Source organism: Meles meles, chromosome 2 (genome assembly GCF_922984935.1).
Source record: "Meles meles chromosome 2, mMelMel3.1 paternal haplotype, whole genome shotgun sequence".
Taxonomy (NCBI): domain Eukaryota; kingdom Metazoa; phylum Chordata; class Mammalia; order Carnivora; family Mustelidae; genus Meles; species Meles meles.
In genome coordinates this window covers 32,787,231-32,915,965 of record NC_060067.1, presented here as the reverse complement: position 1 = coordinate 32,915,965, position 128,735 = coordinate 32,787,231, and the positions used below count along the sequence as shown (strand labels likewise).

The 128,735-nt window shown below is 36.9% G+C and overlaps 1 pseudogene; it reads right to left on the bottom strand.

Moving 5' to 3' along the window:
• Positions 1 to 7,367: 7,367 nt before the first annotated feature.
• Positions 7,368 to 62,268, bottom strand: LOC123936812 (annotated as a pseudogene).
• Between the last annotated feature and the right edge of the window lie 66,467 nt (positions 62,269 to 128,735).

Here is a 128,735-nt window from a genome sequence, read left to right as displayed (position 1 = left end):
AACACTTATTTATTTATTTGAGAGAGGGACAAAGAAAGAGAGAGAGTACACATGAGCAGGGGGAGGGGCAGAGGGAGAGAATCCCAAGAAAAATTCCCTGTGGAACATGGAACTTTAGTGGGGCTCAATCTTACAATCCTGAGATTATGACTTGACCCGAAACCAAGAGTCAGATGCTCAGCCGACCGAGCCACCCAGGAGCCCCTTAGTTTCTTCATTCTTGAATCAAAGTTTGTACCATCAAGGCCACTCCTTAGCAAAGCCTATGACAGCCATTTGCTGGAATCTCCCAAATCCTGTTTTTCTGTAGTCTTACTCTTGATTTCTATTTCATCTCAGTGTATCTTAGTACTTGTTTTTACTTGATTTGGTCCAAGAACCATGACTACAAATCCATTTACTTTCAATTTCTTCCAAACCTCAGACAACCATAGAATTAGTACTTCTTGAAGCAATTGTCAATAATTTAAAATTTCTTAATTATTGATGCCTTATCAATTTTTCCTGGAAATGGCATATTGGCAAGTAAACAGAGACATTCATAAATCATAGGACCATGACTCATGGAAGAAAGTCTCTGTAAATTTTTTCAAGTGAAGAGGGAAGCCATTAATAATTACATTACTCTGGTTGCATATTTTAGCATGTTTTTAGTGTTGAGTGGTTGCAAGCCAACCTTCCTTGCCAGGATGCAGAAGGCAGTTGGATGGATGCAGAAATCTGTGACTATAATGAAGTAGAGTTAGTAGTAAATCATTTTAAACAGGATTTGTGGAGCAATACCGCAACAATGAGGTGAATTAAAAAATTAATGCCAGTTGAACAGCTATAGGTAGCTGATTTTTAAATTATAGATAAACAAATGTGCTGCGTTAGAATTTTCATATAAAAAGATTACCCAATTTAATCCTGTATTTAATGAGGTAGTTCACTTATTAAAAACCTATTGTATACATTAGAAACTATTTAGTGAATTACAATAGTATTTCATGCAGTACTAAATATGCCCTGACTGAATAAGCTGACAACTTTTAATTTAGAAAAGTATGGTCTTCACAAGGTACTAGAGAAACAAGTCAAGATCACATAAAAGGTATCTATTGGTTCATGCCAAGTTAGTGCTAGAGATAATAACACTACTGGTTGAGAACTGTTAACGCATACACTGTACTTAAGATATACTAGGTGGCAAAAAGAATGAATACTGTTACGCTGAAAAAATAAATAAAATGGGAAAAAAAAAAGATATACTAGGTGGTGTTTTAGTGTTTCATGCATAGATTCTAATTTGAGTTCAAAACAAGCCCAAAACGAGTAAGGGTCTTTTTTTTTTTTTAACAAAATAGTCATAAATAGCACATATAATTTACTGTTTCAGGTAGGTGGTAGAACTAGGATCTGAACCCAGATGGTCTGGCCCCAAAGTCTGTGCTCTTAATTCTCATTCTATACCCCTAAGGCAGAAGTTCCAATCGTTGCTCCTCAAGTGCACTGGTCTTTGTGGAGCAGTTCATGCACGGATTAGACTTGGGGTTGGAGAAGATTGAAATAAGAGGGAAGAGACATATGTATTCAAAACATAATTGTTGAGGGACGCCTGGGTGGCTCAGCTGGTTAAGCCACTGCCTTCGGCTCAGGTCATGATCCTGGGGTCCTGGGATTGAGTCCCGCATCAGGCTCTTTGCTCGTCAGGGAGCCTGCTTCCCTTCCTCTCTCTCTGCCTGCCTCTCTGCCTGCTTGTGTGTACTCTCTCTCTCTCTCTGACAAATAAATAAAATCTTTAAAAAAACAAAAAAACAAACCAAAAAAACCATAATTGTTGAGCTGTATTTTTGTTCTAGTCTTTATGGTAGATGATCTAGATGTAGCCTGAATGAAATTGAGCACATGAAATTTACATTCTAACATTAAACAACTTGGGGTACAGAGATGGTGTGAGTATATTTTAATAATAGGATTTGCATCAGGGTTCCACTTTAACAGAATTGTGTATATACAAGGAAAATAAAGAAGCCCTATGTGTTTATGGCACTTTGAATAATCCTAAGAAAGGATCCTGAAAATGAATATTTTGAACTATATATTTGACATTTTACCCTGCAATGTACCTTAACAAGATTTGGTTTCAGTGAGGGTTGTTCCTTTCTAGAAAATTGAAAAATGGGTATTTTTTTTTTAATTTATTTATTTTTATTTGTTTATTTACAGCATACCAGTGTTCATTGTTTTGGCATCACACCCAGTGCTCCATGCAGTACGTGCCCTCCCCATTACCCACCACCTGGTCCCTCAACCTCCCAACCCCCCCACCCCCCGCCGCCCCTTCATAACCCTCTAGTTGTTTTTCAGAGTCCATAGTCTCTCATGGTTCATCTCCCCTTCCAGTTTCCCTCAACTCCCTCTCCTCTCCATTGCAGGCATTTTCCTAGTCAGGCCAGTTTTTTAAAACTATTGTTTTTTTTTAAAGATTGTATTTATTTACTTGAAAGAGAGAGATCACAAGTAGGCAGAGAGGCAGGCAGAGAGAGAGAGGAGGAAGCAGACTCCCTGCCAAGCCGAGACCCCGATGTGAGGCTAGATCCAAGGACCCTGGGATCATAACCTGACCCGAAGGCAGAGGCTTTAACCCACTGAGCCACCCAGGCGCCCCATCAATCCAGTTTTTATGAAAGGATATTATGAAAGTCAGGTATCTGGATACTTAAAACCATGTCTGCATAACTCCTGGAAGATTGCACATGTCTTAGTTTGAAGATGTATTAGACACACCACTGCAATATGTGGTTCTCGCATTTGGGCCCACCCACGTTTAAAGTCCTTAGTGAGGCAAACTTTGTCCTTTTTTTTTTTTTTTTCATTTTATCTTATTTCTTTTCAGTGTTTCAAAATTCATTGTTTATGCACCACACCCAGTGCTCCATGCAACACATGCCCTCCATAATACCCACCACCAGGCTCACCCAAAACCCCCACCTCCAAAACCGTCAGTTTGTTTCTGAGTTCACAGTCTATCATGGTTTGTCTCCCCCTCCGATTTTCCCCAACTCACTTCTCCTCTCCATCTCCCAATGTCTTCCATTGTATTCCTTATGCTCCACAAGTAAGTGAAACCATATGATAATTGACTATCTCTGCTTGACTTATTTTACTCAGCATAATCTCTTCCAGTCTCATCCATGTTGATACAAAAGTTGGGTATTCTTCCTTTCTGATTCTACCAATTACTTCTGCATATATATAATCATCTTTTCACTGATTTAACTAATCATTCAACAACTATGCTTTAAGAATCTCCTGTGTCCCAGGCTCTGTTTAGTTCTATAAAAACTAGCCTATGAGTCTTGCTGTCCAAAACTAGAAGGGAGAAGTTCATGCAAAGGAAGATGGAAACACTATGTCCACTTTTTCTATCCAATATATTGTGAAAGAAGGGTGATAGAATTTATCAGAACCCAGTGTCTTTTTTTCTTCCCAAACCTTTATTCCGCATTTCAGACTGTACCTTGAATGGACTCTGATAGAGGCATAATACTCCATATCTTTATCCATTCATCCTTTTTTTTTTTTTAAAGATTTTATTTATTTATTTGACAGAGAGAAATCACAAGAGAGGCAGGCAGAGAGAGAGGAAGGGAAGCAGGCTCTCCGCTGAGCAGAGAGCCCGATGTGGGACTCGATCCCAGGATCCTGAGATCATGACCTGAGCTGAAGGCAGCGGCTTAACCCACTGAGCCACCCAGGCGCCCTATCCATTCATCCTTTGAAGGGCATCTTGGTTCTTTCCACAGTTTGGTGACTGTGGGCATTGCTGCTGTGAACATTAGAGTACAGATGGCCCTTCTTTTCACTACTTCTTCTCAGTATCTTTGGGTTAAATACCCAGTAGTGCAATTGCAGAGTCAAAGGGAAGCTCTATTTTTTAATTTCTTACGGAATATCCACACTGTTTTTCAAAGTGGCTGTAACCAACTTGCATTCCCGCCAACAGTATAAGAGGGTTCCCCTTTCTCCACACCCTTTCCCACACTTGTTGTTTACTGTCTTGTTAATTTTGGCCATTTTAACTGGTGTAAGGTGGTGTCTCAATGTGGTTTTTATTTGAATCTCCCTGATGGCTAATGATGATGAACATTTTTTCATGTGTCTATTGGCCATTTGTATATCTTCTTTGGAGAAGTGTCTGTTCAAGTCTTCTGCCCATTTTTTGACATGATTATCTGTTTTGTGTGTTGAGTTTGAAGAGTTCTGTATAGATCTTGGCTATTAGCCCTTTGTCTTTACTGTCATTTGTGAATATCTTCTTCCATTCCGTGGGTTGCCTCTTTGTTTTGTTGACTGTTTCCTTTGCTGAGCAGAAGCTTTTGATCTTGATGAAGTCCTAAAAGTTCATTTTTGCTTTTGTTTCCTTTGTCTTTGGAGACATTCTCGAGTGTTCCAAATAAGGATACTCCCGGTCCATGAGCCATCTTAACTCTCAGATATTTCCCATCAAGCACTAAAGGCTAGGTTAGCCATTGGACTGGACTCACTTATCTACTTACCTCTTGTTGTTACCTCCATAAATCACTGTTATGCTGTATTGTAATGTGATGCTGAATCCTGGTTAAGGTTTTTCTAATGGCCTGTACATTTCTCCTGTTACTGTGCCTAGGAAAACAGGGCTTTAGCTCCGACTTTCTTGGTATCCCCATACATATTTGGACATTTAATACAGAGTCCATTCAAGGTAGAGTCTGAAATGTGGAATAAAGGTTTGGGAAGAAAAAAAGACACTGGGTTCTGATAAATTCTATCACCCTTCTTTCACAATATATTGGATAGAAAAAGTGGACATAGTGTTTCCGTCTTCCTTTGCATGAACTTCTCCCTTCTAGTTTTGGACAGCAAGACTCATAGGCTAGTTTTTATAGAACTAAACAGAGCCTGGGACACAGGAGATTCTTAAAGCATAGTTGTTGAATGATTAGTTAAATCAGTGAAAAGATGATTATATATATGCAGAAGTAATTGGTAGAATCTGATTCTTCATGCTTGGTTATAGGTAGCTCTTATTGTTCTCAAGACTATTTCTTCAATTCCCAAACCCTACACTCCTAGTAACAATGTGAAGAGCATTTTATTAATAACAGGCCAAACCAGGGATGCCTGGGTGGCTCAGTGGGTTAAAGCCTCTGCCTTCGGCTCAGGTCATGCTCCTAGGGTCCTGGGATCGAGCCTCGCATCGGGCTCTCTGCTCTGCGGGGAGCCTGCTTCCTCCTCTCTCTCTCTGCCTGTCTCTCTGCCTATTTGTGATATCTGTCAAATAAATAAATAAAATCTTAAAAAAACAAAACAAAACAGGCCATGCTTCTTATCCATTCCACCATCCTATCTCATTATCCAGAAGGAAAGCCTTTTTTAAAAAAATTATTTTTATTAACATATAATGTATTATTTGCTCCAGGTGTACAGGTCTGTGAATCATCAGGCTTACACATTTCACAGCACTCACCATAGCACATATCCTCCCTAATGTCCATAACCCAACCACCCTCTACATATCCTCCCTCCCCCCAGCAACCCTCAGTTTGTTTTGTGAGGTTAAGAGTCTCTTATGGTTTGTCTCCCTCCCAATCTCATCTTGTTTCATTTTAGAAGGAAAGCTTTTGATGACCAGCCAGAAGGTTATCCTCATGGAAATTCAAAAGAGGCAAGCACTTTCATATATTTTTAAAGCAAGGTCCCATTAAAATTTATCTACCATTTAATTTATTTAAACTATATTGAATTTTCATAGTTAATTTATCAATTAATTTAATTTCTGTACTATGGAGCAGTTATTTTTGGCATCTTGAACTAAAATGGCAGAACAAGAAATTTTGCTCTTCCATTCTCAACCGCTCTTTCCTTGGCTTTCCCAGTTGTGGTCAATGGCACCACCAATTTACCCAGTTGTTCTGTCCAAACACACAGAACCATTCTCAATTCTTTTTTTCTTCCTCTCTCACACCCAACCCCTAATTCAGACTTGTCAGTTTCCCCTCAACACTTCAAAATGTACCTTGGATCTCAATCTATCTTGTTTTTTTTTTTTAAAGATTTTATTTATTTATTTGACAGACAGAGATCACAAGCAGGCAGAGAGGCAGGCAGAGAGAGAGAGGAGGAAGCAGGCTCCCTGCTGAACAGAGAGCCTGATGCGGGGCTTGATCCCAGGACCCTGGGATCATGACCTGAGCCGAAGGCAGAGGCTTTAACCCACTGAGCCATGCAGGTGCCCCTCTCAATCTATCTTTAATCACATCTTGACTGCTTCCAGGCTAGATCTCAGTCACCATCTTTCTTCACAGTATTGTTTTCCTAATTTGACCCTAATATAGGCACTTAACACCTGATTACTCTTTGTCCATTATCCACTACCCTTCATTGCAGTCTTTATGGTGATTGTCATTCTCTCCAAATATGTCATGCTATGTATTTTTTTCTCTGTGTCTTATTATATTTGTCCTACTGTTGTGTCAGCTTCATGAGAGCAGGGACTTTTGTCTATAGTATTCGCTGCTGTGTCTCTATTGCCTGGAACAGATACTCATGCCAGAGACTGGGGGTAGAGTTGCAGAATGAATAAATGACCAAATAAGAGAATCCTGACAATACGAGAATATCTTCATTTTTTATTTTTGAACAGAGGAATCATATAATCAATCCAATTTCAATAGGTCATGCTAGCATTGGGAAGATTCAGAGATGGGAGGTAAGTATGGAGAACATTGTAATATCACAGGTAAGACATGCTGGTTGTCTTAGTTAAGGTAGTGATGTAGAAATAGAAAGAAGGAGGTTCTAAGCAGTTCCTGGATGCCTGAGAGGACACACATACTAGACCACCATCTTCAGGAAAACCCCCAGATCCCTAACAAAGACAAGACTCATGCTCTTTTCCTTTCTGAGTCTCCCAGATGCTCTGTCTATATCTCTCTCTAAATTGCCATAAACACTGCTCTCATTTCCTGCTGGCTTGTGCTTGATTTCCTTCCTTCAGGAAGCTGAGGACCCTCTTGGCTGGTCCTATAGGACCCCTTCGGGTCCCTGGAACTGGACTGCTAGCCTCAGTGGTGATTACTGAGATAAGGAATACAAAAGACAAGACATGTGGGAGTGGGGAAGATTCCATTATAAACGTCATCTTTTAATTATTTCTAGAACATTCAGTTAAAGATATTTAGAAACCAGTTGAAAATAGAGGCTCTGGATATAAGGAGAATGGCTATAACTGGAGGTTCAACTTCGTGAGTCATTTGCTTAAATTTGGATGCTGATGCTGACATTAGGCCAACCAAGAGGAGTAGAGAGGAGGGAGGAAGATAGCATGGTAAGTCCTGGGACTGTTAATATTTGAGGGGTGGGAGGAGGGTGATGATGTAGTAAAGGACACTGAGTCGTTTTCTCTCAACAACATTTCTAATTACTCCTTTTTGTGTACTCATTATTTCATTCAACTCGAACGTTTCTGAATACGCTCTGTATTTGCTCAAACAGGCATTCTCCTGTTTATCAGTTTCTTTTTCCAGGGTTGCTTTTCCTCCGTTTCCACTCAATTCAATGGAATCTGTTCCTTAAGGCCCATCGTAAATATTTGCTTTAGCTTTTGGACTTGCTCAGACTTCTCTTAGACCGTGCACTCTTTGAGAGAAAAGGCAAGTCTTCTGACACATGTTCCTATTCTAGGAACATGGCAAGTTTTCAATGAATATTTAATGAATAAGTCTGTGGTAGATTGTGTTCATTTCCCTAGTTCTTCCCTCCTCCCTGTATCAGTGCCCTTCGCTATGTAATTCCGCAGTCCTTTTCCACGTAGACACTGGTTCATTGATGTGACTTTCTTTGGCCAACGTTAGGCAGAAGTAATGGTGTGACTAGTCCTCAAGGGACTGTGAATGTTTCTGCCTGCTCTGGTGTTTTTTCCATCCTCCTGAGAAGGATAAGCCTGGGCTTGTTTGCTAATCCCAGAAAAAGGCTGTGGAAAAATTTTGTGCCACTTTAGCCAAGACCAGCATAGATCATTGGAACCTGCAAAAGCATGAGAAATAAACAATTATTGTTGTATGACATTGAAGTGTCATGACTATTTGCAATGATTTTATGGCAGTGGTTTTAGAGCAATGAATTTATGGTAATAGCTAACGTAATTTCAGAGTGGATTTTTTTAATAGAGAAAGAAAATGGATTTTCTGTAATTTTAGGGGAAAAAAAAAGAAGAGAGAATCACCCAATGACAAAGGATAGAGTCACCTATAACACTATGTGAAGGGACTTTTTAAACCAGCTTGCGATAACTAACATATTCAAATAAGTATTGTCCTTCAGAGCCCTCCTCTGTGACACTCTTCCCTTATTTTAATCATGTTGCTATAGGTTAAGAATTTCTCTATGTAAATTACTTGCATAGTCAGTGTTTGAATCAGTAAGGAAAATCAGGGTTATTTACTTCATACTCACATCTTGTGAATACAGAAAACAGTGCTACATTTTAAAGCTCATTAACACACGTGTGACAACAATAATTAGATGCGGACCCAGACAGCTTGTAACCCCCTTAGGTTGATTAAACCACTGACAAATCTCTTCCTCATGCTATGCCTTGACCTCCGTTTTCCTAGAGCATTTACTTCAGAAAACTTGTAATTTCTTTCTTCGGCCCTTTGAGAATAAATTCTCAGCCTCTCGCCATGTTTACAGCCCACGGATGTCTTTGTCACAGTGCCTGGGTGGCTCAGTAAAGAGTGCCACTCTTGATCTCAGCTCAGGTCTTGATCTCAGCATCTCAGGGTCATGAGTTCCCACCCAGCATTAAGCTCTATACTGGGCATGGAGCTTACTAAAAAATCAAATCAAAACAAAACAAAACAAAAAAACCAAAAGGACCTGAGAGCCATCCCTTTGAAATGGAATCAGCAAGAGAGATAGCACCCCTATCTTTCAGTTTCTGTGGGAGGAAAGGAGCCTAATTTAGATAAGCACCAATTAGCAAGCACAGATGTCTAAATCTCATCGACCAACCTCCCTTTTCAGTTTCAAGTACATTTTCACTAGCTCACCTCAACACTTCAAAACCCTCCTATCTTTTGCTCCCCGTCTCTCTCCTACTGTGGTAGTCTTGAGAAAAGTATTCCTTGCTTGTTTAATTCTAACTGGTGTGATTTTTTTCCTTCCTTCCTTCCTCCCTTCCTTCCTTCCTCCTTCTCTCCCTCCCTCCCTCTTACTTTCTTTTCCTTCCTTCCTCCCTCTCTCTTACTTTCTTTTCCTTCCTTCCTCCCTCTCTCTTACTTTCTTTCCCTTCCTTCCTTCCTTCCTTCCTCCTGACCCCCCTTTCTTTCTTCCTTCCTTTCCTTCTCCCTCCCTCCTCTTTTCTTTCTCTTTCTTTCTTTCTTTTCTTCTCCTCCTCCTTTTTCTTCATTGCATACAATCTAAAATAGTTTTCTCAAAACAAATAAACCCAGCATGCAAATCTTTTAAAAATTGTTATTATTGTAATCACACCCAATAGGAAGAGTAAAGTTGACATGATTTCATGCAAATTCTTATCTGAGCTGCTCTTAAAATTCAACTTCCCTTTGCTCTCATTTCTTTTGAGTATTTTATGTCTCATCATTTCTTAACACATTGAATTGGTACTTTAAGATTTGAAGACATGTACTTCTTCAGGGAATTAACTTTCTTCTCCTTTTAATTTGTCCCCTAAAATTTTACTAATGTTGAAGTAACATTCTCTCTCCATAGAGGCTTAAGATGTTTAAAAATGAAATTCAGGGATTTTTTTTTTCAATGTAGCTCTGACATAAAGGATATTCTGTGTTTCTTTTAAGGAGGATATCACATAACACTCAGTAATGCAATATTTGGGGTAAGCAATTATTTCCCCCTAGAGGGATCTCTCTTAAAGATGCCACAATCAATCATCATTAATAATAACATCAAAAACAAGAGTGGTCAAAATTACATTTGCTAACTACTGGAACTTCTGAGGGTTTTTGGAGGAAAATTTGAGATTCTCAAGGTTTGTTTCTATTGTTTCTATTAATTTTAATTAACCCTATGGAGCCAGCTTTAAAATGCTTCTAGAACTCTCTGAACAGTTGTCTTTTTTGAGGCCAGTTTTTTTTTAGTAATATGAGGGAGAGAGGAGAGATTTTTCTGGGTCAAAATTAATCAGAGCTGGGGAGAGAAATAAAAATAAGGGTTAAAGAAAATTTGCCTTTACGAGATAGAAAGATATTCGTGTATGGCAATATTTTAACTTTTTTAGATTAAGAATAAAGGAAAGACAGCATTCTTTTCATGGAAACATACAAGGAGAAGGAATAATGAAGAGAAGTTTGTTTGTTTGTTTGTTTGTTTTACAAATCTTCCTCTCAAATACCCATTCATTGAGCACAGGTCTGAGGCCTTCTGCATTGGTCACTAGGTTGTACCTGGTAAATTGATTTTACTTTTTGAATCATAAATTGGGACACTTTTCCTGGTAATTATACATCTATGCAAGGAGGATAGTAAGGTAAATTGCTTTTCATATACTGAAGCTGGTTTTAAAAACATTTTTTGTTGGCTTGTAGTGGCCTAAAGTTTAGCTACTCTCTAAAAGCATCATAGATAAAAGTGTCACGTAGAGTGGTGATAAAGATGGAGAGAAATCAGAGGGGAAAATGTGAATGCCAAACAGTAAAATTCTGTATAATGAAACGATCTTGGTAGAAGGAACCACCACCTTGCTAGCTTTTCTATGGAGGTGCCAGCAGGTGGCGATAGTGTGCTTCCGATGGGTGACAGGCCGTAAAAGTTGAGGTTTGATGGGTAATGCAGATATTTTGCCCTCTGTAGGATTTCTACAGATGAAAAAAAATGCAGTCTAGTAAAAAGCTGAGATATATACTCCTTTTAGTATATATGTATTAAATACATGCGCATACAGAAAAGAAGTCACATTTTTAGTTACAAATGTAGTCATGAGTTATTTCTAAAGAAAAATGCCTAATAGTAAAAAGATGTATTTAAAATTACTCAGTATAAGTTTAAAAGAATTTCCAGACCTCAGTTTTCTTTTAAGTTGTAGACTAATCCATCTGTTAAGGGCCACAATATTTTGTAGGTAGATAACGAAGAAAATTAGCAGCGTTCTCTAGAGCAGTGCTGCTCAAATTTGAACGTGGAGCCCATCACCGGAGGATCTTGTAAAATGTAGATTTTGATTCAGTGCATCTGGGTGGGACCTGAGAGTCTGCATTCCTAACAAGGTCTCTGGTGATCCTGTTGCTGTCAGTCCTTATGTAGACTGTCATTACCTCGGTTGTTGAGAAATTCATATCAGACCTATGTCCTGCCCTGGTAATCTTTAATTAGCTCTGTGACCTTGGTGAGGTCATTTTATCACTTTGGTTCTCTAATAATGAAACAGAAAAATAAAAATAAATAAAAAATAATATCTCTTCTTTTTTTTCTTTTTTAATAGCAACTTAGAATCTGTAAGATCCTGAATCATCTACCAAGGAAAACATTCAGTTACATTTTACTTGTCTTCAGGCAGTAAATTGAATATACTGACTTGAAAACTTTAGACAATGCTTGTTGTGTGAAAATAAAATTATTGGCTAAATGTGTAAGGCTTGTTTAATTCAGACTGTGGTTTTCTGGATTGACTTTTAACCCAAAGATATCATTAAAATATGAAGTATGTGCAATGAAAGCTATCTAAAATGAAATCATTGACAGCAAATCTGGAAACTGGGTAAAATATTTCACTAGGAGAAAGAATGAAAAAAAAAACAGTAGTTCTAAATGATGTAATTATGATTTTATTTATTTATTTATTTATTTTTATTATGTTATGTTAGTCACCAGACAATACATTATTAGTTTTTTTTTTGATGTAGTGTTCCAATAGCTCAAGATGGAATGAAAAAACAATCATTAGTCATTTAATTATGTGATTATAATAATAAATTAAGATCTCAGTGGGCGTATAGAGAGCAGGAAAGACAGCTTTCTTGGTGTCCATGATGTCAGGTAGGTGGAGCTGACCAAGTTCTGCTCCTTAAGTCAAGTCTCGCTGTGAGAGTTTGATGCCTGATCTCTTGTTTGACTGGAGTAAGAATTTCCTGATACATACTGCCTGTCCATATGTGTCTCAGCAGCAGGGCACCAGCAGTTTTATTTGACTGGGCATTTGTTACTTTTGTAATTAAAGTTTGAATGTTGAGTGACTGAATAGCTTCGGTAAATGGCTTCTCGGACCGGTAGGAAAAATGAAGCAGGATCTGTTCACAGGCTTAATCCAGAAGCTATATCCAGTCAATCTGTCATTCAGGTATCATTTGCTCTTTTCTTTTCTTTTTTCTTTTCTTTTTATTATTAGTTTTAATTTTTAAAAAATTTTATTTTTTTATTAACATATAATATATTATTAGCCCCAGGGGTACAGGTCTGTGAATCACCAGGTTTACACACTTCACAGCACTCACCATAGCACATACCCTCCCCAATGTCCATGACCCAACTACCGTCTCCATACCCCCCTTCCCCCAGCAACCGTCAATTTGTTTTGTGAGATTAAGAGTCTCTTATGGTTTGTCTCCCTCCTGATCCAATCTTGTTTCATTTTTTCCTTCCCTACCCCCCAAACCCCCACTTTGCCTCTCAAATTCCTCATATCAGGGAGATCATATGATAATTGTCTTTCTCTGATTGACTTATTTTGCTCAGCATAATACCCTCCAGTTTCATCCACATCATTGCAAATGCAAGATTTCATTTCTTTTGATGGCTGCATAGTATACCATTGTATATATGCACCACATCTTCTTTATCCATTCATCTGTTGATGGACATCTAGGTTCTTTCCATAGTTTGGCTATTGTGGACATTCCTGATATAAGCATCCGGGTGCACAAGCCCCTTTGGATTACTAAATTTGTATCTTTAAAGTAAATACCCAGTAGTTTGCCCTTTTCTTAGTGGTAACTTCTGAAACTATTCTAACTCCAAAGTTTAGTAACTGCGGTTTGGACAAGTTATTCCACGTCTCCAAACCATGTCTCCAAACCTCCAAACCTCAGTTTCCCTTCTTCCTCCCTTCTTGCCTTCCATTGCTTAGCCTTGCATTCCCTCTCCTCCCCTCACCTCCCCACTTTCCCCTCCCCTTTCCTCCTTTTCATTCCCTTCCCTTCTCTCTCTTTCTTTACCTTCTCCCTCTCTTTCTTCCTTTCTTTCTATTTATTTTTATCTTCTTTTAAAGCTTTTATTTACTTATTTGAGAGAGAGAGCAAGAGAGCACCAGCAGAGGGAGCAGCAGAGGGAGATGGAGAAGCAGGGAGCCCAAATCAGGGCTGGATCCCAGGACCCAGGGATAATGACTTGAGCAGAAGGCAGAAGCTTAACCGCTTGAGCCACCAAGGTGCTCCTCAGTTACCTTATCTTTAAAATGCAAATATTAGCAGAGTCCAAATTTTTAGGGTTGCTGAAGAAATCAAATGAGACAATTCATGGAAACACAGTTCTGTGTCCTGAGCCATCAGTGTGTGTTGGCTGCTATTACTTATCTGCCACGATTATTACCAGTGGCTATTATTGCTAGGTTGGAGGAACGGATGCTAGCTCATCTCTGAAATCTCAGGTTGTGGTTACCTTAGGGCCACACTGATAGCCAGAATTCGACTGTCAACTATGGACTATTAACTCAGTTTCATGGTTTCAGCCCAGGTTTAAAGTCATGTTTTTCCTGTAGTTATTATTTTAATATCTGGCATTGGTTTCATCTGCTCTTTTTTTTTTTTAAGATTTTATTTATTTATTTGACAGAGAGAGAGATCACAAGTAGGCAGAGAGGCAGGCAGGGAGAGAGGAGGAAGCAGGCTCCTTGTTGAGCAGAGATCCTGATGCGGGGCTTGATCCCAGGACCCTGAGATCATGACCTGAGCTGAAGGCAGAGGCTTAACCCACTGAGCCACCCAGGTGCCCCGTTTTATCCTCTAACATGGAGTCATGTTAACTGGTTAATTACTCTAGATAATTCTGTAAATATTTTTGTAAATTTTGTAAATATTTTTAATATTTTGGATCATTGTCGTGATTAATAACTTTTGTAGTTTTCTTGAGAAAGCAGTAAATAACTACTCTTGCACTTTTCACGTTGACCTTTAAACAATATAAAAGCCAAAATTTGTCTGTAGATGAATTCTCCCAAAGGTCAATCTAAATATTCAAGTTCAGGTGCATTCAGTGAGGTTCACACACTCTGGTCACTTCTCTGGAGCCACTTTTAAAATACATACAGCAATTCCATCTGGTAGGTTGGCAGATGTTGTCATCTGGATTCCATGAATGAGGATTTAGGTTTAAAATGCTGTGTCAGAACCTTGAGAGACTCTTAATCTCAGGAAACAAACTGAGGGTTGCTAGGGCCTGGGAGGGATGGGGTGGCTGGGTTATGGACATTGGGGAGGGTATGTGCTATGGTGATTGCTCTGAAGTGTGTAAGACTAATGATTCATAGACCTGTACCCCTGAAACAAATAATACATTATATGTTAATAATTTAAAACAATGCTGTCAGTTGTTTGTCCACAGTCATGCAATTTATAAGGAGCAGAGAGGAATTCCAAGCCCAGCCCTCATTACTCCGCAACAAGTACTCTTTTCAAAACAGAGAATCTTTGATCTCAAATGTAAGGTTTGTATGTATACTGCAAGGAGGTGTGACATTTGACTCTGTGAGCAGGTCTGTTAATCTCCTCTACAAAGTAACTGTAAGTTGTGAAAATGATAAATATGAGAAGTGCTCTCAATGGGAGGAACAAATTCTTGGTGCAGATGGGGAACTGGAAGTGGGGTGAGTGGTCAAAGAAGAATTTTTAGTCTCCATGCTTTGCATATTAGAAACATCGTAAGGCACCTGGGTGGCTCAGTTGGTTAAACGTCTGCCTTTGGCTTAGGTGATGAACCCAGGGTCCCTAGATAGAGCCCCATAGCGGGCTCCTTGCTCAGTGGGGAGCCTGCTTCTCCCTCTCTCTCTGCCTGCCCCTCTACCTACTTGTGATCTCTCTTTCTCTGTGTGTCAAGTAAATAAATAAAATCTTTAAAAAAAAAAAGAAAGAAAGAAACTGAGGTCCTGACAGATAAAGTCACTGGCTAAGACCACTGAGGGAGATGGCAGATAAGCCTGCTCTGGAATTTACAACTCCCCACTCCAAGATCCAGCCTCTTTCACTTGATGTCTTCCTGTAAATTAGTATTTTCAGAAAGCCTGGTAGGTTTTAAAATCTGATAACTGTTCTTCTCAGTCACATAACACTACAAACATGTGTGTTTTTAAAAACAGAAAAGGAAGTTTTTTTCCCCAAGGAAAAGGCATTAGGAACAAGTAAAATATTTAAGAATGCTATCTTAACGTGAATTTTTGTTGTGTGTTAGCGTATGTATTTATACCGCTATATATATACATACACATATACAGATAGAAAAAGAAATAGATGTCCACCATATAAAATTGAAGCCTCTTTCCCTAAGTCTATTGGTAAAGTTCTGCCTGGCACCAGGCATGATCTCAAGGTAAAAATCACTAGCCCATGTCTAAGCCACCTAAGATATGACCTTGAGGAGAAATGACCTTGGAAAAAGATGATTAAAACATTATGGGATTTTTCAGAGACTATGTATTTTATTGACACAAGCAACTGCATTTATTAGCTCTCATGTGGGACAGTGAGTCAAATCTCTCTCTAACACTCTGGGAACTACTCACTCAAGCCCAGGACTCCTCTGTTAAAGGCTAGTTCCATAAAAGGAGACTTATTAAGGGGATGAGCTCAGTTCTTCAACTATAGTGTAAAATGGAGCACCTACCCAGAAGATTCGGTCATCTTCATTTCTAGGAGGCGAAATGGGGGAAACAGAACAGGGAATTAGATGCATCAGGTCACCCAGCAGTCAGGCTTAGGGTTGGTCTATGAGCTTCATTCTCAAATTTAGGGTTGCTGAACGTGAACTTCTGGTCCAACTCTGCCATCCCATGGACATCTCTAATTCATGAAACTGAAGCAAACAAGGGGCACATTCAAAATGAAAGGCTATTTCCTAGGGCTTCTCAGCACCGAATGTCTGTGGGTATGTGGCTCTCTGCATTGCAACATGTCCTTGAGGCTGTGACAGTCTTCAGGGAGAGGTTCTAGACTTAGGAGAGCTTCCTATACTGATATTATAGTATTAAGCCAGTTACTGTCAAACTTTCAACCCCAAGAGCTCCTTTTTATTGATTTTCCTCTAATGGGTTGCAAATTTTGATTTTTTCCTTCATTGTACTTATTAAGGGTAAATAATCAGCTGTCAGGTGATTATTATTCAGATGTATAGAATCATTAATTAGAATTTCTAATTATCATATGATAACTAGTTGTACCATACTGAGTTATGATCATGTTAACCAAATAATAAGACTAAAACAAAATTTGCTGTTTTCATTAACCTGTGGAGTTCAATCTAAGACTAACTTCAGTATTTTTTTGAATGTTGAATTGAGCATCTCATTGTTAATTGGGACACATTTTGCAAGAAATAACTAAGCTAAGTTTTATGAGTTTGTATCCTTTATTCCCTCCTTCATTCCCTCTCTCCTTTCCTTCCTTCTTCCCCTTCCTTCCTTCCTTCCGTCCGTCCGTCCTTCCTTCCTTCCTTTGTCTTTAAAAGTAAAAAAAAAAGGTAAAAAAAAAAGTAAGGATGGAAACATTTAATGAATATATATTTGCCTAACATATATTATATATGACTTCACTGTGGTAGTCAGAGTTCTAGCAGAAAACAGAATTTCACTCAGATTCATCAGGCAAGGAAATTTTCACAAAGAGACACCTTCTAGAGCTATGGGAATGGTTAATGGAATCAGCAAGGGATATTGAGGCACCTAGAGACAATAAGAGACACTTATTACTCCTAAGCATGAAGATATAAGAGGAATAAATAATGACATGGAGCTCTATAAAATTCAGAACTATAAAAGAGGGCCTCTTGTCAAGAGGTTTAATTCTGAAGGGATCCTGAGACATCAAGAAATGTTGGGCCAAAGCAGGGAAGGCGTAAAGAAAAGGTCCTGGACTCTGTACTCCAACCCTCCAATCCTACTCACTTTGATGGGCTTTACAAACTACCTTAAGAAAGGTTGTGGTGTTCTGCGAAAGTCTTGTTTGGTGTTTGCACAATTTGATTTAATGTATAGGGATGGCATGGTCAAATATTACTAAACACATACAAAAATTTAGGCCCTGACTTGGTCATGGGAAATCAAATCAGTTCAGTTCTGAGGACTGCACAATGGTGAGTGCATTTTGGTGCTGTGATTAAAATGAGTGGAGAAACATTTTCCTGCATTAGCAATTTCACTGGAGTCATATCAAGTATTCTGTTTCCTAGAATAGCAAGTTTTACTTATACTCCTTTGGTTCTTAGAGGAAAGCAGCAGAATGTTCCCAAAATATATCCACAAAGGATACTAACTTCAGACTTGTATTCTTCTTCCCTGGAAATATGAAAGATGAAATGATATATGTAAGCAATCATAGGTCATTACATTCTAAACTCTACCCAGTGTGCTCTGTAAGAAATGAGAGACAATTTTCATAATCCCCAGCTCAATGACCAGCTTCATTTCTGTCTAATCAATGGTTTTTAATGTCTGATGCATGTCTCACATACTAGGTAATAATCCAGAGTTAGAGGGATCTTTCATCATTACTGTAGAGTATATATAATATTATTCTGATCAACTCTTGTCATTCCACATAAAATATATGTATTATTTGCATCTTTTATTAAATTACTTTGACTCCATTCCACTTTAGAAGCACTCAGACAATGTAAAATAACATAGCTCTCTATTCTGCTAAGGAGTCAACTCCGAACTTTACAATCATTGGACTAATAAGCAAAGATTTCTTCTTTACATTTAGTATAGAATGAATCAATTCTTTTAGTGTTCACTGTCAAAATTAGGCTGGGTAGAGCAGGGGCCATTGAAGGGTTGGTGAGGAGAAGGATTTAGCAAGACAAACAAACTCCAAGATGCAAATGATTTTTTGGTCAAATAATACATTTTTTCCCATTTTCATGTGTTTTCCAAGTGTTTTCACACACACACACACACACACACACACATATAACAGCACTGAGCATAGCTCTGTTGGATTCTCTACTGGGCTCTCCACTGAAATAGGGAAATATTTTTACTCTGTGTTTAGTGATTAGATCAACTTCACCAATCACCTAGCTTCTTATCTGGCTCCACTCAAAAGCAAAGACTATATATTGTAATCATGCTTAATTCCTTAACACTTTCTTGGACACATGGTTAGTTGTTAAGGTTAAAAACAGCAAAATTACTTCATTTTTAGAGACAAAATGATCAGCTTTACTAGTTAATTAATTTACCTTGTTAATTACAACTTCTGTGACAAGCTACTTAATCTCTATAGGTCTCAGTGTCCTCATATGTAAATGAGGAATAAAATAATTATCTGTGTTGTAAAAAGCAAACAAGACAGCATGTGTAAATTGCCCAGCACAGTGCTGGGCACATAATGGGCACATAATTATTGGTAGTTCCTATTTTTTTTTGTTCACATAATATAGTAACCAATAGCTCATAGCCTAAAAAATAGTTCTTTAATGCAAGTGTATATACAAAGCCACCAAGAATTATAAACTGTAAGAGTTTGAAACTAGAATATATTCAGCAGTAGCTCATTTAGACTGGCAGACCAGATCATTGTACCCAGATCACCACAAAAGAGAAAAGTCCTGGTTAATGTGTCTATTATTATAAATGCTATAATTAGAAATGGAAGATAGTATAATTTGTCTTAGAGACATCCTGCTACACGTACATGGAGAGAGGTGATCCAAAGAGAGAAGATACAGGAGGTACAAAAATGGAAACTTCCTTACCTTTGTGTATTTGATCACAGACTTATAAATATTCTGTCTACATCAATCCCCACTCTCTGACCTTCACAAAGTTATTTTGTGGTATCCAAGAATATTGACTTACAAATGTGCTGTTATTGCAACTGGAGATCAGCCAAAGGCCTATCATAAAGGATTCTCTTGTCATGAGCGAGTAGCTGTTCTTTTTAGTTCCCACACACTAATATCTCTATTACAGTAGTGAATATTCATCATTTTATACATTTATTCAACATAGAGTTATTGAAAAACTACTAAATGAAGGCACAGTATTAGAGTTTGGAGATCAAGAAATTTAGAATAGCATGAAGTCTCTTTCCTCAAAGAGCTCATATTCCAGCTGTGAAACAGAGTAGTGCAACAAGCAACAAGCTCACTGCCTACTAACACCTACATCATTCTGCACATGTACTTCATGACTCAAGTTTTTTGAGCATTTACTCTTTGTCATGTATTCATAATTGCTGAGCCTTGCAACAATTGTCCCCATTTTGCAGGGGGGGAAATGAGGTAAGGAGATGCCAAGTGATTTACGCAAGACAGTATAGTTACAGAAAGGCACAACCCAGGTTTTACCCTTTCATGTTGTTTGACTCTAACAGTGATGATTACTTCTGGGACAATGGAAATTAGACACTGTAGAAGGGAGAACTAATGATCTGGGATTTAAAAGATAGGTGGACACTTTGCAGTTGGATGAGTATAAGCACAATCCAGTAGAAGGGTGTTCATAGGAACTTGAAATGACATAGCATGTTTCTGAAATGTTAGGAGATTAGAGTTGCTGGGTTTAAGTTTGAAGGGAGGCTGGTGAGAGAGGAGTCTGTAGAGGTAGTCAGGGGATAAGAAATTAAAAAGCCCTATATGTTATCCTAATAATCTTACTCTGAGGTCATTCAGATGCTGATAAAGGGTTTACTTCCTGTAGTGACAGATATTCTGTATTTTGCCTAAATATTGCTTAAAAAATTTTTTTTATTGACACTATAGACTCTGGACTAGAGAGGTAAGATCTAAAAGGCTGTCCTGGATTCTCCTTTCTTCCTTCGTAAAAGATAGAAGGCTGTCATTGCAGTTCTGGAAGGAGGGGACAGGGATTTGAACTTGATAGGGTCCCTTGGAGAGGAGAAGGTGGATTCTGGATGCTTAGTAGGTAGAACTCACTACATGTGGTGAGTGGTTGGGTGTGGGGAAAGAAGGGTCAATGCAGAGTGGGTGAGACCCAGAAGATGAAGAAATTTTGAATGACTCATGTTTCAGATTTGGGAGAGAAGTTGCCTTCATTAGGAATGTACAAGGAAGAACAGCAGACCTATTTTGGGGGGAGAGGAGGAGGAGGTAAGGATGTGAAAAAAGGAAAAAGACTTTCTTTTCTCTCCTTCCTTCCCTCCTTCACTCCTACCTTCCATTCCTTCTCCTTCCTTCCTTCCTTCCTCCTTTCCTTCTCTCCTTCCTTCCTTCCTTCCACGTTATAACTTATTTACTTTATTTCTTTCCAACTTAGTATATTAATGAACATTTTTGAAGTGCTTGATATCATTAAAAACCTCCTTCTCTTGATCTGTTTGAACTATATATTGAACCATATGTTTTCTACTGAAAAATATGTTGAATATATTTTCTCTGAGGTAGAGGAAAACATGCCCTCAAATCCTATGTTGCTTTGATTTTTTTTTCTTTGATTCTTTTTTAACAGGGAACTTGACTCAGGCCTCTTCTTTGAGTGAAGCCTGGAAAAAAAAAAAAGAGATTACACAAAACTGAGTTTGGACTGACAACATCTCACAGCTACCTTTTTATTGAGTGTTGGAAAAAACCTACTTTAACTGAAAGAATACTAAAAGGAATACATGACAGTCACGTCCAAGACATCTTGGTAAGTTGGTCTCAGCTATAAAGCATGTACCACGATTTCATATATCATTCCTTCCATCATAAAGACTTTCTGATCAATGTATAATCAATTTATTATGTTTTCATTTTTATTCCTCCTCTTTACCCCACCCTCACCCTATCTCCACTCCACAAAGAGCTTTGTGGTCTTCGAGTGACTACACTAGTCACCATATATTTCATAAAATGTATGAAATCAAGTTATCCTATTTTTTGTTTGTAAAATCGGTGTTACCTTGGTTGATAAAATCCAGCTATCTTATTCTCCATGAACTTTTCAAGAAAAAACACCAATTTGTTTTCTGACTGAACTGACTGACAATTTCTTCCTTTATTTTGTTCCTTGAATTGATTAGTTTTATCAAATTGACTGGCTTACCCATCAGCCAAGATTCTTTTCATAAAGCAAGAATTGGCAATACACATATTAAACTAATTTATTTAGGGTACAAAGTAACTTCTTTTAGAGAAGAGATATTCTTGTTAAATAGCAGTTTCCAAAACCTCTTCCAAAACAGAGAGACCCCCTTAGGGATAAAATAGCTAGAATAGAATTTTCATCTCTCTGTGTTGGGTTATAAAAATGAAAAAAAAGTTCATATAGCCTGTGTTGCATAACAAATGAGGTTTATGTAACCCAAATGTTCTCTGGCCTGACCAGCTTATGACTACCACACATCATAATAAATAACTCTAAATATCCCAATTTCTAAGGCATCATCGTTATGTGCTTGAATGACAGAAATTAGCATCTCTCAACATTTCCTCTAGCTATTTCTAAGAGCTCCACAGATAGCTGTCACATGAGTGCTCAGAAATAAGTCTCCCACATTATTCTGCCTCAGCCCCCAGACATGCTGCCACAATGCTGGCTCTCCTGATGATGGCTGTGGTGGTATCACCACTCTTCAGGCACAGCTGTCCTTTACTGATGACTGCTCTTGTCATTACCACTCCAACCTCATGAAAGGGATCCATCCAGCTCTCCATTCTTTGCTTCTAATTGGAAGCCTAGGTGAGATGGGTTTGTAATTCTACGTGCAAATAGAAAGTCCAAGCTCTAACTTTCAACTTGACTTCACTGAATGTTCAGAGTAATAGAAATGATGTATATAGTTTACAATGTGTGTTACTGTAGGTTGATAGGCTGGGATATGCTATCAACATATTCCTTTTTCTAGGCAAACCTTACTCAATCTGCTGATACCTGGTTTTTGTTCTTTGGCACTCTTACAAACTTTAGATTAAACATATTATATTCTTAAAGTCTAGTTTATGCTTTCTCTCTCAATACAGCATGTGAGGGCCGTGGGAAGTACATATTAAATCATGCTGTGCATGCTCCAGCCCTTTGGTTGGCACCATTTCCCTTACAGGCCAAAGTGAAGGCAAGACCTGTTACTTCCCTATGGCACTTTCCCCATCTCTACGTTCCATCTACCCTAGACAACTCTTCAAACACACTAGGTCTAATTCTGCAAGAACTAATGCACTAATAGACAGGGATGGAGACTTCAAACCACTGGCAATAAAGAAGCACTTATTATGTAAGGGAAATGATGAACAGATGATCAGACCTGGCTACCCATTACAAAGCATTACAGGACGTCAAAATGAAATTGTCTCAAGTATTTTCATTTCTGAAAAGAGCCTTTAATAAGTGTTTAGCTAAAATGACCAATCAAAAGATTTTTTTTTCTAGGAAAAATAATCTGAGGATAAGGTAAACAACTCACAGTTTTGAAATTTCAGGCCCATTCCCAGGCAACTCTACCTATTTTTGAAATTCTATAAAATTTTACCAATGTTTTTGTGTTATTCTATAAAGTCTGACAGTATAAAGGATAAACCATAATTTCTCTCTGAGGTGCCATTACAATGAGAATAATGGGATTTTCTTAAAATAAAAAATTGCACACTGTGTTATTATGATTTATAGCCCCTAGGCATGTTGCCATAACATTAGCTTTGCTGATAACACTTTCAAGAAATATGTGTTTGGTCTTTATCCACAGTTTCTGGCTCACATCTCCCCAAACACTTGAAATTTCCTGAGCAATAAGAGCAATCTATGTAGTCTCTTGTTTTCTGTTGGGGGGGTGGAGGGTGGAAACTTCAGAACCATAAAAGTGAAATGTGTGCCTTGTTATTCATAACAAGCCTTTCACCACAATTGGGTTTGTGTTAATGAGGTGATGTTTGGAAAGAAGCTAATGATGGGGGTTTGCCACCAGGGGAACCAACCTTGAATAGAGGGTTGGAAATTTCAGCCTCACCCCCAACCTCTGGGGAGAGGAGAGGGACTAGAGGTTGAATCAATTGCCCAAAGCCAGTGGTTTAAGTAATCATTCTAACATAATGAAGCCTCCGTTAAAAACCCAAAGAAGAAAGTTCAGAGAGCTTCTGGACTGGTGAGTATATGGAGATTTGGGGAGCATGGCTAGCTCAGAGAGGACAACTCTGCACCTCTTGCCATATACTTTGCTCTACATATCTCCTCCATCTGGATGTTCCTCCATATTCTTTTTCATACTCTTTTCTAACAAACTGTTAATCCAGTAAGTAAGATGTTTCTCTGAGTTCTGTGAGGCAAGCACTGAAATCTCCTATCTATAGATCATCAGTCGAAATCATAGGTGATAACCTGGGTTTGCAACTGGCTTCTGCAGTGCGAGCAGGATAGTCTTGTAGGGTGACTCTGTGGAATCTGATGCTGTCTTCAGGTAGATAGTATCGGAATTGAGTTGAATGTAGGAAACCCTGCTGGTGGGTCTGGAACATTGCTTAGGTGGTAGCATAGAAGGCAAATTCCCCCTACATACGTTGGAATTGGGTCCAGGACCCCAAAATACACACATAATACATTTTCAATATAAATAAAATAAAAAAGGCAGATAGGCAAATAATAATTAAAAATATAATGTCAGTATTATAACGATTCAGTGTTAAAAAAATTAGACTATGTCCTTCCAAATATCTTTAAAATTTTATTTTGTTTTTTCCCAGTTTTTCAAAATTCATTGTTTATGCACTACACCCAGTGCTCCATGCAATATAAGCCCTCCATAATACTCACCACCAGACTCACCCAACCCCCCATCCCCCTCACCTCCCAGACCCTAAATTTGGTTCTCAGAGTCCACAGTCTTTCATGGTTTGTCTCCCCCTTCGATTTCCCTCAGCTCACTTCTGTCCAACTCCCAGTGACTTCCGTGTTATTCCTTATGCTGCACAAGTAAGTGAAGCCATATGATAATTGACTCTCTCTGTTTGACTTATTTCACTCAGCATACTCTCTTCCAGATACATTACTCTAGTATTATATAGATAAGTATATCATTAAAAGTCAATATATGTTTTTTCTGCTCTTGATTCAATGAGGAGGGATTCTTTCTATGTGTCTGTCCTCCTTTACTTAAAACATCACCATGATACTGTATACAGGGTCTAAAATTTCTCGGTAACATTAAATGTAAGTTGTGTTGTTGACAAGACTGAGTAATCAGGGTGGGCTAGCTGGAGTTCTGAAGATGTGACTTTGAAGGAAGACTACCTCCTCCATTTTGACCTCAGTCTGTACTTTCTAATTAAGTTCTTTTCTGCTTATCTTTTAAGTCAGGTCAGGCAAAAGACCCAGTGGGCAAAGCATTCCATGATGGGAACTGAAACTATCCACTCAATTGACAGGGACTGCCCTAGCCAGCCAGACTCAGTGTAACTGACCCCATGGCAATGATCCACAGCTATGACAGATCTGACCTTCACTGCTCAGCTACACTCATCCACTGACCTCTGTCCCACATTTTCCTTATATAAACCCAGAAGTATTTTCAGCACTTTGGAGACTGTCTTTGGTATATTAGTCTGCTTGCTATCTTCCCTTTGCTAGTCTCATAGAAATAAATTTCTTTCTGGTATCACAACCACTTGCTTCTCTGCCTTTGGATTTTGTCAGCAGGGAGTGGCTAAAGCTCTTCTGCTTGGGACCCCCAGAACCAAGCCCTTTTACAATACTGTGTCCCAGTTACAACTTCACATTTCAGATCCATCCAAATGCTGGTTATGTTTGACATCATCTGTTGATTTTTATCAAACCAAGTTAAATATTGATAGGGATCATTCTGGATCCTAAGGTTGACAAGGATTGTAGAATAGAGGCAGCAATTCCAAAACTCTTTGGTTTGTTGATGCCCATTTCAGCAATCTGAAAGAAGCAGGTTTGGTAAGAAGAATGACTACTGATGGCAGAGGACACACATTCCACCTCCCAGCTTCCTGAGGTGGGATTTGCTACCATTTTGGTGCCATGCCTCATTTTTTCCTTTACAACTTCCTTTGTTCTTCTGAAATTTAGGAGTTTTTTCTCTTCCCATTTGATGGCAGGGAGTCTGGGATGAGGAGAGAAAACAATCATGATACATATTACACATGAATTTGCATAATTATAGGGTATGCATCTCAGCATTTACTACATCTGATTTATAAATTTGAGAAGAATAACTAGATATTCTTGCTTAATGCTGTCCTTCTTTCTTTTGGAATCAATTTGCCTGAAAAGAGCATAGAATATGCTGTACCACATATGTACCACATAGGACCACCCCAGTTTAGATCATTATGAGTAAATGAGTAAGTCTTTCATATTTAAGACTTAGTATTTGCAAACTTATTTGGAAAATAAACTTAAAGTCACATCCTCAATCTAGCCTCTTCTAACAAGAAAAATGGTAGTTTGATTTCCTGATTTCCTCACTAAAAGGTAAGTTTTAAATCCCAATTTATTCAGAACCTTGGCAGGGTGGAAAGATAACATTCATTGGATTATCCCTCAAGATGACATTATGTATAATATGTTATACATAATGTCACCTTGAAACATATATGTCACACATGAATGTCTCCATTTGGCCCTCTAGAACTACTCCCCATCCTTCTCCATGTTGATCATCATTGGAGCACAAATGAAGATGGGTTGCATTAAAAGTCTCTAAGAGGCTTCTAGTTCAGGTCTGCCATTAAGGACCACCAAGAGACTAAAGAGAATCAATAGAATAGAGTCAGGGTACTTATTCCATAGTTAACTTCTTTGGTGTGGTCTCCAGCACTCTGTCCCTTGATTGAGAATCATTACTCCTCTTAAGACATTTAACTCCACATGAATATCTTCTTCTTATTATTTCCAGGCACTATTCTCTCTCTTTGTCCTGTTGAGCTTAGGGTTGTGAAAGCTTGATTGGTATCTAGATTATTTCATTATGCCTTATGACAAGCCTTGGTAAATGTTCACTTTGTTAATAAATCGCTCTTGGAACCTTGTGTTCTGCATGAGCCATATTTCTGTATTTCCTCCTGGAACACACACACAGAGTATAAATCATCCATTCATTCATTTATTTATCCATGTATGTATTCAAGAAACACTTTCTGAGTATTTTTTACATGTTTGGCACAAAAGGTACAAGAAGAAGTATGAGAAACTCATAGCCCAAGGATAAAAGAGAACAAAAAAGCCATTATGATCATTCTTAATGGAGAAAAACTGAGAGCTTTTCCACTAAGGTCAGGAACATGGCAGGGATGTACATTACCACCACTGCTATTCAACATAGTACTAGAAGTTCTAGCCTCAGCAATCAGACAACAAAAGGAAATTAAAGGCATCCAAATCAGCAAAGAAGAAGTCAAACTATCACTCTTTGCAGATGATATGATACTATATGTGGAAACCCCAAAAGACTCCACTCCAAATCTGCCAGAACTTGTACAGGAATTCAGTAATGTGTCAGGATATAATATCAATGCACAGAAATCAGTTGCATTTCTTTACACCAGCAATAAGACAGAAGAAAGAGAAATTAAGGTGTCAATCCCATTTACAGTTGCACCCAAAACCATAAGATACCTAGGAATAAACCTAACCGAAGTGGCTAAGAATCTATACACAGAAAACTATAAAGTACTCATGAAAGAAATTGAGGAAGACACAAAGAAATGGAAAAATGTTCCATGCTCCTGGATTGGAAGAATAAATATTGTGAAAATGTCTATGCTACCTAAAGCAATCTACACATTTAATGCAATCCCTATCAAAGTCCCATCCATTTTTTTCAAAGAAATGGAACAAATAATCCTAAAATTTATATGGAACCAGAAAAGACCTCAAATAGCCAGAGGACTATTGAAAAAGAAAGCCAAAGTTGGTGGCATCACAATTCCAGACCTCAAGCTCTATTACAAATTTGTCATCATCAAGACAGTATGGTACTGGCACAAAAACAGACACATAGATCAATGGAACAGAATAGAGAGCCCACAAATAGACCCTCAACTCTATAGTCAACTAATCTTCGACAAAGCAGGAAAGAATGTCCAATGGAAAAGACAGCCTCTTCAACAAATGGTATTGAGAAAATTGGACAGCCACATGCATAAAAAAGGAAACTGGACCATTTCCTTATACTACACATGAAAATAGACTCAAAATGGATGAAAGACCTCAATGTGAGAAAGGAATCCATCAAAATCCTTGAGGAGAACACAGGAAGCAACCTCTTTGACCTCAGCCGCAGCAGCTTCTTCCTAGGAACATCACCAAAGGCAACGGAAGCAAGGGCAAAAATGAACTATTGGGACTTCATCAAGATAAAAAGCTTTAGCACAGCAAAGGAAACAGTTAACAAAACCAAAAGACAACTGACAGAATGGGAGAAGATATTTGCAAATGACATATCAGATAAAGGGCTAATATCCAAAATCTATACAGAGCTTATCAAACTCAACACCTCCCCCCAAAAAATAATCCAATCAAGAAATGGGCAGAGGACATGAACAGATATTTCTGCACAGAAGACATTTAGATTGTCAACAGACACATGAAAAAGTGCTCCACATCACTCAGCATCAGGGAAATACAAAATCAAAACCACAATGAGATACCACCTCACACCAGTCAGAATGGCTAAAATTATCAAGTCAGGAAATGACAGATGCTGGCGAGGATGCAGAGAAAGGGGAACCTTCCTACACTGTTGGTGGGAATGCAAGCTGGTGCAACCAGTCTGGAAAACAGCATGGAGGTTCCTCAAAAAGTTGAAAATAGAGCTACCCTATGACCCAGCAATTGCACTACTGGGTATTTGCCCTAAAGATACAAACGTAGTGATCCAAAGGGGCACGTGCACCCAAATGTTTATAGCAGCAATGTCCCCAATAGCCAAACTATGGAAAGAGCCTAGATGTCCATTAACAGATGAACTGATAAATAAGAAGTGGTATATATATATATATATACACAACAGAATACTGTGCAGCTATCAAAAGAAATGAAATCTTGCCATTTGCGATAATGTGGATGGAACTAGAGGGTATTATGCTTAGCAAAGTAAAGTCAATTGGAGAAAGACAACTATCATATGATCTCCCTTATATGAAGAAGGGGAGATACAATGTGAGGTTTTGGGGGGTAGGAAAAGAATAAATGAAACAAGATGGGATTGGGAGGGAGACAAACCATAAGAGACTCTTAATCTCACAAAACAAACTGAGGGTTGCTGGGTCAGTGGGGGTTAGGAGAGGGGAAGTGGGGTTATAGACATTGGAGAGCGTATGTGCTATGGTGAGTGCTGTGAAGTGTGTAAACCTGGTGATTCACAGACCTGTACCCCTGGGGATAATCATACATTATATGTTAATAAAAATTTTTAAAAAATTAAATAAAAATAAAAAAATAAAAATAAAGCCATTGTAATATAAGAAGATAATCTGATAGTTGACAAAAGTGGTGTGGGCAGATCAGAAAGTGGTACTGATCCGCCTGGATATGTTGCCAAATGCTTTACAAAGGAGCTACCATTTGGGAAAGGTGATTGAGAAAGATGAATACTTTTCTTTTTGGAGAAAAAAATAAAGGTGAATAAATAAGAATAGACTATGATTAGCAGCCATCAGTTTGTTTTCTATATTTGTAGATGTGGTTCTGATTTTTTGTTTGTTTATTCATTTGTTTTTTAGATTATACATATGACTGATATCTCAGTTTGACTTATTTCACTTAGCATAGTATCTTCCAGGTCCATCCATGCTGTTGCAAATGACACAACCTCCTCTTTTTTAATAGCAGCATAATATTCCGTTATACCTCTATACATCTTCTTTATCCATTCATTTATCAGTGGGAACTCCTATTGTTTCCATATCTTGCCTACTGCAAATAATTCTGCAATAAGCATAGATTTGCATATATCTTTTCGAATTACTGTTCTCATTTTCTTTGGGTGAATATCCACTAGTGGAATTACTGAATCATATGGTATTTAAATTTTTTTGAGGAACCTTCATATTTGTTATACACCTGAAATTAATGTAACATTGTATGTCAGTTGTACTAGGAAAAAGAGGAAGAAAAATATATTATGGTTGAAAATGGCCAAGAAAATTCAATATTTGGGAGTCTTATCATTCTTATTAGGGAGGAACAAAGAATAAGGATTAGTTTGGAAAGGTGAACTGTAGAAGTACTTGAAGATCCTTACGTCTATGATAAGGGATTTAAGTTTTGTTCTATAAGCAATAGAGAGCCATCAAAGATTTTTAAACAGAAAGATTACTAAGGTTTGCTTATTAAATCTCTATTATAGCAATATCCAGTTCTGAGCTGACTTTGGGAGTCTAGTATTAGGAAATTAGAGAAGCCTATTATATTGCTCATGGTGAGATGAGTGAAGTCTTAACAAAAGCAAAATGAACTGTTGTATGTAGTTTAAAATTGCACTTAATCCACTCTTAGGTAATAGTCTATATAATCTCTTCGTATATTGTTTTCTTTAGGATCAGCCTCGTTAATTTTATTTAAATTTTTAAAAATGTGAGTATAGTGGACATAAATTCTTGAGTAGTTTCAAGATGTACAACATAGAGACTGGATATTTCTGTACATTATGCTGTGCTCACCACAATATAAATGCCATCTGTCACCATACAATGCTATTGCAATACCATTGGCTATATTCTCTTACTGAACTTTTTTATTGCTATGCCTTATTCATTCCATAACTGGAAGCCTTTATCTCCCACTCTCCTTCTCCCATCCCCCCACCTCCAATTCCCTCTGGCAACCATCAGTTTGTTGTTCTTCAGCTGCATTTCTGTCTCATTTTTTTTTAAGATTTTATTTATTTATTTGACAGACAGATCACAATTAGGCAGAGAGGCAGGCAGAGAGAAGGGGGAAGCAGGTTCCCTGCTGAGCAGAGAGCCCGATGCAGGGCTTGATCCCAGGACCCTGAGATCATGACCTTAGCCAAAGGCAGAGGCTTAACCCACTAAGCCACCCTGGCACCCTTCCGTCTCATTTTTTATACTGGTCAAAAATCTGTGTAGAGAGTTGTAACTGTACTTCAAAAAAAAAAAAATTGTTGTAGGGGCGCCTGGGTGGCTCAGTGGGTTAAGCCTCTGCCTTTGGCTAAGGTCATGATCTCAGGGTCCTGGGATCAAGCCCTGCATCGGGCTCTCTGCTCAGCAGGGTGCCTGTTTCCCCCTCTCTCTCTGCTCTGCCTCTCTGCCTACTTGTGATCTATCTCTCTGTCAAATATATAAATAAAATCTTAAAAAAAATAAATGTTTTAAGTATAGTATTAGTTTATCAAGAAGCAAAATAATAAAAAAATAGGTAACTATTAATAAACAAGACTGGTTCATTTTGATCATTCAAGTAAACGTAGGCATCATTTTATTTATGTGTGAAATATTTATTCCATGTAAAGACATATTTTCCATGTAAAGACATTTATTCCATCTAAGTATATGTGATATACTTAGATACATCATTTTCTTATTTTTATCCAAATAAAAGTCTCCATTTTTGTACTTTTAATCTAGTTTATTATACAGCTCAACTTCAATACCTAATTTGAGCATCACCAAAGACAACTGTTACTGAGAGTATTATGTCTTGGAAATTTTTAATGTAGAGCTGGGTATCATTGATAAATGAGAGTTACATATCAGCATTTACCATACAGTGAAATATGAAATTGACTAGTGTAATTTTTCAAAAGCAATTAGTTATCTAAGTTGAAGATAAGGGGTTAAGTATAAAATATTTCTAAAGCAAACTAAGGTAAATTAAACATTACACATTTAAAAGTTTGAACATGACACTTGCAAGCTGACATCACCTTGCAGCATGGTGATGAATGTCAGTGTGCTTCTCCTGGGTAAACAGAGCAAGGAAGTTCAGTATTACAATGACAGCTACAGGCCTTAAATAATTACCTTGAAACATTAGATGATAGGGTATTCCAGTCGTTCCGTGTTTCTTTGCTGCAAAATAGGAAAGTAGGATAAGCCATGCCATTCAAGGTCTATTTAAATGGCATCAGAGTTACCAGAAAATGTCAAACAATCAAGACAATATGAGTTTTCTCCTCTGAAATCATAGATTTTTTTTTCAACTAAAATGAAGTTATGTTTTTATCATGACAAACCAATTGAATAGTTAAACATACTTGGTAGGAACTGGTTGCTTTGATTCATCATGGCCTTTAATTAGCTTGAATTATAACTGTCATTGATTTGAGTGACAATCAGTTATTATAGCACCATGAAGAAGCATCTTATTCCCTTCATATTTGCAGAAATTGATGAAATTTCAGTATGGTTCAAAAAATATTTGTTGAACATCACTATGTGCTATACATCGCACTATGTACTGCTGCTTTATGAAGTACGTGAAAGGAACAGAAATGTAAACTAATAACCATAGTTGCTGGACCAGATAATGTGCTAATATCATAATGTCAAACACAGAAGTACTAGAGTGAAGTGGAAACTCTCAGAGAAAGGGGTAATACCTATTTTTGTATTAGGTAACATTTTACATACAGATGCATCCTGAGCAGAATGGGCAGTAAAGTCACATGTAGTCACACAAATTGGTATCTAGAGCTCACAAATCTAGTTTAGGTTCTAGTTAAAGGTTCTAGTTTATTAAGTTTATTCTAACAAACTTGCAGATAACAGGAAGCCAATGATTATTTTTAATGAAGGAGCAGTTTGACCTGTTTTGTTTTAGGAATACTTGTTTTGAAGGCAGTTTAGAGAATGGATTTTAATGGTGACAAATATTCCATGAGACCAGGTAGGAGATTACGGTAACATTCTATCATATAGACTTTTGGTTCATTGGCTGTGGACATGAGAATAAAGGATCTGGAAAATAAATTCCAACCTTGAATCATTGAGTATGGTCATGTTAGACTCTGGGATAAAGAATACAGGAGGTTTTCTTGAGATCAAATAATGAGTTCTTTTTTTTTTTTTTTTTTTTTTTTTTTCCTTTTTTTTTTTAAATTTATTTTTTCAGCGTAACAGTATTCATTCTTTTTGCACAACACTCAGTGCTCCATGCAAAACGTGCCCTCCCCATCACCCACCACCTGTTCCCCCAACCTCCCACCCCTGACCCTTCAAAACCCTCAGGTTGTTTTTCAGAGTCCATAGTCTCTTATGGTTCGCCTCCCCTCCCCAATGTCCATAGCCCGCTCCCCCTCTCCCAATCCCACCTCCCCCCAGCAACCCCCAGTTTGTTTTGTGAAATAATGAGTTCTTTTGAGACATAGTTGAATATAAAATTCCTTTGGGTTGTCCGATAGGTAGTAGGTAGTAAGTAGTTTACTAAATGAACTGAAGGGAGAGGTAGAGCTTTCTATGCATATTTGCCAGACATTAGTATACAGATTAATGCTGCAACCTTTTGTTAGGTCAGATTTATTTGGAGATAATATCTGGAGTGTAAAGAAGATTGCAATTACTGAATTCTTATATTGAAGGAGTGGGAAGAGAAAGAGCACACCATCAAGGAAATTAAGGAAAAATAATCAGAAAGCAGGAATGCAAACCAAGAAAAGGAGGGCATCATGAAAAGAGAGGTGATTTTTTTTTAATGGAGTGGGAATAATCAAAATGCCATAAAGTGTTCAGTATTGATGAGAACTAAAAAGTATGGAAGGATTTAGTGACTAGCGATTCATGCCCATGATGAGAGTAACTTCAACAAAGATGTAGAAACAAAGAACACATTCCAACATTCTGATCATGGAAAAAAAAAAATACACACACACACACACACACACACACGCACACACATACACACAAACTACATTTATAAAGGATCTGGACACATAAGTGCTTAATAAAGGTTACCTTTATTATCTCTCTAATAAAGAGAGATTCTTTATTCTTTATTCTCAATATTCCTCATTCTGTATTCTGGTAAAATATATGCCAAAATACATATAGGCCAGTGAAGATTTTAAGTAGCTCCATAGTGATCCTTAAACTTTGGTGCATGATAGGCAGACCATAAATTCTGGCTTTCTTTTCCCTTTTTAAAATCTTCCCTTCATCACAGATGGTATTAGACAGTGGCCATGGATTGTTAGAAGATGGTAAACAGTACTCTTATGTTATGCTTAACATAGTAAAAATGTTCTATGTTTCAATCAAATCTTATAATTTTTATTGTACAAATCTTTAATTTCCTTGGTTAAATTTACTCTTAAGTATTTTATTGTTTTTAATACTTTTGAAAGAAAAGTTAGATTTTCTAGTTTCAATGTGGTACCTGAATTGGCTTCTATTAAGTGTAATTTCACATAGGTCTGAGACAATTGTGGTTTCTGACTTTACGATACACAACTATATATATATATATTTAAAGATTTTATTTATTTGTTCGACAGACAGAGATCACAAGCAGGCAGAGAGGCAGACAGAGAGAGGGGAAGCAGGCTCCCCGTGGAGCAGGGAGCCAATGCAGGGCTCGATCCCAGGACCCTGAGATCATGACCTGAGCCTAAGACAGAGGCTTAACCCACTGAGCCACCCCCCCAGGCGCCCCCACAACAATATTTTTAATTGACAAAATTCTCAATTATCAATGAAAGAAGAAGAAACTGGAAGAGGGACAAAGAAGTGAAGAAAGAGAAGAGAAAGAAGAAAAGAAGAAAAAAGAGAAAGAAGAAAGGAAGGAAAACACCTACCTAGAGAATAAGTATATTTTAATAATTATATAAAGAAAGACTGGTTAGAAAAATCTACAAATTCATAAAAACTGCAGTCTTAATAGTGATTGTGTTTGCCTCATGGGACATTTTTTTTCCTTCTTAAAATTTTTAGTACCTTTTTTTTGTATTTTCCATAATTAGAGTATGTCTATTTTTCAAATGGAAAAACCTTAATTAAAAATATCACATGATGTATTTTCTCTGCTTCCTATGTTGAATGCATGTTCTGAACAGAATTAACTGTTGTAGTGGTTTTGAACAAAGTAATTTATGGCTGTGCAAAAAGTCACCTTACTGAAGTCGATTTCATGGTTACTTTTGTAAGAAACATATTGGCTTTATGCAGGGGGTATAATTTTTCCAAAACCTTTACTTTCTTTATATGACACAGCAGAAGCAGACTAAGTGTTTTGCCTACTCTGACTTAAAATGATTTCATGCTATTGATGGTCTTCCAGCGTCTCACTACATAAGATCTTATATTTTTGTGCTCAATTTTATCATGAATCACTTCCTATTTTACCAACCTCCCATAAAATTCATTGATATCAGTGGCTAAATGTTCAGAAAATCAAATTCCATACCAAATTTTGGAAGCCAAGATTTGAGTAATTTCTTATATTAAAAACGGTAATGCAGAAGAAACTTGTCTCTCAAAAAATATGGCAAAACAATCAATATTTATTTAACAATTGTCTGAGATAATTGATGTATATTACATGTAATCCACAACAAAGTAGGTTATGGATAAGGAGACAGAGCTTCAAGGAGGCTAATGAACCATCAGTGATGGGACTGGCATAGCTCAGTAAGAATTCCTGCTTTTTAATTTCTATCACATGGCAGTTGTTTCTGCATTAATTAAATCATACAAATGAAAAGAGACTTTATTTGTAAAACCTGACAGAGAAGATTAAAAAAGAAAACAATTTTTTAAGTCAAATGAGCAAGTCCTAGCTTAATCTGTGATCCACAGGCATGTGTGTATACACACACACACACACACACACACACACACACACACACACAATTTCCCCCATGGGAGTTGAACTCAAATCCATGATTCAATCCATCCTACTACTCCCACTTCACCCTGTCATATTATTTTTCCCCAAAGATTCACAAAATGGAATTGTGCTAGACCCTGTTTATACTTTTTCCAGACATGTCCAGTTCTGTCTGAACCACATGTAGAACACAGTGTCAACTCTCATGCCCAAAACTCTGATGTATTTCATATGTCTTTGAAACTAGAAACTAATTATTATGTTCTATGGGACTCTTCTGAAATAAGTTATAAAAAAGACCATTATTGTCATTCATTCTAGTTCATCCAGGTTAAAATAATTGCTTTATATTCAACATTTGGGTATATTTCAAATTTGGGTAAAATTTCAGTGGAAATCACCCAAGTTTTTAGTAAATTAAATTATTCTTCCTTTACTTTTAGAGAATGATGAAGAAGACAAAAATTTTTTTTCAATAATTTATTTCATTTTTTTTAAAGATTTATTTATTTTGAGAGGGAGAGAGAGAGTTGGGGGGTGGGGATTGTGGGGCAGAGGGAGAGAGAGTCTTAAGCAGAGTCTGTGCTGATTGTGGAACCTGACCCTGAGATTAAGACCTGAGTTGAAACCAAGAGTTGGATGCTTACGTATTGTGCTACCGCACCCCTCAATAATTTATTTTAAAAGTAAGCATTTCCAAAGATGTCTTGATATCAATATTCTTTCAGCATAATTTGATTTACTATACATTCTACTCTGCAACAATAAAAATGTACAAACGAGGACCCTAATAACTAAACCAAAGAATAATTACTTTGCACTTATTTTATAGAACTCAAACAAATATAATTTTCCACCATTTCAACAAGAATTAAACAAGTTTTCTTCTAAAACACAATTAACAAGAAAATAGTCTTCATGAAACACCCCATTTCCAAGCCCTCCTATTAGATAACTCTGTGCTAGAATTTTCTCACCTATCCTTTCCCCTGTTTCTGTATGGTGACAGCTCTTTAGCAATCAACTCTTTAAGTTTTCCCTAAACTGTCATAAAGACACAACTTAAGATTCTTTTTAAGGATGTTAATTATTTTTAACATACACAAACATGTTTCATTTATGGTTAAGTAGGCAACTAATTTTAAAATATGCCTCAGATTTATGCTAAAAGCTGCTTGTTGATAGATCTGTCATAAAGTTTTCCTTCACACTCAAGTAGATGTGACAAAATGTGATGGAAAATACATAAACACGTGGTTCAATAAGACTCCTATGAGCCCTAGTTAAAAGAGAAAATATTTAAGGAAGAATTTAAGCTTGAAAATTCTAGCTTGAATGATATATAATCCCAAGAGAAAAAGGAACAGAAAGAGATTTTAACTTTATTATTGGGGTAAATATAGATCTGTTCATATATTTTATTATTCTAATTTAAGTTTGTAAGAGTTTAAAAAGATCCTCCAAAGAAATTGACCTGTACATGATATATAATGTTGTTGTTTAATAATATTTTAGAGGAGGAGGAAAAAAATATCTCTAAGGGGATGAGATTAATTTGAGTATTCTGCATTCAAAGAATATGTGATATCAAATTCCTAAGAAATACATTTATTTTTTATTAGAAATAGGTTTTTAAAAGAGACTCGCTGTTTGGGTGGCAGAATGACAGAGATGCTATTGCAGTGTGTGAGTGTATGGATTAATGAATTCTGAACTCTTCATGTCTGTTTCATAACCCCTTACTGTACTATAATCATGAAACAAGTAAGCATACACAATACCACTATGACTTGGTGAATACTGAACTGATATCTTCAAGTGATGCTATTTTCATTTTGAAAGGTTTTCGTCCTGATATTGTTTTTCTACAATGAGGAATAGGAAGTGCAAGGAATACACAGACATAAATAAGTGTTGTGGCCATGACATTTTCACCCCTCCTTGAATATGTCCCCTTTATTAGGGACTATTGCACTGGCTTCACAGCCTGGGCAGTGTTTATTTCTCTGCTTCCTGATTGTGTGTTTGGATAGATGATTTCTTCTGGCCAGTAGAATGGCATGGAAATGATTGTGGCGGAGTTCTAAGCCTAGGCATCAGGGGATCTCTTGTGCTTCTATCTGCTCTAGTTCACCCTTGTTACTACCCCTGGAAACTATTGCATCTCCCTCATCGGTTGCAAGAGGGAGATGAAATATGAGTGGAACAGAGCCAAGCCAAGATCAGCATCTCCCAGCTGGCTATAAACCCATGAATGAAGCCATCTGAGACTTGTAAAACCACTCATCTCAATCCAGTTTAAGGCAGCCAAATCCTTAGGTGATCTGCAGACTCGTGAGCTAAACACATGCTTACATTTTAAATTTGTTGATGTATTATTTGTTATGCAGCATTATGGTAGCCGAAGACAGCTGTTAGAAGTGGGCTTCTTTCTTTTTTAAAAATTTAATTCCAGTATAATTAACATGCTGTGTTAGACCAGTTTTGGTATATAATATAGTGATCCAACAATTCTGTATGTTACTCAGTGCTCATTACGATAAGTGTGCTCTTAGTCCCTTGTACCTATTTCATCCATTCCCTGCCTACCTTCCCTCTGGTAACTACCAGTTTGTCCCCTATGTTTAAGAGTCTGTTTTTTTTTTTTTTTTGTATATTTTTTCTTGTTTATTTGTTTTGTTTCCTATATCCCATATGTGAGTGAAATCATATGGTATACATCTTTCTCTGACTTATTTCACTTTATGTAATACCTTCTAGATCTATCTATATTTTTGCAAATGGAAAGATTTCATTCTTTTTTATGGCTGAATAATATTCCTCTCTTTCTCTCTCTCTCTCTCTCTCTCTCCACACACACACACACACACATACACACACACACACACGCATCTTCTTTATCCATGTATTTATTGATGGATACTTAGATTATTTCCATAATTTGGCTATTGTAAATAATACTGCTATAAACACAGGGGTGCAACTATCTTTTCAAATTAGTGTTTCTGTATTGTTTGGATAAATACCTAGTAGGGGAATTACTTGATCATACAGCAAATCTACCTTTAATTTTTTCAAGAACCTCCACAATGTTTCCCACAGTGGCTGTACCAACGTGCATTCCCATGAACAGTGCACAAGTGTTCCTTTCTCTCCACATCTTTGCCAACACTTGCTATTTCTTGTCTTTTTGATTCTAGCCATTCTGACCAGTGTGAGATAATATCTCATCGTGGTTTTGCTTTGCATTTCCTTGATGATGAGTGATGTTGAGCATCTTTTCATGTGTCTGCTGGCCATCTGTATGCCTTCTCTGGAGAAATATCTGTTAATGTCTTCTGAGTATGACTTCTTTTTTTGAAGATGTTTGCACAAATGGAGATCACCTTGCAGGCTGTTCCAGTGTTTGCGTGTCCAGTGATCTGAATCAGTTATTAGAAATTAAAATGGTAAGTAAAGGAGGGATATGAAAGACATTTCAAGCAGAGTATGGGTCAAATTAGAAGACTTAATGCAAAGTGAAAAGAAAAAAGATGGATTAATAAGAAAATGAATATGTAATTTCTAGATCTTCACTGTCTAATAGAGAAGCCATTAGCCACATATGATAATTTAAATGTAAGTTAATTAAAATTAAGTAAAATAAAAAAATAGTTTCTCATTCTCACTAGCCACATTTCAAGACCCCAATAGTTAGTTGCTACCATAAGGAAAATTCATAAAACATTTTGATTATTGCACAAAGTTTCATTAGACAGTGCTAAGACAGCACTATCTAGATGACCAAAGGCTCTCCGAGCCTAAGTTTCTTTATCTTCCTTATGAATATAATAATTATTGCCATAAATATCCACTGATATAGTAGTGAGGATTCAACTTAATGCATGAAAGCACTTTGCAAACCAAAAAAATGCTTTGTAAGTATAAGGCACTACTGTTGTTGTTTAGTGGAATGATCATTATGCCTTTGACTATAAAAAGAAATCCTTATATCACAAAGTCTGTAGGGGTTGGATTCACTGAGATAGCCAGTGACCTTGGTAATTGCTCTTACTCTTAGGAAGCAAGCTTAAAAATATTAAAAAGTAAATTTCTTATGAATGAGAATTAAAATTATTGCTGTTTCAGTGCCTTCTAGTGTATCTGAGGGATGAGAAATTTTATATATTAATGTTTGGAACTCAGCAATATTTATTGAAGTTATACATGATTTAAAAATAATTTTCCAGGGCAAAAATTAATTCTAACAAGATGACAAGTTGTGGTTTATGCAATCTCCATATTTTTATGAAGTTAATTTATTATTTTATTTATTTTAAGTGGATATAGACAAGTAAACTCCTTAGTTCAAATTATTAGATACCTTATTCCTTGATATTTTCATAAATTCAGATACTTTACACCATGTTGACAAATACAGCCAAAACTAGGAGTGACATTCCTTCAAATTTCAAATATGTGACCATAAGTAGGCCCTGTAAACATACTTTAGTCATTGGATCAGGAGCTAGATGATGCAATCTTTAACTTCTTTTTCTCATACTGCTGAAATGCTAGAAATGTTGAAGTTGAAAGGAAACTGAGACACAAATTGTCCAGTCTACCAAGTACTTAGATGGAGGCCCTAAGGTTCATGGCCATACCTCTAGGACCTAACAGATAATTCACTAATCAGGGGCAATTCTACAGTTCCAAGATGAGTATTCTTTCTAGTATATCAGGCAGCCTTTATGAAGGAAGATTTAAGAAAAAGTGCTCAATTTTAGTCCTTTAAGCACAGATCACCAAGTGGGGGGAGATGGCGACACACTAGCTGAATAACGTGGGTAGAAGTCCTTTTTACACCTAAACGTAATTTTACAGTAATTATAATAAACATGTAAAGTTAGAATATCTTATATTAAAATGTGGTTTTCCATTCTCTTTTGAAAAACCAGGTTACATCGTACATATATTCCCACACGCATGGTGTCCACATCCTGACCCTGGAGAGTTCTCCAGGTCCCCACCCACCACCAACCAGAAGATCTATGCTCTCCAGTGTCTCACAGTCTCTGTCCTCTCCGGTTTTTTGTATCAAACCTGTTTTCTCCCTGCTCCCTGTATCAGTTATATCTTTTGATCTCTGCCTTAAGGCATGTTACATCTTCAGTGGTCCCTTACCTGAGATTATATCTTCTCTTCAGAAATGGGAAGTGAAAGGTTAACACAAGGACACAGGACAGGAGAGTAAAGGGCTGCTCCTGATGGAACAGCTAGAAGCAGTTAGACTCAGGCATGTCAAGGTAATTTTGCAATGTTTTGATTCTTATACTTTTATAATATTGGGATGCTATCTCTCCATACCATTTAAATTGGACTTTGCATGGTGGCCATGCCATTTCTGGGTATAAAATAACTCACCTGGTTTTTCTTTTCCTGGAAATTGCCTGAATAGCTATTTTCTGAATAATGACTCTGACTGGAAACTCAGGACTCAATAATTTAAAAATTCTTGACGGTCCCCCTGGCTTCTCTCTTTACACCCATTCCCTGTTGAGAATAAAAATGTGGATGCACCTAACTGAATGTTTGAGCATATTCTTGTTTATACTGATGCACAAGTCCCCAAGGTCTGCCTCTAGCATTGTCCTGCAAGCAACACACATTTATCAGCATCATATTCTAACTCCCTGGTGTAATCAACCCTACAGAGAAATCTGATTTTTAATTAAGTGTAGCAGAAGGTTTACTTTTGTTCTAGAGCTGATAAATCAGAACTTTCTTATTTGTGTTGCAAAAGGGAATAAATTAGCTATACCTTTAATTAGACAAAGAGAAATTTACTTTCACATCTAGCCAAAACAAGAGCACATGCTCCAAGACCGAGATATAGGATGGTTGAAATATTCCATATAGCAAGTGATGCCTGCATCACTTTTGGTAATAAGACATATGCCTTTTGATAATAAACAAACTAACTGGAGACTTCTGCACAGTGTATTCACTGAATTCCTTATCTTATCAGGGTAAATTATTTTATTTTTTATTTTAACTCTCATAATTTTTTTTTCTCAGGTATCTCCCACTGAACTTCAAATTGCTCTCATGGAATTTTTGGGATGAAAATAAAGTCAAATACTTTCCTCACTGTATTGTCAGAAAGGACTGGAATAATAAAATATCTTCGACTGGTGGCTTCAATAACAAAAATTTATTTTCTCACAGTTCTGGAGGCTAGAACCCAAGACCAAGGTCTGGTAGGACTGGTTTCTGGTGGGAGTTCTCCCTGGCTTACAGATGGCCACCTCCTGGCTGTGTCCCCACATAGTAGGGGAGGAGAAAGTGCGAGCTCTCTGGTTCTCTACTTCTTCTTCTTCTTTTTTTTAAGATTTTATTTATTTATATGACAGACAGACATCACAGGTAGGCAGAGAGGCAGCCAGAGAGAGAAGAAGGGAAGCAGGCTCCCTGCTGAGCAGAGAGCCTGATGGGGGGCTTGATCCCAGGATCCTGGGATCATGACTTGGGCAGAAGGCAGAGGCTTTAACACACCGAGCCACCCAGGTGCCCCTCTCTACTTCTTTTAAAATCCATTTACCTATTCTCCTACCCACCTTTCCCCTGGAAGCTACCAGTTTGTTCTTTGTATTTGAATCTCTTTGTTTCTTGGTTGGTCTCTTTTCTTAGAAGGACACTAATCCCATGGGATCAGGGACCCATTCTACTGACCTCATTGAAACTTAATTACCTTCTAAAGGTCCTATCTCTAAATACATTTATGCTGAGGGTTAGAATTTCAACAAATGAATTTTAGGGGGACACAATTCAGTCCATAGCCTTCACATAAGTCCTCTTATTCCCTCTTGCACATTACCTTTATCGTTTTTTTGAGTAGACTTTGAAGCCATTGTGGTACTTATGTTGAATATCTTGGCTTTTGTCAACACAAAAGGTTAAATTATAAGCACGGAGACCCAGGGCTTCTTCTGCCCTGGTCCAGATATCTCAGCTTTCTGTCATCTACTCCTCCTTACATATGTCTTCCTTCAGTTTTTCTATCCAGGAAACAGAACTCTCAGAATCCCAATAAATGTCTTATCTGATAATAGAGGGGAGTCCTGACTGCTGGGTAATGAACTGAACGTGAGGCCACTTGGACATTCTGAATTTGAATCCTGCATGTGAAGCTTGAAACAAACAAACAAACAAAAAATTAAATATAAAGGCCATTTTTTCACAATAACTTTCAAAAACTTTTATTCACCATAATGTGTATTTTTTCAAGCAGAATTTTTAGAATTGGAAAGCTTTTAAAGGAAAGAAACAGACACAGAGATGAGTATGCTTAGATACACATAGACTACATGTACTAAGGGTACGTGCATAATCTCTTTGATCCTTACAAAACCCTCTATAGTAAGTTCTTTCCAAACATTCTATTTTAACTGAGAAAACTGAGGTTCACACAGAAGTGATTTTCTCAAGTTTACAAACTTTATAAGTTTGTAAAATAGGATTCTAATCCAGCTTTGCTGGACACCAGACTGGAGGAAGACTCCCAAGTGGACCCAGAGTTATTACTTTACTTTTCATATAAAAGCTAACTCTATAGTGCCAAGAATAAGTAAATATAGATCTGTCTAAATAAGTAATATGAGTCTGCCTTGTGTGAATGGATTTTTTCCCTTTGCCTTTGTGGCCTTGAAGCTCTAAACCAAATGGGAATCCTAGTACACCAAGCTGATCATTCTACTGAAACACTTATATATTCACTTCTGACATTCTGCTTCTACTTTTATTTTCTATGTAAGACCATCTATTTTGAAGTAATCCACTGAAATTTTCTTGGAAGGGAGTGAGGATATTAAGTTCAAACTGCCAATATTCTGTCTTACCTATTTCAGGAAAAATCTTGTGTTATGCATCTCCAAAAGTCTATGTTAGACACAGAAAATGGGTTTATAGAAAGAAGAGTCAAAAAAGTTAATATCTTTAAATTATACTCTTATTTGGTGAAGTTAAAAATTAATAAAAAAGTTACACTTTTTTAAAGTATCAGTTTAAAAAAAGCATATTTCAAAATTTTGGAAGAGTCATGTAGAAATACTTTCATATACAGCTTATTTATTTCTCTTACCCAACAAATATTTATTGAATGCTATATTTTGGGCTACATGCTGGAGATAAACACTGATTAAGTTCTCATAAAGTTTACAGTGCAGTGAGAATGGCAAACATTAATCAAATAACCACACAAACAAGTAAAATTAATCCTGACATATGTTAAAAAGCACAGATTTTATGTTATTGTGTTTATGGTAGAGGTATTAGACAAAGTCAGGAAGGTCAGGCAAGGCTTTAGCTGGTGTCTAAAAAATTAGGATTAATAAGCAAAGAAGAGAAAGAGGCACAGCATGAGAAGGGGAAATATCATTGTAAAGACTCTTACTGAAGGGCAGATGGCATCTTGACCCTTAGGGAAACTCAAGGTCATGGATGGGAAGCAGGTGACATAATCATATTTAGGTTTTGAAAATCTCATTCTGGCTATAGTATAGAGAATGAACCAGCCATTTCTAGGAGCCCATTGTAATAGTCTAGGTGAGAGTTAAAATTAGGTAATGGTAGCTAGGTAATGCATATACCACAGTTACCTAAACCCTGGTTTTCATGAATTGGCTCCTGAAAAAAAGTCAGAAAATTGCAAACGTGTTGGAGTTCAGAAATTTGTTTTGTGATTTTTAAAATATTTTTCCCATTTTTTTATTTTTGAAATAGTTTTAGATTTGTAAAAACCAGAGAATTTTAATATATTCTTCTATAATCTTCACATAGATTTTTCACATGCTCTCATCTTACATAACCACAATGTAATTCTCAAACCCAGGAAATTAATATTGATGTAATGTTATTAGCTAATTTGTCTATCATATTCAAACCTAGCTGATTGTCTTACTTATGTCTTATATCTGATTTTCAGACATTGATCTATAGTCATATATTGCATTTCGTTGTCATGTCACCTTAGTTTCCTTTAATCTGGAACAGTTTCTCAACTTTGCCTTTCATAATCTTGACACTTGCTAAGAGTACTGGATAGTTATACTGTAGAATGACCTTCAATTTGAGATTGCCTGATGTTTCTTCCTGATTAAGTTTAGGTTTGGCAAAAATATACAGAAGGGCTTTTGTGCCCTCTGTGCAGCATCATTTCAGGAGGCACATAGTGTTAATGTTCTCACTGGTGGTGATATTAATTTTGATCACTTAGATAAGATGGTGACTGCCATTCTTCTCCACTGGAGAATTACTGTCACTCTTTCTCTCCTTGTAATTAATAATTATCTTGAGGGGATATAACTGGAGACTACGTAAATACTGTGTCTCATCATTTTTGCCCACTAATTTTATCATCTATTGATGAGTCTTGCCTAAAACAATTATTAATATGGTGCTTGCTAAATAATGAATTTTCTCTTTTCATCATTTCTTCTAAGTATATTGTTTGGAATTTTATGGTAAGGAAGAGTTTTCCCTTTTTCCTCATTTACTTTTATTCAGTCATTTATTTATGTCATTATTTATTTATTTGTATTTATATTATTTATACAATTTACTTTTAAATATATACCAAATGTATTTGTTTGTTATTTTATAATTCAATTATTTATATAATCTATTTTTCTTTAGTAAATTATTAAATAAATATGTTTATTTTTATTAAATATTTTATATCTTTCAATTATTTATTTATATAATTTTAATTTATTTCTAACTCTATATTCTATTTTATATTTATTTATAAACTCATGGATACTTGGTTTATTCTATAGCTTGTAATCTATTGCTATCATTATTTTATTTTGTTCCTTAAATTGTCCTAGATTTGGCATTTGGAAGTCCCTTTGAGTTGACTCTTATGTCCTTTGGACATGTCCTTATCATTAAAAATGAGAAATGTATTTACTTCCTGGCACCACAAGTTTGTCCAAGATTACCTTGTACTTTCCCTGTCTTACTCATATGCTATAATGCCATTTATTCAAGAAGGAGAGCCAAAGAATCTCTAATATGTTGATCCTCAAAAAGTGCTCTCAATATAGGATAAAATTAAACTTCAACACTAGTCATATACTGATCTAAATGTGGAAGTCACTCTTAATGGAGCAGAGTATTCCAAATTAGTTACAGAAGAGCTAAACTCTTAAGAAAGCCAAACACATTTTATAACCGATATAGGAAATAAATTTCTATGATAGGAACTAGTTAAAATTTAATTCATTTTAGCTCAGGCAGTAGGAGTGAGATGGGAAGCGAGACAGAACACATGTGAGGATAACTCATTTCTAAACCCGATGTCCAAACAAATATCTATGTTCTAGATATTTGATATTCTAGATATTCTTAACACTATTTCTTGTAGAGTAACCCCAGCCAAGAAAACTGCCCAGACTGCAGGGTTTGTCTTCTCCTGGGAATGTCAGGTCTAAGAATTATTTACAAAGCATTACACAGTAGGAGAACTAAAGGAGTCAGTCCATAAAGACCCAACTCTTTAAGCCTAAATTCGAGGGTGTGGAGTTCAGGAAGTGATTGTCGGCCGTACCATTTCATCAGCCTTTGCAGCATTTAGACAAATTAAATATTTCATTTAACACATATTAGAAGACAACTGTGATAATATAACTCCCCTATGGGACTTGGAATGCAGCTAAATACTTAGGCAAGCATGGTCTAGGAGAAAGTCACTGACATGTGCAGCAGCAAGAGCAAGCAGAAAACAGGGCCACGGAGCTTCAGAATATAACACATATAGATATAGACACATGTTAACATATATATTAATATCAATAATTTTTCTTTTAAGATTTTATTTATTTATTTGAGACAGACAGAGAGAGAGCACCGGCATAGGAGGATCAGAGAGAGAGGGAGAGGCTGACTTCTTGCTGAGCAGAAAGTGCTACATGGGGCTTGATCCCAGAGCCCTGGGATCAAGACCCAAGCTGAAGGCAAATGCTTAATGCCCCACATTAATAGCAATTATTTTTTAATAAACACAAGTTAGGAGAAAGCTAAAAAGGAAAGCAATATATATCTGAACTATCTATCTTCTTTTAAAAAAGATAGCACTAATCATTATTATTATTTTTTTAAATTTTTTTATTTCTTATGTTTTTATAAACATATAATGTATTTTTATCCCCAGGGGTACAAGTCTGTGAATCGCCAGCTTTACACACTTCACAGCACTCACCATAGCACATACCCTCCCCAATGTCCATAACCCCCCTCCCCCATCTCCCAACCCCCCCTCCCCCCAGCAACCCTCAGATTGTTTTGTGAGATTGAGTCACTTATGGTTTGTCTCCCTCCCAATCCCATCTTGTTTCATTTATTCTTCTCCTATCCCCCTAACCTCCCATGTTGCATCTCCACATCCTCATATCAGGGAGATCATATGGTAGTTGTCTTTCTCTGATTGACTTATTTCACTTAGCATGATACCCTCTAGTTCCATCCATGTCGTCGCAAATGGCAAGATTTCATTTCTTTTGATGGCTGCATAGTATTCCATTGTATATATATATATACCACACCTTCTTTATCCATTCATCTGTTGATGGACATCTAGGTTCTTTCCATAGTTTGGCTATTGTGGACATTGCTGCTATAAACATTCGGGTGCATGTGCCCCTTCTGATCACTACGTTTGTATTTTTTTTTTAATTTGTTTATTTGTTTATTTACAGCATAACAGTGTTCATTGTTTTGGCATCACACCCAGTGATAGCACTAATCATTATTTTGGTGATTTTTTTTTTTTATAGAAAGTGGCTTTCTTCATATTTTTTTTAAAAATCATTTATTCTCAGCAAAATCAAACATATCATTGAGTTTACATAGAAAAACAATTTTCAACTGTATCTTCATAAAAATGCACTGGTGAAACAAATGTTCATAATTAATGACAAATTATGTACTACTTAGTCATGCCAGTAGCAGAATTGATTACCATTAAAAATTGGTAAAGTGACATATTGTAAGTGTACAAATACCATATTAGTACTCTATTTTGTTACCATTGGTAATAAATGGCCACTAAATATATACCTATTACATAAAGCTTTTAAAATACAATAAAAACACAAATTCTATCTGTTAAAAAAAAATCATTGATACAACTTCTAAGCATCCTCATTATACAAATTCTAAAATACTATATGACAACAAAATTATAAAGATTCTTCTTTATGAAACATATACTAACCTTTAATTAAGGTACAACTTAACAGATAACAGAAAACAAATAAGGCTTAATATATATCATAGAACATTATGAAGATTATTACAAATATAGATTTGTAGATTACAAATACAGATTTGAAGATTATACAAATATAATATTGCATAAGTGTATTTAATTTCTTTTCCTAGTGAATATGTACCTTTAGCACTTGACAAAAATTCCCATGAATAAAAGAAAACTCGAGGGGCTCCTGGGTGGCTCATGGTTGGCATAGGTTAAGCCTCTGCCTTTGGCTCAGGTCATGATCCCTGGGTTCTGGGATCGAGCCCCGCATCGTGCTCTCTACTCAGCGGGGAGCCTGCTCCCCTTCCTCTCTCTCTGCCTGTCTCTCTGCCTACTTGTGATCTCTGTCTATCAAACAAATAAATAAAATCTTAAAAAAAAAGAAAACTCGGTATGGTGCATAAAAAATGAATTTTGGAACACTGAAAAAAATAAAATAAAATAAAATTTAAAAAATTAAATTAAAAAAAGAAAGAAAACTCTATTTTTGAGAACTACCCCAATCTAAACTCACATTTTCATTAATTTAATTTATTTTATGATGTAATGAACCAAATTATAAATTTTAATCATAGATTCTTCTTGCACTGAGTACCAGTTAAAGTCTGTTACATAATGGGCAAAGGTATAGAAAACATTTTTAAAGGTCAGAGTTCATCAACACATTATGAATTAGGTACAAGAAAATTTTATTGCTCATATTAACCCAAATTGAGAAGCCACTTGATTTTTGTAAAAAATGGAATTCTGACTTCAACAAAAATAAATACAAATTAATATTGCTAAATAACACTGATGATTCATAAAAAATAACTACTACAGATTTTAAAATATCAAAATTAGTGGGTCATCACAAAATAAAATTTGGTGAGAAAATATTTATCAAAGGAGAAAATACGAGAATAATGTTATTCAGTGAGAAAAAAATGTATTTGGTAAAGTAAATGTGGGTAATAGATATAACAACTATAGATAACATATATTCCAAATGATTTTTTTAAAGACTAGATCAGATGATGTTTAGATGCTTAGCAATATAACTTATCTCATAAGAAATTAAATTTTAAGTGTTTTGTAATGAGTGAATTTTTGTTTTTTCCATTATCCTTATTTATGAAATAAAAGATTTAGAGTAAACCAATAATAATAGCTAACATTATTACTTTGCTTTTACTAATAAATAATTATTTGGTTTAATTATTTTGAAAATTATATTTTTGCTATTTTACCCGCTAAAAATGACCTTGTGGCATTGTATTTGAAGTGTACATTTTGTCAATAATATGAACAACATTTAATACATAAAATAACATCTATCTATACATGGTAACATACTTATTGGTTTGAATATAGAACATATTTAGTTTGGCATTGGTATATCTCTTCAAGACTTTGAAAGCAGAGAAAGTCCATTATCATATGGTTTCAATTACTTGTGGAACACAAGGAATAACATGGAGGACATTAGGAGAAGGAAAGAAAAAGTGAATTGAGGCAAATTGAAGGGGAGATGAATTATGAGAGACTGTGGACTCTGAGAAACAAACTGAAGATTTTAGAGGGGAGGGGGTGGGGAGATGGGGGAGCCTGGTGGTGAGTATTAAGGAGGGCACATATTGCATGGAGCACTGGGTATTATACATAAACAATGAATCTTGGAACACTGCAGCAAAAACTAATGATGTATTTTATGGTGACTAACATAACACAATAAAAAAACAAGACTTTGGAAGGTATCATAAAAGTATGGCTTTTGGGAATCAACAATAACCTAGCAGCCTGGAAAATGAACACAAATTTCAAGATGCTAATTATTCAGAACTCAGACAACAACAGATATTTGGATAATTTGTTTTTAGATTATAAATTCATCTACAAGAGAAACAAAAAGGAACATAAAAGTATGACTTACTTTTCAGTGAGTTATTTTTGAAATAAACATTATAGATCATAGTGGAAGACATTTTGCTAAAATAATTTTCAAAAAGTAAAGATCTTCAAAAATATATTGGCACACATATACTACCTGTCATAAACTAATAAGGAATGTTTTATCATAAAAAACAAATTTAACACAAATCTGGATCTCTTGTTCTTGACATCAGCACCTGCTATCTCATGTTTCAAGATAAAATACTGTGCCTTCCAGGAGTTAGTCCAATTTTGAATCACTCCTGCATCTCATCTAATTTTGATTGATGGAAATTGAGAGGGAAATCCCCTGCTCCACAGTTAAATGGGTCAAAATCTTCTGCTCTAAACAGGTCCCATTGATCTCAGTAGATCTACTAGGTATCGGAGATGACTATGTTCCATTGCGAGTAGATGTCAAAGATGTGTGTGATATTGGAGAAAATGGTATCGTATCGAAAATATCAGTGGAGAGGACTCAAGATGGCGGAGAAATAGCAGGCTGAGACTATGTCAGGTAGCAGGAGATCAGCTAGATAGCTTATCTAAACATTGCAAACACCTACAAATCCAACGGGAGATCGAAGAGAAGAAGAATAGCAATTCTAGGAACAGAAAATCAACCACTTTCTGAAAGGTAGGACGGCAGAGAAGTGAATCCAAAGTGACGTGAAGATAGGGGAGGGGCCGGCTCCTGGCAAGTGGCAGAGCAACAGAGCACAAAATCAGGACTTTTAAAAGTCTGTTCCACTGAGGCACATTGCTCCAGAAGCTAAACCGGGGTGAAGTCCACGTGAGGTCAGCGTGGTGCCAGGTCCCGCGGGGTCACAGAAGGATCGGGGGTGTCTGAGTGTCACAGAGCTTGCAGGTATTAGAGCAGGGAAGCTAGCTACAGAGACAGAGCCAAGGACTGAGCTCTCAGCTCGGGGTTACCTTGAACTGGTCGCAGGCTGGGTGAGCTTGGAGTGCGGCCAGAGACCGGGGATATGGGAGTGATTGGGCACTGTTCTCTGGGAGCGCACTGAGGAGTGGGGCCCCGGGCTCTTGGCTCCTCTAGGCCGGAGATGGGAGGCCGCCATTTTCATTCCCATCCTCCGGAACTCTAGGGAAAGTGTTCAGGGAACAAAAGCTCCCAAAAGTGAATCTGAGCGGATTACTTAGTCTGGCCCCTGGTAAGGGCGGTGCAATTCCAACTTGGGCAAAGACACTTGAAAGTCACTACAAAAGGCCCCTCCCCCAGAAGATCAATAAGAAATCCAGCCAGGACCAAGTTCACCTACCAAGGAGAGCAGGTTCAATACCAAGGACAGCAGTGGAATTCCAGAGGAAGAGAAAGCAAAGTCAGGAACTCATGGCTTTTTCCCCATGATTCTTCAGTCTTGCAGTTAATTTAATTTTTTTTCTTATTCTGCTAAGTTTTTTTTAACTTTTATCCCTTTCTTTTTTAACGTTTGTAACTAGTTTATATAATATACTTATATTTTCTTTATTTGATTTCTTTTTTTAATTTTTTTCTGAACCTCTTTTTATCCCATTTCTTCCCCCACTCCCACCCCCATGATTTGGGGTCTCTTCTGATTTGGTTAAAGCGCATTTTCCCGGGGTCTTTGCCACCCTTTTAGTATTTTACTTGCTCCTTCATATACTCTTATCTGGACAAAATGACAAGGTGGAAAAATTCACCACAAAAAAAGAACAAGAGGCAGTACCAAAGGCTAGGGACTTAATCAATACAGACATTAGTAATTAGTAATATGTCAGATCTAGAGTTCAGAATGACGATTCTGAACATTCTAGCCGGGCTTGAAAAAGTCATGGTAGATATTAGAGAAACCCTCTCTGGAGATATAAAAGCCCTTTCTGGAGAAATTAAAGAGCTAAAATCCAACCAAGTTGAAATAAAAAATGCTATTAATGAGGTGCAATCAAAAATGGAAGCTCTCACTGCTAGGATAAATGAGGCAGAAGAAAGAATTAATGATATAGAAGACCAAATGACAGAGAATAAAGAAGCTGAGCAAAAGAGGGACAAACAGCTACTGGACCATGAGGGGAGAATTCGAGAGATAAGTGACACCATAAGACGAAACAACATTACATAATTGGGATTCCAGAAGAAGAAGAAAGAGAGAGGGGAGCAGAAGGTCTATTGGAGAGAATTATTGGAGAAAATTTCCCTAATATGGCAAAGGGAACAAGCATCAAAATCTAGGAGATGCAGAGAACCCCCCTCAAAGTCAACAAGAATAGGTCCTTACCCTGTCACCTAATAGTAAAATTTAAAAGTCTAAGTGACAAAGAGAAAATCCTGAAAGCAGCCCCGGAAAAGAAATCTGTAACATACAATGGTAAAAATATTAGATTGGCAGCAGACTTATCCACAGAGACTTGGGAGGCCAGAAAGAGCTGGCAGATATATTCAGAGCACTAAATGAGAAAAGCATGCAGTCCAGAATACTCTATCCAGCTAGGCTATCATTGAAAATAGAAGGAGAGATAAAAAGCTTTCAGGACAAACAAAAACTGAAAGAATTTGAAAACACCAAACCAGCTCTATAGGAAATATTGAGAGGGGTCCTCTAAGCAAAGAGAGACCCTAAAAGTAGTAGATCAGAAAGGAACAGAGAACAGATACAGTAAGAGTCACCTTACAGGCTAATAATGTCACTAAATTCATATCTCTCAATAGTTACCCTGAATGGTAATGGACTAAATGCCCCAATCAAAACACAGGGTATCAGAATGGACAAAAAAACAAAACCCATCTATATGTTTCCTACAAGAAACTCATTTTAGAAGCGAAGACACCTCCAGATTTAAAGTGAGGGGATGGAAAACAATTTACCATCCTAATGAGCATCAGAAGAATGCTGTGGTGGCAATCCTTAGATCAGATCAATTAGACTTCAAGCCAAAGACTATAATAAAAGATGAGGAAGGACACTATATCATACTCAAAGAAGATCTAACAATTTTAAATATCTATGCCCCTAATGTGGGAGCAGCCAACTATATAAACTAATTAATAACAAAATCAAAGAAACACATCAATAATAATACAATAATAGTAGGGGACTTTAACACTCCCCTCACTGAAATGGACACATCATCCAAGCAAAAGATCAACAAGAAATAAAGGCCTTAAATGACATACTGGTCCAGATGGACATCACAGATATATTCAGAATATTTCATCCCAAAGCAACAGAATACACATTCTTCTCCAGTGCACATGGAACATTCTCCAGAATAGATAACATCCTGGGTCCTAAATCAGTTCTCAACCAGTATCAAAAGATTAAGATCATTCCCTGCATATTTTCAGACCACAATGCTCTGAAGCTAGAATTCAATCACAAAAGGAAATTTGGAAAGAATCCAAATACATGGAGACTAAACAGCATCCTTCTAAAGAATGAATGGGTCAACCAGGAAATTAAAGAAGTATTAAAAAAATTCAGGGAAACAAATGATAATGAAAACAGAACGGTTCAAAATCTGTGGGATGGGGCGCCTGGGTGGCTCTGTGGTTAAATCCTCTGCCTTTGGCTCAGGTCATGATTCCTGGGTCCTGGGATTAATACCCGCATCAGGCTTTCTGCTCAGCAGGGAGCCTGCTTCCTACTATCTCTCTCTCTGACTGGCTCTCTACCTACTTGTGATCTCTGTCTGTCAAATCAATGAATAAAATGTTAAAAAACAAAACAAAAAAAAAATTTGTGGGACACAGGAAAGTCAGTCCTGAGAGGAAAATATATAGCAGTACAAGCTTTTCTCAAGAAACAAGAAAGGTCTCAAGTACACAACCTAACCCTACACCTAAAGAGCTGGAGAAAGAACAAGAAAGAAACCCTAAACCCAGCAGGAGAAGAGAAGAGAAGAGAAATCATAAAGATCAGAGCAGAAATCAATGAAATAGAAACCAAAAAAACAATAGAAAAAATCAATGAAACTAGGAGCTGGTTCTTTGAAAGAATCAATAAGATTGATAAACCCCTGGCCAGACTTTTCAAAAAGAAAAGAGAAAGGACCCAAATCAATAAAATCATGAATGAAAGAGGAGAGATCACAACTAACACCAAAGAAATACAGACAATTATAAGAACATACTATGAGCAACTCTAGGCCAACAAATTTGACAATCTGGAAGAAATGGATGCATTCCTAGAGACATATAAACTACCACAACTGAACCAGGAAGAAATAGAAAGCCTGAACAGGCCCATAACCAGTAAGGAGATTGAAACAGTCATCAAAAATCTCCAAACAAACAAAAGCCCAGGGCCAGACAGCTTCCCAGGAGAATTCTACCAAACATTTAAAGAAGCACTAATTCCTATTCTCCTGAAACTGTTCCAAAAAATAGAAATGGAAGGAAAACTTCCAAACTCATTTTATGAGGCCAGCATCACCTTGATCCCAAAACCAGACAAGGATCCCATCAAAAACGCGAACTACAGACCAATATCCTTGATGAACACAGATGCAAAAATTCTCACCAAATACTAGCCAATAGGATTCAACAGTACATTAAAAGGATTATTCACCACGACCAAGTGGGATTTATTTCAGGGCTGCAAGGTTGGTTCAACATCCACAAATCAATCAATGTGATACAACACATTAATGAAAGAAAGAACAAGAACCATATGATACTCTCAATAGATACCAAAAAAGCATTTGACAAAGTACAGCATCTCTTCCTGATCAAAACTCTTCAAAGTGTAGGGATAGAGAGCACATACCTCAATATTATCAAAGCCATCTATGAAAAACCCACTGCAAAAATCATTCTCAATGGAGAAAAACTGAAAGCTTTTCCACTAAGGTCAGGAACATGGCAGGGATGTCCATTATCACCACTGCTATTCAACATAGTACTAGAAGTCCTAGCCTCAGCAATCAGACAACAAACGGACATTAAAGGCATCCAAATCGGCAAAGAAGAAGTCAAACTATTACTCTTCGCAGATAATATGATACTATATTGGAAAACCCAAAAGACTCCACTCCAAAACTGCTAGAACTTGTACAGGAATTCAGTAAAGTGTCAAGATATAAAATCAATGCACAGAAATCAGTTGCATTTCTCTACACCAACAACAAGACAGGAGAGAGAGAAATTAAGGAGTCAATCCCATTTACAATTGCATCCAAAACTATAAGATACCTAGGAATAAACCTATCCAAAGAGGCTAAGATTCTATACACAGAAAACTATAAAGTACTCATGAAAGAAATTGAGGAAGACACAAAGAAATGGAAAAATGTTCCATGCTCCGGGATTGGAAGAATAAATATTGTGAAAATGTCTATGGTACCTAAAGCAATCTACACATTTAATGCAATCCCTATCAAAATACCATCCATTTTTTTTTCAAAGAAATGGAACAAATAATCCTAAAATTTATATGGAACCAGAAAAGACCTTGAATAGCCAGAGGAATATTGAAAAAGAAAGCCAAAGTTGGTGGCATCACAATTCCAGACTTCAAGCTCTATTACAAAGCTGTCATCATCAAGAGAGCATGGTACTGGCACAAAAACAGACACATAGATCAATGGAGTAGAATAGAGATCTCAGAAATAGACCCTCAACTCTATGGTCAACTAATCTTTGACAAAGCAGGAAAGAATGTCCAATGGAAAAAAGACAGCCTCTTCAATAAATGGTGCTGGGAAAATTGGACAGTCACATGCAGAAAAATGAAGTTGGACCATTTCCTTACACCACACACAAAAATAGACTCAAAATGGATGAAGGACCTCAATGTGAGAAAGGAATCCATCAAAATCCTTGAGGAGAACACAGGCAGCAACCTCTTCGACCTCAGCTGCAGCAAATCTTCTTAGGCACATTGCTAAAGGCAAGAGAAGCAAGGGCAAAAATGAACTATTGGGATTTCATCAAGATCGAAAGCTTTTGCACAGCAAAGGAAACAGTTAACAAGACCAAAAGACAACTGACAGAATGGGAGAAGATATTTGCAAATGGCATATCAGATAAAGGGCTAGTGTCCAAAATCTATAAGGAACTTAGCAAACTCAACACCCAAAGAACAAATAATCCAATCAAGAAATGGGCAGAGGACATGAACAGACATTTCTGCAAAGAAGACATCCAGATGGCCAACAGACACATGAAAAAGTGTTCCACATCACTCAGCATCAGGGAAATACAAATCAAAACCACAGTGAGATATCACCTCTCACCAGTCAGAATGGCTAAAATGACAGGAAATGACAGATGCTGGCGAGGATGCAGAGAAAGGGGAACCCTCCTACACTGTTGGTGGGAATGCAAGCTGGTGCAACCACTCTGGAAAACAGCATGGAGGTTCCTCAAAATGTTGAAAATAGAACTACCCTATGACCCAGCAATTGCACTATGGGTATTTACCCTAAAGATACAAATGTAGTGATCTGAAGGAGCACGTGCACCCGAATGTTTATAGAAGCAATGTCTACAATAGCCAAACTATGGAAAGAACCTAGATGTCCATCCACAGATGAATGGATAAAGAAGAGTGGTATATATACACAATGGAATACTATGCAGCCATCAAAAGAAATGAAATCTTGCCATTTGTGATGACGTGGATGGAACTAGAGGGTATCATGCTAAGTGAAATTAGTCAGTCAGAGAAAGACAATTATCATATGATCTCCCTGATATGAGGATGTGGAGATGCAACATGGGGGGTTAGGAGGGTAGGAGAAGAATAAATGAACAAGATGGGATTGGGAGGGAGACAAACCAAAAGTGACTCTTAATCTCACAAAACAAACTGAGGGTTGTTGGGGGGAGGTGGGCCTGGGAGAGGGGGAGTGGGGTTATGGACATTGGGGAGGGTACGTGCTATTGTGAAGTGCTGTGAAGTGTGTAAACCTGGCGATTCACAGGCCTGTACCCCTGGGGATAAAATTACATTATATGTTTATAAAAAATAAATAAAAAATTTAAAAAAGTATCAGTGGAGGGTGACTTATGTGTCACACTGATGCTGGAGATATTGATACTTAGGTTATTTAACTGGCTTTCCAAATCTTGTACTTTGTTTTTATGTTCCATATTTTCAATTTTTAAGTCTTGAATTCTTTTCTGTAATCTTGCAATCTGTTTTCTTGTTTCAACATCTTTTCCTCCAGATTATGGAAATTTCCTGTATGCCAGGTCAATTGCTTGGCCAATTCCTAAAGTTATTTCTTGAGCACAATTTTCACTGTCAAATACATAGCAAAATATTTATTTGAGTCAGAATCTTTGCATACGAAAGTGAATATCCTCTTGTCAGTTTTGTCATCTGCACAAAACAGTATTCTATGAAGCTGGCAATTGTGTTGCCCTTCCTTTGTTTTCGGTTCTGGAACTTTGACTCCATGTACTGGTATTTGCAGGTCAACTTTAGGAATTTTCTGGCCTTCAGATTTCTTGATATTTCTTGTAAATGTGAGTTTCCTGACAGCACCTCCCACAAATTCTGTTCCTTTAGGCTGCTCCACTTCTGTACTGCCAAGAAACTTTGCATTATAGGGAATATAACGTTTTGATAAACTTCAGGCATATGCATCCATGTTTTGTCTTTCTCCCTGCTACAAGCATGGTTCCTGATGATCAGTCAAATAGATGTTCAGTTCAATCACACTTTAGATCCTGGGAGTGCTGGAATATGGTTGAAAGAATAGGCAGACTCTTGACTTTGAATAGTTTCAATCATACAGCTGCCCTCTGAGTTCTTCAATCACTTTCTCTCCTTAGGGACCCATGCAGTAGGGTCAGGCTTTGGACAGGTGTATGGAGAGCTGCCCTATCCTTCGAGCCCAGTGATCTCTGCTCTTACTCAGCCCGGACACTCTTTCCACTGCTGTGAGGGAACATTTTTTTTTTTTTTTTTTTTTATTTGACAGAGAGAGAGAGATCACGAGGAGGCAGAGAGGCCGGCAAGAGAGAGAGGAGGAAGCAGGCTCCCTGCGGAGCAGAGAGCCCGATGCGGGGCTCGATCCCAGGACCCGAGATCATGACCTGAGCCGAAAGCAGCGGCCCAATCCACTGAGCCACCCAGGCGCCCCTGTGAGGGAACATTTTTTGACATCAGCAATGGTGCTGGATGGGGGACCATTCAGCTGGGGGCCTTTCTTCATCTGTTTTAAGACATGATTCATTTATAGAGAATATATTTAAAAAATCAGGAACAAGGGCACCTGGGTGGCTTAGTCAGTTGAGCACCTGCCTTCAGCTCAGATCATGATCCGGAGGTCCTGGGATCCAGCCCAATATTGGGCTCCCTGCTCAGCAGGGAGCCTGCTTCTCCCTCTCCCACTCTCCCTGCTTGTGTTTCCTCTCTCGTGTCTCTCTCTCTGTCAAGTAAATGAATAAAATCTTAAAAAAAAAATCAGGAACTGTTGTGATAGAGCAGATAGCTAGTTACAGCTTTTTTCACATGCCTTCTTTTCTTGAACACGAGTGTGTAGACTTAAGAACACCAAACACCAAAAACCAAACAAGATTGCTAGTGTGATGTCTCCAATCTCCTACATAAAAGAGCTGATCCTGTGGTTTCCAGGGGCAATTTATGAAAGAGTTTGTTCACTTAATGACATATCCATCTTACTTTAGGATATAGCTATAAATCTCTGTGTGCTCGATATGCTGCTTCAGAGCTTATATATTCAATGAAATAAAAAATAGCAGGTATATTTCTTAAACTAGAAAGATAAATAATTATGACTATGTTTGAAACCATTGTTAGCACAGTACTGGTAGGGCAAAAGAACCCATGATTTGTCATTAATAGCAATACTAAATGGTAAGAGAATTATTTATATATATAGTTATGAGATAATGGTACAAGTTATTCAATTTTATCTTAGAAAATATTTATTTGAATATTTAGTTTGTTTTTACATTTGTTATATCCAAGTCTCTCATATTCAAGTCTTGATATCCACGTGCTAGTAAGAAAGCCTGGTCTGTCTTATATCTGTCACTTTCTTTCAATGTCTATCTTAGTTTTCAGCTACTGAATGACTGCAGAATAAAAAGTGCCTTAAAAAAAATCCCAAGTAGGGGCACTTGGATGGCTCAGTGGGTTAAAGCCTCTGCCTTCTGCTCAAGTCATGATCCTGGGGTCCTGGGATCGAGCCCTGCATCGGGCTCTCTGCTCAGAGGGGAGTCAGCTTCCTCCTCTCTCTCTTTCTCTGCCTGCCTCTCTGCCTACTAGTGATCTGTCTGTCTGTCAAACAAATAAATAAAATCTTTTAAAAAATCCCAAGTAAAAGATACTAAGGAAAAAACTGTAGAAATTATAAATAAAACTGATTTTAAAAGATTATGGTAGAGCTCTTCTGTTTTGAATTATTCTCATCTTTGATTATTAATCCTTTGGTGGAGACCATAAGCCAAAATATTATGAGGCGAGTATAAGACATGATATGTTGTACTTTCATAATATTTCCCCTTTCAAAGACGTTAATATTGGCATCAAATCTGTGAGGAGACAACAGTAATAATTGGATGATGGAATGAATGATGAAACACCTTATTTATTGGAAGTAGAGAATGTGTAGGGATACAAAAGTAGGTTGAAACTTAAAAATCACAAAAAGCCCACACTGTTTCCTTTTTTTTGTCTTCCACTTCCGCCCTTTATTCAAAGTGTGACCTGAGTGTAGTAAAAATAATATTAAAATAATATTAATAATTCATTTTGAATGCTAGTCAAGAAGTTACATCAGCTTCTCATTTGAAGACGTTTGAATGACAGATGTAGTTCAATTGCCTGAGCATCTAAATCGATTCTGTAATATAATTGCTGGAAGACTGCAGATGAGGAAATGATTTATGTCTCTCTCTGCAATTTTTTCTAGTCCATGTCTATCATTTTGTTGAGATAGAAACATCTGAAAAGTTGTTATCTGTAGACTAAGCATCAAATAGAGTTTGGCACTTTTATACTGCATGTGACTTAAACGCCTTTGGTTGGCATATTTTGTATCCTACCTCCTCTTAATAATGCAGGGAGAGCCAACTTTTCTGAACACTCATATTACGAAGAAAATAGAGATATTGATAAATGCATAATCATAAATCAAAATGACTGAAAATTTCTAGTCATGGTACAGTATAAACATGAATATTTATGTCCCTAAGTAATAAATATTCTCCCTATAAATTAATTGGTTGGCATATGATTTAGAAATCGGTATTTGTTAATTTTGTTGGCCTACGTCTGTCCTCTGGGCAAACTAAATAAGATTTGGAGATCTGCAAAATTAAGAATCAGCTTAGAATAGCTTCTCCTGGTGACATCTGAAAGTAATATGTGGGTAATACATTTACACATCACTCAAGAAAAGCTAATACAAATATAAAGTACTAGGAAGCCAGGAGTAGAAGACAAGAAATTATGTAGATCTTCCTAGTTCAGAAATGAACCCACCTGCTTACTTCTCAATTGTTACAGTGTCTCCTCAAGAATTTCTTAAGTGGTTGCTGCCTAATGATAAACAGGTCGTCTCCAGTATTGTTCATTGACATAGAACAGCTTTGTGGTTTCTGCACATTAAAAGCAACAAAAATTTCATTGCCATTTTACAACTGCAGAAAAATGTTTTTGTGAATGCACATGGCATACCTTCCTAGCCTTCCAGAATTAAGTCATGACATAGTTGAGGGTTAGTTTCCAGAGAAATGTAGAGACCTATGGGACCAGGGCTGTTGTTAGCTAATAATTTTCAGCTGGATGGACTACATCCATTCAACATGCATCTAGATATGCCCTCTGTAGCTATTCCTCCCCCTGTCCCTTCCAGTGCATAAGGGCCTTTGCTACATAATTCAACGTGAGGAATAAACATGATGTCCCACGTGACCTTGCTGGTATATGCTATTGCTCAGTAAATACTAGGCTTTCCTCTTAATATTGTCCTTGCTTCTATTTGGAGAATCAGTACCTAGTGAGGATTATGCTTTTGGGGGTTGTGCCTTTCTCATCGCTTTGGAATGGGAACACCATAAAATATATTAGAACCAAAGAAACAGTGAAACATATCAAGTGACGGTGTGTGATGTGTGACAGTGTGTGGTATCTCTGCATCTGGGATTTGGATGCACACTCTACCTTCTGGCAATTCCCCAAGGAGACTTAGGAAATAACTCTGCTTTAGAGATGTCTTTACATCTTGACCGCTCTTTCCATCCAGGACAGTAGCTGAGTAAGAATCAGCTTTATCCTCTGTGTAGCTCCCTTCCCATCAGGCGTGAAGAAAAATGGGAAAAAATGCTTCTATTTAGATTTGATGAAAATATGAATCAGAGCTGCCTTGTTGCTCTGACTAGTTATAATATAAAGTGGCCACTTGAAGAGTTATTTTTATACCTATTTCTAAACTAGTAGAGATGTTTATGGAAGAGTGTTCTTACCGTGATGATAGTGTGGAAAAGTAAAAGGAACACCGGACTTACTGATCAAGGACCCTCGTGGAATCCCTGATCTCATGTATTTCATGTAGCTGTGTGACACTGCTTTGAGATTTTTAGCTTGATAATATTTGGAAAGTCCATAAATCACAGTGAACCATCATTCTTTTATGTGGAATATGGGAATAAGAACCGCATTACTGATGTGAGAAGTAAATGTGATATCTCATGTGATCATGATGGTGTATGACGCTGTTCAGTAAATAGTAGCCATTAGTTATTACAGTAAGTAATCTCTGGCTACGGGCTCAGGAAATGGATAGCAGTAGTAAGCTATCTCAAACTGAGTTTATTCTTTGTTATGAAAAAAGAACCCACAGATTTCTTCTCAGCGTAAAAGATTTGCATGCTTCTATACCATGTGTTATTTTGGAAAGAATAAATGATTGGAGATATTGATACTTATTGTGTGATATACCTTTATGATTTTACATTTTTCACATAATATATATTAATAACTTCAAAGCTTTAAGAGGACACACTATTTGTCCTTAAATATCACTCAAGTTTGGGTTTCTGAAAGGAGTGTTTAAAATCTAATTCTTGGTGATAGAAAAATGAACGCATGCCAAAATTCTGTAACAAATTTATCACGTCCATAAATAATTAGTTGTGGATTTATACTGTGATTTAGGAAAATATGCATATGGTTATGATTTACCTAGAAGGAGAATGCAGCAAAATATTTTGTAGTTCTATTTTTCAAAATATCATAAATAGTTGGCAAACATGATTATTAGTCATATACTAACAATTTTCAGAATATTAGCATCCAAATGAAAATGTTCAAGTCTTATTAAAATATTCCAACTTTAAGACCAAATCCTTTATATGAAAATTCATCTTTTGTGCCATCCATTCATTCCACATGAATATTTATTGAGTCCCTGAATTTATAATGCTGAGAAAATGAGTTTCCAAGTTCATAGTTGTGGTTTATGTGGACTCCAAATTATTTCACCACTGGAAACAGTCAGAATAGAGGGTAGCTGGACAGGGATGGTATTTAAAGGGCAACATGTGTTGACGTCCATGGTGTGGCCCTGTCCAGCTTTCTAACCCCAGCCTGTGCTACTCTTGTCCTATATGATCCAGATATAGCTCTCTTTAATGTAGCCCTATTATATCTTGGTCTAGTTCTGAATATAAACCATCTCTTAGTTCTTTATATAGCAAGTTGGGGCAGTAACTTCCCCAAGGCCTTTGAATACTCTGCTAATGCATCTTTCCTATTATGTCTGCCTTTCTGCATTTATGGAAATCCCCACATTATGAATTAAATTTCACCTGCCCAGCATAAACATCGTAACTCCAAATCCCTGGCTTCCTTGTATGAGGAAGCAGATTCATGTCGAGGACGACTAATCAGACCTACTCTCAGTAAACCATCAGAAGTTCTGGACGGTGCTTCACTTTTTGCTGTTGTGACAGGAATAGAGATGTCTGGGCTTTGGTGCTACAGTAGCTGTTTTCCAGTGGTTAGGAAGTCAAGTTCTTCACACCAAAGTGACATCAGTGGACAGGAGATATGGTGCACCCTGGTCCTGGTGGGTCAGCAGAAACATCATCAGCTGCTACTTTCTTGTTTGGGTTTGGGTTTTGTCCAGGAATGCTTTGTCTCAGAGCCTGGCTCTCCATTCCTCCCGACAACGTTGTAAGCTATCTGATAGAATTTCAGCATCTTCCGGTTCAGCGGGACTTAGGTTCTGTTTCTTGGAACTGTGAATTCTGTCTGTTGAATATCCCCAAAGCAGCCCTATTTAAGAGAGCCTCCTTCAGCTGTTTTTTTTTTTTCTTAGAGTGTTGTTTTGTTTCCTTCTTAGCATATAACGAAAGTTCTAGCTATTTATTGACTTGATTTTTATGTCTCCCCAGAGACTGTGACTCCAGTGCTGAGGTAGCTTCTTTCTTTCTTTTTTTTTTAAGATTTTATTTATTTATTTGACAGAGAGATCACAAGTAGGCAGAGAGGCAGGCGGGGGCGGGGGAAGCAGGCTCCCCACTGAGCAGAGAGCCCCATATGGGGCTCGATCCCAGGACCCTAAGATCATGTCCTGAGCTGAAGACAGAGGCTTAACCCACTGAGCCACCCAGGTGTCCCCTGAGGTAGCCTTCTTATGCACCATTGTGTCCACTGCATCAAGTAGGGTTCTTGACATTTAATGGTCATTCGATAAGTGTTTTTAAAGCAATATGTGGAGGATTTGAAAGTTTTCATTTTTCTCAACTGGTATTGTTTGTCGGGTGAAGGAATCAGTGAACTAAGAGCCATATCCTTTTCTGACTTAGTCTGATTTCTCCAGATTAAACAGAGCCTGCAGCAAATGTGTGTGGTTTCTATTGATCAGGCAGTGCAGTCCCAGAGAGCAGAAGTAAGGGACAAGGAGAGCTAAGTAGGTCTCATGAAAGAGTCAATGGAACGATGTGCTACTGAGCTGACTGCCAGTAGGTGGGTCTGACTATTTGATATTATTTGATCATTTAATGATAAGTTCTATCCTCGTGTCTCAGGACAGTCTAATGGGAAGGTGCAAGGGGCAGGGATTGATCACCAAAGGTATACTTCATGGAGTGTTGAATTTCTCTCCCTTTGAGGTTCACATATAGGTATTCAGAAGCATCCTAAGCCCTCAACAGGGGAGCACCGGGGCAGCACACAAGAGCACACAGCACTGGCAAGAGGAAAGGTACATGGTAAGGTCATGCCTGAAGGAAGAGTATTGTAGCTCTCACAGAGCTTCTGGCTGTACTGACAGCTCAAATGAAAGAAAGGTAAAATCTAAGATCTCCGTAAGAGATGACTAATACACTCTTTACTTCTCAGACAGTACTTTGGGGAAATAGTCGGATTGAAATCTTGCTCTGAGCGTAAGTGAAGGACATTCATGATGTTTTTTGGTGAGAGTTGAGTATCCAGTCAAATGGCCATGGAAATGGCTCCTCATAATTTTTACAACAGATCTAGACCTCTGACCCCTTTCGATTAGTTCAAAAGTAAGCAACTTGAGCTTGCAATCTGTGGCAACTAAAGTCTCATTTTGGCGATGTGAAATTGGGAGTAGTGGAGAGAGGATTCTTCTATCACTCTGTAACATTTAAAGGCAAAAGCTCTCAAATAAAGTATTCTTATTAAATAAAATTTGAGGCCTTCTTTCTGCAAAGTTAAAATAACAGCTTAGTGGGAGCACCTGTAACTATGAAAATGGAAAGCAAAGACAGTGAGAGCAATGCTAAACATATTAGCATTCCGTTAAGTTAATATCCTTGCACCTTTCTTCCCTGGAGACTTAAGCCTTCAGAACTTAAATGGTTTTCATATCCTCTTCCGATACCTCCCAGTAATTAGGTCTTCAGAGTTGCTCTCCTAAATGTTCCTACTTTTCAGCATCCCTCATATGCTCTTTGGCACATTTTTGTTGACCCAGGTTCAGGCTGACCCAACCAATATGTGACCCAACCACATATCACTTTTGGTATTTGCCTTCATTTATTTATTTTATTTATTTTATTTTTTGGACAAGAAAGCCATACCCATGAAAAAGGTATGCATATGTGTGACATTTCTCCTAATCCAGGAGTTTTCATACAGTCACAAAATTTATCTTAAACTCTGCTTGTGAAATACAATTTGTGGATAGAGATATTGTTGTCTTACAAGTCTAAAATAACAGGCAGCTTAGTGGCAGTACTTGTGATTCTATAAATTGAGAAATAAAGTGTAAGCAGCAATCAACATATGAGGATTCTGTCAAGTTAATTATTTTTCCAGTTTCCAGTTTCTCTTTTAAATAATTTTGATTGCATTCCTACTATTAACAGCTAAACACATAAAAAATGCAGGCTGTTCAAGATGATAGTATTTTCCTGCATTACTTTCTTACTTGGCCTAGCAGTGTGATGAAGTATCCACACTTGTGTCATAAATATGTAATCTTATTTCCTCCACTTTAAATTTTCCTATTACATTTTCAAATTGCATTTATTAAGCTTACGTTCAAATATTCAAATCTGTCTCAGAAAATATAGCTCAACACCCTTGACATAAAAAAAAAAAACACACACACACACAACTCTCTAAGTGCTTGCAAGATTCCTTCTGAGGTGAGATGGGAAAATACGTAATAATGATAGTAATTAATTACTTACTGCTTCAAAAATATTTACCAGTTATTAGGGCAATGCTGGTCTGAATGAAAATACACATAGAATAAAACAATGCTTTTCTTCCATACAGGTTTAACAATTAGATGGTAATCTGATTACAGATAACAGATTACAAGAATGGCTTTGGATTTAGACAAACCTGCATTTAGATTCTGGTTTTGCAAATAACATGCTTAGCTGACTAACATGTGACCTTGAACTCTGTTTTCTCATCTTTGGTTGATTCCTACCCTTGAATAGTAGTTGTATAGAGTAAGTGAGATAATGGAGGGTTTAGGATATACTGAGCATTCAACACACGACTGCCTAGGAGAGGTGTTATGGCTTAGTTATTAAGAAAAGAAGTTTTAGATTTTAAAAGACCTGCCACCTCCTACTGTTCCTGTGATCTTGGGAACGTCTATTGATTCACTGAGATTTAGGACCTCGATTGTGGAAAGGCGGCTATGATACATACTTCACAGGGTTTTTTCTTGGGTAAAATTTATATATGATATATGTAAAGTACTTAGCACAGTACCTGAAACGTGGTAAGTACTTAATAAACACTAGCTATAAGAGATTCAACTTCATCAGAAAGGATACCACTACTTATATTGTCATTTCTTGAAAATTTTATTAGGGTACAATTTAGATTGTACAATTCCAGTTGTTTACTTAATGTAAGTAAGGAGAATTTTCAATGTATATCACCAGATATAATTGATAAAAATGTACTTTTTATTTTAATAACTGGTATATTAATAAGGGAATAGTATCTATAAGACTTGCATTTTTTCCACTGGACAGTTGGTATATGTATTTATACCATACCTTCCTTTTTGAGAAGTACTTAAAGAAAAAGCCAAAAAAATTCACAGCATTCCATTTTATTAACTTTATTTTAAACTATGTCATACTCATAATTAGGAGTATTCTTCCTTTTTGAGTCTTTATCTCATTTTTCATATATCTGCCTCATGTTTGTTATTTCTGCTAAGCTAATACTCATTGTTCTTTAAAAAACAAAAGAGAAATCTTAAAAACGTCAATATAAATATAAAACCAGTAATATATTTTGGAAAGTACAATATCTGATATTGGTCTTTTTTAAGATTTAATGTATTTCAATAATTTATCTGGATGATTTATTTTGGTAACTTTCCCCCTGATGCTGTGGAAGCAACTTTCTGGAACAAAAAGCACTGATTGAGTGATTATAACCTCTATTTGTAGACAAGTCTACTTTTTCACTGTTCCTAGGACCCAGAGAAGCCTATACGCATTCTTAGTCACAAAGACCTGTTCTCACAGTACAGCAGAAAATGTAGAATTTGTCAAAAATATGTCTACTTTGGGAATGACCCCAGGCAAGCCATGATATTACTTTTCTTTAGAATCTGCAATTTCAAATGTTTAAGCAGCAGTTGAAACCTATGCAGAAATACCAAACTTACAAATGCCTATTCTTGTGTAAAATGACTGCTTAATATCAAATATATGTGTTTTTATGTTTGTATTCTAATACAATCTAGCAGAGATTAGGAATTTGGGAAAGGAATAGATGAGAAAATATCTGTGTTTGTAACAAAATTTGTGGCTATTAATGGATATTTATCCTATAGGATGAGCTATTTTTATTGTTTTTTTATAAATATTTTCATTAAAAGTTAAGAAATTCTCTCTATTAAACAGCTTATTTATGTGAGAAAAGTGTGTGTGTGTGTGTGTGTGTGTGTGTGTGTGTGTGATTGTGTGAGAGAGAGAGAAAGAGTGAGAGATCTTTATGTGTGTGTATTTCTCTTGTGTGCATATTACTGAGGACTCATGGTGCTCCAGGAGCTCTGGCAAATTCCTTATGTACATTTTGTCTTTGGACCTTCATGGTACCCTATGAGATAAATGCTCTTCTTTGCTCCATTTTATAGATAAAGCAACTATAGCACAGAGAGGTTAAGTAACTCAATCTGTCATACAACCTGTAAGTGGAAGGCAATATTTTACTTTAATTAGCCCAACTTCAGAACTCCTGTCCATAGCAACAACGCTACAATCTTCAGAAATACGTGTTTGGGAGAGGGGGAGCGGGCTATGGACATTGGGGAGGGGAGGCGAACCATAAGAGACTATGGACTCTGAAAAACAACCTGAGGGTTTTGAAGGGTCAGGGGTGGGAGGTTGGGGGAACAGGTGGTGGGTAATGGGGAGGGCACGTTTTGCATGGAGCACTGGGTGTTGTGCAAAAAGAATGAATACTGTTATGCTGAAAAAATAAATAAAATGGAAAAAAAAAAAAAAGAAATACGTGTTCTGTAATAGTGCTAGTTCAGGTCTGTGCATAGTATGCCTACTTCAGTGTCAGGTAAGTTATTCCTGTTCTTTAGTTTTTCCCTTAGACATTCAAACTGTGCATAAATCTTCATAAAAGTAAAGTAAAATAAAATAATAGAATAAAAATGTATTAAGCAATTAAATTAAATTAAATTAAAAGCCTTAACCTCTTATAGTGAAGGCAGTATTTGGTAGAGCTGTACAGAGAACATCATACAATCATTCTTTTGGCCATTCTGTCAGAGAAACTTTCATTGGTAATTTCTGAATCCAGGAAACTTTCAAATTGGAAAGTACATTTTTCCTAACAAAAACTGGGGGATACAAAGCCCCTCCCCCCCTTTCCCACCATGAAGTTCTGCTAGATGTTGCACTGAACAGAGAGAGAAAGAGAGGGAAATGAGTGGGTAGGTAGGGTTGAGCTAGCAAGTAGGAGCAGCTTGCCTTAGAGAAAATGTTGGATATTTATGCATTGCAAAAAGCTGTGCAAAGAAGGAAGAAGCTTTATAGATTAAGAAATATAGTAGATAAAGATACTTCATATGATGCTTGAACTTTAGCACAATTTAGAGACTAACAAATTTTGTTACTAGAGTTATATTCCTTGACAGAAAAATGCCACCTTCTGTTCTGATGAGAACAAAACAAGGTAAGCATCAGCTGTAGAGAAAATCAGCTTCAAAAACAGAGTCTGGAGGACAACACAAGATGAACCACCATGACGTGGGGCAGATACAGTCCTTAATGAGGAAGGACTGATGATTAAGTCAGATCACGTTTTTCTTATAATGAGATGGAGAAAAGCAGCTCCTGACATCATCAGTTAGGTCTTGGTGTTCTTCAGTTGAACATAAAACAATTCATAGACTATCTGTATCAGACTAGGCTACTCTACGATCATGATGGATCAAAATGAAAACAAGATCATTCAGTAATCGTGTCTAAACATGTAAAACACACGCACCTTGTCTATATCACAAGAATGACCAGAACAAGCTAAGATGAGTGACTGCTACTTCTCTACTAGTTATATCTTTTGCTTCAATCTAGTCTTCTCTTCTTCTCGATAAGATGTATTAAGATACCCAATCACAGAATTACTCACACTTCCTGACAGCAGTCAATCCAGAGTGACATCAAACTTCCTTAAAGCTGCTTTCCAATTCATAAGTCCGAATTCAATGAAGTGTCTCTAACACACTCTACTGGTCCATAGCTCCCTGATGAGTGTTCTCCCTGGCTGCAATATGCAATCAAATCCAACTAGTCCAACCATGGGTGTATTCTTGGTGGTCATTGACTGGACTGCACTGGCAATAACTTGCTATAATGACATTTATGCTGAAATTAATTCTGTGAATGCATTATTTAAAATTGTGCCATGGCAAATAACCTAAACTCATTTGAACTAGCTTGAGCAAAATGGAGATTTTTAAATAATGGAATACATGAGTGGCTCAAAACACACAAAAACTGAAAGTGGGCCTAAAGAAACAACATCTTTTGGATGTTGGATGGAACAACATCCAAGGAGAAATTTGACGTCATCAGAATCGTAGGAAGTATTCTCTCTCTCTCTATCTTTTTTCTTCTTTCTCATATTACTCATTGAAAATCACTTTGCCTCAACTTTCTCTTCCATTTTTACTGCAGAATAGCTTTTCCTAGAATAATATGGCTTCCCTCCGTTGTTAAAATAGATGTTATGCTTCAGGCACACACAGAGGCTAAAACCAAGACTTAATGATACTTAGTCACAGGTGGATACTTAATGGCTATCTTTCAGTTTCTTGTCCTTGTACCAAGTGAAAAAAAGCAGGCCTGGCTCTCAGCTTGGATCACATATATTATGGTTGAATCAGCCTAAAAACCTAATTCATTTCTGAATCCTACTAATGATGGATCATGGGCTAGGAAGATCGACCAAGAACTGTGAAGTGTTGATTACATATCATTTTCATTCCATAAACTGGTTTTAATTTCAATTAATTATTTTGCTATCTTTATGATCCCTAAGCACAAACCAAATAAATGCATAATTTTACAGATTAATTTGAGAACTGAGATGATAGTAAATAATAACCATGGCTAATGTTCTAGTGCCTCCAATGAGAAGAATTTTGGGGGGTGTTCTAGACTACTGTAAATTTCTCTCAGGGTGCACAATGTATTACTTATTCATGACAGTACCTATAAGTTTATATCAAAACAATAATAAGACAGCTTTTAATGTTTAAATCATTGCTATGACCAAGTCAAAAAATTTTAGTCTTTTTGTCATTAAGTATTTAGATAATGATGATTAGCTGTCTCTTTAAACTCTGATCTTTGCCCAAGAATCTCCTGCTTACCATGTGACTGACTTTAGGATATAGCTGATTCATGATAATGAAAACATTATGAAAATCTCATCCACACAGATATTTATAAATAAAGTTGATGTCTGTGTAAAGCAAGGGATTTTTATTGGGTAAAAATTAAATAATTAAAAATTAAATGATTTCAGTTTGTTTATCATCGTTTTCAGCCCCTAAATGCTAGGTTCCATGAACTCAAAAGTCATGTACAAAACCCATACATTTATGGAAAATTGTTTAGTTGATGTTATGTACTGAAAAAGTGTAGCATGGTATTTTATTTGAGCATGTAATGAATTTGGCCCATATAAATATAGCCTTGTTGATAGTATAAGGAATTTTTAGTATGACTTACAGTGGAAAATACTGTTTTGATTGGATTCTTAAGTTTTCAGAGAGCTATTTTGATATGCTTATACATTTAAGTATGTTAGTAATTAAGTGTTCTATCTCTTACAAAAATGATGTAGTCTATACAATAGATTGAAAGTCATGCTGAAATAGATTAACACTAATGAAGACTGGTTTCCCAAATAGTCTATTGATATGCAATATGTTCTGGGAGAAAAGGTATCTGTGTAACAATATGCTTAGGGAATTCTATACACTGTTTCTCTCTGATATTCACAATTCATTAAAAATATATTGAAATTCTGTGGCAAAAGATTGGTCCAACTTTAGCTTGGTATTGTAAAAACTCCTATATCCATGGAACTCTTTATTTGTGAAATATCTTGTCTTAGAAAATATTTGAAAATGGTTTTACAAGAAAAGTCAGTTTATTCTTTATTGCTTTTTCTTCTACTAACCACAAAATTTCTTATATGAGGGTAGATAATGTCTACATTCAAATTTGAAGGAGGATATTAAGATAATTAATGGAATAATGCATAGAATATGTATTGACTTTCTGTTCCATTTTAGATCAACACATCTAATTGAATATTTTATTTGATACTAAGACCCTAGAGGCTTTCCTTTCTCAGTTCAGGAAAAATTGAATTCAATAGCGGTCAATGTCTTCCCACTTTGGGCAAGGAATTGTTCTGAGCACTATTAAAGATGGAGGGATAATAAGACATTGATTTTTGTCAAATGGAATTTTACCACCCAGCAGAAAATCACACACGTATGCATGTGTGTGCATGCACGTACACCCATACAAACACACAGATGCTTATTATTTTATGATAAATTATGAAATATGGTGGAACAAAGAGTGGACAACATGTATAGAAGTCATAAAACATGGAGAATAGGAGATACAGACTTCTTAGAAGGTGATACAAGAAAGCTTAACAGATTTGAGATTTGAAATGGATTTAGGATGATGAGGATATAATTTATGAGGCCTGTTTACAGGCAGACAGTTTGAATAGAAAGAAAGAGCTTGAATGAGGTCAGAGAAACAGGAAATACTGGTTGATTTTCAAAAAGTTGTGAATCTAGTTTGCACAAGTTCAAAGAATGTGATATGATGCATGATAAAACTGGAAAAATAGTTACTGAAATATTGCAGGAGATCTACAATTCTAAGCAAAAGGATTTAGACATGGATTTTTATACTGTAGATAATCAGATATTGAATAACCAATTGAAAATTTAGATCCAGAGGTTATCTTTTTGAATAAAAAATTAACTGCCTTATGAAGATAATTCAGTGCATAAGAGATAGGATACATTGAGGGAGATGTAAGCTGGAGACAGAGAAACCCACCTTGAAGTTGTATCAATAGCTCAGATGGGAATTGATGGAAGCCTGACTTTCGGTAGTGAGAACATGGACCTGGAACATGTATGGGAAACATTTCAAAGACGGAGCAGGGTCAGTGATGAAGGAACAATGCAGGAGAATGAGAGGGTCTGAAGAAACACTGAGATGGGTATGAAAGCCTGGATCATCAGGAAGGATGTCGTGGACCTAGTGGTCTAGGCCAGTGAACCTTGTTCCTCCACTTCTAAGTCTTGCTCTCTGACAGCAACAGAGCTCTCAGACAGATAGGGATCATACTCATTCCAGAATACCTGGGACTCTGTATTTATCTGTGGAAACTCTGAGATTTTGTCTAAATGACTGGAGGAATGAGAATGCTATCAATAAAAACAAGCAGGAAAAGCAAGAATGAAGAGGAAAAGACTGGTGTTTATCTTTGACTAAGTTCCTACTGTGAGCAGGAAATGATCCTAGGCCTAAGAAAACAAAAAGGTATAGTCTTATACCTTAACATTTACAATTCTACAATTTTCCTAGATAGGAAATAATCTAAAGAATTAATAACTAAGATGTTGTAGTTTCAGTTAAAATGAGTGCCTTAGAGAATAAAACCTCCAGAAGTTCAGAGAAGGTATCAAAGGGAACTGGTTACTAAAAAATCATTTGCTGAGACGAAAGTCAGTCTTCTATAGAAGGGCAGAACTTAGCTAAGCACAAAAGAGTGGAGAGAACATTCTAGGTAAGGAAACTGTGAGTGAAGACAAGGACTCCTTGTGAGTATGTGAATTCATGGATTTATCTATGCATCCATTCATTTAATAAAATTTCAGTGCCTACTCATGCCAGGTAAAATCTGTAAAGAATATTTGGAAACAGTAAAGTTAGACAACTTGATTGCAATTATGATTTAAATCCAATTATGCAATTATGATTTAACATATGCTGGGCACTGTGGGAGAGTGTTCCCTACTCTACTCATCTAATCTTCATAATATTTCTTTAAATATAAGGCACTTGTAGTGATGCCTGAGTGGCTTGGTCCATTGAACGTCTGACTCTTGATCTAAGCTCAAGTCATGATCACAGGGTTATAGGATCGAGTCCTACATCAGGCTCCAGCTGAGTGCAGACTTTTCTTCCCTCTCTCTCTGCTCTTCTCCTCACTCACTCACTCACTCTCTGTCTTTCAAATAAATAAATAAATAAATAAAAACTTTAAATATAAGGAACTTGCAATTCAGAGCAATTCAGGAACATGCTCAAGATTACATATAATACCTTCTCAGGAAAGAAAATCACTTCTATCACATAACCTGACTCTCCACGGTTCACCTGCAGATCTTTCATGCACTAACTTTGGATGTTCGGACTCCATCGTATTTAAATTTGGACATTTAGAACAGAGCCAGGTCATTACAGATATGGAAGTTAATTAAGGGACTTGTTTGGTTCTGAGACAGCCAGGGGGCATGCTAGTTCTATATTTATCTCTCTTAGGCACTTGAACTTTTGTGTCTCCTCCATTTAAAAATAAACCCCTTAAATATAATATTTTATGACTGTATTGGTATAAAGACATGTATGGTCTAAGACTCCCCAAAGTTTGATATCATGTGCTGCCTTGACAGTTTGTGAAATACAGAAGGCGGTGAAGGGCTTAACTGTAAGTTCTGCTCCCTACTCTGCTCCCATGGACAAAGTCGGCCCCCTCCAAAATCCTCCATCAAAGAGCCCAAGCATCATTCTCCTTTATCCCTGAGTAGTGGATTTCAGTTCCTGGTCAGCCTGCGGACTTGTTCAAACTAGCCAATCACATTCTCCTGTGGGGACTTGTTCAAACTAGCCAATCACATTCTCCTGTGGGAACCAGAGGACACCTGACCTCTTAGTATTATAAAACCTCCACCCAGAGCCCCCGGTTGTTCACTGGGCTCTGAGTGCACCCCTATGGGGGTCTGAATGGCGCAGTGCACTCCTCTCCTAGGCTGGGGGTCTATGTGACCAGTGAACTCTGCCTCATCTGTCCAGGGTCAAGTGTCTCATTTTTGGCCATTCCCAAAATTGTAGGTCAGGAATCATTCCCTAAGCAATGGGATAAATAGGAGGTGATCAAAATAACATGTTAATGTTATATATTAAATCATTTTCTTTGACTGAATTCATTTTCTAAATTCTGGTTTTAAAAAGTATAAAACATTTTCATGCACCCTGAAAAGCCTTGTGGGCCTACTGTGTACCTAATTTGGCCCTGGTCCAATATCAAAGTTTTTTATATTAGAATTTGCTCTTGTACTTTTAACCAATATAAATTCTTTTCATCTCAAGTGTTTTCTAAAATAATGGAAATAAGAATGTCCCCCCATAATTTTTGTCAGGAAAGAAAGCCATTCTACATGAAACTATTTTTTTCTTTCCTCATTATAACTAATATAACTAGACTTATGATCATCTTTAAAAAGTTATTACCAGATGCTTTTAAATGATTTGCTGAAATAGAACCTGAATGCTGAGGCAGGAAGGACACAGATAATATACTTTAAATCATTTTATGAGCTATAAAACACCACGAGAGTGTTAATATGTCATTCTTATCTGGGTCAGTGATTTTTAAACTATGCTCAAAAAGCCATATGGGTTCCTCCAGGGTGTGTTGGGGGTTGTTGGAAGGGCAGGGAGTGGGGGCAAGTATGGAGGATGAAATCAATAGGATTCTGCCCCATCCTCTGCCCCTTTTTCTTGTCTCACTCCCAGGTAACCAGAGCAGCTCTGCTCTCCTGTGTGACTGATCACAAAGATTTTATTGCCAGCAAGGATCCTGCTGTTTTAAAATTGCTAACCTCATTTGTCCCCTACTTCCTGTATCTACCAGGGAATACCAGGGAATAGTGAAGTCAAAGTTAAATTCAATGAAACAAATTAATGTGAAAAAGACAAGCTAATTTATTTATTTTTATTTTATTTATTATTTATTTTTTTAAGATAAAAAAATAAAACACATTGAAATCTCAAAAAAAAAAAAAAAAAGAACCAGTTACTAGCAACTTTGGTAATAATGACATATGATTAAGACAGAGGAATGATGTGGTAGAAATACTGATTTTTGTTTTCCCTCTTTAAAGATGAACATAAGGATCTTGAGGAACCTCTGGACAACTTTTTGAATTTAAAATTTTGCAGCCTATTATTTGCATCAAATACACACAGGAACGTGTTTGACAATGTCTGCAACTTTGCAGGGTTACTATCCTTTATTAAGATGGAATCCTTTCTAACAGTTAGCCTAACTCCCCTTAGTTCTCCCTCCAACCCTTTTCTCTTATCTTGCTCTAAATGCAGATGAAAAAACACCGGTTATCATCCTGTCCATAATAGCCCTCCTTATTTTAAAAGAATAATTCCCTTAGAGTTGCTTTTTTCCCAAAATGAAATCACAGTTTTCTCAGCCTTTCTACATAGCTATTATTTTCCAGTTCTTTAAACATCCCTTTGATTCTTCTGAACCCTCTACATGATCTTTGTATGCTTGTTAAGAAGTAGATTGATAGGGGTGTCTGGGTGGCCTGATCAATCAGGACTGACTCCTGATTGAAGTTCAGGTTATAACCTCAGAGTCCTGGGATCAATCTTTGCATTGGGCTCCCTGGGTCAGCCGGGAATCTGCTCTAGAGTCTCTGCCTTTCCCTCCCACCCCTCACAGCTTGCTCACTCTCTCTTAAATAAATAAATAAATCTTTAAGAAAAAAAAAAAAGAAGTAGATTGATAAGTCTTTATTGAAGACGCTGGTAATTTTTAAGGACAACTTCCCCTATACAAAACAATGGTTTCCTTGTAAGAGTCATCAGTATCAGTAAAAAAATCAAATTTTTTTTTGATTTGAAATCAAATTTCAAATTCAAATTCAAAATATTTTTTGATTTGAAAAAATCAGTAATTTTTTCATTTTCTAAAGACTAATATTTTAAATGTTCTGCTTAAAAAAAACCTCTTTTGAATGTTGGAATGATATCCTAAATAAAGGTAGTCATCAAAACTCCTTCCACAATTAGATTTTGTAATCAAAATTTTATTAAGTTAATAAAAGGCTCAATGACAAGATGCTCGAGTCAATGTGGAACAAAAGAACAGAACACAGCCAGTAAAAGGAAGCTCACCTGTTTCTAGATGTATTGTTCACAGTGTAATTAATATTCCCAAGATTGCAAAGATTCTGGTATGTTTTTGGCTTAACGTGGCCCGTGGGAGTATGTATAGCTCCTATCACCTGATAAAGGTGCTTTTAAAAGGTTATGGGATGATTGGATGTTTTTAAAAAATTCAAATTCAGTTGCCAATGCATCGTGGGAATGTGGTTTGTAAGTGATTCCTGACTCCGATCTTGCTGTACTTTAAAATGTCTGCAAATCATATGGTCTCACTTATTTGTGGAGCATAACAAATAACATGGAGAACATGGGGAGATGGAGAGGAGAGGGACTTGAGGGAAACTGGAAGGGGAGATGAACCATGAGAGACTATGGACTCTGAAAAACAACCAGAGGGTTATGAAGGGGCGGCAGGGGGGTGGGGGGGGTGGGAGGTTGAGGAACCAGGTGGTGGGTAATAGGGAGGGCACGTACTGCATGGAGCACTGGGTGTGATGCCAAAACAATGAACACTGTTATGCTGTAAATAAACAAATAAAAATAAATATTAAAAAAAAAATTTTAAACCAGAAAAAAAAAAAAAAATGTCTGCAAATACCAGAACGGCTCTTGTAAATTCTAAATGAAAAGGGTTTCTTTTCCAGGCCACATCAACTGAAAGTCACAGTCCAGGTACAGAAAAAATTCTTTGGTTTTCCTTCTCCTCAAATTGCATGACGTGCCCCATATCCTTGTTAAATATACCTCTAAATCGTTTTATGATTTCATAAGGGTTGCCTTGAGTATGACCCATAGTAAGACTCTATTCTATCTAGTGACATCTAATATTTTCTTCCTCTGCTCTTTTCATTTCTGGAGGCAATTTTGTGTGAGGCAGCTTGTGCTTCCAGTGATGCAGCAAAGCAGCTCTGAACATGCAAGGTCACGAGTGTTCAACCAGCTATGAACACACTGCAAACTCCCCCATGTGGGCTCCTGCCATTGCCAAAGCTGCCATTATCCAGCCACTTGCACTAATGGAACCAAACTAGACATTTCCATTCTTTTCTGTCCATACGCAGTCAATGTTCCTTTGGGAGCTTAGAGGATTAGTTCTGTTCTGTTTTACTCTCTCCTTTATTGTAGACTCCTTGTACTAGTGCTCCGCAGAGCACCTGCAAATGCTGGGCCCACAGATAATCTGGTGGCCAGATATTTGACTGTATTAAAGGCCAAACCTTATTAAACATCTTGACATCTGTCTCCTGGGTGAGTTCCACCCCAGAAGAGTAGTGAGTTATTTACACAAATAGAGCCTTGGTAGCCCAATTTCTCCAGTCTTTTCCTAGACATTTCTCAGTCTTAGCATGAATACAGCTTAAGTTCACTTGGAATACCTGGTCAATTACATAACCATCGATGCTATTAAGCCACTGAAAATGTCTATTTTAATTTCTTTCTTTTTTTTTAAAAAAGATTTTATTTATTTATTTGACAGACAGAGATCACAAGTAGACAGAGAGGCAGGCAGAGAGATAGGAAGGGAAGCAGGCTCCCAGCCAAGCAGAGAGTCCGATGCGGGGCTCGATCCCAGGACCCCGGGATTATGACCTGAGCCGAAGGCCAAGGCTTTAACCACCGAGTCACAGGCGCCCCTCTACTTTAATTTCAAAGAACACTTTCTTAAGTGACGTCCCAATACTTTTAAGCTTGGCTTCCAGGGGAAATAGTTGCCCAAAATTCCTGGCATCAGTGAGCCAGGCTTGATGTTCAGTTACATTATTCTCCCTTTTCTATGGGAACTGATAGTACTAACCTGCCGTTTCCTAGAAACACAGGGCTCTTCCAGCACTGTGTCTGTTTCCACTAGCACTCTGCAGCAGGTGCTGCTAACGTTACGTCTTATTCCTCAGATCACCTGAGTTCACCTGCATCCGTAGTTCACAATTCCAGTCCTCTGTTTGGCTTAAAAATAATTTTAGAATTTTCTGGTGCAACATTTAAATGACCTAGTTGAACCACGGTGCAGAAACAGTTTCAATGACATTCATTTTAATTACTTTCAGTACATTTAAATTGCACAGTATGAAATTGAGTTGCTCCTCAGCCTAATATTTTTTTATGCATCAGTTCCAGGATGGGTTTCTATTTCTTTGGGCAAATGTTACAGTTTTTGTTTGTTTCAGCTGTAATTCCATTTTTACTTGTTTTTAAGGAAAGGAAATTGAGTTAAAATTATTTTCCCTTTCTTGAAGTTTCATTTTCTCATTAAAGTGAAACCATCACATAAAATTTTCAAAGTGATACTATGCCATGTCTGAATTAGATGGGTCCAAAGAGGCCGGATTTCCAAGGAGAAACAAAAAAATTTTTAAAAAGAGCTGAAACATTTGTGATGAGCATAGTATAATGCATAAAGAAGTTGAATCACTATTTCATACACCTGAAACTAATGTCAACCACACTCAGATAAAATTAAAAATGTCAAACAGGAGCTAAACAGCTGTTATAAGCTACCAATGTATGTTATAGATTTAAAGAACATTTTTCTCTAGAAAGATATATTAGTAGTGCCAGTTTGCTAGTGAAAGAATTTAAATACAGATTATTTTGAGTCCTAAATACCCCCCATTTACCTTAAAGAAATTTATAAATTTAGTAGAAAACAACAACTAAAATCCAAATAATATCTTTTCAGTGAGGATATGGCATGTATTTGGTGGAATAAATTTTGATTGTTGGATATACTTTCAGGTGTTTCACTGAACTTTCATTAATAACTTTTTCTCTGACCAAAGGCCAGGCCATAAATCCCCCATAATATTAGTTTTCTCTATCAATCCTGAAGGAGTTTCTTCTGGTTTATTCCAAGCTGCTTACTTTTACTATTTCATACCTGGCTCCTTTTGCTTACCTTCTTTGGACCTGATAATCCATACTCTGCCTTTGCTTTCCTTTATTATTATTTTATTTCTGAAAGATTTTATTTCTTTGAGAAAGAGGTATAGAAAGAGAGAGCGAGCGCGGGAGAGCGCGCGCGCACGCGCCTGTCCTTCGCGGGCTTACACTCAATCTGGTGGGGGAGGGGCAAAAGGAGAGGGAGAAGTAGACTCCCTACTGAGCAGGGAGCCTGACATGGCTGGATCCCAGGACCCCGAGATTATGACCTGAGCCAAAGACACACGCTTAACCAACTGAGCCACCCAGGTACCCCTGCTTTCCTTTCTTTCTTTGGGCTTTTCAATTGGTATCCTTTTCCTCATCCCCCCACTGGGCCACCTTCTCTGTTTCCAAAAATCTACCTCAGGTCGGAGCTCCAGTTACCTGCTTACTTAAATGAAATTTTAGATGGTTATTACCTTAGAATAAAAATCTACCCAGAATATACATCTTTATCCATTTATCTATTGATGGACACTTGGGTTGCTTCCATATTTTGGTTATTGTAAATAATGCTGCAAAAAGATGTGGGAGTGCAGATATCTATTTAAAAGTGTAATTTTTTTTTTTGATAAATATCCAGAAGTGGGATTGCTAGATCATATGGTAGTTCTATTTTTAATTTTTTGAGGAAACTTCATACTATTTTCTATACTGGCTACACCAATTTATATTCCCATCAACAATGCACTGTTTAACAATGTGGAAATCAATTCTAATTCTTTTAAGAGAGTCTTTAAGTGTTAATACACACAGTTTTGTTTTTGAGTCAAGTGGAAAAAAAATGGCTGTGGAACCACCCTACTTTCCTCTTTTTACCTTTTGATTTTATTGGATTTTGAATATTTTTTCTCAGGTAGCTATTGACTTTGCAGGCATTAAAAATTATAAGTTAAAATTCAGTCCAGAAATAACAGCCCATTTTATAGCTTGGAGACTTTTAAGAACAATTTTAATTGCTTAAAACATATCTGATTACCCAGATAACTATCATTTTTTTTTAATATGATAGGCCCTGTAATCAAATAATAAGAACTATAGTCAATACTTTGACAATGTAAGGAAATACCACAGTCTTTATTTAATATCTGATAATAGAAAACAATTTTGAATTTCAAAATGACTACATAGCTGAACATATTGACCAGCAGTTAGAAACATAGATCTCCTGAAAGAGTGAAGATCAAGAAAATGAGGCATGTATTGCATGGAGCACTTGGTGTTGTACATAAGCAATGAATCTTGGAACACTGCATCTAAAACTAATGACGTGTTTTATGGTTACCAACATAATACAATAAAAATTTAAAAAAGAAGAGAGAATGAGAAGATAAGCCATAGACTAGGAGAAAATATTTGCAAAAGATATATCTAATAAAGAACTCTTAATCAAAATAAACAACAAAACTCAACAATAAGAAAACAAAACCCAATTAAAAAGTGGGCAAAAAAATGGGCAGAAATGTGGTTGACAAATAGCAGAAGAAAAGAAGCTCAATGTCATCTGTCATTAAGGACATACAATTAAAACAAAGAAGTAACACAAAGGTCCTATTTGAATGGCCAAGATCCCAAAATCACACAATATCAAATTCAACATGTGCAGCAATAGGAACTCTCATTCAATGCTGGGAGAATGCAAAATAGTAAGCCACTTTGGAAGAGCATTTGCCAGTTTGAAACAAAACTACATATACTCTTTCATGTTATCCAGCAATTCTGCTCCTTGGTATTTATCCTAAGGAGTTGAAAATTTATGTTTACCCTTAATTTTTTGTTTTTTAATTTATTTTTATTTTTTTATAAACATATAATGTATTATTGGCCCCAGGGGTACAGGTCTGTAAATCGGCGGGTTTATACATTTCACAGCACTCACCATAGCACACACTCTCCCCTTACACATGGGAGTTCATAGCTGTTTGATTTGCAATTGTCAAAACTTGAATGCAACCAAGGTGTTCTTAGTGGGTGAATGGAAAAATTGTGGTACATGTGGATAATGGAATACTATTCAATACTAAAAAGAAAAAGGCTACAAGACAGGGAGGAAAATTAAATGCCATTACTAAGTGAAAGAAACCAATCTGAAAGGACTACATCCTATAGGATTCCAACCATACATATGACATTCTGGGAAAGACAAACCTATGGAGACAGTAAAAAGATCAGTGGACTGCCAGGGGCTGGGGGGAAAGGGGAGGTTAGTACAAGGAACACAGAGAGTTTTTAGGAGAGTGAAACTATTCCTTATGAAACTATAATGGTAGATATTTGTGTTTAGGCATTTGTCCAAATCCGTAGAATGTATACCACCAAGAGTGAGCTCTGATGTGAACTATGGACTTTGAGTGAAAACCATGTGTCATCACTTGTAAGGAATGTACCACTCTCCTAGGGGATGGGGGACATTAATTGGAAGGAAGGCTGTGTGTGTGTTGGATGGGGGAGCAGTGGGGGCAGGGTATAGGAACTCTGTATTTTCTGCTTAATTTTGCTGTGAACCTAAATATGTTTAAAAAAAAGTCTATCAAGAAAAAAAGAGAAATTATGTAAAAATAAAGGTACAAATAATAGATTACTTTCTATATTTAAGTTCTCCAGAAGGTAATTAACTGTCTAAAGCAAATGTAGTGATGTTACCTTTTAATGTTTATTTTATATATATATATATATATATATGTATAAAATATATAATATATGTGTGTGTATATACACAGAAAAATGTATAGCTGATAATAGCCCAAAAGATGGGACAAGGGAATCAGAAGTGCAGAGTTTTCTAGTTTTCTCCCATTAATATGCACAAAGCAATTCACAAGTCACTGAGCCACAAGCCACAATCCACCGATGACCAATAACAGAATTGTTCCTGCAATTGTATCTAATTGATCTATCTGTTACTGCTACACACAGTATTTTAAAAATTATATCAGTTGTCAATAACAATTAAAATTTGATATGAAGAGAAGTATTGGGCTATTTTGCATACATTCCTGACTCTTGATTTTTCTTGAAAAAGATCTGGCTCCAACAATCAGCTCGAGCTAAGTAACCACTTCTTTCTTGGGCTGGGTCTGGGCATTTGCAGTTTTTCTTCGCCTTCACCTTTTTATATTTTATTCCTGAGATGGAGAGTCAGTTCTTGTTTATCATCATATTCTGATAGTGCTTTACTTGTTTCCTTGACTTGTCTGATGCTAGCAGTCATTTGATTTTTTATCACTGGTCTAAATGCTTAAGGAGAAGGAGAAAAAATTTAGTAACAATTCTAGAAATGCATATTCCTCTTGAGTCAAATATCCTATAAAAGTTGCTGCTATAGCTGGACAAAGATCCAGCAGAGAGTCAAATTACCTTTGATATTTTTGTTTGTTTGTTTGTTTTTGTTTTTTCCAGTTTAGGATTTCTTTGTTCTTCCTTTATCATGGCACCATGATTTTCCTTTGGGAAGCCTTGCCCATTCCTCCTGATTTGCCTCGTTGCTTGTTTTCTTAGTGCACCCATTCATCAAATTATCCACCCCCTGGGCCAATCAGGCTAGTAATTTAAAGCCTGAGAGAACAAGGATGGAGAATTTTCCTTCTGGCTGTTTGGCTCTAAAGGAAATGGCCATTTGTTCTCGCCCTGGTTTCCGTTTTTCCTGATAGCAGAGATTTTAACTCTCACATTTTTATCTGTAAGCCATCCCATGTTATTCTAATAAAATGTGACTTTTTAAAAATTATTGGGAGTCAGCAAATATTGCTGCCATCAAGCAGCTCTAAGGCAAGACTCTGTTAAATGTTAGGTGAAGTTCTACCTTATACCCCAAACTCTTGCCTGGGGAACGTGTATGGGTTAGGGCTGGGTTCTCTGTTTCAATTTATATCTCCGAATACTTTCTGTCTCCAGAATTAAGGATTATTTTTCCTATCACACTTGAGTATTTTCTATTTTTCTTTTTTGTTTGCATCTTTTTTCCCCTCTTTTCCCTTATGCTTTTTGGATGCTTCAAGTTTTCTTTATTCTGATTTTCCACATCTACTAATTTGACTATTATACATTCTTCTTCTATTGTTTAACTGATTTATCTTAAGATTTTAATAGGACATATTTGAAACAGTTCAAAGTTTAAGCAGTTTCAAGATCAGTATCTTTACTCTTCTGTAGAATAATACAAACATCTTAGAATGCTTAGTGCTCATTATGAGCTTCCATTCTCTGTGCTATACCTGTTCAGTAATTTGGTTAAATCTGGTATTGATTGTCCCCTAATTAAACATTATTATTATTTTAGATAATCATTATTGTTACATATTGTCTTCTTTACTATGCTTCCAAAAATTTGCACCTTTATTACTTTGTGAACAGGAAGTAAAATGGGAAACTGCTAGTGGGAACTCCAGAGTTTGATTATCCGAATTTATTTTGTCCTCAATCCTGAATGACATTTTAGTTGAGTAGGCTGTGACTCTATTAACTCTTTACAGATACTGTTCCATTGGAAAAAACCCAATGTTTGAGGTTTTTTTTTTTAATAATTGTAAGGACCTATTTTATATTTTTATTTTAGCCAGAGGCTTCCATTGAGGTTAAACAATAACTTTGTTGTTCAACCCTTAAACAGTCCCTGCTCCCCTTCCCCCAGGGGACTTAAAAACAAGTCCAGGAAACCAGCTCCAGGAAACCAGCACCAGGTAAGCTCAAATACAAGGGTGGGTCAGACCAGGTGGAGACATCCAATCAGTGGGGGCACATACTGTCTCCTAGCTACCAAGGTGATGGGCTAGTTTCCATGGCTACTGTGGGGTGAATTGTAATTCAATTAGCCACCTGTGTTGGCCAGGCCCAACCACATGGCCTTTGCTCTATAAAAGTTAGTCTGGAAAGCAGGGAGGGGTCATCCTCTGTAAGGGGTGTCCCTGACTGGTCTGTTTGACGGTCGGTCTGATTCTTGATGCTTGGCACGAAATAGAGCTTTTCTTGACCTTTGCTTTTATCAGTCTTGCTCCTTTAATCTCGGACCCATTATTGGGGTACCTATTTTTTGGGGGACCTAACAATAATAAGATTTCTTCCTTTTAAAATCTGTTCTGTAATTTTAAATCCTATGGTTACGCTACAGTATGGGTGAGTGTGGTTTATTTTTATTCACATCCTCTTTGAGAATCTAGAGTAAGGAAAATATGTCTTTCATCAATTCTAGAAATTTCTCAGACATTATTTCTAAGAATATTGTCTTTTACCCACTATCTCTAGTCTCATCCTCTGTAATACTTACTAGATTTGTGACTTCTAACCCCTCTTTCATTCTTTCTCTTATTTTATTTTTTGGGTCTACATTCTGAATAATCTCTTATAGGCCACTAATTCTCTCCTTGTCTGTGACTAATCTATTATTAAATTCATCCAGTGAAATTTTTATATTTCAATAATTACATTTTTCATTTCTAGATATTTTTTCTTACTTTTTTGTTATAACTTATTTTCCTTGTTTTTTAAAATTTATGTCTCTCCTCATTTTAAACATGCTTATTTTATCATCTATATATAATGATGGTATATCTGATGCTTCTGCTTCTTTGCTTGACCCTTATGTGCCATCTGAGGGCTTTATTCATGGGACCCTTGTGTAGTCTGTACTGAGAAATAGTTTATGAACAGAGGATTTCAGTTTGCTCTGGCCACAAACTTTAGGGGTATCATTAGCCCCTAAACTCTTTATTCTAATTTCTAGTCTCTCAGAAAACATAGGTGATTGAAATTAAACTCCAATAACATGTGACTCTGGGCCCGTGATTATAAATTCTTAGGGGAGACTAATTTTCCCATGCATTGCCCGGGTGTCCAGCTATGAACTTCGTAACTTCCTCCTTGTTCTGGTGTGTGCCATTTTTTTTTTTTTTTTAAGATTTATTTATTTGACAGATAGAGATTACAAGTAGGCAGAGAGGCAGGCAGAGAGAGAGAGAGAGAGAGGAGGAAGCAGGCTCCCCGCTAAGCAGAGAGCCCGATGCGGGGCTTGATCCCAGGACCCTGGGATCATGACCTGAGCTGAAGGCAGAGGCTTTAACCCGCTGAGCCACCCAGGCGCCCCGTGTGTGCCATTTTTTAAGTTGATTCTTTCACTGAGGATGTTGTCTTTAGAATGTCCTGACTTTGTGTGAGATATCTGTTCCAACCATTCACTTTGCACAGATTGCCACTTCTCCCCTGAACATCAAACCCCATAACGACTTTAAGTGATTGATAGCAATAATTTGCTCAAGGCTACTTGGTGTCCATTCTTGTGCTGACCGCTCTGGTTTTTAATGACCTCTTTGCCTTAGCATCCTGGGGATTTCACTGATATTTTGCTAGTACAGCTTGGAATTTAAAAGTACATACATTATAGTTCGCCCAACATTTCTCTTGGCTTTGTGGAAAAGGGTTTTGAAGTTATCTAATCTGCAGTATTACAGGAAGTGGAAGTTTCCATACTCAGAAGAGGCTTGCATTTATTCATTCACTTATTCCAAAAGCTTTTGCTGGTTACAGTTTGACAGGCAATGTTATCGTACATTTTTTAACTATAGTGAGACATAAATTATTAGAAAAGAGTAAGTGAATGAGGTGACAGTGCCAATCCCTATTGCTAGAAGTCCTTGTTTTTCTTTATTTTCTTCCAAATATTTCATACACTCAAAAGACAGCCCTTCTGGTAGGTGCCTTCTTCCCATTGCCTAGCCCCATATTACTTCTTTCACTCTGACCACATTTCATTTCATCTTGACTTTTACTTTCTGACCTTTCATTTAAATAGGAACAAATAAATGTCTATACAAACAACATTTTTTTTGTGTGTGTGGTATGTGTTTCATAGCCAGTTTCAATTCAAAAGTCAAAAACCATTGATGATCATGCCATTTCCTTTTTCTTTGTTTTTTTTTTTAAAGATTTTATTTTTTTATTTGACAGAGACATAGCGAAAGCAGTAACACAAACAGGGGGAGTGGGAGAAGGAAAGTAGGCTTTCCGTCCTGCAGGGAGCCTGATGTGGGGCTGATCCCAGGACCCTGAGATCATGACATGAGCCAGAGGCAGATGCTTAATGATTGAGCCACCCAGGGACCCCAATCATGCCATTTTCTATCAGACTAGCAATTGAGTTATATACTCAGATTTGTGATCTTCTGTGTTCTTATCTGTTCTGAAGTGATTTCAAATAAAGGAAAATACTGGAGCCATGAACCCTAGAAAGGCAATGTGGAGACAAATCAAAGGCTTTAGCTCTTTTCTCTATCGATCTTCTCTGCTCTCATAATTTCAGGATCCCCATAAACATACAATTTGAATAAAAATAAGGTACTTGTTATAAAATCATAGACTTAAGATTAGTCCTCTGGAGCATTGCTTCTTAATCTTCAATGAGAAAGTATGCGAATGGAAATCATGTTAAAGTGAAGGTTCTGATTCCACAGACCTGAAGTGAAGCATGTTTTGCATTTCTAAGAAACTGTCACATGTTGTCTTTGCTTCTCATCAGCAAGACTTTTATGTTAGAAGACCTAGGTATTTTCAAATGAGATTATTTACTATTAAGTCCTTCTAAGTGGCAAGTTTGATGTTGTGACAAAAACAAAAGCAAAAGTGGAAGGAATTACACATTGTATATCTGATCGCTTCTGAATGACAATAACAGAGAGGAGAATTATACTTTAGTCGGTAATTATAACATTAAATATTTACTATTTGAACCATAAGAGACTATGGACTCTGAAAAACAACCTGAGGGTTTTGAAGGGTCAGGGGTGGGAGGTTGGGGGAACAGGTGGTGGGTGATGGGGAGGGCACGTTTTGCATGGAGCACTGGGTGTTGTGCAAAAAGAATGAATACTGTTACGCTGAAAAAATTAATAAAAAGGGAAAAAAAAAAGTGAAAGCATCAGTATATAAGGATATATTCACAAATGTGTTTATTTCAGTATTGTTTGTAGTGGGGTCAAAGCCCTTGAACGTCTATTAGTAGAGACATAGTTGAATAAATTCTGGCACATTCTTCCTGTTAAAAAAAAAAACAAAAAACAAAAAACAATAAATATTTACTATTTGTAGATGAAAATCACCAATGTATACAAATAGAAGATTTTTCTTGTTTCCATAAATTCTCTATTACAAATCTAATAACTCTAATTACAAATCTAATGAATTACCTAGGCAAACATTCAAACGATGTAGATACCTACATAATAAATACATAAATCTACATAATAAATATATCTATATGATAAGTGAGTTTTCAACTCCCTTTAATTATATTCCCCAAAGTAACTAGTGTTAAGTTTGTTTGTTATGTACTTTCCAAAATATTTTTGCATTTTGTTCCTTGTTTAAGCACATACACATACACTTAACTTCTGTTGGTTTAAAAAATAAGATTTTACTCTGTGTCCTGTTCTGCAATTTATTTTTTTTGTTGTTGTTTGTTTGTTTGTTTGTTTTTAGTTAATACTTTGTGATCATTTCCATTGAAGTACATATACATTTTCCACACTTTCAGTAGTTGCATGGATATGTTGTTTTATAACATTTAATCATTTTTAAATTAAATGAAATTTAATATAATTTTTAAAGATTTATTTATTTGAGAGAGATAAAGAACGAGTGGGGGAGGGGTAGAGTTTGTGAGAGTGAGAGCGAGAGCGAGAGCGAGAGCGAGAGAGAGAGAGAGAAGTAGACTGCTTTGAGTTCAAAGCCTGAAGTGGGGCTTGATTCCATGACCTTGAGATCATGACCTGAGCCAAAATCAAGAGTCTGAGCCTTAACAAACTGAGCCACCAGGTATACCAATTAACCATTTTTTTAAAAATTGACTGACATTTAGGTTAATTCTAATTTTTGCCCTTAATTGAATATTCTATAAACTTAAGAAATTATCTACTCAAGCAATGCTAATTCAATTAAAGTGGTCTAACTAGAGCACACATACTTCTCCCATTCATTACAACTTCACCTTGTGCTCAATGGATCAAATCCTAGATAAAATCCAATATCAATCTTAGTGCCGGTGGTCTCTCACTTACAGCAACACTTTCTTTCAGGCCACAGATAACCACCAGATTCTCCACTTTTATTCGTAGTAGGAAATGGTATTTCTATAAAATTTGAATCTGATTGCTAATAAGAATACTCCTCAAAAGCAGGTATGAAAAAAATCAAGTGAACTAGAAGGGTTAAAATGGAGTATGATAGCAAAAGCATGCCCCATGAGCACAGCCCAGCCACGAATTTTTAAACCACACTCAAATTAATGTGTTCAAATATCTTTGTTTGGTTTGGATAAATAGCCTATGGTTTTCAGGAAAGAGATTATATGTTTATTCTGGCTTGTAAAAAACATTTTAGAGATACAAATTGGATATGGGCCTTGAGAGTTATGAGACTTTCTAACTCATAAAATAAACATAGCTAGTTTCCATATATTTAAAGGAATCAGTCTACAGTGCCTTAAGTCTAGACTCTAAGGGAGAAAAATCATTTCCTCTAATGTATATTTAATAAACAAAACTGTCTACACAGAATTAGTAATAGAAATTGCTTGGCCTACCAAATATTCTCTGACCTAAAAGAAGATCATTAGAGAATGTTCTTGCAATATTTTGAAAGAAAAGTCAGCTGTCTTTGTTTTTTATTTATTGATAAACTACTGCTGATGATAGGGATAATAAAAAAAATCTATTTTTTTATTATGCTTTCCCCAGTGGGTATTGAAAACTTTTTCTACTGACCCTGAAACAATAAACCCACTTCCAAAGCAGCAGATAAAATCATTTACTATGTTAGCCAGAAGATAAAAGTCTTCTGAAAAGCATTATCTTCAGTCTCTTCTCTCACCCTTAAAATCTGTCTGTAGCTTTACCAATCATTTCCCTCGAGTTTACCTGAAGATGTATCTTTGCCCCTTCCCAGAAACAAGCCCTTACCTCTGCCCTCAATTTTTTGGTGTAATTTTGCTGTTTCTTTACATGTTTTTTTCCTTATTGGTTTAAGCTCTTGGAAGACCAGAACAGTATTTTTTTTTATGTGTATATTTCCTCAGTATCTGTCTCTTTATCTCACAAGGTAGAGTCAAATATGAAGCACAGCAATGATGGTCTCAGAGGATTCTCGCACGTCTCTCCTAAATATTTTTGGTTTCATAATGGCTTTAAAATTTTATTGAATAGTTCTTTGAATCTTTTTGATATAGGTTTGATATAAACACTAATAAAATGAGTGATTAATAAATACTGAAGACATTAAAAATCTTATTGGTTTACATTTTGTGAAGTAAAAATCTATCTTTAGACTCATTGCTACTGTTTAAGCACTGTTTAGGTACTGTTTAAGTTTAGATGCAAATTCAATTCTACTTTCCTTTTTTATTACCTTTTATTATCTTTAAAGTTTAAAATTTACAAAATATGTTTATTTACATCATATTTGGTCCTTACCACAATTGTGCTGCCTTCCAGGCTTCAGATGTGCTACTTAAAAAAAAAAATCACTTTTACTGTATTGTCCTGGATAATTCCTAAGAAACTGAAAAATAAATCTTCTAAAATGTCAAGAAGCACTTTCTCCCCAGCTCCTGCAATACAAAACCACCACACAAAGATTTGTAGCTATAATTGATATAATGATCTCACCTATAAAATTATCGTTGGGAAAGAAATCTGCACCAATGGCAGGGTCAGAGCATTCTTTGGAATTACTTTTTCAAAACCTCTAACACCTGTAGATCGCCTCTGGTGCCCAAGCATCTGGTGGCTGAAAGCTCTGAAAAGAGTGAAGTTTCCTGACATAGGTGGGGTTGGGTGAGAATCGAGATCATTGGTCTTTTTTGATGTTGTCCCAATAAAGAGAAAATATAGTAATTAATTAGATCATAGGTAAATAGACTACCATAATTACTTAGGAATCCCGTTTAAATAAATGCAAAATTTTGTTTTGCTTGGTATCTGCTTTAGATGAAGAAATTTGCCAGAGAGAGTCTTTATGGAGAAAGGAAAACCTCCAGGAGCATTCAGCAGGCTGAAGCTCCAAATCTTTATGTTCTCAAGGAAACACACAGCCAATACCCCTTAACCATACACAAACACACCCCAACAGCAACAAGACAAGCTACCATCATTTCAGTGAAATCTAGTGGAAGTTGGTGCCAACTGTCTGCAGCAGTTGGAATGTAGCACCTGAAACAGGATTCAATCCTCAGTGGCCTATTAGTGAAAGCCCTGAGCTAAGCTTTTTCAAAGAGTGAAGACACAGCAGGAAAAGGAGAGTAAAGGTACATTTAGTAACACACTGAATAGACTCATAGATACAGGGAAACAAACTGTTGGTTACCAGAGGGAGGAAGATAGGGGATGAATGAAATGGGTAAAGGGGATTAAGAGGTACAAATTTCCAGTTATAAAATAAACAAGTCTTGGGGACGTAACATACAGCATAGGGAACATAGTCAATAATATTGTCATAACTGTCTGGTGACAGATGGTAACTAGGCTTCATGGGAGTAATTTCATAATGTATAAAAATACCAAATCACTGTGATCTACCCCTGAAACTAATAAGATATTGTATGTCAATTATACTTCAGTCAATAAAAACCAAAAAGGATTGTGGGATGTGAATGCAGGGAAAATGGCAGCTGGGGACATGAAGTGGAAAGGCAGGGGGATGGTGGAGAACAGCAGCATAGCACATTGCTCAGGGATGCTAAGAGCCAAATGCTAGCAACTGAATCCAGGAAAGAAGAGAGCCATGAAATGGAGACAGAGAAGGTGCACTTGGGGAAACTGCAGAAAGTGAAGAGAAGGGTAGAAAAGAAAGACTTGCTTTAGAGGATAAGAAAGAGAGTGAGCAAAAGGAGGTCATCATGTGGCAGAGAAAGAAAATAAGTGATAGTACTGGCCACCGAGACAGAATACCTCTCACCTGAGGAGTGATTTACACTATAAAATGTGCTTGCTTATTAAAAACTTATCTCAATATTATTCACAATATCACTTGACACATTCATAAATCTTGACTCCCAGTCCACTGATCTTTTCGTTTTACTATATTAAACTGCTTATTAAGGAGGAGGAGGGTAGATGTGAATAGATGATTTGTTGCTGCTAACCAGGCATTTTTTGAGATAAATGAAGGAAGACTGGGAAAAGCACCCTTTCTCTAAGCTCTCGGTAATTTTGGAGAGGTCAGCTCAAAGAGTGGAGAAATGGACATCTTTGAGACCACTCATCTTAAGATCTTTTTCCTCTTTTTTCTTAAAGTGGATAATTCTAGACTTTGTGGAAGAAAGTTGAGAATTTTGGAGAGGTTCAGTAATGAGAATATATGTTGAAGCGCTACCTTCTCTAAAATTCAAAAGCCTACCAGAACTGGATGCAAACTTATCTAAAACATAAGTCATAGTGCGTGAATCTGAGGCTTTTCTGCCTCATTCTTCTGCCTCATTCCTTTTGATGTGTCTGTACCGATTGAATCAATCAGTGACAATAAGTACCAGCATAAATTAAATGCATATTATAGTTGTGGAAGTTTGAGATTTATAGTTCACAGTAAGTTTTGCTGTTCCATAGAATTTTGAAATAACAGTGCAGGAGTAGACTGGGTGACTTATATGAAGTTTGATATTGCCTGTAAAACATTAAAAAAAAAGGAAACAAGAATCGAAGACCTATTGGACACACCATTTCTGAAAGAAAGGATATTTTAACCAAGCCAAAAAACTTTTAAAAAGAGAAAGGAATTCTCTTAAAAAAAAAAAAAAAAAAGACAAATTAACTCTGAAAAACTTGCTACTTTCTCTGTTTCTCATTTTTCCACAGATTGGTGAAAATGTTTATACTAGACTGGCCTGGGCCCATAGAAGGCATTGGGAACCGCTGGTTCAGCTTGCAGTGTGACAGATCTGGAAAGTACGGTGAGATCAGCAGCCAGTCTCCCGACTTCACAATTGAAGCAGCCAGTCCTCCAGGTACTCAGTGATTTGTGAGATACCACAAACTAAGGCAGCAATAAAGACCCATCTTAATTTCCATTTCCAATCCAGTGCAGCATTGCCACATTTTTACAGTATCATCGCTGATATACTAGATTTGACTATTCTTGCTTTTTTCTCTTATGCGTTAAAGGAGGTGTCACAACTTAGGTTTCCTGGAAGCAGATGCTGAGAGAGTGTTTGGGATATGAGAGATTTTGTAGGGATCAATGTCTGTGAAAACAGGGCGAGAAGCAGGATTGGACAAAGGAAGAAGTTGAACCATGACACAGGTCTGAAGCCTCCGCTCATTCTTAGGGGGCATCTGGAGCATACAATATCCACTGGAGTTGTCCTTTACTCTTTCCAAATGGTTCAAACTTTGGACTCTTTTTTGTGAAGTTCCTGGATGTGGGCAACCCCGAGAGGACATGGTTTGGAGCCAGGTGGGTCTCTGCAGCTGAGGTAGACCCTGTAGGAACCGAGAGCTAGAGGGTCTCAACTGACCACATCCCCCAAAGCTGAAAACCGAGTCCTTCACTGAAGAGGAATCTGGGCAGAGTTTCTGTGTCTACTACGGGTGACTAGTGATCAGTGTTTAAATGGTTGGAATAAAAAAAATTCAGATTAGTTATTGGATTTTTAAAATCATTTTTTCTAGCTTACTTACATAATTCATGTTTAATTTTTCACTCCAAGATTTTTTATTTTGTAATTGTTTCACCTCTTTTTAAAAATTTCTAGATAATGATTTCAATTCCATTTTTTGCCTTTAGAGACACAAACATAAAGGACACATATAAATCTAATAGTTAATTGAACATATAGAAATTCATCAATAAACACATAAATGAGTAACTTAATGAAAGATTTGCTGCATGCATATTTCTTTACATAGAAACTGAAAGACGGAGTATTATTGCAAACTTACCTGAATTGCATCACTGCAGTGATGTAGGGATCACTATATTTGTTAGGATTTTTGAGGAATTATCTTGTGGTTACCTTTAAAAAAAAATGGAGTTATTTTGTCAGAAAGTATATGTCTTCAAACACTGCAAACACTGCATTGGAAATGAATTATTGCAAGTAATTCTTTCTTCTATTTAAGCTAATTAGTATACAAACTTAAAAAAGCATATTTGGAATATAAACCTACATGTCTACTTAGTTTATTGGATAATGATCATTTTTAGAATGACTTGATGAAGTAAATCAAGGAGACAGATAAGATCATTCTATAAAGAAGAGAAAATATCAATAGATCATTACAAGTCTATGAGAATGCCATGATAATAAACTCTCTACTCAGTAGCTCTTTGATGCCAAATATAATAGAAAGTGAGTTTAGATTTAATCAATTATTTTTGATTTGTTGCCATTTTGTATGGTAAATTTACATGATAAATTTTAGTATGCAAAAAGATATGACCCATTAAATATTTGACAACTTTGTAAAAGGAAGTTTAGAGTAAATTTATGTTATTATGATTCAAGTCACTCCCATTTTATCATTTCTAAAGTCAAGACTGAAAATTTGAAGTATCTCTCAAAATATTACAAAGTTATAGATTAGGGTCTGCCAGTCTCCTAAAATTTATCATAAATAATTACACTTTTAATTTTATCTAAATAAGATGGAGTTAGGTCTACCTTATATCAGAGCACAGTATTATTGCAGTATTAATGTTGCTAAACAATAATCAGCAGTAGGATGGTTTTTAGGATACTTTTTAGTCTTTTAGTCAAACAAGTGGAAAAACAAAAACGAACACTAACTGCAAAGGGTCACTGTAGTAGAAGAGCTGACTACACCTAAAAAGTATTTCAGGTTGAAATATTCACAAAGTATATTCCAAACAACAAAAGAAAACCTTATGTCAATAATGCCATTCCTTTTGGATGACTTTGCTGATTCAACTACCGTGGCTGAGGCAGAATTGATTCCTCTCTTTCTAGATGACAAAGTGCACATTGTGTAATGGAAGGTTGTTGAAAATTGCTGACATTAGGATCTATTGTGTTGTTTTATGATGGAGTTCTAGGCTTTGAAACCAAAATCAAAGAATAGACAAGATTAACAGTACGCTATAACTGCAGATTCTATCTATCTATCTATCTATCTATCTATCTATCTATCTATCTATATTTTTTAATAAGATACTGTTCCTCAAGAATGGGATAGTCTAGGAAAATGTAAGGAACTGCTAATAGTTGTTTAAGAGATATTCATTTAAAATATTTAAGCATTCTTGTGTTAAGGTGTCTAGAACTACTTCTAATCACATACCTCTTTTGCAAGATTGGATTACTTGGTAAAACTCAAACTTTTATTGCCTAATTTGATCTTGAATGTTTAGGAGAAGGTGAAATTTTAAAAACTGGTAATCCGGGATATGACAGACTTAAATTTTTAGAACATTCATTCAGACAGTGGTCAGGAGGATTGGCAAAGTGAGATAAGATTAGAGAAACCAGTTAGAAACTTCTGCAGTATTCTGATAAGAGAGCTGGAAAAACAAGCCATTGGTTCACACGTATGCTTTTTTAAAAAGGCTGTGATGTTTGACCAATTAAAATTTACCTAGGAGTATTGAAATTTACATATATTTTTAAATATATACAGGCTTAATATCCCTAAACGACCTTCTGGTATCAGGCTGTCTTGGACTCCATCTGAAGTTGTACCATTCTTTAATTTTTTCCCCTTGTCTTTCCCGCCTCCCCTATTCCATGACTGTTTATTTTTAAATTTTATTTTGGAGTGAACTTCCTGATAAAGCACTTCCGTCAAAATCCTGAGCACAGATATGACTCTGAGAGAAGAAAGCCTTAAGACAGAAGAAGGTAATTAGATTTGGGAGTGAACTTGGACCTTGAGCACAGCAGGGCGTTGGGATTGAATTGTCAGTGTTCTCAGTTTTCAGCCTTTGAGGCTTTCTCCCTTTTGTTTTTCAAGACTACTCTAAGGACCAGAGGTTGGTGCTAGGGGAGCTGCCTTATAGAGTTAGAGAGAGGACTGCTGTTTAAATAGAGGACAACTTTTTTTTTTCCTTTCTTGCTTTAAAGTGTAACTACTCTTCTGTTAGATGGAAGACCCAATAGCATTACAGGAAAAAACAAACGAAAAACTAGGGAATGTTAGTGGGAAAGCAATTATTCCCACACCTAGTGTTTCCTTCCATGTGGGAAAGGTCTCCATTAGGATAACTTTGGGTTATGTGGAGACCATCATTCAATCCTCCCTAGGAAAGAAGGAAACTCTTAACACCAATAGTGAGTTTTTGAAGGAGATATTAGGGATATCTTCCTCTTTCATTCTTGGGAATGAGCTATTTGCAGAGCACATGAGTTCTTCTGTGAACCTCTCATCAATAAATTTTAAAGGGGTTCTTGCAAAAACTGCAGTCACCTTCTTCTTATGCCCTCATTTTCTTTTTGGTTCACTGCTGTTAAGACCAAACTCACTCAGCTGTTCATTTCGAAGATCATATTGATCTTCCTTGTTTTAATCATCTCCCCATCTGCTTTGTCTGACCTCAGTATCGCTAACACATCACTCTCATCTCTAAGTCCCATTCTATCCTCCCATGTGAACGGATGCCTTCTCTGTCCTGGTTTTCCAGTCCAATAACTGCTCTTGTTTTTTATTTATTCACTTAACAAACATTGAGTATGGTCTCAATGGGCCCTCTTCTAACAGTATGTCACAGAAGCTACGTATTCTGTCCCATAACTTTAGCAAGGGATAGAATGATTATTAGAGAATAACTCATTTCTTTATTTTATCTCACCCTTGATTATATCCCTTTTTAAAAAGTCTCAAACTTCTAGCTATTGAACAAATGATAAAACTAAAAAATAACAGATAAAATTCAAATTTCCATAGTCCCAGCAACAAATGCTTTTTTTCTAGTAGTTTGAAATCAATTAACTCTTTTACTTTCACTTTGTAAGTATGTTTGTACATTTATATTAACAGTGATTAGGGGAAAATAAAAAAGTAAAAATATATCCATGACAAATGAGAGCAGATGCTGCTCTTATAGGGGTACCATGTTATCTAATGATCTAGTAATAACATGAAATACAAAGGTCTAGACTCATGATTTTGATTCTGATTTTAACATCTTTTTGGATAATAAGCTCTTGAAGGTCAACTGTGATATCTCCACAAATTCTTCTAGAAAGAATCTAACAAGTATATTCAGTAGTGTAGCATATAGAGAATTACTATAATATATATTCTGTTAGCATATACTTCTTTTAATGGAGAGAACTCTTCTCTGCTTAAGGAAAAGACAACACTGATTTGGTAAAAGAGATAACACAGCTCAGGGCTTGAGCTTCACAGGTTCAAGAGGAGGCATTCTTAGCTTATTTCCTGTTCATGGTCTTAATTACTTTAAATTTTATGTTTATGTTGAAGACTTTCAAATTCATTCATTCATTCATTCATTTATTCATTCATTCTTAATTTATGAGCAAGGGACTGACCTAAATGTGCTGAAGATGTAGAGGAACGTTCTTAATTTTTTTTTTTTTGACCGGTGAACTCCTACTTTCCTCTCAGAATTTTGTTCAGTTATTATATTTTTAAAGATTTTATTTATTCAAAAGAGAGAGAGAGGCAGAGGGAGAGGGAGAAGTACACTCCCTGCTCAACAGGGAGCCCAATATGGGGCTGGATCCCAGGGTCCTGGGATTATGACCTGAGTTAAAGGCAGAGGCTTAACTGACTGAGCCACCCAGGCAACTCCAGTTACTATTTCTTTTGGAAGTCTTCCTGATCTCACTCATCTGGGCTAGGATGTCCACTAGTACTTTATTTGTGTCATGCTAACAACTCTATCATGGTACTTACCTTACTGTGGTTTAATTGTCACTTCATCCATCTCTTAACCTGAACTTAAGTGCACTGAGGATCAGTATCCTGGCACTGTCAGTTGTCCCCACAAACATTTACTAAACACTTTCCATTTACTAGGTATCTGGGTTATCTGTTTGCTTTGTAAAAACTACTCAAAAGATACTGGCTTGAAACAATAATCATTCCAACTGCTTAGTAGTCTGTAACCTGGGCTGGGGGCGACTGTTCCTCTTGCCTGTGTTGAATTTGGTCAGGGTAAATTGAAGACTGGAGCCCCAGATGAAGTGCTGAGTGGACTGGATGCTACCTGCCCCCTACACCCTCCCTCCATAATCTCAAGGCCTCTACCTCTCCACTTATCTTTCCTTTAAGCCAGTTGGACTTCCTACATGATAACTCAGGGATCCTATGGGTACAGAACTGAATCTGCCAAACCTTAAAACCAAGGGATAAAACTGACATCGTGTGGCTTCCAACATATGTGAATGAATAAGAGAGGGCCTGCCAGGATTCAGAGAGAATGAAGAAAGAGCATGAATATTGGAGCCACTAACATACTAGACCAACACAAGCTATTTCTTTCAAGATGCAGTCAGTCTTTCTGCAGACCGCCCACGGGTCTCAGCCCGTTACGGCATCTGCTCCAGGCTCACGTCCTATACTTGGGTGTTTAAGCCAGGAGGTAGCTTGTAAGAGACTCATGAAATATGTCTGTTGGGTCTCAGCTCCCCAAGCCCAGGTCTTCTGGATTCGATGACAAGGGAATCCATGGGAAACGATCTATCTCACACTCTTCTGACCTACAGTTTGATGTCTTGTTTGTAGAGAGGGCAAGATAAGCACAGTCAACACTTCCTTTCAGAAGGAGGAGGGAGAGGAGCAAGAGGGGCAAAGCAGCAGCACTGTAGCAAGGGCAGGTGGGATGATGAAATCTTATGCATAAAAATGAAATATGTAGATGTATGATATATTAAAAATCTTACACAGTGCCCAGTGTGTAAGTCCTCCACGGAAGTGTCTTGTCATCATCATTTCACAGATATCTCTGCTTCATAAAATGTAGTATGAAGCCTAGAAAGATGCTGGACTCCAGAAAAGCACCGCATGCTGCTCGAATAACATATGATATATATGCGTATATGTATGTATGTCTATATGTATGTGCAAATCTGTATATGTATGTGTGTATGTGTGTACATATAAATAAATATATATGTATTATTAGTTTTCTATGTACTCATTGATACAAGATAACATTTGGAAACTATCATCACTTCTCTGTATTTGAGAAGGAATGCTTAGAGAGAAAGGGATAAAATGATATTCAAGATCAGAGCTAAGTGTTAATCTTAAAAGTGAAACGTGAATTGATTTGGATTTTGTAAGACAAAATCCGTGTAAAAAGCTATAATTACGTTTTCCAGGAGATTTAAATCATGCTCAGGGCAGCATGAGGGACTTTGTAATGGTCTCCTTTGTTATTAAAAGGGCACAAAATGTAAAATCAGATGTCCGGGTGCTCTCATTGCTGGGAGGATAGTATCCAATTATCCTCACCCATTACTAGGAGGATGTTGTAACACATTATGTGGCGGTTCTTTGTCAAGTCCAAAGTGACAGTCCTGTCACAGAGTTGCATCCTACTTACCCTTCCAATAAGCATGGAAATGTTGAAAAAGTCAAGAAGCATCGAATCTTTTCAGAAGGCTTGATGAAAATGATAATATATTAGAAGGCAAACTACATCCGCATCAGATGTCAGGACTCTTCTTAGTGTTAAAATGTCTTCTAAAATATATAGTCTGCCCTTGTGTCATTTTCTTGGGTTCTGTCTTTTCTTGGCTTCTCTTGAATCCTGTATTCCACTTAGATTTGGATCTTTCTACATTCTTTTTTTTTTCTTTCTTTCTACTTTCTACAGCCAATCTGCAAAGAAACAAAGTAAAATTGTAAAAATAACCTTTTCTAAATAATGGAGGAGAACATGAAGTTAAATCATATGCATGTCTGGAAGCCTGCAGACCAATGTTTGCTTTTGGGTTACTGGGTTTTTGCCTAAATCTCCTCTTCTGTGTGTCCAAAACAGGATTTCATAAATTCACTGTCTGATCTCAACAACCTACATCCACAATTAGCAGAATCTGAGTTTTTCCTAGGTGCTTGCTATTTTGGGCTAGCTACTTCTACTAATACAAACCTATCACCTCTACTAAGTCATAGAATACAGCCATTATTATTATTATTATTACATATTTTTTTACTGAGATCTCTGTTTACTTGGGAAACAATTGCTGGTTACCCTTTGGGACATGAGGTCTTGCATTTCTGATTCTACCTTTTGCTGCCTGCTGCATTATAGATATTGTCTAAAATGACCATCACAATTCTCTGTTTTGAAATCCTTGCTACCTTATCCCATCAGCTGACTATCTCTGTCAGTTTCTGAAACAGCTCCATATATTGGTATCTCTTGGGTGCTGCTTTTGTACCATCTAGATGCCCTTTTATGGAATCAAGACAATTGCTCTTGGTAGTTCTTTGTCCCACCTTGAATAATTGTCTTCACTTCCTATCATGATCTGGTACAAAGATCAGATAGGCCTTATACCTTAACTACTCAATTTGTGACATGTGTGATTTCTGTTTTTTTGTATTTAATGTGCTAGCTAGCTAGCCCTGTTGAGTGAAAAACTACAGTGACAATCAATGGTTTTATTTTGTTTTGTTTTTCTATTAAAATATCTCTGTAGATGTTAGTCAAAGGAAATGCTGCATTGACTAGTTTAACTGAGCAAGATATGCTCCAAATGAAATGACTGAGATTTCATAGGAAATTCTTTTAAAAAATAGAATTAATTGATGATGCTAATCAGAGCAAAAGAAAACAAATATAGCTAATCGAAACCCAGAGATAATCTGCATACTCTGCCTTTAGTAAATAGCATGTTTTTCTTCCTTCCTTCTTTTCTTTCTTTTCTCTTAACACTGACTATACCAGAGTGACTAATGCATCCTCAAACGGACTGATAGGAATTTTTCATCTTGTCTTTCTCATTATTTGATAAAAAGAATAGTGAACAAAAATCACCGGCAGAAGGTGGGAATGGGGTAGGTTGGGTGGGTAGCAATATTCCCAGATAAGCAAGAACTGACTCTCTTTAGTTTCTGCCGGCATTACCCTGAGATGGTCGACAGAGGAGACAGCAACCCAGTAACCAGACTTGAACACTAGAAAGGGAGCAGGAACCTGCCCTACAGCAGGATTAATTCTTTGCCTGTTGCAACAGGAAAGTCAGACCTAATCCTATAATCCAATGAATCCCACAGGTGAGTCCTGCCTCTTAGACTAAGACTGATGTCTTCTTTGGACAGAAGATGTACAGGACATATCCTTGACCAGGGATGACAGACTGTGTTTTTCAAAAAGCTCAAAGCATTATCATCAGTGAGCCTTGCCATTGGAAGAGTAATGGTAAGAGGCAAAGTCCATTTTCTCTCCATTTGAACCTGAGCAGGTTGAATGCTCTGACAATGGAGTGCAGCAGGAGTGACGCTGTGTTGTCTTAGGATATAGTTTCAACCTGGCTCTCTCTTTCATGAGGTGTCCTTGGCACCCAAACCTCATTATTTTGAGGAAGCCCAGGCAACACGAAGGTGCCATAGAAAGGTGTTCAGGATGACAGTTCCAGCTAATCTCTGCCTCCCACCAGCACCTTGTGTTAAACTGAGCCTTTGTACTATGTTTCCAGCCCCCAGCTTTGAGACTGCAGCAGGTCTGAGACATCCTGGACATCCTATGGCAGAGATAATTCATTCCTAGTGTGTCCTGTCTGAACTCTTGATTCAAAGAATTCATGAGCATAACAAATGGTGGTTTCATGCATTGAGTTTTGGCATATTCTGCTTTGCAATGGTTAATAACTGAAACAACATATATTAGATGGCTGTTTTTTAAAAGATTTTATTTATTTATTTGACAGACAGAGATCACAAGTAGGCAGAGAGGCAGGCAGAGACAGAGAGGAGGAAGCAGGCTCCCCGCTGAGCAGAGAGCCTTATCCCAGAACCCTGAGATCATGACCTGAGCCAAAGGCAGAGGCTTAACCCATTGAGCCACCCAGGCACCCTAGATGGCTGCTTCTTAAAGTAGCATAATTAGTCTCAGCATATGCCCCCATAATATATGTAATTGGAATATAGGAATGAAACAAAAAGAAACAAACCATATATTCTCTTCTTTCCTCTAACTAGAAAGCCAAATAGACTTTCAAAAGTTCAGTTAAGGCTTTTGTGTTTTATATTACAAGTTGAAAGTTCTTAGCTATTCTGAAATTGATAAATTTAGCTTTATAAATTTCTGCAAGGCAAATTCAAAAGACAAATTATTAACTGAGGGTAAAACATATGCAGCTGACTTCACATAAGGTTAATTTCTTTGATTTATAGTGCTCCTACAAATCAATAAGAAACAAAAACTTGACAGGAAACCTGGGAACAAATATGTCTATAAAACTCACAGAAGAGGAACTTGAACTTGTAAAGAGATTAAATCTCACTTATAATAAAAGAAATGCAAACTAAAAGGAGATACTGGGATTTTTCCCCCGTATCAGATTGGCAGAGATCAAATCTTGGTAAATGTTGTAAAAGTGCAGAGAAATAAGCATTCTTACACTGTGAGGGCTGTTCCCATTAAAATAGTTTCACAAACACTCACGTGCATACATACACGCACAATACATGAATTAGGCTATTCACTATAACACTGGTTGTAATGGCAAAAGATTGAGAACAACCAAAATATTCCTCAGTTAGGATTTGGTTTTATAAATTATGGTCTGTCCCTATGATGGAACAGTATGTATTCAAATTTAAAATAATGAGAACGTTCTTTATTTACTGGTCAAGTGATATACAAAATATCAGAATTAAGTAAAAAAGACAGGCTGTGAAAACTTGTTTTGGCTTTTATAGTGCCTGTATAAAATAAAAGTTTTTTGAAAACATGTTATATATATCTTATATATATATATACACACACACACATATATATATACTTTACATATATATATTTGCCTATACTACATATATGCGTGTGTGTGTGTGCATAAGTATTTGTTTATATACTCATGAAATATCCATGGAAGGATATATAGGATCTGTTAATATTGGTTGCTTTTTTAAAACATATTTTATTTATTTATTTATTTATTTATTTATTTATTTATTTGTCAGAGAGAGAGAGAGCACAAGCAGGCAGAATGGCAGGCAGAGGCAGAGAGAGAAACAGACTCCCCACTGAGCAAGGAGCCCGATGCGGGACTGGATCCCATGACCCTGGGATCATGACCTGAGTGGAAAGTAGCGGCTTAACAGACTGAATCACCCAGCCGTCCCAATATTGGTTGCTTTTGAAGAGGGGAGCCGAATAACTGGAAGAAAATGTAAAAGGGAGAATTTTCATCATTTTATCTTTGTGTAGCTCTTGTAACATATGAATATATTATTTATTTTTTATTTATTTATTTTTTTAAAAGATTTTATTTATTTATTTGACAGAGAGAGAGGTATCACAAGTAGGCAGAGAGGCAGGCAGAGAGAAAGAGGAGGAAGCAGGCTCCCTGCTGAGCAGAGAGCGGGACGCGGGGCTCGATCCAGGACCCTGAGATCATGACCTGAGCCGAAGGCAGAGGCTTTAACCCACTGAGCCAACCAGGTGCCCCATATTTATTTTAAAATAAATAAAATAAAATATTAAAACACAATTCTGGTCCTCCTATGTTCTAATAATTTTCCTCATGTATTTGTTATCCCCTCCCTGACCAGAAGCATCTAGAAGTTATTCCTTTTATTTCCCTAGTGCTGACTGACCTCAGTGCTTAACACAGAGGAGGCAATCATGTATTTATGGAAGGAAGGCAAAGAGACCTCCAGTAAGAAGGATGGCATAGCCCAATCTGCTGTGCCAAAGGGATGTTGAGGACTTGGTGGTGAAATTCCACATGGCAGGCTTTGGGAAGACCTGCCGTTTAAGCTGGTCCTCCAAGCAAGGAAGGGAGCAATGCACGTTGGCCTTGGGATGAGGCAGGAAGGTGATGGGGACATAAGAGCAAAGAATGTCTTTTGGAAAATTTGAGTAGACTGGAGTAACTGAAGCCAGCTTGCTAGAAGGGGAGAGAGTATGTAGTTAAGAGGAAAGATCGAGGATGAGCTTCGTTTTGTGAGTATTTATCAAGGAACATCAGTTGTTTATCTGGTTAGTGCAAAGGCCCTGGCCGTCAAAACAAAGCTGGATGTGTTTTAAATGATTGATGACTAATTGAATCAGGCGGTTGCTGCCTACTATAATTCGTTATCACTTCACTAACCAAGCTACCATATGTGGCCGCATGACAGATGCTAGCTGCTTAGAATAGGGAAATGTAATTCAAGGAAACAATTTTTAATGCTATAGTGCAGATTTAAAAGCCACTCTGTCAGCCTCTAAAGATAAAAAATGGATATATTCATCTGAGATTTCTAAGTAGATGAATTCAGTTTATATTTACATTTTGAAAACACATCTCTTTCTATACACACAAATTAGCATTTATAATATTAACATCTGGTGTTTATACAGAGTAGACAATCCCCCACCTTGCAGTTGTCACCCAAAAGTTCATTTATGAGTTTGTTATTTTCCTGTAGAAATAATGTAAATGGTACTCCAGATTATCAGGCCAATTTGCAAAAAATTAATTTAAGCATCGTATACCTGAAGTTTTATTTGGGAGATTTTAAAAAATTTTTTAAAAATATTTTATTTATTTATTTTACAGACAGAGATCACAAGTAGGCAGAGAGGCAGGCAGAGAGGCAGGCAGAGAGAGAGGAGGAAGCAGGCTCCCTGCTGGCAGAGAGCCTGATGTGGGGCTGGATCCCAGGACCCTGAGATCATGACCTGAGTGAAGGCAGAGGCTTTAACCCCCTGAGCCACCCAAGCGCCCCAGAAGATATTCTTTTAACTCTGTATCACTATTATTTACCACTTTGTGTGTCTGAGAAAATACATTGCAAAAGGAACTTATTATTGTATCACAATAGCAAGAGAGAAAAGTATTGGCCTCTGGGCATGAGTTCATCTTTAATCCTCTGTGGTTTCTACCTCTCTACTGTGCACAGTGAAGATTCTAATCCAGGAACATTGCTCCAAGAGTTCACATAAAAATAACAAAGGGCAACTGCTTATGAGCTTTGACATCAGAAAGTCTGTTATGTGAACCCAACCTCTGCAACTGATTTGCCATGTCTCTTGAGAAGTTAGTCCATTTCTCTCTACCTAGGTGTTCATCTGTAAAATGGAGTTCAACCTATTGACTTCACTGGTCTTCGTGAGTATGAGATGTGGTAAGATACACCTTAAGCAGAGGCAAAATAATATTGTGTTAGGATGTGGGTGCTTTTAGTCAGGATACCTAGGTTCAGATATTTGATTAGTACGGGTCGGGTCTTCATGATTGCCCTTAGACTAGGAATTCAACCTAGTGGCTCTAAAGAGTCACTAATTTAAAATTATTATTAAATCATTTAAAAATTTAAAATGATATGCTTTTATGAGAATCACACCCTGGACACCTTAAAAACTCCTACTGCACGGCTCCACCTCACAGCAGTTAAATAAGAAATTCTGGGGTTAAGACTATTTTTGCCCCCTCTTTCCCAGACGATTTCAATATGCAGTCAAGTTTTGCTGTCTGTTCATCATTTGTAAAATGAGGAAATTTAAAATTCCTGTCTCTCAGGGGAGTTACAGAGAACTAAAAAAGTTAATTCTGGTAAGACAATTAACACAGTGCCTGGCACATATGTAGTACCTGATATGGTTTTACTTTCCTTCTGTAAAATGACTATGACCTTGAATTTTTCAACATATCCATGCTTTTTAGAAAATGGAGTGCTGGTGTGCTGTTTCTGTTCCCTCCCGCGCTTTGTTTGTGTTCCCTGTGCCCTAGATCGTCTGTCACAGCTTGCCTGTGTAAATAGAACTGTGGTGTGTGGGAAAACGAACACTTGGATTCCCAAACTCGATCTCCCCGTAAATGGCCCTGTGATATTGGGAAGGGTTTTGTTTATTTATTTAAAAGATTTTATTTATTTATTTGGCAGACAGAGATCACAAGTAGGTAGAGAGGCAGGCAGAGAGAGGGGGGGGAAGAGGACTTCCTGCTGAACAGAGAGTCCAATGCAGGGTTCCATCCCAGGATCCTGGGATCATGACCTGAACCAAAGCAGAGGCTTTAACCCACTGAGCTACCCAGTTGCCCGGGGCAGGATTTTAAATCTGTCTGTGCCGGCTTACTCTACATTTTCCATAGATAGACCCTAGCTCACTAAACACTTGCACTACTAGCTGCAGGGAGCCAGGGCAAATAAATTCTCCTGGGGCCTTCCTGGACTTTCCTGACAATGACTGCTGTTCTCTGGAAGGTGAATGAGAAGACAGGAACATGTATTTTTGTGACAGCAGCCCAAACTGACTAAGACAGAAATTGGTACTGAAAGATGGGGTCCTGCTATTGCAAATACCTCAGAACTGGGATGCAGCTTTGGAGCTGGGAAACAAGTAGTGGCCAAAAGAGTTGGGAGGTGCCTGCTAGAAGCCAAGATCACTGTGAAGGGACTTTTAAAGGCCATTCTGGTGAGAGCTCAGAAAGGAGAAAGGAGAGCTGCTGAGAAAATTCCTGTCTTCTTAGAGAATGCCTTAGCAATCAAGAACAGAATGCTGATAGAAATATGGATAGTAAAGGTCATTCTGATGAGGCTTCAGCCAGAATAAAGAACAAGCTACTTGAAATTTGGAGGCAAGATCTTCATTATAAAACAGCAAAGATCTTGGCTGAATTGTGTTCATGTCCTAGTGCTCTGTGGAAAGTAGAAACTTGTAAGTGATACAATTAAATCTTTAGCTGAGGAGATTTATAAGCAAAGTCTTGAAAGAGTGGCTTGGTTCTTCCTGATTGCTGATAGTAAATGTGAGAAGAGAGAAACAAAATGTAGAAAGGATGGTTAAATCAAAAGAAACCAGAATTTATATATTTAGAAAATTCTCAGCCCATCATATTGCAAACACTGAGATACTGTGTTTGGAAGGTGTGGCCAAGCAACCATTTGGTAAAGAGATTAGTATGGATATGAGCCATGGACCTAATCAAACATATCAGCAGAAGTCAAGAGCTAGTCTTCAAGACAAATCAAGAATGAACCTAAAGGTGATTCAGAAATCAATGTTGCTGTCTTTTCTGTTTCAAAAGGCAGGGAGTTGCGGAGGAGATACCATGGCCTTGCTTTCAAGTTTGGGTGATTTCTGCCCGAAGATATGGGAATGAGGCTACCCAGAGCCCTGGGACTTGTGATCCCTACCTAGCAGAGCTCTGGGGACTGGATGACTGCTCTAGTGGGACCACTGACCAATGAAGAGAAGATTAGAGAGTAGAGCATGGAGCCAGAAAGAAGTATCATTGAGCCTTAAGATCACTTGAAGTTTACTTTACTAGGTTTTGGACTCGCTTGGGACCCACCACTCCTTCTTCATTATTTCTACCTTTTGGAATGGGAATGTTTATTCTATGCTTGCTCACTACTGTATTTTAGAGAAATACAATTGTCTAGTTTTACAGATTCTCAGCTGGAAAGAAATTTTGCCTCAGGATGAATTGTCCCTTTAGTCTTACCCACATCTGATTTAGATAATATTTTGATGAGATTTCAGGCTTTAGACTTTAGAGTTAATATTGGAATGGATTAAGTCTTTTGGGGCTGTTGGATGAAATGAATGTATTTTGCATATGAGAAGGGCATGTATTTGGGGAGGAATGTTATGGGCTGAATGTTTGTGTCCCCCCAAAATTTATTTGTTGAAATCCTAACTCCCAATGTGATGGTATTAGGATGTGGGATCTTTGGGAGGTAATTAGGTCATAAGAATGCAGTTCTCATGAATGGTGTTACTGTCCTTATAAGAAGAAACACAGAAACTTTCTCTCTCCCCCTCCTACTTGAATACATGGGGGAGAAAAGGGCCATTTATGAAGAAAGAAGATTTTCACCAAACAGTGAATCTGTTTGGGACTTGATCTTTGATTTCTCTACCTCCAGAACAATGAGAAATAGATTTCTATTGTTTATAAGCCCTCCCAGTCTTACAGTATTTTGTAATAGCAACCCAAGGTGACTAAGACAATCTTTAACCTTTTTCTTAATTGTCTTATTCAGATACTCCCCTTTTAAAAAAATATTTACTCTACTATGAAATATCTCTAGTAAAGATAAATCCCTGAGATGGACTTCCTAAGAACCTATGCCTTAGGGCAAGCTTGATAATAAAACTTTGACATATGTTCATAACCCATTTGTTTGAGGATTTGCTTTTAACATATTCCTTATCACTGTGTAACCAGGTGGTTCCACTAGCAGTCAACTTTTTCCATTCTACAAGACTGACAGCAAAGTCAGAGATTTGGCATGGGTATTGGTCCAGCCTCTCATCAGCATTTAATCTAGGAGACATTTAATGGGGTTTTCCAAGTCATGTGCTTTCCAGTTAATTAACTTTGTTGAAGCCTGATTTATTAGACAGACATTCTTGAGAATTACGTGTTTTCTTCTCAGGCTTCAGCAGTGAGAAAGACACTGATACTTCTTTCATAAAAGCCCTCAGTTATTAATAATTATAAAAATCACAATCATCCCTTTGTGAATATTTCCCCTGACATTGTCATTTAGAATCTCAGTACAGGCAAAAGGTGAAGAAATTAAATGTGCGGACTGGTTGGGAACAGAATGCTAAAATTCAGGGATGTTGGCTAGTTCATAGCCACTGTGAAAAACAGTAATTGTTTTGACTCTCCACCCCATTATTGCTTTAGTTTCTCCTTCATTCACAATCATTTGTTTAATACTCACCATATGCTTGACAATGACCTAGGTACTGAAATGTACCAAGGATTAAGGTGGATCTGGTCTCTGTCTCAACATAGCATGCTGTCTGGTGGGAAGACAGGCATTTAGTAAGCAATTAAAATTACAAAAGGGGCAAATAATAGAAGCATCCCAAAAAAGACTGAGGATTCAGGTCAAGTCTGCCCGAGAAAGTGATTTTTAAGTGGAGACATAACAACTGATCAAGAGGTAAGTGGGAAGTGTGTAAAGAAGTGAAGCTTTCTGGCCAGACAATAAAATGGCAGCTCTTAAATGTTACAGTCCAGAGACAGGAGACCAGATTATAGAGCCATAGAACAGTGAAGAAGCACGTGTACTTATTCCTGATCTCATAAAGATGTGCTCCCCCAGACATGGATTCTCTTCACATGACCCACTTTGGAACTCTGAGCTAGAAGGCATGTGTAATATTCCACCCTTAAAATAATACTTTGGATCAAGGCATTGTTCCATGAAACAATATTAAGATACATTAGCTTCAGAAAAAAATATCCCAGGCTATAATTCATTACTCTGAAGAGAAAATTATACATAACATTGGATATGCATGGGCTGAAGAAGAAGGGATAGCTCAGGATACACCCAATTAATGACTGCGTTCAAGGAGTAAGCTCAGAGATTTGGGGAAGTAAGAATTAGTAAAATTTTTGTTTTTTGGGAAATTTTTTAAGGTACAGAAAATACATAGAATATTGATATAAATCTCACCTACCACTATCCAGAATTGAAAACCATAAATATGTTTTCATATTTCATTTTTTTAAAATTAAAGAAATCCCATATCACAAAGTTGAAGTTGAATATGAACTTATCTAAGGAAGTAAAGCAAGCTAAGGATCAAAGATTTAAGGTTGAGCATATTAAATCGGAACACAAGGAGATCAATTGTCAATTTGAGGTAAAGAAGGGAAGGAGAATGATAACAGAGGGTAAAGTGGGTACATGGGAGCTAGATTGGGAGTTACAAACTCTTTCAGAATCCAGAAATATCATATAGATAAGTAAAGCTGGCTTAATGTAAATTGATATGGAGGGTGAGGGTGTTGGCAAACTTCAGATTACATGGCTCTGTTAGAGGGGTGGAGAAGAAGAAGAGGAAGAGGAAGAGGAAGAAGAAGAAGAAGGAGGAGGAGGAGGAGAAGGAGAAGGAGAAGAAGAAGAAGAAGAAGAAGAAGAAGAAGAAGAAGAAGAAGAAGAAGAAGAAGAAAGAAGAAGAAAGAAGAAGAAGAAGGAGAAGAAGAAGAAGGCAGAGGCAGAGGAGGAGGAGGAGGAGGAGGAGGAGGAAGGAAGGAAGTAAGAAAGAAGGGGGAGGTAGGGGATAAGGAGGAACAAGGAGAAAACAAAATAAACTAAGTCAATGCAGAGCTTACTCTTTGATGTCCTGTTTAGAATCTCTGGTCAAGACAGAGAATAGAGTGAAGAGGGAAAAGGAAGCAAGAGGAGACACCAAGCAGGGCATTACTGACATTTATGTCATTACTGACATTATGGCCAAAGTTGAGACTCTCTGTAGCCTCATCTAAACTTAAAATGTAGAAATCATGAGAAAAATCTGGTGGATATGAATCTTTCTCACTGACCAATGAATGCTACTTCAGTTGGCTGGGAACTGGGCCTTTCAGGAATGGGTCGACAGCACCATTACACTTTGAAAGTCAAGAAGGAGTTTCAGGGCCAGAGTGTTACTAAAGAAAGGGAGACTTGAACAGTTTCTCGCTGATAGGATCAACATATCCTGCAACGTTGGCCTACTAGGTACATTGGAAGGTGTGCAAGGAAGAAACAAGAGGAGAAAGGGAAAGAATGAGAGCAAGAGAGAGCTAGTTGACAAAGGCAAAAAGAACCCCACGGCAAAGTTCTTGTCTTTAATATAACCCAAAATATGGGGCTTCATGAAAAAAGATCATTGAATATTTTGTCAAAATGCATCGGTTAGTATTCAGGGCCCTGTAACTCTCTAGATGTGTGTTTTGGGGCTAGCTATTTAAACTCCCTGAGTCTCATTTTGTTTATGCCTACAACAACATCATAAACATCTCATGAACTTACTGTGAAAATTCATTAAGATCATATGTATGAAACAGCTCTATAAACTCTAAAGTGCTATAAACGAATGTAGTAGCATTATACTCTACTCTGTGTAAACATCATCTCAGCATATGTACTCTTGGGGACTGGACAAATCAGCTGCCCAGACAGAAAAAAATGGATTTTTGTTACCATCTCCTGATGTACCACTTTCTGGGTACACAAACAGCAAATACTTTCAGTGTTAGCAAAAAATATGTACATGAGCAGCAGAAGACCATATATATAGACCCTCTGTGGTTTACAATTTGAAAACTGAATATTGGGATTAATGAGGACTCTGCTAGGGGCCTGTGTTGATCATAAATTTTCCTTCAACATTTGCAATTATATTAATTCCCAGAAGAATTCAAATATTTAGTATAAAAAATTATCCATGCTGTTAGAGTTGCATTCAAACTGAAGTATGGCAGTTGCAATTTTTCCCCCTAGAATTAAATTGTCTGCAAGCTCTGTCATCTGGGAGCTTCTGCATTATGCTTCACTTTCATCATAATCATTTGTGCCAGCCTAAAATATCTTTTTCTCCACCTGTCAGGAAGCTTAAAGTTTTACATTTACAGATTTATTCTTCAAGAATCTTCAGTTAGAATATATATATATTAGATGAAGGAGAGTAACATATCAAGTCATTATAAATTGTTAAAACTTGGATGTGAATTCATTCATCATAAGCATTAGATTATTTGACAATGGATTATGTATAGTAGGGTCAGTAGCTGGATCATATTGCCCTATCCTTGATCCTAACTCCCTAAGTATCTTTCAAGTCTCTCTGAATCTTTCCATCTTCAGTGCTCCCATGTTCTTTTTCTTGCACAATATCCTTCTAACCAGGCTCTCAGGAATGAGGTCTAGTGTTTTCAAACATCAGCAGGGTTAAGAATTACCTTGGGGTGCCTGCTAAAATGCAGAGTCTCAACAAACCTCTCAACAGATGCAGAAAAGCATTTGACAAAGTACAGTATCTTTTCTTGATAATAACCCTCAAGGGGCGCCTGGATGGCTCAGTGGGTTGGGCCTCTGCCTTCGACTTGGGTCATGACTTCAGAGTCCTGCAATTGAGCCCCGCATCGGGCTCTCTGCTCTGGTGGGGAGCCTGCTTCCGCCTCTCTCTCTGCCTGCCTCTCTGCCTACTTGTGATCTCTCTCTCTCTTTGTCAAATAAATGAATAAAATGTTTAAAAAAAACTCAAAAAAGTAGGGATAAGGGAACATATCTCAACACCATAAAGGCCATATAAGAGAGACCCACACCTAATATCATCCTCAGTGGGGAAAAATGGAGAGCTTTTTCTCTACGGTCAAGAACAAGACAAGGATGTTGATTCTCACCATTGTTATTTAATAGTGTTGGAAGTCTTAGCCTCAGCAATCATATAATGAAAGAAATAAAAAGCATCCAAATCAGCAAGAAGGAAGTCTAACTTTCACTATTTGCAGATGATGTGATACTCTATATAGAAAACCTGAAAGACCACCAAAAAATTTCTGGAACTGATAGATGAATTCAGAAAAGTCACAGGATAAAAAATCAACGTACAGAATCAGTGGCATTTCTATACACCAATAATGAAGCAGCAGGAAGAGAAATCAAGGAATCCCATTTACAATTGCTCCAAAGACCATAAGACACCTAGGAATAAATGTAACCAAAGGGGTAAAAGATCTGCACTCTTAAAACTATAGAATAGTTATGAAAGCAATTGAAGAAGACACAAAGAAATAGAAAAACATCCCATACTCATGAATTGGAAGAACAAATATTGTTAAAATATCTATACTACTCAATGCAATCTATACATTTAATACAGTCTCTATCAAAATACCACAGCATTTTTCAGAGCTAGAATAAACAATCCCAAAATTTGTGGGCAACCACAAAAGACTCCAACTAGCCAAAGCGCCCATGGAAAAGGAAAGCAAAGTTGGAGGTATCACAATCTCACAGTTCAAACTATATTACAAAGCTGCAGTTATCAAGATGGTATAGTATTGGAACAAAAACAAACACATAGATCAATGGAGTAGGATAGAAAATCCAGAAAGGGACCCACAACTATATGGTCAACTAGTTTTCAACAAAGCAGAAAAGAATATCCAATGGAAAAAAGACAGTCCCTTCTACAAATGGTATTGGGAAAACTGGACAGCAACATGCAGAAGAATGAAACTGGCCCACTTTCTCATACCATACATAAAAGTAAATTCAAAATGGATGGAAGAACTAAATGTAAGACAGGAAAACTTCAAAGTCCTAGAGAAGAACACAGGCAGTAACTGTTTTGACATTGGCCATAGCAACTTCTTATTAGACACATCCCTGAGGCAAGAGAAAGAAAAGCCAAAAAGAGGGACTTCATCAAGACTAAAAGCTTCTGGGGGCGCCTGGGTGGCTCAGTGGGGTAAGCTTCTGCCTTCGGCTCGGGTCGTGATCTCAGGGTCCTGGGATCGAGCCCCACATCGGGCTCTCTGCTCAGCATTTAAGAAACAAAATGGATGAACATGGGAAAAAGAAAAAAAAGAGAAGAGCAAACCATAAAAGATATTCTTAACTGTAGATAACAAAGTAATGATTGTTAGAGGGGAGGTGGGTGGGGAATGGGCTGAATGGGTGATGGGGATTAGGGAGGGCACTTGTGATGAGCACTGGGTATTGCATGTAAGTGATGAATCACTAAGTTCTATTCCTGAAACCAGTATTACACTGTAAGTTAACTAATTTTTGGAATTTAAATAAAAACTTGAAATATTAAAAAAAATAAAGCTCATTTGAAGACATTTGTTGGGGAAAAAATAAAGTCAGTCAATTAATATACAAAAAAAATGCAGAATCTCTTATTCCACCTCCCAAAATTCTGAATTATTGAGTATGGGTCTGGGATCTGGGAATTACTTCATAACAAGATTTCCAAGTAATTTAGATGCAAGGGGTCATGGATCATATTTTGAAAATCACTTTCCTTAATTACCTAATCAAAAGTACCTGTTCCTCTTATCAACCTTTTCTTTGTTAGAGAAGTTCATCAAGAAGACATGACTGTCAATTTACCCTCAAGTGGGGTACAGGCAACTGGAGAGGCTCCCCACTCTCTCACTTGTTCTTGGGTATGTATTCTGCTTGTCTTCCCTGCTCCCAGAAGCTGCTCCAAAGACACATCCCTGAGATAGAAATCTGGTGTTAAGGCTATCTGGATTACAGGCATGCCTACACTCAGTTACAACCTTTATACAGATGTTTAAGATTCTGGTGAGTGGATGGGGAGATTTACTCCTCTGTGGCCCCCAAGCCTAGCCTTGTATGTTAAGTTCCTTTGCTGATTAACTGCCGTGCACCCATCTGGAGTAGCCCACCTCTTTCTTCTGCTTCTCCTTGTCCTGCCTGTAGAGGGGATATTTTATGAGCCAACACCCTTGCTAAAGTTATTTTTATTACAACATCCAGTTTATCTTTCAGGAAGCACTGAACAGGTGGACTTTCTCCCTTTAGAATTTAATTTCCCGGGGCGCCTGGGTGACTCAGTGGGTCAAGCCTCTGCCTTCGGCTCAGGTCATGATCCCAGAGTCCTGGGATGAGCTCTGCATTGGGCTCTCTGCTCAGCAGGGAGCGTGCTTCCCACTCTCTCTCTGCCTGCCTCTCTGCCTACTTGTGATCTGTCTCTGTTAAATAAATAAATAAAAATCTTAAAAAAAAAAAAAAAAGAATTTAAGTTCCCTGAGAGCAGGGCCTTGTCTTTATTTATCCCCTGTATCTCTGACTTTTAGTCTAGGGCCTGCCTCATACAGATAATACAATAAATATTTTTTTTTTTAAAGATTTTATTTATTTATTTGACAGATAGAGATCACAAGTAGGGAGAGAGGTAGGGAGAGAGAGAGAGGAGGAAGCAGGCTCCCTGCCAAGCAGAGAGCCCGATGCGGGGCTCGATCCCAGGACCCTGGGATCATGACCTGAGCGAAAGGCAGAGGCTTTAACCCACTGAGCCACCCAGGCGCCCCTACAATAAATATTTTATGAATGAATATTATGAATGAATTTTCGAATAAGCAAGACTTTGATTATACCTGTTCTTTGGTACGACTTTCCCACTGTTTTCAGAGTTAATTTTCAGAGTTAATTTTCTGATCTTATTGTTCTCTCCCTTAAAGGTTCTATTGTCTCTGAAGCATTTACAGAAAAAAATGCAAATTCTTTAACCCAAAAGGACTTTCCCAATCTCACCCCAAACTGCCCTATATCTTCATTTAGCATGACTGTCCTCAATATAGTCTCTTCTTTAATTCTATTCTTCAAAAATTCCCAGCTTTTTTTTTTAATTTTTAATTTTTTTTATAAACATATAATGTATTATTACCCCCAGGGGTACAGGTCTGTGAATCGCCAGGTTTGCACACTTCACAGCACTCACCATAGCAATACCCTCCCCAATGTCCATAACCCCCCTCCCCCTCTCCCAATCCCACCTCCCCCCAGCAGCCCCCAGTTTGTTTTGTGAGATTAAGAGTCCCTTATGGTTTGTCTCCCTGCTGATCCCATCTTGTTTCATTTATTCTTTTCCTACCCCCCAAATCTTCCACGTTGCATCTTCATTTCCTCAAATCAGGGAGATCATATGATAGTTGTCTTTCTCGGATTGACTTATTTCACTAAGCATAATAACCCTCTAGTTCTATCCACGTGGTCGCAAATGGCAGGATTTCATTTCTTTTGATGGCTGCATAGTATTCCATAGTATATATATACCACTTCTTTATCAATTCATCTGTTGATGGACATCTAGGTTCTTTCCATAGTTTGGCTATTGTGGACTTTGCTGCTATAGACATTTGGGTGCACGTGCCCCTTCGGATCACAATGTTTGTATCTTTAGGGTAAATACCCAGTAGTGCAATTGCTGGGTCATAGGGTAGCTCTATTTTCAACTTTCTGAGGAACCCCCATGCTGTTTTCCAGAGTGGTTGCACCAGCTTGCATTCCCACCAACAAAAGTTCCCAGCTTTTATTTCACAAGTCTATGCTTTGTCCCCTGTTATTTTCTTGCCTGAATGCCCTTCGTCTGCTTTCCCTTTCCCAAAACCCTTGATTGAATTCCTATTTTATGTTTCACCTCCTCTGTGAAGTCTGTTCTATTTCTTTGAGAGAGAGGAAGTTATTTATCTATTTATTTTTGGTGCTCCCCCTTTATGTTTCCCTGACATTATTAAGGTCTTTCTTACATTATTTTGTGTCTCTCATCTTTGTATCCCAAGGGTTTAGGACAGTATCTCTCACATGAAAATAATAAATTATCCTTTACAGATGAATTTATAAATTAGACTTTTTTTCCCCCCCAAATTGGGAATGATGTTAAGGAAAGTCAGATAGCTTGATCAAACCTTATTACTAGTCTGGAATATCGGAATATCATGGGATCACAGAGAAACAGGAAGGGGAAGGGTCAGGAATACCCCAAAATGTGAGTTATTTTTGCTATTTGGTTAGTTGAAGGCTGAAAAGGTAAACTTTGAGCAGGAAGGGAAGGTTCGATTTATTAGGACACTGAAATGGCTCAATCCATACATTATGGTGAGGGAAACTTTAAAGAATATGAGTAAATTTTTAGGAGTGACTTTAATCACATAATATCCATTATAATTTGTTCAATTATCCATTCATCAAACCACTTATGAAAATTTTCCATTCCTTGTCTAATTGTCTACCAGGCTAGGAAAGCAACAGCAAAAGAAGGTGATAAACATATCAAAACACAGATATATGCTCAAGAAATGGAGAAATCAAGTATTTCTGATGGTGGGGTAAAAAAAGTTTATGTAACAGTTTTACAGCTAAGTTTCAACTAAGACATAATGATATGGGAAATGTGACACTTCACAATGAGGCCCCAGATCACCAAGGGAATTATTTACAAAAGAGATGGGGAAGAACTTGCACTATGTCTTTTGATTTCATCACTTGTTTGTGGAATACAAAATTGTTCAGAGAGTGAGGAATAAAGGTTTTATCAACAGGTTTCTTTGGAGAAAGTTTTTGCCTGATGTGTTTCTTCTTTCCTTCAAGCTTACTGAAGAGGGCTTTCCTGGACCATACAGAGATAGTGAAGAATGTTGCATATATTGGGTGAAAAAATGGCTCATGCTTAGTTCATGTTAGAAGAAGATAAAATGACCCAAGAGGGCAGAATAGACATTAATGTGCACTTCAGGAATTTGCTGGGGCAAAGTGAGAGAGCTCTCTTAGGACTGTTTAACTCTAACCCAAGGGATCTTCTGCTATGGGTTAGTGGATTTCAAGGGTAATGTCTGTGTGGGATAGAACCTCTGGAAAACTAGAGTTTGAGAGCAGATGTCTGTGCATCTAAAGAAAAAGATGCATTTCCAATGTCAAGAAGCTATGAAGGAAGTTCTCCAAGCATGGGAATTTCCCAGGATCACACAAAGGTGCCCAGGAGAAGGTAAGTCACAAACATCCATTATCTGGAGCACCCCAACTCAAAACATAGTGGTATCCTTTATGAAAATGTGCCTTTCCCTCAATCATTAAGAAGAGAGAAGAAAAATTTACATAAGCAAGCTGCAGAGAGAATGAACGGGTAAGGACAGAAAAAGGAAAAACTGATTACATACTCCTTGCTGGACTAGAAGTTTTATTTGCTAAAGATCCCAAGTCAGGGGAGGGGGAGAAGATTTACTGCTAAATGAAGTGTAGTGCTAAATTAAATGTAAGGACCTGTTTAGGACTGAGCTACTAATTACAAATTGAGTTATCTGTGTTTGTGAGGGAAAAGCGATTGTGAGCCTCAATGTAGTCTCATTGTATAGGTCAACGGGGAGCTTTTATCTCAGGGCAGGGAAGTATCAACGAATAACATTTAAAGTGGCAGTAAGAGATAAAACAAGGAAATAGATAAGTAAATAGGTAAATAAATAAAGAAATTAATCAATACATTGTGCTTCGGATTCTTATGTAACATCGATTGTATAAGAGCAGTTAGAGCCCAGATGTCTGTCCACAGGGAGTCTTCTTCTTCACCCGGATGGAGATGGGAGTTTTGCTTTCTGAGAAGTAAAACCTGATCATCTCTGGGATCCAGATCCCAAGCAAAGTTGCTAACACATTGTCTTCACTTTGAGTTGCCATAGAGAAGACAGCAGGATTACAGGGAAGTCTGAATACTGAATGATGAGGACCTATCCCCTTTCCCTCTTGGTTTAGAGAATTCTGGCATCAGTGAGGATGAGACTATATTTCACTCTAGAGAAAACAGGCAGGCCAAGGGAAAGACCAACATACAGATAATAGAGCCATAGTATGGCTTTTAATGAAACCCAACACTTAGCTCTATGATTTCTTTCTCCATGCACACAAAATTTCTGGTGAGCTGCTTTCTGCTTTGCTTCTAAACAGGAAGAAAAATCCAGTGATGATCCAAGAAAGTCTGTATTGTGAAAGATAGAGAGTAAAGTGAAGGAGGAGGAAACAGACTGTGCAGGGTGAAAGTACTGTAAAACTGAAAAGAAAAATCACTAACACCCTTAGAAAAATGAAAAGATATTATGAAAAAATGAAACCGGAAAGGAGATTAAAATTTAAAAATGAGGAACAGAAAAAGATCTTGGGAGTTTAACAGCCATAATGATTCCAGAAGTGAGAATTTAATAGATGGCTTAGAAAATAAAGTTGAGGAAAATCACCCAGCAAGAGAAACAGAAAAGACGAGAAAAAGAAAAGAGAGAAAGGAGTTCTAAGAACTAAGAGAAGTTCCAGAAAGAAGGAAGAGATCAAAAGAAAGAAAACTATCAAATAAAGAGTGCATAAAAATTTCTTTGGATCAAAGGTTGAGAATTCAAACTGAAAAGGCCGGCTGACTGCTGACCATGATAGGAAACCATACACACAAAGTCATCTTCCTGTGAAATTTCAAAGCATATGGGATAAAGAGAAAATATTAAAACATCTCCAAAACAAAAATAATATACATAAACATGTTTTCTTTTCTCGGGAAGCAGTGGGGATGTATCCTACCATGAAATAGAGGAGAAAATGAAGAAAGGGCAAAAATAGGTGAGGTGAGAGGAATTTCCACGATGGTGAGCAGCATCACCAGCAATCGCCCTTAACACACGGCCCACCTTTTTCCTACTCTGACAACAGAATCTTGACAACAAGAGTCAAAAGTGTCTCCTCAGTCTTGTGATATATTTAAAAATATCTAAAGCATAAGTTTTTGTTGGAATTTTATGAAGATTCTCATGAAACCACCAATTTTATTCTATTAAATGAGAACTCTACAGTTTACTATATAGTTTAATATAATTGTATGCAACCATGAACACGTAACTTTTCCTTACTCAAGAAAAGCTTTTCTCTCTTTTGCTACTTTTAAAAATTTTCTTTCTGTTCTGAGAACTGTATGGACTACATCTTGGGTAATCAGTTCTGCCATGCTATTCTCTGCTTCACTGGGGCAGTGAGTTATTTCATTTTGCTCTCTTTGATGTCAAGTTCAATTTCTTTATATGGGACCTCAGCTTACAATGAATCTCCTATTAGATTAAAAAAAAATGAGATGGCTGGAAGCTTTCTATATTTATTGCCCCCCGCCCCATCCTATGGGAGCATTGACAACATTTTGTACCACCTTTCCTGGGACATTGAACTTTAGCATAACAGTATCATGACTAGGCTATTACTACCTTCTCCTTAGGCTTCCCCCCCGACCCCCCAAAAAAAACACCTGAGGAAGGTATGGTTGTCTAACCTCTAAATAGTCATATTCTAGAACGGGTCTTCCTGTTAAATTGTAGAAACAGAATATAAAATATAAAACAAATTTAGAATACAAAACAAAATATAAAACAGACTTAGTGGTTAGTATCTACATAAAGTTTTCAATTCAGGAGTTAATAGCACCTACTAATGTATCTGGCACTGTTGTAAAACTGTAACAGATGCAAAATTGTATAAAGCATAGTTCCTGACCTCAGTGAATTCCTTGGGGAGACCAAATATATAATCTCAAAATGGGATATAAGATATTGTTTGATTAAGTATCTAAATGTGTGGTACAGACCACGGGTGACTTCGGAAGCAAGAGACAAATGTCTGTTTCTACAAAAGAATAATGGCTATACCCCTCTTACAAAATGATATTGATTCCAGCTGGCAGTAAAGCTCACAGAATGGGAGTCAGCCAGCAGCTGAACTCATGCAGGGAACCATATGTCAAAACTAGACCTTTTGTGAATAATGCAGAGTCTGTCCTCAGGAAAGCCTTTGTCACAGACAAATATTTTAAAGATAATCCTAGGGTCCAAAGTCATTTAAACTCTTAGTGGAGATGAACAAAAAGTTAAAACAAACATGAATTTCAAGCATCTGACAATATTGCCTTACCAATCTGCAATATGAAATATGATTGGAAACTCCAAGTTTCCCCAAAATAAACTAAGATAACAAATCTTCCTACATATGGGGAGTCCTTCACTCCCCCCCTCCACCCTTAGGAGCTTGTATTCTGACGTGAAGACTGTCCTTAGGATAATTAGGAGATCTTGATTTTCTTCAGGGGCCTTTGCTAAGTGCAGCTTATGTCTAAGGTTATAAAAATTAGAAGGGGAGGAAGAATTTTTTTTCCATGTGACGGAAAAATTCATTGTAAGAGACTTGCGCTTTTAAAAATGTACCCAAAAGGTGATTGAATAGCTTTAACAACCATTAAGATTTTTGTCTGTCTTCAGGAGAAATACTGGATTTTCATTTATAGCAAGATAAATGTAGACATTCAACTGATATTGCCTAAGGCTAACTGGTTCCAAGCCATCACCTGAACAAGTAGGTTGTTCAACTGTTGAGTTTTCTAAATTCCTCAAAGTGAGCTTTAGAGTATGTACGACAAGCTCATGCATCTCACCAAAGCCAGATAAGTTATATCAGATTCTGCTGGCTCTGGTTGGGCTTCTTGATGATTTCTACCTACTGTCTTTAGACTGTTTCTCCCTGAACTAGAAATATGTATAAGAGAAAAATGTCTAACATCGGGAAGTACTTAACAAATGCCAAGTTGCATTGATGTAGCAATTCCTAATTTTCCTTCTGTTTCTTTCTGTGAAGATTTCTTGAAACATTTTTTAAAGTGGAAGTAAAATCTCAATTTTTTTTTCTCATATTATTTTTGTGAAACCCAAATACAAGCCATAAAAATCTTGCATTTTTGAGGTCTTATTTTAACCCAGCCTACAAAATGCCTTAATTATGGTTGAAATACCATTCACCCTAGGCCTGTGGACTAGTTGGTATAAATTCAGGTGACCTCAGAAGACTTCTTGGAGGCAGGAATAGAATCCAAGCGGAAGTGACATCGGGTGCTTATGACAGTAACCACATACCTTCATTCTACACTTCATATATTTGATGTCCATATGTTTAACAACCATATCGTCTCAAAAATCCCCAATGATATAATTTATTATTTAAAAGATGTGAAGATGTAGGGCATAACACAGAAAGCAGACATTAAAAAACAATGACTAAAATGTAAAAAAGTTAATTTTCTTTTGAGTTTCTTAGGATTGTAGTTAAAACCACATTTTAATACCTTTATGGGAGATAGTATCTAGTACAATTGCAAAAGGAGGAGGGAGTGACTGAAATAAAAATTAACTGTTTGGGGACCCCGGGCGATTTTTCTTGATCTGCACCATCAATGCAAGAGCATTATCCAACTCAAGAGTGTTTCCTACTGTGCAGAACTTGTGTGAGGCCCTCGCAAAGCATATGGTCTAGAGGTACAATGTCCAGAGAGGAGCAGTGACCCAGATTGCTATAGCTTCGGAGAGCTCAAAATGAATCTACAGATACTGGGCTCATGGAAATGGTTTAAAAAACACTTGGAAAAAAGTCACAAGCTGTTTGCTGAAAGGGCCCTAAGCACAGTTTGACTTCTGCCAGCGTTTATGGAAAGTGACAAATGAGAGTCTATTTGAAATGTCTGAATACAAGCTGCTCAGTTAAGAAAAAAAAAAAATCTCTTCTTTGTATAAAACACTTAAATAGAACTTTTTTTACTCATCCCATTACTCGACTTTGTAAATTTTGCTTCCCACCTAAAGAAGCTGTCTTTGAAAATAATGATCAATGGGGAAAAGTGATGTTTTCTGCTCGCTTTCTATGCTGATGAACTCATTTAAGAGGAAAGAGAAAGAGCTTGATTTTCAATATCAACTATGAGTTACTAATATGTAAATTAAGTGTTTAGGGTATGATGGATTAAAGTAGTGTTGGGATGTTTGCAGCTAAGTTTTACCATGCTCTCCTCTGAGTATATAAAATACATATGTAATCTCTCATTTGGTCAAAACTGTCACCTAACTTATTACTTATTTCTGAAAAAATATCCCTCCTGGAACCATCTTACTTCCTGTTTACTCTGAAATGTTTTCTCTACAAAGCTCTTGGCTAGGGGCTTCCCTCTAACTCTGCCTTGAAGAATCTTCCCTATTTTGGTTTACTTACTCCATTTTTGCTGAAAAATACCTTCTAGCAACTTCCTAAGAAAATGGGTATTGGCACAATCTTTTAAAGACATCAAAAATTTGAAAATATCACAATTCTACCAACAAAGTTGATTAACAGCATAGATTTGTATAAAAATCTTGAAGGAAAATTATGTTCCTTGAAATATTGAAAGAACTTCTTTTTGTTTTTCGCTTCAGAAGTTGTCTTTGAGAAGTCTCATACAGCTGGTCTACCATTTTTGTATGTGATCTGTTTACAGTCTCTGGAAATTTTTCATATGTTTTATCTCTGGTGTTCTGAAATTTCATGATGATGTACCTTAGTATGAAACCTTTTCATTCATTGGGTTGCATTCTGAAGTGTCATTCATGTCTGTTGAGATGGATGAAATGATCTTTATTTCTTCCCCACGAGTATTTTCTGCTCTTTCTGAAGCCAGGTTGTTAAAACTCTTGGATGGTTCATCAAATTATCTTATGTTTTCTCTTCTATTTTATATATAAATATATAAATATTTCAAAAATTGTTAGCTTTTCCCAACCTGCTTTGGCCATTCTATCAAAATTGCTGTTTTCAGTGTGTGTGTATATATATGTGTGTGTGTGTGTGTATATATATATAAATTTTTCATATATAAATTTGTGTATATAAATATATATAGGAGTTTTTTATTGAATATTATTTCTTATTGAATATTATTTCTATTTTCTATTTTTTATTTTATTTATTTTATTTTTATTTTTATTTTTTAAAAGATTTTTAAAGATTATTTATTTATTTATTTGAAAGAGAGAACAGAGCAAGCAAGAACTTGAGTCTGGGGAAGTGGCAGGCAGAGGGAGAAGGAGAAGCAGGTTCCCCGCTGAGCAGGGAGCCCAACATGGGACTTGATCCCAGGACGCCGAGATCATGACCTGAGCCAAAGGCATACACTTAACCAACTGAACCACCCAGGCACCCCTGAATATTCTTCCCTTTAATGTGATTTTGCCCTTTTTTAAAAGATGTAATATCCTTTTTTATATCTTTCAGATATTATATCTATTATATGTGAAAATTGCATTTATTGTCAATGTTCTTATTTTAACTTACATTTTCTCTATTTTGAGTTAGATGTTTTAGTTGTAACCTGTCATGTTTCACCTTTCACACTCAAATGTTTGGTGATCCTATGCAAGAGTAAGTAATTGCACGGAGCTAGCTTGTAGATTACTGATTTCACTGTGGTGTTGTGAACTGGATTTTTTTCTCCAGTCAGTATCTGTAGAACTCCTATATAGAGGGGTTCAATTTTGCTGAAAAGAGTTCCTGCCGTCTCCTGCCTAACAAACAAATTCCTGGGCACTGCAGTTTTGAGGCAATTCAGGCAAGGAAAACATCTTAGAGCCCCGGACTTACCAAGGCACTTTTACCTCCCCTCTGCCAACAACCATACCCTTTGTTTCCAAGGTAAGGGCCTCTCTCTTTCAGTTTCTCCAGACTAGACTTTCTGCTCCTTCAAGGGCAAGGAAGAAAGGCACCTGACTCCATAAGGCAGGGAGATCAGGACAATGTAAGGATTTCCTTGCAGTGAAAAGGATCTTCAAACCATCCCCGTATCAACCCCATGCCTCCTCTCTGCCTTAAAACGTAACTTTTGCCTGCAATTCCCAAGCCTTTTTGGAGTTTGGCCAGGAAAATTGATTTGTCTTTTTTTTCCTTTTTGCTTCGGTTTGAACTTATCTCAGCTAAGTCATTGACTTTTCCTTTGTTACCTTCTTCTGTCATTTTATATTGTGTTTCAGGGTTACAAATGTCTCCTAGTTGTGTCGAAGGTAGATTTTACGTAGTTTTTTTTTTTTTTTTAATCCTTCTTTTGTAGATGATTTTTTAGAGGGCAAGGGAGTAGACCAGTTTTACTCTGCCCCTTCTTTGGCTAAGTATCAGGAAGAAAATGAACATTTTTGTTATGTTTTGTTTTTATTCTACATACACAATGACCCCTATAATATTGCTTGTATTTCTTTGTGATGGATGTAAGGAAGTTAAGAGACCAATTTGTAATTCTTCTCTGGCTGAATATGTGTCATGCATTGGTCCATGAACTTAAATTTTAGTTTCAACATGTTTCAGTATCATTTTCATTTCATTAAGATTATCTGTATATACTCACATATGTATGTGTATATATGAATGTATGTGTTCATTCATGTACATGTGTGTGTGTGCACCCATAGACATATGCATTTTATTTTATTTTAATCTATTTCCATAATGAAACTAAACCAACTGTTCTCTCATTCCCTGGGAGAAAAAAGATAATAAATTAATAAGCAGAGAAGGGAAAGAAGGAGGGAGGAAAGAGCAAAAGTAAGAGAGAGAGTATGGATAAAAAAGAGAATTTAAGAGGAAGGAGGAAGTATCAGCATTCTCTTCTATAAGTTAGGGATAATAAAGTTATTCCCCAGAGTTATTCTAAGTTGATATATACTAAGACATGTAAAAACCTAGCACATTTTAGACACTTAGTAAATGTGAGTCCCACCCTATTCCACTCCAAACACACACCTTTTCTTTTCACTTAACTCCATTAACCCCCAATGAATAATTGCAACAGGCATGATTAATAATAATAATAATAATAGTAATGGCCACCACACCTCTGAGAGCCCTATCATGTGCCAGAAAATTTGTACTGAGCTCTTCCCATAAATTATTTCTAGGACTGAAGAACATGACACGTGAATACACTTAGTGCAATAACTGGCATATAAAAACTGCTCAAAAATGTTTTTCTTCTAAGTGTTTATTGATTTTCTTTTATAATTTCATTTATCTTTCTCCAGACCTTTTCTGCCTTTCATTCGTGGTCTGAAAGCATTCCGGACAGGCACCTGACTTGAGATATTTCCGAGCAGCTTTGTTTCTCTGTATATTTACATTCTAAAGGGCCATTTGCTTGACTGTTTTGCGTCTTGCTAGATCTCTTGGGCCCTGGGCAAATGGACCAGACTTCTAGGCTCACACTGACCACAGCTCCTAGGGAAGATGAATCATGTTTCCAGGTCACACTGCAAGTTAGCTTGGAAACCTGTGCATTGTAATTAGGGATTTTAGCTTAGTATTGACAGCAGGGCATGTCTCTCTCCTTATTTGCTTTCAAACACAGTATATGTTCGTTTTCCCCTCAGCCAGTGTACTGTTGACTACCTAATTTAAAAAGGTTGCCTGCTACATGATTTCCTTATGTGTATTTCAGTTATACTCATCGTAAGAATTTATTTTGGGCTCTTTGTTAAGGATTTTCGGTGCTGCAGGTTCTCTGGCTGTCTCATGAAGGTTCTTCAGTGTCTTCCAATGGGACGTTCCCAATCATGTTAGGATCCATATTAATCTTATTTTGTCCTTTAAAACACAACCAATCAACAGCCAAAAGTGGATGGGAATTGCCCATTTTTCCACTTCTAAAATTAGACCTTACCACCGTTTAAAAAATACTCGCTGATATCTATCATGATTTTCCAAATGATGATATGCTCTGAAAAGCTGACATTTTTCTTTGTAATAATCATACTTAATTTTTGCTAATTCTGAATACCAGAAGTCTGGCACAGAATGAAGTAATAATTATATTGAATGGCACTGAAAACAATGAGAGGCCTCCTGGGCTCATTTTTCTTTGATAGGTCTGTGCTATTTCGAACTGACTTGCTCGCGGGAAGATGAATGAAACTGACAATCTAAATGTCACGAAAGCTGATAACTGAATTCTAAATGTTCATCTCTGAACATTGATGTCAATTGAGGGATCTATTAACACCTGAGAAAACTATATAAATAGCTTCTTAACTTGTGGCTATAACAGAAGAGTCTAATGGAATCAGAACCAACACAATGGTTAAGAGAATATTTATGGCAGAATATTCATCTGAAGTAGAAAAACTCTTATAGATGGTTTTGAAAAAATGAAGAAACATCACTGAAATTTATTTGTGAGATTGTTTAACTGTTTTTGCTGTTCTAGGGAGTTAATCTTCCATGATTTATCTCTGGATTTGAATTTTAGGTAGCCCTGACTCTTATGATTGGAAATAAAAGTAAACATAAATATATCTTATACCCATGTATTTTTATATATATATGTTTGTGTTACATATATATATATATGTTTATATAAACATATATATATATAAGTTTATATAAACATATATATATATAAGTTTATATAAACTTAATTCAAAGGCAATTGCACATCTATAACATTTTTAGTATTACTAAAGTCTGAATATGTTTTAATTTTACAAATTTATGTTTCTGTTTGCTTCTTTATTCTTGGAATATACTCTCACCACAAATTATGTTTCTTGTCTTGATGTCAAATAGAATGTCCCTCAGAGTATTTTCTTTTCTATATTTATATTGTTGCTATTGTAATTATTGCAATTTAGTAAGATTGACTTTGGATATAACCTAAAAACTTACAGCAAATTAGAAGCTTGTCATCTATTAATATTTAGCTTTAATTATGAATTGGCCATTTTCTGGTAAATTTACATATTAGTTAAAAATAAAAATAAAGAAGTTTATAGCCAAGGATTCTCTAATCGTGTGTTTACACTGTTGAGCAGAGCTTGGGACATCTATTACCCTGTCGTGGATACTGACAAGCCAACTTGTCTGTCGCTTGACTTCTGGAGAGCAGAGGTACCTTTAGAGAGCTCTGAGTTTGGTCTTACCACATGAGGACTTTGCTTCTTTGAAAGAGATTTTTGAACTGTTTTGCTTGTAATTGCTTGTATTTTTAGACCATATTTCTATCTAGTATCTAAATTGATACTTTGGGGCCAGACTTCATCCTTAACTAATAAGAACTCCTTCTTACGTCTCTTCTGAGTTTTTGATGTCTCTGAAACAATTAAACAAGAGTTTGTTGTGTGACAACAGCACCAGTGGAGGTAGCTATGGAAGGGGGTGAAGGGTGTGTGTGGGTGTGTGTGTGCTTGTCTGAGAACCAATATCCACTAAGACATAGTTCTAAGACTAAAATTAATTAGATTCAGTCTATATTGAATTATCCTGTAGATAAAACCAAAGTTGAATCAAAATGGAAAATTTCCCTAATGAACTAGCAGAGGAAGCAGAATTATATTTATGTAGGCAGCCAAGTGTATACATGCCCACATTTACCATTTTCTTTTACACTAAAACCAAGTATTATAAAAATTTTCCATTTGTAAATATGTTTTTAACAGGGTATTAAATCACATCTTTAATATTCTGACAAGATTGTTAACATTTGTTAAAATGAACCTCACAGATTAGCATTCTGATTTATAACTACCTGGACTCTTGCAGCTTTTAAGAGTATCTTCATCTAAACGAGATGAAATAAATAAATGGAACGCTGGTTAAAAGAAAATCTCTTCCCATTCACTAGTAAGTATGCAATGCATAACAATGAAAAAACACTCTAAGTCAGGAAACTAAAAAATAAATAAATAAATAAGTAAAAATTAAATCACAGGAACATCAAAATGAATCATTCCAAAGGCAATAAGGTCTTACAGACAAAATCTTGTGGTAGTAAATAAGAATTCTGGATTAAATTCCTTGTGCTACTGCTTAAATTGTATCTATCACACCACTAGTCATTTGATCATTCAGTACACTCTAACTGAACACCACTTACAGGAACAGTAATATAACACAGAGAATAAGCTGATGAACTCTAGAGCCAAGCTCTGTTTGAATTCTGGCTCTGCCCCCTATTGCTACCATGACTTTATGAAAGTCGCTTACCCCCAGGTGGCTTAGATATCCTTATCTGGGGACAATGAAAGTTACTTATAAGCCTGTTGTACTTATTAAATGAGTTGATAAGTCTAAAGAAGAGTGTTGGGGACCCATTCTATATTCTATGCATCTTTACTCTTTTTAATATAGAACAAATAGAAGAAACATTTAGGAGTCAAAATAGGAGAGAGAAGACATGCACACATGTGAAGTAGAAAAAGTTCTGTATTAATCAGGAGGCATACAACTACTGCTTCTGTGTGTGTATCATCCATTACACTTTATCTGACCAGTACCACAAGTTTAATGCAGCCCCTGTGGTCCAAGTAGAGTTCAGTCATTTGTCTAATGTTTGCCTCAGTTAGTTGGGCACTGCTCCAGGTCTGACAAATAAGTGTATTCTATTCCATCAGCTCTAACATTTCTCTAGGATAAATATGTGAAAAAATGTGTATTTAACAAGATCAAATACTGATATTTTCACTGATTTTATTTGCTTGGAGAGGATTTTGATCTATAGGTATCCTTAGTTTTAATTATGTTGTAAACCTTGAGTGCCAGGAAGCACAATGGAGAAATCATTTGCATGAAAGTGAAGTAGACCAGAAGAAAATGGTGTCTAGAGATTGACGAGACAATGAGAGACAGAGAAAGGTGGTCCTCACGACATCAGTTGAGTTCCCAGAGGCAGCAAGACCTTAATGAATATGCCTCTGGGATTTTAACCTGTGTGTCAACATTTTTAAAAAAGTGTGAGTCATATGTCCTCTATCTGCTGACAATTGTTATGCTTAATGCTTAGGAGTTAATAATTGTCATAAGAGATGTCCAAATGGCACGTTACTGATTTTCTAAACACTAAGTGTTGCTTTACCAAGGGGGATCGAGCCTGAATAACATGAAAACTTTGAAATCCTGAGGTTTTAAAAATTGTGTTACCTATAAAATCTTTATGTATGGTAACAGAAATATTATGTTTTAGTCTTTGCTTTCGAATCTACCTTTTGAGGGTACTTTATCTCAAAGATTTCTCCATGAGGCCATGTCACAGGGTCTTCCCCAACTAGTCAGCCTGGGCAGTCATTCCCTTCTTGTTCCTCTTACACACTCTGTTCATAAAGCCCTGACCAGGATTGCATTTAAATTTACGTTTTGATACACATCTGTCCCCAATAACAATGTAGTCCTCTTGAGAGCACTGGAAACATCATGTTCATCCTGCAGACTTCGCACCTATCAAGATACCTGAAACAGAGCCGTGCTAAGTTTGTTAAATTCTAGGATCAGGCAATGAAAACTGAACAGTGTGGTGTGGTAATGTCCATCATTAAGTGATATTACCGTTACTTATACAAAAGCACATCAGAGACCAGGTACATTAGTTTTCTATGCCTGCCATAACAAAGTACCATAGTCTGAGTACACTTGATCTTAGCCAAAAGACCGAGAAACGATAATCTGAGTAATTTAAACAGAAATTTATTTCCTTAGATCTCTGGAAATGAGAAGTCTAAGATCACGATGTTAGCAAGATTGGTTTCTTCTGAAGACTCTCTCCTTGGCTTGTGAATGGCTGTTTTCCTTCTGTCTTTGTATCTTCTTTCCTCTGTGTACACATATGTCTGTGTCAAACTTCTAGTCCTACTGGAATAAGTCCCATCCTAAAAGACATCATTTGAACTCATTTATCTCTTCAAAGATCTTTTCTCCAATACAGTTATATTCTGAGGTACTGGAGATTAGGGCTTCAACATAGGATTTGGGGGAACCCATTCAGCCCATAACACCAAAAAATGTACAAAATAATCTTTTGCCTTAGATTTAGTCCTAATTCTAAATTGAACAGTACGAAAGTGGTGCCATTTGAATGCATTGTCCTCTCTCTGTTTATTCTCAGTTTGAAGGTGATCATTTCTCCCCAGACTACCTCATATTGACTTTCTTCAGTCTCTCCCACATCCTAGCCCTTCATCTTTCTATTCTGCTTGGACAAAATCTTAACCTTTTATGATTTCCTCCCCTTTCCCTCACCACCTTTTCCTTCCACCTCCTTTCAAGGAGCTGTCTTTTCCTTCCCTGCCTCAACTAGAATGATCTACTATTCATTTCCTTCTAGCCTTATTATTTAGGAAGCCCTATTTTTTTTATATTTATTTTTATTTGTTTATTTACAGCATAACAGTGTTTATTGTTTTGGCATCACACCCAGTGCTCCATGCAGTACGTGCCCTCCCTATTACCCACCACCTGGTTCCTCAACCTCCCACCCCCCCCCTCCTGCCGCCCCTTCAT